Here is a 144179-nt window from a genome sequence, read left to right as displayed (position 1 = left end):
CTCCTGCTTTGTGTACCTAACGCTGCTCAAATGCAGGGACCTCAACTGGAACAGTGTGTGGTAACTTTCAGAAGTTTAATTCTTCCTTGAACATTCATAACAAATCAGCAGCTTTCAAAGACAGCTTTGGGGGAAAAAAGATTACTTTTAATGAAAAGAATTCACATTTACCATCTATTACAAAAATTCAGGCACACAGAACTTGGAGCGAAAAAGACAGGACAGAATAAACCAGCATTGTGTTCAATCATAAAAATGTTGGGAGTACAAAAGACACAAAAGATGCTACACTGAAGAAGGATATAAGGTCACAGAGGAGGAAAAAAAGTGAACTGCAGTGATAAGAGGAGGTGAAATGTAATTGTCTGTGTACCCAAGGGTGGGTACCCCAGAGACCTGAAACTTGTAATTGCTAACAATCATCTCATGGACACACACTTCAGACTCTTTTAACACCGAAAGTCAGAAAATCGGATAGATATAAAGAGAGCAAATTTTTACTTCTAACTGTATTCTAAATAATCACATGCCTTATCTTTTAAAAAGAACTGCTTCTTAACTGGAAAATAGAATGAATAAATACATAGAGAATATATATTTTTAATTGTTGCAAAGGGATAAAAGAAAATAAAAAGTATTATTATCTTTTTTCTGATGGTTACATCTGGCTTTTCTTTGTATCATTTTTGCACTCAGAACTACTTTTGTTCCTTTTAGGAATCAATACATTAATTAATCCACTTGAGGACATTTTTAAATGTATTTTTTAATAAAGTTTTTTTAACTTTTTTTAGAGCCATTAAAAAAATCTTTATTGAATTTGTTACAATATTGCTTTTCTTTTATGTTTTGGTTTATTGGCTGTGAAGCACATGGCATCTTAGCTCCCCCACCAGGGATTGAACTCGCACCCCCTGTATTGGAAGGTGAAGTCTTAACCACTGGACCACCAGGGAAGTCTCCATCTGAGGATTTTAATTGTTGAATTACACATGTATTCTGTGGGAGCCATTTTGCAACCTTGATGCTGTGTGGTTAGATAGACCCACTTTAATACAAAAGGTGAGTTTTTCACTCTTTTTCCCCAATGACTTGAAATACTCTTTCTATAGATAGTTGAGGGTTGGTATAATTCAGAGCCATATGTGTAAGTTGGGGTAGGCTTGAACCAAGCTTTGATCCCTCATGGAGGTTAAAATTGAGTGAAGAATATATAGAAAAACATGTTAAACAAGGACATTATGATATTTGGAGTAGGTTTTCTGGTAGGTAATATGTGAGAGAATTCCATACTCCAGTGGCATTTGCACCTTCCCCTCAACTCCACCTGCCCCTCATTCTAATTATATGTATTTTATAATTTCCCTCCTAGCCAGATGTCAACTATGCATTCCTCTCAGTCTTCCCAGGGCTTCCCAGGTGGTGCTAGTGGTAAAGAACCCACCTGTCAATGCAGGAGACATAAGAGATGCAGGGCCAACACCTCTGTGGGGAAGATCCCCTGGAGGAGGCCATGACAATCCACTCTAGTATTCTTGCCTGGAGAATCCCATGGACAGAGGAGCCTGGTGGGCTACAGTCCATGGGGTCGCAAAGAGTCGGACACGACTGAAGCGACTTAGCACGTGCACACGCAGCCTTCACAAAGCTCTTTTTGGTGTGTTCCTCTTCTCTCTCTGCCTTCCTACATGGCTGAGAGAAGAACTTCATAACTTTTTAAAAAGCTGTCGGTACAGAATTTATTCAAGGGCAGCCCAACTCATGGTTAAATTTCTGCCTGAATTTTAATATGAAGGAAAACTGTGTCTCTGAGCAGACCAACTTGCCTGCTCCCTATTGTGGGAAAAGAAGTGCATGACCAGATTCATTTTATTTTCCACTTCTCTTGACAAAAATCACAGTGCTTAATGTCTTGCCCGAGTGTTACAATCTGCTCAATTCAGTTGCCTCAAAAACACCTATTCCTTCTGCTTTCTTCAGATGGTATCTCTCTGGTGTAGTCTTAAAAATATGTTCATAAATGAGTAGGGTACAATTATGTAATTATATATATGTAGTCAAGTTCAAGTGTGAATTCATTTTGCTACCAGAGATAAAGATTTCCCAAAGACAAATCCCTCACTAAGGCTGGGGAATCCCATATGCCCCTTAGATTCATCAGGGCTTGCTCCAAAGCTATTCCTCCACCCGCCGTTTTTTGTTTTTGTTTTTTTTTTGCAGCATCATTGTTTCTGTCTTTATGATAAATTTTTGCATTCTGTACGCTGATGCCCTGGTGTGTCTTCTATTTGAAAAAACCTCAACAACCTTATTTCATGAACTTCCTTCCCTCTCTAAGCAACGTCTCATCTTTCAGTCTTCACAGAGCCGCTCCTCCAGCTTCCAGTCTCTTCTCCATCTGCTCTAGCCGGATGTCTATCCACTGCTCTCTGCAGACTGCTCTTGCCAAGGGTCTGGGGAATTCCTATGCTGCCAAATCCCACGGTCACTTCTCTCCTTTTCTCTCACTTGACATCTTGGCAGCATCTGCTACAGTGGATGAAGTTTTTGGAAAAACTTTCTTTGGTGACTTTTCTATTATACCACATTTTGTTCGCTTTCCTTCTATTTTGTGGCCATTCATAATTTTTTAAAGCTTTATCGAGGTATAATTCACATACCTGGATTCACTCTATTTTTAGGTTTTCAATTTGATGGTTTTGAGAAACATATAAAGCCCTGTAACCTCTACCAAGAATATATCCATTAGTCCAAAAACTCTATCATGATCCTTTGTCATCATTCCGTTCCCATCTCCCCCAGCCCCTGGCAACCACTAATCTGATTTCTGTCTATGATTCTGCCTTTTCCACAATGTCTTAATGAGAATATACATGAGTGGCCTCTTGGGCCCATGTGTTTTCACTTAGCATAGCGCTTTTGAGGATCATCCATGATGTTGTGTCTATCTGTAGTTCATTTCTATTTATTTAATAATTACTGAGGGCAATAAAAAGTCCACTAAATGTTGTTGCTGTTGTTCAGTTGCTCAGTCCTGTCTGACTCTTTGTGACCCCGTGGACTGCAGCACACCAGGCTTCCATGTCCTTCACCATCTTCCAGAGCTTGCTCAAACTCACATTCATTGAGTCAGTGATGCCATCCAACCATCTCACCCTGTTGTACCCTTCTCCTTCTGCCTTCAATCTTTCCCAGCATCAGGATCTTTTCTAATCAGTTGGCTCTTCACATCAGTTGGTCAAAGTATTGGAGCTTCAGCATCAGTCCTTCCAATGAATATTCAGGGTTGATTTTCTTTAGGATTGACTGGTTTGATCTTCTTGCAGTCCAAGGGACTCTCAAGAGTCTTCTCAAACACCACAGTTCAAAAGTACCAATTCTTCAACATTCAGCCTTCTTTATGGTTCAATTTTCACATCTGTACATGACTACCGGAAAAATCATAGATTTGACTATAGGAACCTTTTTTGGCAAAGTAATGTCTCTACTTTTTAATATGCTGCCTACATATGAATGCACCACAATTGTTCATCCATTCACCAGGTGATCAACATTTGGATTATAATTAATTTTGACAATTACGAATGAATCTGCTATTATATATTTGCATTCAGTTATTAGCTGGAAAATATATTTTCTTCTTCTTTGTAAATATTGATGAGGAGGATTACTGGGTAATATAATAAACATATATTTACATTTATTTAAAAATAGCTAAATTGCTTTCCCTTTTCCATTCCAGTAGCAATGTTTTAGGGTTCTAATTGCTCTTTGTCTTCACCAGAACTTGGTATTATCAAGTTTAGCAATTTTAACATTTATTTGATAGCATTTCATAGTGATTTTAATTTATATTTTCTAAAAGACTAATGATTTTGAACATTTTTATATGTTGTTGGCCATACATAACTATCTATTCCTTGGTGAAGTTCCTGTTCAAATGTCTTATGGAATTTTAAATTGAGCTTTTATTTTTCTTATTATTAAGTTGTAAGAAATCACTCACCTAGAGTCAGAAGTCCTGGAATGTGAAGTCAAGTGGGCCTTAGAAAGCATCACTACGAACAAAGCTAGTGGAGGTGATGGAATTCCAGTTGAGCTGTTCCAGGTCCTGAAAGATGATGCTGTGAAAGTGCTGCATTCAATATGCCAGCAAATTTGGAAAACTCAGCAGTGGCCAGAGGGCTGGAAAAGGTCAGTTTTCATTCCAATCCCAAAGAAAGGCAATGCCACAGAATGCTCAAACTACAGCACAATTGCACTCATATCACATGCTAGTAAAGTAATGCTTAAAATTCTCCAAGCCAGGCTTCAGCAATACATGAACCGTGAACTTCCAGATGTTCAAGTTAGTTTTAGAAAAGGCAGACAGACCAGAGATCAAATTGCCAACATCTACTGGATCAGGAAAAAGCAAGAGAGTTGCAGAAAAACATCTATTTCTGCTTTATTGACTATGCCAAAGCCTTTGACTGTGTGGATCACAATAAACTGTGGAAAATTCTGAAAGAGATGGGAATACCAGACCACCTGACCTGCCTCTGTGGAAAATTCTGAAGGAAATGGGAATACAGACCACATGACATGCCTCTCGAGAAACCATTATGTTGGTCAGGAAGCAACAGTTAGAACTGGACATGGAACAACAGACTGGTTCCAAATAGGAAAAGGAGTATGTCAAGGCTGTATATTGTCACCTGCTTATTTAACTTATATGCAAAGTACATCATGAGAAATGCTGGGCTGGAAGAAGCACAAACTGGAATCAAGATTGCTGGGAGAAATATCAATAACCTCAGATATGCAGATGACACCACCTTTATGGCAGAAAGTGAAGAGGAACTAAAAAGCCTCTTAATGCAAGTGAAACAGGAGAGTGAAAAAGTTGGCTTAAAGCTCAACATTCAGAAAACAAAGATCATGGCATCCGGTCCCATCACTTCATGGGAAATAGATGGGGAAACAGTGGCTGACTTAATTTTTCTGGGCTCCAAAATCACTGCAGATGGTGATGCAGCCATGAAATTAAAAGATGCTTCCTCCTTGGAAGGAAAGTTATGACCAACCTAGATAGCATATTAAAAAGCAGAGACGTTACTTTGCCAACAAAGGTCTGTCTAATCAAGGCTATGGTTTTTCTGTGGTCATGTATGGATGTGAGAGTTGGACTATAAAGAAAGCTGAGCACTGAAGAATTGATGCTTTTGAACTGTGGTGTTGGAGAAGACTCTTGAGAGTCGCTTGGACTGCAAGGAGATCCAACCAGTCCATCCTAAAGGAGATCAGTCCTGGGTGTTCATTGGAGGGACTGATGTTTAAGCTGAAATTCCAATACTTTGGCCACCTTATGCGAAAAGCTGACTCATTTGAAAAGACTCTGATGCTGGGAGGGATTGGGGGCAGGAGGAGAAGGGGACGACAGAGGATGAGATGGCTGGATGGCTTCACTGACTTGATGGACATAGGTTTGGGTGAACTCCAGGAGTTGGTGATGGACAGGGGGGCCTGGTGTGCTGTGGTTTATGGGGTTTCAAAGAGTCGGACATGACTCAGCAACTGAACTGAACTGAACTGAAGAGTTATATATTCTGAATATAAGTTTTTTTCTAAGATATGTGTCTTGACAACATTTTTGAGTCTATGGCTAGTCTTCATTTACTTAAATGCTTTTTGAAGAGCAGAAGTTATAAATTTTAGCTTACCAGTTTTGTCTTGTATGGTTTGTGCTTTTTTTGTGTGTCTTGTTTAAGAAATAATTGCTTAATACAAGGTCATAAAAGTTTTCTCGTGTATTTTCTTATAAAAGTTTTATGAGTGGTCTATGATCCACTTCAAGCTGAATTTTTATTTCAGTTTGAGGTAAGAGTTGATATTCATTTCTTTTCTTTTTCTCTTCTTACGTATGATTGATCAAGTGTTCTGACTCTGTTGAAAAAACTCTTTTTTCTCTACTGAAATACCTTGGCAACTTGTTGGAAAATCAAGATCAATATATGTACATGTGCAAAAAAGAATAACAAAATTTGAAAAGTCCCATTTCCTGATTAATTAAAGTTCCGATTGTGTGTACTCAAAATAAGCTTTTCATATCTTTTATTTATTTATTTTATTGAGGTGTAATTGCTTTTGGTGGCTTCCCATGTACTGCGGTGGTAAAGAATCTGCCTGCCAATGTAGGAGAAGCAAGAGATGCGGGTTTGATCTCTGGGTTGGGAAGAAATATCTTGGAGTAGAAAATGGCAACCCATTCCAATTTTCTTGCCTGGAAAACCCCATGCACAGAGGAGACTGGTGGGCAACAGTTAATGACATTGCAAAGAATCAGGCAGGACACAGTGTGCACACACACACACACACACATACACCCAATTGATTTACAATAATGTATTAGTTTCAGGCATATGACACAGTAATTAAAAATTTTTACAGATTATACTCCTTTTGTAGTTGAAAAATATTGGCTACAGTCTTTGGGTGATACAATACATTATATACTGTTCACAACTAGTTTGTTCTCTATGTCTGTGAGTCTGTTGCTTTTTTTGTTATATTCACTAGTTTGCTTAATTTTTTAGATAGCAAGTATAATGATACTTGAGTGTCAGATGATAACACAGAGTATTTGCCTTTATCTGACTTTTTTAACTTAGCTTATTACTCTCCAGGTCCATCCATTTTGTTGAAAATGGAAACATTCATTCTTTTTTATGGCTGAGTAATATTCCGTTGTGTATGTGTCTGTGTGTGTCTGTGTGTACTTTGTCAGCTGTATCCCTTATCACAGTAATTTAACCATAATTATAACGAATTGTGAAATTTCTCAGGAGTGGAAGAGGTTTCTTTTGGAGGTTGAGGGCTGTCTTTTTAGGTTCTTTGATTGTTTGCTCTTTTGTTCCACTTGGTTTGTTCCTTTCTCCTTTCACTGTCCCATCACATTTTCTTACCTTGGGATTTTCTATCAATTAATGGATTTCATATCAATTAATGGGTTTTCCTAGTTGGTTCCGTAATCATCACTGTTTCCATACTACTGTGCTGTGCTCAGCAACTTAGCTGTCACTCAGTCATGCCTGACTCTGACTCCTGCCAGGCTCTTCAGTCCATGGGATTTTCCAGGCAAGAATATTGGAGTCAGTTGTCTATTCCTACCCCAGGTTCCATACTACAAATTCTCCAACCAACTGATCCAAATTTTTGCCTTCTGTTGGTCTGATTTTCTTAAATGATAGGATTTAGACTTTCTGGAAGAGGAGATGAAGTACATATTCTTCAAATAAATTTTCCGAAGTAGTAATTATTTTAGGCTTTGATAGAAGTTGGAATAAACTAACGGCAATGATTTAGTGCTTTGATGTTGAGAAGAAACAATCATTTGGTAGGAAAGGAGAAACTAACAGAATTCAGGATGATACTGCAAGAAATCGAAGAAAAATCAGAAATGTGGAAAGTATATTTAAAGTTATGAGTTACTAGAATGATGTGAGGTTAAAACTGGCTCATATGTAAGACCTTTTTTTTTTCTTTTCTTTTTTTTTTTCCCCAACCTGCTTTTGGACTTTGTTCCTTATATTAAAATGGTGCTTCTTGATGTAAAAATGAAGGCATCTAACTAATTTGGCCAATGTTCTAAAGTTGGCTTAGACTAGACCAAATTTTTTTCCCAACAAGCATTTTTTCACAAGGGCTCATTGGCTTCTGATATAGTCTTGCTGTGAAACTGTTTCATGAACCATTTTGTTGAGCCAGATTACATACAGAATCCATTTCCTGTGAGCATCATGGCTGAGAGACCTCCTTGCAAGCCAATCTTCCAGTTAAATGCTCCAAATTACCAGTTAATTGCTCCAGCCTGATGAAACTGGCTTATGCATCTTCCAGAAACTAAGTCAGAAGGAAATAGTGCAGATAACTGCAAATTATTCAGTGGATTTCAAACCATTTATTTAGCTAATCAAATATTGAACATATTTAGCATTTACCCAAATGTACCTGAATTGACAAAACTCACATTCTCAGAACTATATTTTTTCTCATTAAGCAGCATATACAGTGATTAATAAACCTAAATTATGAAGTCAACATTTTAATTGCTAATGTACTTGGATGCTTCTAGTAAAATTTGGTTTTATTCCATTTATTTTGCATATCCTAATGTATTTTATGAAAGAGAGCACACCTGTGTCATCAGTTACAAAAGAAATATGCATGCAAAACAAAGTAGAGTCCATTGGTGTGGATTATTGGTGGCCAAATTATTATCTGTGTTTTAAAAGGGCTACCCCACAAAATAATATCTTTAACCTAATCATTGAAGGGCATATTCAAAATGTCTTTATGTGCCTTATCCAGACTTGGAAATGAATGCAAACCTGCCTTATTAAATAACAATATAACTATATAGCTTTAATGAAATTGAAAAAATAAAGACTTTTGAATTATAATAGGCCACTCATGCAGAATAATTCATGCACAATACAGGATTCCAATTGGGGACTGATTTAATACTGATGTTAATGAAGTGCCAAGAAGAGAGTGAGTAATAGGGTGAAATTCTTTTGTAGCAATTTTCAGGAGAAGGATTTTTTCAGGGGAGTAATAGAACTTCTTAGAAATTTCAATTGGAGCAATTCTTTTTGGGTGGGAGGGTTTGATTGAAAAGACAGAGAGGAAAAGATGAAGAGAAGTAAGGTTGAGTAAGGGGGAAACTTATTATCTTGCTTCTTTGTGAAATAAAAATTTGCTCATGTAGTAGAAAATGAAATTGACTAAATGTTAAAATGAAATGAGCCTACCTTGTACATTTTCCAAGCTGAACAAAATGCAAACAATAGTAACAATAAAGAATAACGATGTTTTGTGAATTTAACCAGTTAATGATCTTGTGTTCCTTTAATATATCCTTTAAAATAATGCCGTCCTCAAGGTAACAACTTTGAAATATCGTGGGATTTAAATCATAAGTAAAATAAAAATAAATCTTATCATTGCAGTTAAAGATATCATTTTCCAAAAGGATTGTAGCAACAAGAAAGTACCATTTCAAGGAACTGAATTTATTTCATGGAAGTAGCGGTCTTACTCTCATTACCATCTTTACTTTAGAAAACAGTCTTCAAAATTATACATACAATATTTCATCTATTCTAGAAACAACACTGACTTATTTGATATGGTTACCTGCTTATTGCAGCTGTACACTATTCACCAAATTTGCCAACTGCAGAATATTTACAGGACAGTAAAAGTCCTAAAGCAGAAGGCTGGATGGCTTAATAGAGCATAATTTTTATATATTTCAGAAGACGCTAATGTTACTACTCAACATGGCTGTTCTAATATTTGAGAAATGGGAGAATTTACCTTTCGCCCTCTCATTCCAATTTAAAAATCTAATCTGCAACACATTTCTTCTTTCCTATCATTTTGAGATGCCCATTTCTGTGCCTGTTTGTGGATATGAGGTTGTTAACGTTCCCCAAGGCTATAAAGAATAAAATATTTTAAATTCATCTTTTGAAAGTAAAAATGCTTTTCCTGTTTATATAAAATTTTGCCAGAGTCTTTTCCATTCTGGCGTCATCTTGTTTCTGCCATTTTAATGTCTATAAGTTGTTATTTTACTAATAAGTCTCCTTCGATGTGAAATCTTCAACACTGCCTACAGAATGAAGTTTAGACAGATTGACAAACTACAGTCTCTGAAATCTGTCCCTTTGCCCCTATTGCCACTAAACTTCTACTTAGAAATGCAACTCTAGCCAGAATGGTTTGTTCACCATGTGAAAACAAAGACATTTTCCATTTTTTGCCTTTACTCTTGTCCCTCTCACTCCTTCTGCTCTCTTTCTACAGAAATACTAGCTGGCTCTACATGAGTCCGTGTTAAGTCGCTTCAGTCAGCTCCCATGGACTGTAGCCCTCCAGGCTCCTCTGTCCATGGGGTTCTCCAGGAAAGACTACTGGAGTAGGTTGCCATGCCCTCCTCCAAGGGATCTTCCCCACCCAGGGATGGAACTGAAACTTGGCAGGTGTGTTCTTTACTTCTAGGACCAGGTCTAGATCAAATGTTATTTCTTCCAAAAAGCCATTTCTAACACCCCTGTAAAATAAAGTCACTTTCTTTTCTGAATTCCTTCAGCAATATTTGTATCTCTCAAATTATATAAATCAATATGATGTATTTACCTCTAAAATGGGACCAGAAGCATTTCGTCACTATAGGTCAGAGCATGGACTCAGGAGCCCAGCTGTCTGAGTTCAAATACCGACTGTGGAATTTTTTAGCTATGTGGGTTTGGGCAACTTGAACACCCTGAGGTTCAGTTTCCCATCTCCAAAAATGAGATGTTAATTGTTCCAACTTGAGAAAATTTGATGTGTCCGAAATACATAGAACAGAAATTGACCATCATGGTTGAGCTTAAATAATGTTTAGATTATAGCTTACAAGTTACAGAATTAAGATCGAAATTCAGGTCTGCTGCTTCAGTCGTGTCCAACGCTGTGTGACCCCATAGATGGCAGCCCACCAGGCTCCTCCATCCATGGGATTTTCCAGGCAAAAGTACTGGAGTGGGTTGCCATTGCCCTCTCTGAAATTCAGGTCTTTATGAGTCAAAACTACATATTCTTTGCATAATGCTATCCTTTCTGCTTTCATGGCACTACTGAGCATCAACCAAGGTTGTGTATTTTGAGGCCAAAGTGTGTATATTTTGCCTCCCACTGGTTCTATCATTATACTTATAACAAGTGCTCGATAAATATATCATGGATGACTCAATACACATAAACTAATCAAATAATTCTAACTATTGGCAGCTTCTATGAAACAAAATTCAATCATAGAAAATTGAAATCCAAAGTATTCTTTTCAGAACTTATGACATATATTTAGCCAGCAAATATTATCTGAGATCATGTTGTTTACAAGCAATTTATTGCAAGAGCAATAAATTATTTTGTTGTTCAGTCACTCCGTTGTATCTGACTCTCATGACTCCTGGTGGGACTGTAGCCCACCAGGCTCCTCTGTCCATGGAATTGTCCAGGCAAGAATACTGGAGTGGGTTGCCATTTCCTTATCGAAGGAAAGAAACGTTACTGTGACATGGATTTGAATTGAGGTTTCTATGGCCACAATGCAGAGTACTAACAACTGTATGATCACAGCCCGCTACTGTAAAACTCATTTATTAGAAGCCCTCTCTCTAGTAACTGCCAATCTACAATCAGTCTGGTTAGGTAACTAAACTAATCTGAAACAGGTAGTTAAGCACCCACCCCCTTTTCTAGATAAACAGGACCACAGTCATTCTCATAAAATATATTGTAAAGATTTCTTTCAAGTTGAAGTTTACAGACTTTTTATGGCAGACTCTTTCTATCAGGAGATCTGCTTCCCTACTTATAGCTTTCCCAATCTCATCGTTCATTTGTACTTGCTATCACATTGGCCAAAAAGTTTGTTCAGATTATTCTATAAGATCTTATGGAAAAGCTCAAGTGAACTTCTTGGCAATACTTTAAGAATTCCATTTGGGAAGCACTGCCACATTGTCTGATGATGAAGCTTGAGAGCACTTACAGGATGATCATATCTTTCTGGCATATATTTCTGGAAAAATATACCCACCAAAGAGAAGGTTAAAGATGCTGTTCCACTCTCTATATTCTTACATTTAACCAACTGCTAACTTGGGTAGAAGTTGTCATGTAAAGAACATCCAGGGAAACTTAAATGATTTGTATCAAGTGTGTGAAAGGCCCTGAGGAATATCTACTCATTTTACTTGGAGAGATCAGAGAGGTCTTGATGACTGAAGTAGTTTTACTGATGTAAATTTTGTATGCAGCTGGCAAAGCCAGAAAATGGAAAGTTGCATGGAGAGAGAGTTTGAAATAATTTTTTTTTTTTTAGTCAGCAATAATTCATCATGACTAAGAGAACCTTACTGTCTTCCTGTTTCCCAGCATCATCACTTCTCTACCTACACCAAGAGAAACCTGACTACCTCACTAGTCTTCCTTCTATCAGGCTGCTGCTGCTGCTGCTGCTAAGTCGCGTCAGTCATGTCTGACTCTGTGCGACCTGATAGACGGCAGTCCACCAGGCTCCCCCATCCCTGGGATTCTCCAGGCAAGAACACTGGAGTGGGTTGCCATTTCCTTCTCCAAGGCATGAAAGTGAAAGTGAAGTTACTCAGTAAGTGTCCAACTCTTCGTGACCCCATGGACTGCAGCCCACAAGGCTCCTCCGTCCATGGGATTTTCAAGGCAAGAGTACTGGAGTGGGGTGCCATTGCAGGCATGTACATAATAAATGTAGCACCAGTTATCAAGGAGTAGGAACTTTGCTTATCAATGAAAACAACAAGATTATGTCTATCTTTACAATCTTCCTAAGGACAAGTCTTATTTGAACTAAACAGATTAGCACACATTAATACAACATTGTATAGTAAGAAGCTTTTGAAGATGGTTCTCATGATCTCCACCTCTTGGTATTCATGCTTTTGGCTGACACCCGTCTTTGAGTGCAGACCTGGAACTAATGATTTGTTTTGAAGAGAATATGGCAAAAATGATGGGATATCACTCCCATGATTGTGCTATAAAAGACTATGACATATATTATTGGACTCTTTCCATTGTTTTCTTGGATTGTATGCTTTAGTAAGCAAGCTGCCATGTTGGAAAGATCCATGCGGGAAGAAATTTAGGGTAATTCCTGGCCAACAAAGAGCAGAATTCTTCAGTCTAACAACCCATGAAGCACTGAATCCTGCCAACCATGCGAGCAAGCTTAGAAGTGGATTCTTCTCCAGTTGAGCTTTAAAGAGACACTGTGGCCACAGTTGACACTTTGATCACAGTCATATGAGAGACTTTGAGACAGAGGATCTGTATACACCGTTCTCAGATTCCTGACCCTCAGAAGCTGTGAAATAACAACTGTGTGTTGTTTTAAGTTGCTAATTTTGGGCAATGTGTTTCACAGTCATAGGTAACTAATACAGTGGGTGTTTAATTTGTATTCTAAAATTCTGAAACAATCGGTCTGTTTCTATAATATTATTTAAGAATATAGAACACACTTGTGGGTTTGATCCCCTTTGGACTCCAGCCCCTTGAATTAATTATATGTTATGTTGATTCTTCTGGAAGTATTTCAGTTAATTCTCTACAAACCTTTAGTTTTTCTTTTCTTTAGATAAATACTTGCCAAAAATATTTATTGGATTTTTTTTTTCAAATTCAGGAATCAATTTCCTAAAATAAAGGTCTTTACATTTAAATATAATTTTACATCTGAGTGTGCCTGCAGAGTTGAGGGAGAAGAGTATACTTATAAACATCACAAAACACATTGGGGAAACAAACATCCAACAAGCAGAGACATGTGTTGCTGTGTTGTGGGTGTTTATGTGTGTGGTGTCTTGTTTATATTTATTTATTCCCTGAGTGTCTGAAGATCAGAAAACTAAAGTTGGAATAAAGGAAGGGAACTTAAGTCATTCTAGTGGGCTAAGATAAATAGGTTATTTCATTAGGAAAAATAACAGGAAAAAGTAAGGATCTAGTTTTCAAATTCTTACACTTATTTTTATTTTTTTAAGGCATAGTACTCCATATATACCAACTACTTTAAAAAGCCACGTAGAAAATAATAGCCCTTCTCAAGAATTGGACTGTAGGGTAATGCAACTCTATGATTTCCCCTACTAAATAAACTCATCTGTGGCACCACTGGGTCCTTTCCAGTATCAACTACACAGTCTTTATGATGTTGACATTTCTTCCAGCAAGTTGGAAGAGTTTCTCTACCAGAAATGTCATATTCCCATAGGAAACACCAATTTTGACTGCATTTTTAAGTTGGGAAGAGTTTGGTCTACACATTCTTCAATCTCCATGAACATGAAAATTGGATTCTTGAAAGCAAGAAGAATGCATGTGTAGTGGCTAAATTGTTTTTTCTCCCTCAGGCTAAAATCTCAAGGTTTCTTCCAAGAGGTACAGATTGTTCTGGCTGCAAAATCTTTGAAATCTCATGTGCTTGATATATTTTTAATTTTCCCTTTATACATCCCAATGTTAAAGAAGAAAGGGGGATTTTAAATGAGCAATTTGCAATATTGTATATAGTACAGTACAGGTTTTTTAGAAAAGCATTTCTTTTGAAATATCCAATACAAAATGGAGAAGAAGCTCCAAATCAGTAAATCTGTAGCTTTGTACATATAAAAGCAGAATGAGATTGGGAAATGTGGCTACATCTTTTTCTCACGGCAATTCATTGGAACTATGATCTGTCTTAAAACCAAGAGGAATCTAGTTACTTAAAAAGAAAATATATTATACAAAATATCACTTAAGATGAAGGCCTCTTTGTTCATAGGATGAATATGCAAATCTAATTTCTGCAGGAAGGTATTCATGTTTAATCAATGACACAATTATGGAGAGCATAGTTCTTGACAAACAAGTGTATGGTAATAGACGTATCTTTGTTGTTCAACCTCAATAAATATGCTTCAGCACTCAATTGACACCTAATTAACAGTTAATTACAGTTTCAAAGAATATAAATTTATATTTGGTTGCGTTAGTTAACTCAGTGCCTTTAATACTTTGCTCTTGGTAGCAGTCTACGTAAGAATTTTACTACATTTATTCCTCTTGCCAAGAGAAATGTCAGGAAGCTAAGAGTTATTAGAGCATTCTAATTGAAATTTGAAAACTAATTAGAATGTGTGTTCCTATTTAGAAGCTGCTGAACTAAAAAGTCTGAAGCAAAAATAAATCACTATATTTATACTATAACTGTCATAGATTCTTAAAATTAAATTCAAACGTGAGACTTGATTTACAACATAACCAAAAATATACACCAAAGCACTTTAAACTTCTTCAAAAAAGTTGTGAAGATATTTTTGAAACTAAATAGAAATAAAATCTGCTTTTCCTGGGATAAACTAACAAGTAAAATAGCAAGTAGTAGAATTTTAACAACATTATATGGAAAATATGGCAACACTGGCCAATATCAGCAATTTCATTCACAGGAACTGCATGGGATTAAACTTTTGCAAAGAAAAACTTGGCAGGAAAAATTGTCAAACTCTTTCCAGAAATCAACTGACAAAGAAAACACACACACACACACACACACACAGTCAAGAAAATCCTGGTATCAGTGGGATCTCCCCCAAACTCATACAAAGATACATGAGCCAAAAGTATTTGATAATCTCTGACAATTTGAGGGTTTGTTAAAAACATACCTATATGAAAAAAAAACAATGCTTACATTTTACAACATTGAAAGTGAAAGTTGCTCAGCCGTGTCAGACTCTATGCGATCCCATGGACTACAGTCCATGGAATCTCCAGGTCAGGATACTGGAAGGGTAGCTGTTCCCTTCTCCTGGGTATCTTCCCAACCCTGGGATCAAACACAGATCTTCCTCATTGCAGGTGGATTCTTTACCAACTGAGCCACAGGGAAGCCCAAAAATACTGGAGTGGGTAGCCTATCCTTCTCTAGGGGATCTTCCCGACTCAGAAATCAAACCAGGGTCTTGTGCATTGCAGGCAGATTCTTTACCAACTGAGCTATCGGGGAAGCCCTTGGGGGTTATTTGTTTTGAAGAAGCTCAATATTTGAATTGGAGAAGGAAATGGCAACCCACTCCAGTGTTCTTGCCTGGAGAATCCCAGGGACAGAGGAGCCTGGTGGGCTGCCGTCTGTAGGGTCGCACAGAGTCGGACACGACTGATGTGACTAAGCAGCAGCAGCAGCAATATTTGAATAAAACAGAACTCCTCTGAAATATGAGATCACTGTACCCTTTTTTTATGAATAAAGTTCAGTCACCTGAGAAAGAATTGAGCCCCCACCTCTAATCCATAGCCTCTCCATCTACAACAAGGTTGTCTTGTTCTTTCCTGAGCCAATGTTGTCCCAAGAATTCCTTCAATTTGGCCAACCTTCACTGAAAGATGTCTTCTTGTTACAGGGACTAATAAGTGAATAAAACCGATAGAAATCCCTGACCCTGTGGATCCCGCACCCTAGTGGAGGAAAGCAGGTATCTGCAAAACAAAACTCAGTTCACATTAACTTCAGTCTCTCCAGACTGGCTTTCATTTTTTCATCCATTCATTTGCCAAACAAAATGGCACACATGGAGCACAGTGAGGTTCCACAGCTGGAGACCTAGGGGCAATAAAAAAGTCAAAGTAGAGGTAACCAGACAAAAGAGGACCCTTCCTTACCTGTGTGTGTCAGTCGCTCATTTGTGTCCTACTCTTTGTGACCCCATAGACTGGGGCCTGTCAGGCTCCTCTGTCCATGGAATTCTCCAGGCAAGAATACTGGAATGGGTTGCCATTCCCCTCTCCAGGGGATCTTCCCCACTCAGGGCTTGAACCAGGGTCTCTTGCATTGCAGACAGATTCTTTATCATCTGCGCCACTGGGGAAGCCCGTTTTCTTACCCTGCAAATAGTAAAATCCCAGAGCTTTTCTATCACTACCTATAAGTGTCAATGTGTTTGTGGCTTTCCATATGTTATAGGAAAACTGATAGAAAGTTACCTTGGGTGGTTCATGCCATCCCCTTTTCTCATTGAAGAGAGCCTTTAGTTCAAAATAAACTGCTGTGTAAAACCAGGATTGTGGAGCTGCAGTCAGATCAATTGCCAGGGAAAGCATTGGCTGGGGCAGCAGCTGTGAGGGAGACAAGGAAAAGCAGCTGCAGGTACTCCGAGAGTCTGTTGGGGCAAAGAAATGCAATCCTGGGGCCAAGCAGGCTGTTGGCAGGGGGCCAGACCTCATTAGAGGCGCTGAAAGTATCACAGGATACCTGGGGAAGGAGGAGACGGAGGAGATGGGGATGGTGATGCATCTACAGAGATGCTAGAAAGCCCCTGTTCCTGGGCGTGGGGTGGGGGCAGGGGCTCTGAAGAACCTGCTAAATTGTAAGGACTGTCAATGTCTGAGCTGTCCTGTAAGTGTCCCATCAGAACTGGCCTGTGACACTGGATCTCATCTCCTCCCCTGCACTGCACCTTCCCTAGGATGGATGAAGGACTGGAGGAGAGGATCAAGGCTAGAGAGTGCTACTCAGGGAGGAAAGAGGAGAGTTGACTGGATCCCCTTCCCTGAGGGCTGCTCTGCCATCTTCGGGAGGTTCAAACTCAGAGCACAGGTGTATTTGTATGTGTGTGTATGTGTTTGTGTATGAGAGAGAGAGGGCGGGAGGGAAGTTTCAAGGTTGATAAGTTTAAAGTATTGAGTGTTATATAAGGCACAGGGCATTAACTTAAGGACCTTGATTTTTCTGTTTTCTTGAAATAGCGTCTCTCTTGAATTTCTCCTGGATGTGCATTCACTCCTACCATGTAATGGATTCTCTGACTTCATTCTCAGTACATAGTATCAGTCAGATTATCTAGCACACAAGTTTCTCCCAGAAGGAATGTAACACCATCATTGCATTCAGCTAAATGATGCTTGTGTAGCTTGAAATGGTGAATGTGCCTTCTGATATATCCAGCTTCTACATTGGTGGCATATGGTTGATGACGGTTGTGCATGCGTGCAGTCAGGAACTAAACTAACTCATTAATTTAGCATACAATCATGATCAACACAGGCTTCCTGGTGGTTCAGGGGTAAAGAACCAGCCTGCCAATGCAGGAGACAAAGGTTCGATTCCTGGGTCGAAAAGATCCCCTGGAGAAGAAAATGGCAACCCACTTCAATATTCTTGCCTGGAGAATTCCATGGACAGAGGAGCCTGGCAGGCTACAGTCCATGAGATTGCAAAAGAGTCAGATATGTCTTAGCAACTAAAGAACAACAACATGATCAATACTGATCACTTCAGCAAAATTGATCATGCAGAAAATGGTATTGATCCTAAAGATAACCAGTGAAAGATTCTACAGGGCTGGGTTTCTACCACTTTGTATGTGTATACATGGGCTGAACTTTCATAAAGCTCAAAGAGGCCCTGATGCATTTTTAGGTCACTGATATTATCTGTGACTGTTTTAATAAGTATCTTGATTTTCAGTTACTATGTTATTTATATAAATTAAAGAAATAGTGTGAAACTATAACAAAGAATGCAATCTCTTTGGAGCTTAGCTCCTGTGACTGACACAGCTGTTGAAACACCCCTTCAGCTCTTATATAGAAGAATCTGGAAATTATCACTTGGCAGGAACTGCCAAAGAAGTTCACACACAAATTCCTGCACCCTCTGGCAAAGTGCTGCATGACTTTGAACTGACCTTGAAATTTATGGCCTGGCATCAATAGTCATTAAACTGGGAACAGCTTGTGTAATGTCTTGATAGTAAGTGGTACCCAGAAATGTGTTAGCAGTAGAAAGAATTAAAAATATACATTTCGTTTTAATTCTGGTGTAGGGAATGACCTGTGGTTTTGAGAAGTAGTCACAAAGCTGAATACCAATCTCAGGGAAAAGGACAATGTTTGTGATCCTCTAAGTGTACTTAAAACAGAGACTAGAAGCAGGCTAATTGTTTTGATTTTGCTCTGAACAGCTGGCAGAAATGAGAGTAGTTACAATGACTTTCATCAGGTCTCTTGAAAATTTACAAATTGGCTCTTTCTCCTTTGCTCTGTGGAGCAAAAGGAAGTAAACTTATGCTTATCTGATATATGAGTGAGAAACCACACCCTCTTAATGGCAGCATATCTGAGCCTGAAGGCAATTCAGCCCTCTTTACACAAAGAGTCTTCAAATTTAATTGGACCCCAAGGTAGAACAAGTTAATCTTTAATCCCTGAGTTCCTTGAAAATGTCTAAGCTATTTAGTTTAGTATTTGGTTAGTATGGATTTATGCCACTTCATCTCTTAATGTGTATAAAACTTTGGTTGGGAAATGATAAATATGACATACACTATTAGAGCTTTAAGATGGTCTATTGTTATTGTTCAATCTATCAGTCATGTCTGACTCTTTGCAACCCCATGGACTGCAGCATGCCAGGCTTCCCTGTCCTTCACTATCTTCCTGAGTTTGTTCAAATTCTTGTCTACCGAGTTGATGATGCCAAACTTATGTTAAGATTGTCTACATAACGTGAATAATATTGACCTAATAAAAATAAAGTGTAATTGGATTATTGACCATAAGTGAGAAGAATCTGTCAGCTAAACTTGCCTCACCCATAGTCCCTAGTGGAAGGATAGCTCTGGGTCATTATTTATACGAGTGGCAAGTGATTACTAGCAGCATGTACCATGTAGCTTAGAATGAAGAGTTAAGAGGGGTCAATCAGGTTTCCTCTTCCTGAGATTCCTACTGGAAATGGGGAATGAATCAGCTAGATGGAAGCCAAAAGAGTAATGAATGGGCAGAGAATAGCTGAGACCTTAATGGTTTAAATAGAGGGTGAAGATTATGTTATTCAGGTATCTAGAGCTACTGTCAGTGTAGAAATTCCTTCTACTTCCAACTTCCTTGTGACTGAGCCCTGGCCTTGGATTTTTAAATAGATTTATAAAGGATTTTGGAGGAATCGCTAGCAGAAAATACACACCATGAAGAATAAGGCAGAAGGCGGAAGAACATTGTGTTTTACCATTTTCACTTCTTAAGGAACTACAGTTCTGTACAGTGCTGACCCCAGCACTTCCAAAACTTAAATCCGTAAGCCTGGCTTCCTAAGAGTCAGTCTTACAAACTACAAGCATATTCCCAGAATCTAACTTGCTAGATTTGGCATCTCCTGGGTGGCTTCTAGAATCATTGTTTTCAAATAGCTCCTAGGCAATTCAGATATGTAGCCTAAGCCAGGTTGAGGTGCTGATGTTGCCAACTATTGCATTTTGTAGAGAAGATTGAGACCCACCGTCTGCAAATGTCAAGCCTCAACTTCACCATTAATACATGGAAGAACTCAGGAAGCACTTGCATCTCTTTAAGTACTTTTTCCAACCACCAATTTATTTTCTTCCAGATATCTGGAATCATTATTAACAGAATTAACTTAATTCTCAAGGACTAGTGGATTAGAACTTTATTGTGCTGTTAGTACACTTTTCAATTCTATTATTCAGATATCCTTGTTGAGGGCTTATTGAAGCACAGAAACTAACACAAGTTTAAAATATGACTATATAATTATGAAAGTTTAAGACTGGCACATGGAAGAAGCAATGTTAATCCACTGAAATTCTCTGTTGCTGCACTCATCTACAAATTTCTGTATATACCTTTCAAAGAGTGGCAACAAATGGAAGCAAATAAAAAACAATGAAATAAAAATGTCAGACTGAAGTATTAGCTTTTGTTTGGAAAAGAGCAATTATTAGTCCCACTCCTTCCTATTTTCCACAGAAGATGCACTCAATCATATTCTTCCCACAAAAGTGGAAAGTTGAAGAGAACACTTCAAACATTCTCTCCATCCCACTTCTAGAGAGGACAGAGAAGTCATGACTCTGACTGGTTAGCAAGAGATATGCAAGGGGCAATGTTTCTATAGTGGGCAGGGCATTCCATCAAAAGGAAATGAAGGTGGATGTTTTCCTGGTTCTCACTGGAATAGCTTTCATCCTAGATTTTCACAGCAGTAAGTAACAAGCTTTTGTGTATGTATACTTACGTGGTGCCAAGTGTCTGAAACCTGCACACGAGGACAGGAAAGTAGCCAATTTCAAAGCAGCACAAACTCTGTTCCAGGCAATGTTCCAAGTATATACAAAAATAAAACCATTTCATCCTTATAACACCCCCATGAGGTAGATTCTATTATTATCTCTATTTTGCATATGAAGAGGCACAGATGAAGAAATTGAGTCAAGGTGATCTGTTCAGGGTTTGAAAGTTAGATACAGGCTGCAAGACTGGATTTAAAATGCAAGATTTTGGACTTCAGAGAGAGGACGAGAGGCTCAGTGAAAACTCTCCCCTTGAGAGGCAGATGTTAAACTGGTTGAAATTAGTAAAAAAAACAATCATTTATTGTCTCCAGAGATTGACCCAAGAGCTTACAAAAGACTAGGAGGCATTTATTCATTAAATTCTGTGAGAGCAGTGAGAAGACCAACATTCAGTAGCTGCTGTGCTCCAGCTTTGTGTCACAGAGCAGTCATTTGTGGGGGGCTCTTGCAAATGTCCCAGGAAATGTCTAAATATTCCCACCTCTCCTGCTCTGCAGGGAGAGTCAAGACAGGACCACTGGTGAAGGGCATCCACTTCCCTACAGTTGTGTGTTGCTGGCCCTGGTATATTTGCAGCCTATGATCACCTGTAGGAATCACACAACCAAGCTCTGGGCTACAGAAGCTCCTCCCTGGGTTGTGAATTTCATTTCTGCCCCCTCCCCAAATTCCCACTCTGGAGCACAGAGTCCCTGGCCACAGGAAGCTGCAGCAAGCCTCAAAGAGTGGCAACACCCATCCCTACCAAGTTTGATGACTGAACTGAAGTGAGGGGCTCAATTGGTAATTCTGGTATTTAGAGAAAATGTATGTCAGTCACTCCTGGGCTAAACCAGCTTTTTAATACTATGCCCAGTGCCATTCAAGCCACCAACTATGCCTTTGAGATTACCACCCATGGGTTATCCTACTTGTTAAAATCAAGAGAAAAGTTCACATTTGTTGATTTCTTATTCTAACACTTAGTTCACTCCTTACTCTAATGTCGAATCACCTTTCAGATCAAGACAAATGAAATAGTTATATACTAACTCACGTAAGTAGACAAGTCAGTTCAGTTCAGTTGCTCAGTTGTGTCTGACTCTTTGAGACCCAATGGACTGCAGCACTCCAGGCTTCCCTGTCCATCACCAACTCCCCAAGCTTGCTCAAACTCATGTTGTTCGAGTTGGTGATGCCATGCAATCATCCCATCTTCTGTCATCCCCTTCACCTCCTGCCCTCAATCTTTCCCAGAATCAGGGTCTTTTCCAATGACTCACTTCTTTGCATCAGGTGGCCAAAGTATTGGAGTTTCAGCTTCAGTATCAGTCCTTCCAATGAATATTCAGGACTGATTTCCTTTAGGATGGACTGGTTGGATCTCCTTGCAGTCCAAGGGAATCTCAAGAGTCTTCTCCAACACCACAGTATAAAAGCATCAATTCTTTGGTGCTCAGCTTTCTTTTTGGTCCAACTCCCACATCACTACATGACTACTGGAAAAACCATAGCTCTGACTAGATGGACCTTTGTTGGCAAAGTAATGTCTCTGCTTTTTAATATGCTGTCTAGATAGGTCATGGCTTTTCTTCCAAGGAGCAAGCGTCTTTTAATTTCTTGGCTACAGTCACTATCTGCAGTGATTTTGGAGCCCAAGAAAATAAAGTCTCTTGCTATTTCCACTGTTTCCCCATTTATTTGCCATGGAGTGATGGGACCGGATTCCATGATCCTAGTTTTTTGAATATTGAATTTTAAGCCAGCTTTTTCCACTCTTCTCTCTTTCATCAAGAGGCTATTAAGTTCCTCTTCATTTTCTGCCATAATGGTGGTGTCATCTGCATGTCTGAGGTTATTGATATTTCTCCCAGCAATCTTGATTCCAGCTTGTGCTTCATCCAGCCTGGCATTTCATGTGATGTACTCTGCATATGAATTAAATAAGCAGGGTGACAATATACAGCCTTGACGTAACCCTTTCCCAATTCAGAACCAGGCGGTTGTTCCACATCTGGTTCTAACTGTTGCTTCTTGATCTACATACAGATATCTCAGGAGGCAGGTCAGGTGGTCTGGTATTCCCATCTCTTTAAGAATTTTCTAGAGTTTGCTGTGATCCACACAGTCAAAGGCTTTGGCATAGTCAATGAAGCAGAAATAGATGTTCCTCTAGAACCCTCTTGCTTTTTCGATGATCCAACAGATGTTGGCAATTTGATCTCTGGTTCCTCTGCCTTTTCTAAATCCAGCTTGAGTGTCTGGAAGTTAATGGTTCATGTACTGTTGAAGTAGACAAGAGCTTCATAAAAAGAAAAAAGGTGTAAAAAATTAGGTGTAATCAATATATTCGTGAGCCCAAAAAAAGGTCCTGGTGGAACTGGACACCAGTAGCATTCATCACGGAGAAGGCAATGGCACCCCACTCCAGCACTCTTGCCTGGAAAATGCCATGGATGGAGGAGCCTGGTAGGCTGCAGTCCATGGGGTCGTGAAGAGTCAGACACGACTGAGCGACTTCACTTTCACTTTTCACTTTCATGCATTGGAGAAGGAAATGGCAACCCACTCCAGTTTTCTTGCCTGGATAATCCCAGGGACGGGGGAGCCTGGTGGGCTGCTGTCTATGGGGTCACACAGAGTCGGACATGACTGAAGTGACTTAGCAGCAGCAATAGCAGCCTTCATCAATGGCCATTGGGAGAATGCATGCTTTGATTGTCTTTTTTTCATATTTTATTCCCCTAGTAACTTATTCTTGCTCCCTGAGATCTTCTCAAATACACTGTCTGCATGGAAATCTTTTGGGTTCTGACACCAAAATATGGTGATGTGGGCAGGGTGGGGGAAGGGTTTTTGCTTGCTGGCAGAGGTGTTTGATTAATTATATAAACACTATTGCTTTGGGGACTTCTCTAGTGGCTCAGATGGTAAAGAATCTGCCTGCAATGCAGGAGACCTGGGTTTGACTCCTGGGTGGGGAAGATCCCCTAGAGAAGGAAATGGCTACACACTCCAGTAGCCATTACTTGGAAAATTCCATGGACAGAGGAGCCTGGCGGGCTACTGTCCATGGGGTCACAAAGAGTCAGAATGACTGAGTGCCTAACACCTTCACACACACATACACACACACACACACACGTATACACACACACATCACTTCGACCCTGGAACATAATTTTATGATGTGTTCCCCAGATCCAATCTGAAAAATACTGTGTTTACTATTGATTCTTTATTCCTCCTTTGATTTTTATCTTTTGTTTAGAAATAAATGTTATCAATTTTTTTCTTTTACCTTACACAGATTCTTAGTCTCATACTCAAAATTTCAGAAGATGAGGCTATGCCGTTTCCTTCTCCAGGGAATCTTCCCAACCCAGGAATCTAACCCAGGGATTGAACCCAGGTCTCCCGGATTGGAGGCAGACGCTTTAACCTCTGAGCCACCAGTATGGAGGACAGTTAATGTCCAAAATTCTAGCTGCTAGAATAACTGAGTGGCTTTAAATATGAGCATAAAGGATGGTGAGATTTATCCCTATGTAATGGGGAACCACCAAACGTTTTTCAGGAGTGGAGGAACTTGTTAATAACCTCATATCCATTAACCTGCTGGTGATGTCGAAGGCGAGCTGATTTCCTGACATTGTAAATACACAATCACCTAATTGGACATAAAGATCAGCCTTCTAATTTCTGTTCCAGTTTTTGGATGCAACTCAATATAATGTATATTCAATATTGTATCCAATTTGAAGATATTATAAATATTTAGTTAATTGTTCCTTTTGATTGTGCATAATTTTTATATCGTTTGTTTATTTAACACAAATCTGTCCATTCTGTTTGTGTCTTGATTTTTTAACTAAATTAAACTTATCATGTAGAAATTCCCTTCATATGATATTTAATCAGTAAACTTACACAGAAGGCTAACCTAACAGTATTGTAATAATTTGAGTACTTGTAATAATAATGCTTTCTTAATGTATACTGATCACTTTCCACATTTAGGTTTGTTGCCTAAAATCCAAAGGCCAAATTATATTAGGAACTTCAATAAACAAATCTTATTTTAACATAATTTTTAAATAGATCCTTTCGTTTTCTGAGACTTAAGAGCTAGGATGCTGAGGCTGATATGCTAAATATTGTATTCTGTACTCCATTTAGACTTTGATTTGGATTTAAAATTCAAAATCACTTCCATCATTTCTATCCTTGTGAGTGTGTGCCTGTGGGGATATTAAAATAGAGAAAGAGCTACTTGGAGAGATGAAATGATTGGATTTGATGCCTTAGGCCAGAAACCTCATTTTGCTTATGTTAATATGTAGAACTTTCTGCACTCCAATTCATGGCCAGTAAATGCTTTTTCTTGATTTTGTAAAATTCAGCATTGTATATCCCGGTTGAGAACCTTATTTCTTTTGTTGCAAATAGTGCTAGCAACCAATCTCAATCTCGTTTCTATTACCATAGCTCAATTATAAAGTGGTTACACACGGTTATTGAAAATCTAAACCTATATGTTGCTTTCCCTAGTGTCACTTTATTTAAGATTGCAGATTGAAGCTATTGTAATCTTAGGTAAACCAGTAATTAACTTAGCACAAAGACATAACAGAGAGATGAAATCATAAGACCTAAGAGGCATTTTTAAAGAAGAATTTTAATAAATATCTAGCAGAATATAATCCTTTTCAAAGAAGTGCAAATAGTGTCCCAGTATGAGAGGTTAACATTAAGAAGACACTTTTGTTAATATTACCTTTAAATTAAATAGTTAATTTATCCATTTCATCAGATGGATTAAAAATTCAGTCAAAAGGCAGAGATGGTTAGACTGGATAAAAAAAAAAAAACAATATCCAACTCTCTATAGCTTGAACAAACTCTAAGAGATAGTGAAAGACAAGGAAGCCTGGCATGCTGCAGTCCATGGGATCACAAAGAGTCAGACACAACTTAGCAACTGAACAATAACAACTGTTTATAGGAAACAAGCTGTAGAGTCAAAGATGCAAATAATTTGAAGTAAAAGGATATCATGCAAGCTGGAAGAGAGGTGGAGTGTTGCAGTAGTTTCTGACAAACTTTAAAATAAAAATATTAGTAGAAATAAAAGGGGGACTTTTATAATAATCACTGAGTCAATCCATTCATCAGGAAAGACCATACTCTAGAACATAAGTCTTAACAAATTAAGCAGATTGATATGGTATCATAGAAACAATTGAACATCTATATGCCAAAAGAAATGAGTCTTGATACATCTTACACATTTCACAAACATTCATTCACTCAAAGTAGATTATAGACCTAAATGTAAATACAAATTCAGATGACTTTTGGTTTAAAAAAGAGTTTCTAGATGCATCACTAAAAACACAATTCAACTTTACTAAAGCTAAAAACTTCTTTTCTGTGAAAGACACTCTTAAGAGAATAAAAAACACCTCATAAAGTGCTTGTATTAAATTATAAAAATAACTGAAAAACCTAAGAATAATAAAATAATCATATTAAAAATGGACAGATGACCTAAACAGATGCTTCATAGAAGAAGATATGCTGTTGGTGTTTAGTAGCTCAGTCATGTCCGACTCTTTTGCAACCCCATGGAATGTAGCCCTCTGATCACCTCTGTCCATGGGATTTCCCAGGCAACTATACTGGTGTGGGTTGCCATTTCCTTCTCCAGTGGATTTTTCCTGATGCCAGGATTGAACCTGCGTCTCCTGCATTGGCAGGTGGATTCTTTGCCATTTAGCCACCTGGGAAACCCAAAAGAATACATACAGATGGTAATAGCCTGTGAAAAATGCTCAACATCACTATTCATTAGAAAATTGCAAATTTAAACAAGATCTACTAGTCACCTATTAGAATGGCTAAAATATAAAAAACTGACAATACCAAATGCTGATAAGCCTGCAGAAGAACAAGAATGTACAGTCATTGCTGGTGAGAACACAAAATAGAAGACAATTTGAAAGTCTTTTAAAAAGTTATACAGTCTTTATTATATGCTCTAGTAATAAGGCACCCAATTATTTTTCCAACTGATTTTGAAAACTTATGTCTACATAAGCCTGCACACATGTGTTTACAGTAGCTTTATTCATAATTGCCAAACACTGTAAACAACCGAAATGTCCTTCAATAGGTGAAAAGATAAACAAACTGTTGTATATCCATACAAGGGGAGAGCTTTTAATCATACAAGGAAATGAGCAGTCAAGCCATGAAAAGACATGGAGAAATCTTAAATGAATATTAATGAGTGAAAGAAGCTGATCTTGAGAGGCAACATACTGTATGATTCCAATTATAGGACTCTTGAAAAAGCAAAAAGAAAAAAAGAAAAAGTACACAGGTCAATGGTTACCAGAGGGTGGGGGGAAGGGGAGAGGGATTAAATAAGTGAAATATGGGGATATTTATGGTAGAGAAGCTATTTTGTGTGATACTGTAATAGTAGATGCATAGCTATAAGAATTTGTCAAGAACTCTCCTGGTTGTCCAGTGATTAGGACTCTGTGCTTTCAGTTCAGGGAACCCGGGTTCCACTCCTGGTTCGGGAACTAGATCCCACATGCCTCAACTAAGAATTTGTGTGCTACAACCAAGATTTGGTGCAGACAAATAAATAAATAATAAGTATCAAAAAATTTGTCAAAATCCATAAAACCTTACAACACAAAGAGTGAACGTTAATTTACCCAAGTAAAATATTGTATGTGTGTGTGTAATCATATGTATTATGAATATAATTTAGAAATATGAATAGTCCTAGGAAAGAACGCACACTGTGACCACAGAATCTAACTGCATTACAGAGATATAATACAACCTAATGAAACGGGTGAGAGAAAAAAAGATGCTAACCTAAGTAACTTTGGGAATGAATAGAATTCATAAGACTAAAGCCGAAAGGACTACACTTAAGTACTATACCCTAGCTGATAAAGTTGTTTCCTATGTGGATAAAGGTTAACAGTACTGATAATGCTGTACAGTGTACCAGAAATGAATGATTAAGTAAATAGATGGTAGCTGTCTGGAGCCTGGTCTCTCACTGTTTGGATAGTCTTTTGAGGTCAATATTCCATGCAGTGACTTTTCCCCACATCCTGACTTTCAGAATGGTCTTACCTTCTTTTTGCAAATTATCTAAATCCTCAGCTTCGTGTTAATAAAGTTAATGAATGACCAATTCATAACTACTGTAAAGGTATGAGAGGCTCGAGTACATAGTTTCTAACTGCCTTCTCCTTCATCTTTTATTTGAAGCCATAAATATATTTTAATAGTGGAGAGAGAGAGCTGTAGGTCCTGTCTTACTCTGTGCATTCTGGAGTTAGTGGTTTAAGCTGAGCACTTTTTATGCCAAAACTTCTCTTGGCATCCCTGGATTTATAAATAAGATACTTGGATAGTTCACTATGGGATCTTCCTTGACACTCTCCAGGACTGAACATGCTTGTTTTCTTCTGTAGGACTCGCAGTCTTGATAAAGTTTTTATTTAGAGGTGTGAGCAGGTAGCACCCATTTCACTATGCCCTCAGGCTGAATTGGATCAAGAGAAGTAAGTGATCTGTCCAACAGCTGGCAACAGAGAATCTAAGTTACTGTTTCTCAGGAGAAAATGTCAAGAGGTGTCGCTACTCATGAATTTAATAGAAACCCAACCCTCACTTTAGGAAAGTAAGAAAACTCATACTCACACAAAAAGGAAAAGTACAACTCTCTAATCTTTATATCCATGTCACTCTCATTTGTTCTAACTCACATTGAGCTATCAAATTTTGTGGCAAGCCATAAACTTGTTGAGTCATTAGGCTGCCTGGTTAATGGAGGAAAACTAAATTCCTGTTTCTGCATAATGACACTTATTCACTGTAGACATTTGCATCACTGGGAAATGATAAAACCTCATCCTTCATAATGAAGTTCTGGGCTGACAAAGAGGAAAATATAGTGTTGTGGGACAACTATGAATATAAAACAAGCTTAATAAAGAAATAGTGACAAATTATATTATGCAAAATGTAATGCAATAAAAAATGTTACTAACTCATTGGAAATGTCATAAATAATCTAAATAGTTTTTGACTGTCAAGGCCTTGAAAAATATATTCCTTTAAAAATGAGGTGCAGAAGAGATGTCAATTTAATTGCCATCATATTTTGACAAGCTTGGAGATCCCATGTTTGGCTTATTTGCTAAATTTATATAGTTGCTCAACTTGAAATGAAGGGAGGAACACAATTAACCAGTTTTGCCATTTAATTGTTGATCTGGGGAGGAAGCTGTCAGTACTCTTAAGCTACAGGATCACTGCATGGGTGTCAGATTAATATTTGGATAAAGTTGTAATCAGCGTAGACAAGTACATCTTCACAATCTAGGCTAAGTCTTAGATTTTGAGTTTGAACACCAAGAAAAGACAATCGTCAAATTTGTAATATTGCTAGTAAGTTGTAGCTTCTGAAAAACTGTCACTAGCCCTTCTTAAGCAAGCTGACTGAGCCTCTGGCTTAGAGTTGAAGGACTTACACGCTAGAAGGTAATTATTCTTCTTCTCATCAAGTATTTGCCACAGAATAATCTACTCTTGTTACCATTTGATATCTTATAGGTTTCTTAATTCTGATTTTATTGGTAAAGGATGTGCTTTCTCATCTAGGTTACCATTCTTCAACGCATTTTTTTTTCCTTTTTTCCTTTTATCCTCTATGTTTTAAAGACTGTTAACTGATGGTTAAACGAGAAGCTAAGAAGTAGAGACATGATTCCAACATCTATAATGTTTTGAAAAGCATTTTTCTTTTGCTATAGTTCATCAGAAGCAACAACAGATATGCGTCCTGCTCCAGTATGCCAAGGAGGAAGACCCCTGCCCCCACCAAAACAAGAACTAAACTAAGCCTGTCTTTTCATGCTGTTCAAAATGCAGAAGTAAAGAAAGAAAAAGAATCACCATTCAGTTTATGGTACAATACCTTCCTTGTATCAGTTCTCTGTCTTAGTGTACTCTGTAATTAAAAATATGACTTACATAGGAGCTGTTTCTTTCCAGGATAAAGCATTGAACACTGCATTCCACAGCAGAAGTTCCACCATTCAACCAATCACAGCTTTTCACTTCCCGCTAAGCCTTCTCTATACTGCCCTCCACACAGCTATTGCCAATTGATTGGACTTGGCGTGTAAGAGGCCATCAATTTGCCATTTGGCTCCAGGGAGTACATTGCAGTCCCAAGTCAAGTATAATCTTTTAATTTCCTTTGAAACCCCGAGTTGGCTTTGAAATGCATACATACATATGTGTGTATATATATATATATTATATGTAATATATATATGATATATATAATATATCCCTTTTTGAATTTTTGAAATTTGATATGTATTTCCCAAAGAACAATTTAAATTTTTTTCTTGTAATTCCCTCACTTGTTTTTAGTGTGTTTAAAAATATTTCCAGAGTTATTGATTATATTCTCATAATTTTCCTGAACCATTGTCATTGACAATTCAATCTTCACACTATTATCTTTGTACAAACTCAGAAATAGCTCTGGATCAATTTATTAAAAATAATTGATACATCAAGTTCACCTATTTCTCCAACATGAAGAATTAAATATAAAACTATTATTTTATAAGACACTGCTAAAACAATGAAGAGACAGTCACTGATTGGGAGAAAATACTTGTAAAAGGTATATCTGATAAAGGACTTGTAACCAAAATATGCAAATTACTCTTAAAACTCAATCATAAGAAAACAAAAAACTGTATACCTATGGGTGATTCATGCTGAGGTTTGACAGAAAACAGCAAAATTCTATAAAGCAATTGTCCTTCAATAAAAGATAATTTAATTAAAAAAATGTCTGAACAGACACCTCATTAAAAAAGATATACACACAGCAAAGAAACACACAAAATGATATTCAACTTTATTTTTCACTGAGTTGTAAATGAAAAGAACAAGATACCACCACACATCCACTAGAATAGTCAAAATTCAAAGCGCAATACCAAGTCCTGATGGGATTTGAAGCCAAAAAAAAAAAAACTACTTTCATTCATTGTTGGTGGGAATGCAAAATCCTACAGCCACTTTGCAAGACAGTTCGTTAGTCTCTTACAAAACACAGTTTTAGTGTAGGTATTTATATACCCAATTGTGTTGAAAAATCTATGTTCACAAACAAACCTGCGCACAAGGTGCTTAGAGCAGCTATTTATTCATAACTTCCAAAATTTGGAAGGAATGAAAATGTCCTTTAATAGGTGGGTGGGTAAATAAACTGTGGTACATCCATATGGTGAAATATTATTCAGTGCTAACAAGAAATGAACTATCGAGCCACAAAAAGACAAGGAAGAAACTTAAGCACATGTTACTAGGTGAAAGAAGCCAGATGGGAAATGTTACATAACGCTTGATTTTAACTACATGATATTCTGGGAGAAGTAAAACTATGGGGACACTAAAAAGATCAGTGGTTGCTAGAGGTTATGGGGGAGAAAAAGAGGGGTGCATAGGAGAAATTCTGGGGACTTTTGAGGTGAATAAAATTATTGTGTGTGACACTGTAACAATAGATACAATTATGCATTTCTCAAAACCCATAGAAATGTAGAGTGAACCCTAATAGAAGCTGTGGACTTTAGTTAATAACAATTTGCCAGTATTAATTCATTAATTGTAACAGATACGTTGTTGTTTAGTTTCCAAGTCATGTCCAACTCTTTTGTGACCCTGTGGACATCCTAGGTAAGAATACTGCAATGAGTTGCCATTTCTTTCTCCAGGGGATCTTCCTGACCCAGGGATCGAACCTATGTCTCCTGCATTGGCAGAGGTACCATACTACTAATGTAAGATGTTGCTAATAGTGGACAATGTATGTAGTGGGTGGGGAAAACAGGTGACAGTGACTCTAAACTTCCTGCTCAGTCTTTCTTCAAACCTACAATTGTTTGAAAAAATAAAGTCTTTTAAAACAACAACAAAACCCCCAAGTAACTGACACACTGTTTTCTTGATGCCATGATTATTATTTCAGCTATTTCTCCAATGTGGTTTATTTTATTTTTATTTATCTAGTACATCCTGTCCTATTTTAAGCTGCAAATTTGTATGCACAAAAATCATATATTTTTAGTGTTGCTAAATATTGCTTATGTATCATTCTTCTTGGGTCCAAAGATTTTAGTTCTAATTATTTATAGTTTTTCGTATGCAGTATACAACTGTGACAATATAACTTAGGTACATAAAATATTTACAAAGAATATGCAATCAGAAAATATCAAGTAACTGTAATTGACTTCACCCTTGAGCTTCCTATCAGATTGAGAATTGTCCTTACTGATTGATGCAAAGTGATGTACAATCACGTGTGATTGACTGGAAATCATTTATATTTTGGAATGCCATGCTCATTTATATGAGGACCTGCCATCCCAGTGACAGTACAGCTGATGGCAATGGTTAGCTTTGCTTCTTGTGGGGGAAGTTTGGCCCTCAAACAGGTCATGAAAATTATAAGTCCACATACTATAGGATAAGTGGCATTATTGTTGCTTGCTGGATAATAATAGCTAACACTTGAGTACTTAAAACACACCAGATATGGACAGAAGGCTTAGCATGTATAAACCAATTAATCTTCACAATAGTCCTATGAGGTAGGTGCTTTTATTATTCTCATTTTACAGATGACAAAACTAAGTCATGCAAGGTTAAGTAACCTGTAGGTTTAAGCCAAATATATGGTTAAGACTGGGGGTTCAAATTGTGGACAGACCTGGGCACTCTTGGCATTCATACCCTTTTCTATGCTTCTATTCTCTTCTCTTAATAATAGAAAGTGTTGATGCAAATGGTGGAACTTTGATTTTAAAAAATACACAAGGCTTCCCTGGTAGCTCAGTGGTAAAGAATCAGTTCAGTTCAGTTCAGTCATTCAGTCGTGTCCAACTCTTTGTGACCCCATGGACTGCACACGCCAGGTCTCCCTGTCTATTATCAACTCCCAAGCTTACTCAAACTCATGTCCATTGAAACTCAACCATCTCATCCTCTATCATCCCCTTCTCCTTCCACCTTCAATCTTTCCCAGGGTCTTTTCAAATGAGTCAGCTCTTCACGTCAGGTGGCCAAAGTATTGGAGTTTCAGCTTCAATATCAGTCATTCCAATGAATATTCAGGACTGATTTCCTTTAGGATGGACTGGTTGGATCACCTTGCAGTCCAAGGGACTCTCAAGAGTCTTCTCCAACACCACAGTTCAAAAGCATCAATTCTTCAGTGCTCAGCTTTCTTTATAGTCCAGCTCTCACATCCACACATGACTACTGGGAAAACCATAGCCTTGACTAGATGGACCTTTATTACCAAAGTAATGTCTCTGCTTTTTAATATACTGTCTTGGTTGGTCATAACTTTCCTTCCAAGGAGTAAGCATCTTTTAATTTCATGGCTGCAATCACCATCTGCAGTGATTTTGGAGCCCCAAACAAATAAAATCTGCCACTGTTTCCACTGTTTCCCCATCTATTTCCCATGAAGTGACAGGACTGAATGTTGAGCTTTAAGCCAACTTTTTCACTCTCTTCTTTCACTTGCATCAAGAGGCTTTTTAGTTCCTCTTCACTTTCTGCAATAAGGGTGGTATCATCTGTATATCTGAGGTTATTGATATTTCTCCCGGCAATCTTGATTCTAGCTAGTGCTTCATCCAGCCCAGTGTTTCTCATGATGTACTCTGCATATAAGTTAAATAAGCATGGTGACAATATACAGCCTTGACGTACTCCTTTTTCTATTTGGAACCAGTCTGTTGTTCCATGTCCAGTTCTAACTGTTGCCTCCTGACCTGCATACAGATTTTTCAAGAGGCAGGTCAGATAGTCTGGTATTCCCATCTCTTTCAGAATTTTCCAGAGTTTATTGTGATCCACACAGTCAAAGGCTTTGGCATAATCCATAAAGCAGAAATAGTGGTAAGAATATGATGGCTAATGCAGAAGAGATGGGTTCAGTCTGTAATCTCACAAGATCCCACATGCCCTGGAGCAACTAAGGCCATGAGCCACAACTACTGAGCCTGTGCTCTGGAGCCCAGAAGCTGCAGCTACTGAGTCTTCTCTCAAAATACTGAAGCCCACGGGCCCTAGAACCCATACTTATCAACAAGACAGACCATTGTAATTAGAAGCCCACACACTGCAAGTAGAGAGTAGCCCCCACTTGCCGCAACTAAAAAAATGTCCATAGTAAAAGTAATTAATTAAAAAAATACACAATCTAGTTTGTCTTCTAACTTTGGACATCTAGTGCTCACAGCATTCCTGGAAACTTCACTTACTGACCTTGCTTTTGTCTTGTGTCTACAGAGGCAAAGCAGATGGTGATCTTAGTTATTGTATGACCCACAGAGATTCTGATCCCCTAGAGCTCTTAGTCCTGAACTTGTTGGTGATGCCAGGCACTTGCTCTAGACCGTCTCTCTGTGTGTGAACAGACCCTGTCCAAGAGAGTTAACTTTCTCCTTCCCTATGGTCCTGGAAGAAAAATGAGATCACCAGATACTGCAGAGAAAAGCCTGCAAGATTGTGCAGGTGAGTAGACAAACCCCCGGGAACCATGGGTACAAAATAACACAAAAGAAACTATTTATTTATTGGTTGAAGCTATGGTTTTTGGTTAATACTTCTAAAAAAAAAATTCACACTGAATTTTTGTTTGCCAAGCTTATTCTTTGTAAACTGTTAGATAGTCTACATTTTTTACAGGTTGCTAGTTCAATATCAAACAAATGTATACGGCAGAGACCTTTTCATAAGACTGAAGAGATTGAAATTCTTTTTCATGATAAATTGAGAGAAACTGAAAAACAACTGGGAACAAATGCTGCAACTTTTTAAATCTGAAGTTCATGGGTTTCTAAATGCAATCTTCTCCCCTCTCTTGTAGCATACAAAACCTACATTGAAATGTGAGGGAAGTGGCAGTTTTGAAAAAGGATTAAAGATCCTATGAAACCAATGAACAGCACAGTCTTTGTACAATTATTTTTAGTTTCTCCCCTTAAAATGCATAATGAGGTAAATTTATACCTATCAACTCCCTGCAATTTACTTGAATTGAGTTATAAGATTTCTAAATAGCAAGAGAGATGCCTAACTGTAAAGATACTAATCTACTCTCCATAAATTTTAAAACTTAAGATCACATTCTCTTAAGAATGAATCTGAAACTAAAAGATAGGATTTTTTTTCTCTTCTTTTGTGGGTAAAGGGAGAAGAATATTTTGAATATTAAAGAAAAGAGATGTTTAGAATCTTATATTATAAAATGAGATTATAACAAGTTGGTAACTGGAGAAGAAATGAAGACTCTTTCTCCAATCTAAGACTCTTTCCCCTTCTACTCCAAAATAGTCCATTCTAGACTTGTCTAGACTATAGTTTACATTAATCATCCTTGATGTTCCTCATAGAAGCGACTGTATCCTTAAATCTGCAATAATGTGCCCTCAGAAAGAATACTATATGACTTATCTGAAGAGGAAATGAAATGTTGCTTAGAGCATGATAACACATAGAGAAAGGAGAAGATGATTATTGGGTTCCTAAATTGATGTTTTGAACATTAAAGGGAGATCTATTTTACTGTATATTTTGAAACCTACTAGGATTCTAAAAAAAGAATGTGGCGTTTGAACCACATGACTCATTAGTTATAAAACTGAATTCACTATGGGTGGTAAAGTTCAGACAGATTTTGAGGGGTGTAATCCTGAGAGCAAATTAACAAGAAAAATAGGAAGATAGAAGCAGCGTAAAATAAGTAAACCTGTTCCCAAAGTGTAATAATAGTGCTTGCTATTGATAGAATTATGCAAGTGCACTGAAAATCAGATTTTTAGAAGTGTGTCATAGTTTGTAAAATAATTTAATATGCATTTGTTTATATATGTGGGTGTATATGTCTATACATATCTATAAATATCTATAAATTCTCAGTGGACTCATGAATGAAATTGAAGAATTAGGTATAAATGTGTGAATATATAGTTTACACTTGGAATGTGCTGAGCACAATTATCACCTTACCTATGTTAACACTGTATCATATTTATACATCTGTATTCTGATTACTCCAGAATTTTTTCCAGCTTAGTATAATCCATTTTATTCTTGCATAACTGGGAACCGGAAAACCTGTGACTTGGCCCCATGTCTATGGCCAGTGATTGAAATTTGCCTGGTTGATTGAGCCATAGTCAAAATTTTCTCCTGGCAGCTGCTGCCTGTCTCTCCCCGGGTCATTGAGGTAGTGTGGAATTTTCTGCACCATCCCTAAGCTACCATGACTACAGGTCTAAATTCTCTTTAACAATCAACATTTTGGCTCAACAGATATTAATTCCTGCCTTCCATAAACTGAATTTTCCTGCCTTTCAATGACATGTCAAAAGGCTCAAATTTGCTATCCTTTGCCATTGACTGCTGAGAGCAACTCAGTTCAAACTATGGACACCACAGCTCCTGCCAGTGGATTGGCCATCTAAACGGACAGTGTCAAGACAAGGTAGAGCTCACCCTGGTGGAGTGGTTGGCTTCTGGTTTCACTGAGAGCATCCGAAGTCATTTCTGTCTTGTCCAACTCTTTGTGACCCCATGGACTGGAGCCTGCCAGGCTCTTCTGTCCATGAGATTCTCCAAGTAAGAATGCAGCAGTGGGTTGCCATTTCCTTCTCCAGGGGATCGTCCTGACCCAGGGATCAAATCCTTGTCTTTTGTGTTTCCTCCATTGGCAGGCAGGTTCTTTATCACTAGTGTCACCTAGGAAACCCCACTAGTTCAGCTTTAAGATCCTCAAGTCTTTTTTAGGGAAGACAAAGTAGTCAGTTTCGTGGGATTCCCAGCAATCACGTCCATAGTGAAAAGTTTTAAGTACATTAACTGTAACATCACTCAATGAAAATATCATAAGATGAAATAGTAGAAGGAAGCACTTGCTTTGTAAGACAAGCCTTGATAAACGAATCAAACCCACACTCTCTCTCTCTTTTTTTTTAACCAAACAAAATTATTAACTAATACAATATATCTGGGACTCTGTAGAATTACTCTTACCCACTTATAAAACTGAAGGGATCCTGTCACATATTTTTACCTGTTTTGACAAGAGTGTAAGGTTATTATACTTATCTACTACTGTGGGCAAGAATCCCTTAGAAGAAATGGAGTAGCCATCATAGTCAACAGAAGAATCTGAAATGGAGTACTTGGATGCAATCTCAAAAATGACAGAATGATCATTTTTGTTTCCAAGGTAAAGCATTCAGTATCACAGTAATCTAAGACTTTACCCCAACCAGTAATGCTGAAGAAGCTGAAGCTGAGTGCTTCTATGAAGACCTACAAGATCTTCCAGAACTAACACCATAAAAAGATGTCCTTTTCATTATAGGGAACTGGAATGCAACAGTAGGAAGTCAAGAAATACCTGGAGTAACAGGCAAATTTGGCCTTGGAGTACAACATGAAGCAGAGCAAAGGCTAATAGAGTTTTGCCAAGAGAACACACTGGTCATAGCACACCCTCTTCCAACAACACAAGAGAAAATGCTACAAATGGACATCACCAGATGGTCAATAGTGAAATGAGATTGACTCTGTTTTTTGCCACCAAAGATGGAGAACCTCTATACAGTCAGCAAAACAAGACTGGGAGCTGTCTGTGGCTCAGATCATGAACTCCTTATTGCCAAATTCAGACTTAAATTGAAGAAAGTAGGGAAAACCACTAGACCATTCAGGTATGACCTAAATCAAACCCCTTACAGTTATACAGTGGAAGTGAGAAATAGATTCAAGGGATTAGATCTGATACAATGGCTGAAGAACTATGGACAGAGGTTCGTGACATTGCACAAGAGGCAGGGATCAAGACCATTTTCAAGAAAAAAAATGCAAAAAAGGAAAATGGTTGTCTGAGGAGCTCTTACAAAAGCTGAGAAAAGAAGAGAAGCTAAAGGCAAAGGAGAAAAGGAAAGATATACCCATTTGAATGCAGAGTTCCAAACAATAGCAAGGAGAGATAAGAAAGCCTTCCTCAGTGATCAGTGAAAAGAAATAGAGGAAAACAATAGAATGGGAAAGACTAGAGATCTCTTCAAGAAAATGAGAGATACCAAGGGAACATTTTATGCAAAGATGGGCACAATAAAGGACAGAAATGGTATGGACTTTGCAGGTGGCAAGAATACACATAACTATACAAAAAGATCTTCACGACCCAGATAATCACAATGGTGTGTGATCACTCACCTAGACCTAGACATCCTGGAATGTGAAGTCAAGTGGGCCTTAGGAATCATCACTATGAACAAAGCTAGTGGAGGTGATGGAATTCCAGTTGAGCTATTTCAAATCCTGAAAGATGATGCTGTGAAAGTGCTGTACTCAATATGCCAGCAAATTTGGAAAACTCAGCAGTGGCCACAGGACTGGAAAAGGTCAGTTTTCATTCTAGTCTCAAAGAAAGGCAATGCCAAAGAATGCTCAAACTACCACACAATTGCACTCATCTCACAGGCTAGCAAAGTAATGCTCAAAATTCTCCAAATCAAGCTTCAACAGTACATGAACCGTGAAATTCCAGATGTTCAGCCTGGACTTATAAAAGGCAGAGGAACCAGAGATCAAATTGCCAATATCTGCTGGATCATCAAAAAAGCAAGAGAGATCCAGAAAAACATCTACTTCTTCTTTATTGACTATGCCAAAGCCTTTGACTATGTGGATCACAACAAACTGAAAAATTCTTCAAGAGATGGGAATACCAGACCACCTGACCTGCCTCTTGAGGAATCTGTATGCAGGTCAGGAACAGTTAGAACTGGACATGGAAAAACAGATGGGTTCCAAATCAGGAAAGGAGTACGTCAAGGCTGTATATTGTCACCTTGCTTATTTAACTTATATGCAGAGAACATCATGAGAAATGCTGGGCTGGAAGAAACACAAGCTGGAATCAAGATTGCCGGGAGAAATATCACCTCAGATATGCAGATGACACCACCCTTATGGCAGAAATATGAAGAAGAACTAAAGAGCCTCTTGATGAAAGTGAAAGAGGAGAGTGAAAAAGTTGGCTTAAAACTCAACATTCAGAAAACTAAGATCATGGCATCCAGTCCAGTCACTTCATGGGAAATAGATGGGGAAACAGTGGAAACAGTGGCAGACTTTATTTGTTTGGGGCTCCAAAATCACTGCAGATGATTTGCAGGTGATTGCAGCCATGAAATTAAAAGATGCTTACTCCCTGGAAGAAAAGTTATGACCAACCTAGACAGTATATTAAAAAGCAGAGACATTACTTTGCCAACAAAGGTCTGTCTAGTCGAGGTCATGGTTTTCCCAATGGTCATGTATGGATTTGAAAGTTGGACTGTGAAGAAAGCTGAGCACCAAAGAATTGATGCTTTTGAACTGTGGTGTTGGAGAAGACTCTTGAGAGTCCCTTGGACTGCAAGGAGATCCAACCAGTCCATCCTAAAGAAAATCAGTCCTGAATATTCATTGCAAGGACAGATATTGAAGCTGAAACTCCAATACTTTGGCCACCTGATGAGAAGAGCTGACTCATTTTAAAAGACTCTAATTCTGGGAAACATTGAGGGCAGGAGGAGAAGGGGATTACAGAGGATCCGATGTTTGGATGGCATCACCGACTCAATGGATATGAGTTTGGGTAAACTCTGGGAGTTGGTGATGGACAGGGAGGCCTGGCGTGCTGCGATTCATGGGGTTGCCAAGAGTCAGACATGACTGAGCAACTGAACTGAACTGAACTGAACTGAGACAGCATATTAAAAAGCAGAGACATTACTTTGCCAATAAAGGTCCATGTAGTCAAAGCTTTGGTTTTTCCAGTAGTCATGTGTGGATTTGAGAGTTGGACTATAAAGATAGCTGAGTGCTGAAGAATTGATGCTTTTGAACTGTGGTGTTGGAGAAGACTCTTGAGAGTCCCTTGAACTGCCAGGAGTTCCAACCAGTCCATCCTAAGGGAAATCAGTCCTGAATATTCATTGGAAGGACTGATGTTGAAGCTGAAACTCCAATACTTTGGCCACCTGATGCAAAGAGCTGACTCATTTGAAAGGACGCTGATGCTGGGAAAGATTCGAGATGGAAGGAGAAGGGGATGATAGAGGATGAGATGGTTGAATGGCGTCACCGACTCAATGGATATGAGTTTGAGTAAACTCCAGGAGTTGGTGATGAACAGGGAAGCCTGGCGTGCTGCAGTCCGTGGGGTTGCAAAGAGTCAGAGACGACTGAGTGACTGAACTGACTGTTATGTTTCCGTGTAACTCCAGGGAAATCCTAAAATATGAATATCCGCCCTGTATGACATGATGTCTTACAAATGATGTATAAGGAAATCAATTCTATGACTGCTGACAACATTCACAATCTACCTTGTGTAACAAAAATTGTTTGAGATCAGGAAAATAAAGCACTAGACATTTTTGCTGTGGTTTTTGAGTCCCTGGCTAGTTGGCATACCTATGTTGATTGTCACCTTTATTTATTTTTTTCTTTCCAAAATATATTCTCACTGAGGTCTGGTGTGACATGTACAATATCACCTTAATCTCTACATCACTACTTCTGGCATGAAAACTTTGCTCTCCAAGAGAGGTAACTAAACTGTTATTGGAAACAAAATTACATTAGCTCAGAAAACTGAGCCCTGTCAGTCTGCCCTGGTTTATCAACTACAGAGAAAAAAAAAATCAGATATCAGTCATTCTGATTTGAAATAAGATTTTTCTGGTAGAGAAAGAAGACTCGGAGACATGACAAAGAAAAATGTGCTACTTGTTAATATTCTCTTATATCGTAGAATAAGTTCTACTAAAAAATAGAAAACATTTTTGCTTCATGTATTTGAACAAAATGTTCTAAATTTTCTGACAGGTTGAAATGCAGTTATCTTCTTTATAGCAGAGGTGCAAACTGATGGAATAAGCATCAAAATCTGACCAGGGAGATGGGATTATATTTTCTTTGTATTTTTTTTTAATTGAAGTATAGTTGCTTTACAATATTATGTTAGTTTTAGGTATATAGCATAGTGATTCAGTATATTTGTATAGATTATATGTCATTCAAAATTATCACAAGATAATTGTTATATTTACCAATGCTAAACAACATATCCTCGTTGCTTCTCTATTTTATACATAGTAGAATTCATCTCTTAGTTCCATACCCTTATTTTGCCCCTCCCCACTGGTAACCACTAGTTTGTTGTCTATATTTGTAAGTCTGTCTTGCATATACATTCATTTGTATCTTATTTTAGATTCTACACATAACTGATATCTTACAATACTTGTCTTTGTTTGACTTATTTCACTAAACATAATATTCTCTAGGTCTATCCATGTTGATGCAAATGGAAGAATTACAATATTTTTTTAAGACTAAGTAATATTCTTTGGTGGGCTTCTCAGGTGGTTCAATGGTAAAGAATCTGCCTTCCAATACAGGAGACTTTAATGTGACCCCTGGGTTGGGAAGATCCCCTGGAGAAAGACATGGCAACCCACACCAGTATTCTTGCCTGAGTTTATTTTCTTGGGCTCCAAAATCACTGTGGATGGTGACTGCAGACATGGAGTTAAAGGGCACTTGTTCCTCTGAAGGAAAGCTAGATAAACCTAGACAGTTTAACTTTGCCGACAAAGGTCCGTATAGTGAAACCTATGGTTTTGCTGGTAGTTATGTATGGATGTGAAAGTTGGACCTAAAGAAGGCTGAGTGACAAAGAACAGATGCTTTCAAATTGTGGTGCTGGCAAAGACTCTTGAGAGTCCCTTGGATGGCAAGGAGATCAAACCAGTCAATCCTAAAGGAAATCAACCCTGAATATTCATTGGAAGGACTGATGCTGAGGCTAAGTTCCAACATTTTGGCCACCCGATGCATAGAACTGACTCTTTAGAAAAGACTCTCATGCTGGGAACGATTGAGGGCAGAAGATGGGGGCAACAGAGGATAAGACGGTTGGATGACATCATCAACTCAATGGACGTGAGTTTGAGCAAATTCCAGGAGATAGTGAAGGACAGGGAAGCGTGGCGTGCTGCAATCCATGGGGTCGCAGGGCCAGACATAACTTGGTGACTGAACAACAGCAATATTCCATTGTATACACACACATACTTCACACCTTCTTTATCTATTCATCCACTGATGGCACTTAGGTCACTTCCATATCTTGCTATTGCAAACAGTGCTGCTATGAACATTGAGGTGCATGTATTGTTTCAAACTGGTGTTTTCATTTTTTTCCAGATATATATATTTTCCAGATAAATATATTTTATATTTTCTCTTAGTTACCTTTAGAATGTACAAGTCTGTATTACTGCACTTAATGGAAAATTACATTTGTTTTTGTCTTGGTGTTCTAATATACTGTGATATCCTAGAAAGCATGGGTTGTTATTTGACTTTATTTGTTGAGTGGCTGGTGCTATAGTGGGTAACACATTGAAAGGACTCAGTGTTTCTTGATTAATCCCAGGACCACTAGGATTCACTAAGACCTCATCTTTGGCTATAAACCACACTGCTGCTGCTACTGCTGCTAAGTTGCCTCAGTCGTGTCCGACTCTGTGCAACCCCATAGAGGGCAGCCCACTAGGCTCCTCTGTCCCTGGGATTCTCCAGGCAAGAATACTGGAGTGGGTTGCCATTTCCTTCTCCAATGCATGAAAGTGAAAAGTGAAAGTGAAGTCGCTCAGTCGTGCCCGACTCTTAGCGACCCCATGGACTGGAGCCTACCAGGCTCTTCCATCCATGGGATTTTCCAGGCAAGAGTACTGGAGTGGGGTGCCATTGCCTTCTCCATAAACCACACTACTTACAGGTTAATCGTTTGAAGTTCTAGCAATTTGTCATGATGTATAAGAAAAAAATGGAAAATTTTCTCTGGATTAAAGACTTCCCATGTCCCGAACAGGAACTTTTCTTCTCTAGTGGCTGCTTCCTTTGGGGAGAAAGGAAAATCCCACACAGCTTAACATGTTGCAACTAACGCTGAGTCACCAAGAATTTCTGAGCAGGTGGGTTCTGCAAATAGACTAAATACCACACTTAGTGATCCAGAAAGGCAGATGCATCTCCGGAAGTCCAAGATGACTGCTTTTTATCTTGGATTCTCTGTGGCATAAAATGGTTTTCTTTAAAACTTCTACTCTCTGCCCCCAAATTTGTCAAAATCAATTGTTTTGAAGTTACAAAAAAAGAAATAGAACATGTTCTCCATATTCCAATAGAAAATCTATGCCACATGACATCACTTCTTAATGCATTGCATTAACACTTCATAATATATTCATGTTTGCAAGTAGGATATTTAATCATATGAATTCCTGCCTATGCCAGTTCTGTTTATTGTGAGACTAAAATGAGGACTGCAAACAATGAGCTCATACAGTACTATTAATATCAGCATTTTGACTATTTATTTTTTATTGAGCTCTAGCCTCTCCACTGAAGATTAAAGCATAATATTATATAGAAACAATAACTGAAAGACTCTTTTGCTAATATTCTAATTTCTTGCCCAAGACTGAAGCTGCCCAGAATTTAGGTATATTTTGATATTTTACTGAGGGAAAAACTATGTCAGACTTGGTGGTAATGGTGGATAGAAACTGAAATTATTTTCTCAGTCTTCCACCATCCACTTTGCCTAGTTCTTAATTTTAATTTTGCTATCAAGACCAAATCCAAATTTTGTAGGACATTATACAATTCAGGGGGACTTCTTTAAGAAGAAGAACACTGTATTAGTTAGGTCAGATTGTCATCACAAAATACCATTGATTGGGTGGCTTAAACAGATTTTTTTTTTTTTTTGGCCTTTCATATAAGCTTCATTTTATGTATTTTATTGTTGAAGTATAGTTGGTTTGGGGGTTTCCGTGGTGGCTCAGAAGGTAAAGAATCTGCCTGCAGTATGGGAGACTAGGGTTTGATCCCTGGATCGGAAAGAGAACCGGGAGAAGGGAATGGCTACGCACTCCACTATTCTTGTCTGGGAAATCCTATGGACAGAAGAGCCTGGTGAGGGCTACAGGTATTTTTTTTCCTCAGATGGATTAGTTAACATTTTCTCTACATTCTTTAAGATCTCAAATTCCAAGTGCAAACTCTTTCTTTTCCTAAGAGTCATAGAGTATTCTCATTTTAAAGTCAAGGTAAAACATGGAGAAGAACACACCTTCTCAACTTATTTTGGTAATAATTATGTAAATTTTAAAAGGGAAAAGATACAAGTCTCGAATGGCACACACTGAGCTTGTATTTATTTAGAAAAGTCAGACAAGATTTATAAACTAAAAAACCTAAATTAGCTTAGTTTAAAAGGTTCTGTGCCAAAAATAAAAATTTAAAGAGGACTGTACCCTGTTTGGTTAGGACTGTATTTGCAAAGTTTTCATGGTAAGAAGGAATCTCACAATATTTGCCCAGCCTGGTGTACACAGATCATCATAAAGGCCTTTTTATTACCACTGGGTCTCCTATATTTGTGGCCAGTAGCAGTTGCCTCTATATTAATAAGGCCTAACTAGAAGAAAAAAAAATCACTATGGGTTTTGAAAATAAGATTTACGTATAATAAATGCATTATATCATATTCAAACTACATATTCTCCAATTCATATCTAAAATTCGTTAGCAACATCAGTTGGAAGCTGACAAAACAAATGAATAACAGGTATCAGAATAGTTGTGCAAAGTGAATCCAAGTTACCAACTAATGACTTCATAGAGTTAGAACTGTCCTTTCAGATAAACTGAACTTTTCTTGAAAGGTAATCGTCTTTGTTTCTGAACACTGGAGAGAAATATCTAGCCCTTGGAAATTGCAAATGGAGGCAAACGCTTCAAGACTATATTTTCATTGGCTCCCCTTTAGGATTGCAATACCTGAGATGTTTCTCTTTAAATTTTAAAATTTCTTTGTCATGGTTATGATACTATGAGTAACATAGATAATGCCACTGACGGTGTTCAGCATCGTTATTGACTGTGTGTCAAATATTGAACACTTTTCATATTGTGTGCAATCCTCATGATGCTGGGTTTGAGAAGATCTGAGACATGAAACAATTTACCCATGGACACGAGGTTACCTCAAAGTTAAAACAAAATCAACGTTTTTTTCTTTTTAAGAAGATACCTATTATCTTGCAAATACAATTTTTTTTCCATATCTAAGGCCAAATATTCTAATGTACTGGATAAACAGGGACTAAGAGAAAGTCATTTTTAAAGGCATGACTTAAAAACATCTCCTCCATGTAACCTAGTCTCCCTGATTTCTTTCCTTTCAGAGTACTTTGTAACTCTGTATTTCGTACTTTGTAAAAGCGCTTAGCAAATTATTTTTTGCCTGGGTTTAATCCCTTATGTGTTTATTCTTTGAGATGAACCTTGACTCAGTCATTTCCCTAAGTTGTGAGCACAATGGCTAGGCTGTTGAAATGACTTAAATATTTCTTGCAAATGGAAGACTAGACAAGTTTATAGGTTTGATGACAGCCAGAAAAACCCAAGCGAGTCCTGCAATTTATCATTCTTGTTTCACCTTCTTCATCAACACTGGAATAAGGCCAAATATCCAAATTAATGGGAAGTGACATGGAAAGCTTCATATTATATATGTAAATCTGCTGGCTTCTAAAAAATTTGCTATTTTGGATCCAAATCCTATGTTTTATCCTTCCACAAGTAAGTAGACAAGATTATCAGTAAATGAAAAATATAGATCTGATATCCTTCTCAAATTTTTTGTGCTATTTTATTAATGTGAAATATGTTTAACTAAAAAAATATCTACAGTATAATTGCACATTGGCAAGGAGACCAAAATTTGAAAGGATTTCATTTAGTCTTGATGCATGGGATAAGTCCCATTTTGTGTTCAATATGCAGCAGATACTGTGGGCTGTTCTAGTGCAATTCATGTTTAAGAGAGTCGCACTGAAGTAAATACTTCTCAATGCTGGAAGTATAGCTATTAGTTCAAGTCCTTTTCTTTATTTCTTAGAGAAATGGAATTAAAAAAAAAAAAAAAAAACCACTACATGAAGGCAAATATAACATCACAAATGTGCCCAGGTCTGGGAGTTACTGGGAATGGTCAGATCAGATCAGAGATCAGATCAGCCGCTCAGTCATGTCTGACTCTTTGCGACCCTATGAATTGCAGCACACCAGGCCTTCCCTGTCCATCACCAACTCCCGGAGTTCACTCAAATTCACGTCCATCGAGTCAGTGATGCCATCCAGCCATCTCATCCTCTGTCGTCCCCTTCTCCTCTTGCCCCCAATCCCTCCCAGCATCAGAGTCTTTTCCAATGAGTCAACTCTTCGCATGAGGTGGCCAAAGTACTGGAGTTTCAGCTTTAGCATCAGTCCTTCCAAAGAAATCCCAGGGCTGATCTCTTTCAGAATGGACTGGTTGGATCTCCTTGCAGTCCAAGGACTCTCAAGAGTCTTCTCCAACACCACAGTTCAAAAGCATCAACTCTTCGGCGCTCAGCCTTCTTCACAGTCCAACTCTCACATCCATACATGACCACAGGAAAAACCATGGCCTTAACTAGACAAACCTTTGTTGGCAAAGTAATGTCTCTGCTTTTGAATATGCTATCTAGGTTGGTCATAACTTTCCTTCCAAGGAGTAAGCGTCTTTTAATTTCATGGCTGCAGCCACCATCTGCAGTGATTTTGGAGCCCAGAAAAATAAAGTCTGACACTGTTTCCACTGTTTCCCCATCTATTTCCCATGAAGTGACTGGACTGGATGCCATGATCTTAGTTTTCTGAATGTTGAGCTTTAAGCCAACTTTTTCACTCTCCACTTTCACCTTCATCAAGAGGCTTTTGAGTTCCTCTTCACTTTCTGCCATAAGGGTGGTATCATCTGCATACGTAAGGTTATTGATATTTCTCCCAGCAAACTTGATTCCAGCTTGTGCTTCTTCCAGTCCAGCATTTCTCATGATGTACTCTGCATATAAGTTAAATAAACAGGGTGACAATATACAGCCTTGACGTACTCCTTTTCCTGTTTGGAACCAGTCTGTTGTTCCATGTCCAGTTCTAACTGTTGCTTCCTGACCTGCATACAGGTTTCTCAAGAGGCAGATCAGGTGGTCTGGTATTCCCATCTCTTGAAGAATTTTCCACAGTTTATTGTGATCCACACAGTCAAAGGCTTTGGCATAGTCAATAAAGCAGAAATAGATGTTTTTCTGGAACTCTCTTGCTTTTTCCATGATCCAGCAGATGTTGGCAATTTGATCTCTGATTCTTCTGCCTTTTCTAAAACCAGCTTGAACATCAGGAAGTTCACGGTTCACATATTGCTGAAGCCTGGCTTAGAGAATTTTGAGCATGACTTTACTAGCGTGTGAGATGAATGCAATTGTGCTGTAGTTTGAGCATTCTTTGGCATTGCCTTTCTTTGGGATTGGAATGAAAACTGACCTTTTCCAGTCCTGTGGCCACTGCTGAGTTTTCCAAATTTGCTGGCATATTGAGTGCAGCACTTTCACAGCATCATCTTTCAGGATTTGGAATAGCTCAACTGGAATTCTATCACCTCCACTAGCTTTGTTCGTAGTGATGCTTTGTAAGGCTCACTTGACTTCACATTCCAGGATGTCTGGCTCTAGGTGAGTGATCACACAATCGTGATTATCTGGGTCATGAAGATCTTTTTTGTACAGTTCTTCTGTGTATTCTTGCCATCTCTTCCTAATATCTTCTGCTTCTGTTAGGTCCATACCATTTCTGTCCTTTATTGAGCCCATCTTTGCATGAAATGTTCCTTTGGTATCTCTGATTTTTTTGAAGAGTTCCCATTCTGTTGTTTTCCTCTATTTCTTTGGATTGATCGCTGAAGAAGACTTTCTTATCTCTTCTTGCTATTCTTTGGAACTCTGCATTCAGATGTTTGTATCTTTCCTTTTCTCCTTTGCTTTTCGCTTCTCTTCTTTTCACAGCTATTTGTAAGCTATCTCTAAATATGAGAGCACAACTTTCAAATATTTTAGTTTAATCTAGAATTAGTAGGGATTCTAAGAATATTTAGAGTGCTTTAAACAAATTGTGTCCTCACCTTCATTTACCTTGATCCAAGATTATACTTCAGGAAGGCTAAAGACCTAAGATTCACCCCAATATTCTGAACTGTAAGATTACTTGTAAGAAACATTTTCTTTATATCAGGTTTTATCCTTTCAATTGGTCTGTAAAGACAGTTTATCCTATGAAATGTTAAAATTCCAAATGGATTTTTAATGAATAGTTGATACAAATATGTGAAAGTCAGCATTATAGTTATTAGGACTTCCCTGGTGGCTCAGATGGTTAAGCGTCTGTCTACAATGTGGGAGACCCAGGTTTGATCCCTGGGTAGGGAAGATCCCCTGGAGAAGGAAATGGCAATCCACTCCAGTACTCTTGCCTGGAAAATCCCATGGACAGAGGAGCCTGGTAGGCTATAGTCCATGGGGTCGCAAAGAGCTGGACACAACTGAGCGACTTCACTACATAAAAAGCCGGTAAAGAATCAATAACTTCTGAATGTCTAGGGAGATAATCTGAGGATGAAAATTGGGCTTAGAATGAAAAAGATTCGTGTAGAAGGTCAGTTAAAATATCAGTCTATTAAAATGTTGAGTATAGTTGTTGTGTTCTTAAACTTGGGGACCTCTGAATCACAGTAGAATAAAATAGATAAAACCAGACTGTGAAAACACTTAGGAAACTCATTCTGGAATTTAGCACAAAAAGAAATGCTCTTAATTAATCTGTCGGCATGATGAATCCAGATATTGGATTCCTATTATGAGAAAAGAGTCCTTTCTAAAACCAAGGAAGTATTACTTCAGCTATTCTGAAAGCCAGAAGAAAATTTGGAACATAGTGAATATTATTTTTACTTGAAGATCTTTACCAAACCAGCAATGTGTCTGTCAATATTCTGGAAAGAGTAATTACCAACTGAATTAGCGGACCAAGAATGGGATTCCATTTAGGGTCTCTATGAATTGTATTATTTGGCATGAAAAATATATTGTCACATTTTTCAGTTGACAAAAGCAAGTTGCTATTTTTAACTCTGAGGTGACATCAGTTTGGAATAATATGACCTCCTGTGATATATTTTACTTTCGTGTAATGAAAGTTATAAAGAGGATTTACTGACTTTTATTATTACAACTCCACCTCTGGTTCTGCCCATTGAATTTCCTAATTATGCTCAGAGGATGGCTTCTTATCAAGGTGGTTTACTTATGAATAATGTTCTTTGTGTGGCTTCTGTAGTGGACAAGTTAGATTGCTTCTGACATCAGCCAGCAGTAAATTAGCTTCTAGTTCTAGAAGACTGAAAGATTTACTTTGTCAACATCCTTGCATTCAGATGAAAATAACTTCCTTTAGGTTTTATTTGCTTTTCACCTGAGGCACTGAATACTCCCAGAGTTCCAAACAGGCTCCTAATTGTATTTAAGGAAACAAAGTATACTTTTCAATACCTCAGGTAGTGAAATTTGTTTTGTGTTTTGTTTTTAAACTTATTTAAAAGGATACTGATTAGTCACATTTTTTTAAACAATAGTTGCACTTGGCTAGGGAGTTTGAACATGACCTTAAGGTGTGCAAGGATTCCACAAAAATAAATTCTAAAACATTATATGAAATGATTTAAGTAAAAAGCATTGGATTCCAAGTAGATATTAATAGTTGGGAGAAAAACAATATGGCGTATATAAGAGAGAAATAATCTTTTCCTTATGGACACTGTAACTACAGAGAAATAATTCTGATGAAGTGGAATTCATGCTAATAGATTACTTGCTGGAAAATGTTAAGGACATGACTGGTATTTTTAAAAAGCATATATGTTAGGATTAAAATTTCCTACTATGGTGTATGGAAACTGTAAGTTTTATTTTAAATCAAGCCTCTTAACTTCCTAAAGATTAACTGAAAAAATAGCATAATATATTTATTTGAAAGTACACTCATTATGGTGATTGAGGTTATTAGGTGAGGCAAATATTTAGAATAGTTGCTGTTAACACTTAATGATTTTTGGTGGAATAATTCTTTGTAATCATTTGGAAACTTACTAACATAAAATATGTTAAATTTATTTTTGTAACTTATGATTAAGAAGATCATAGCAAACATTGCCAATGTGTCTGGAAGAATTTCGGCTAAGGGAAGGGAAGGAAGGAAAGAAAACAAAACTAACAACGTTAACTCATTTTACTTATTTTTAATTAAAAAAAAATCTTATTGGAGTGTAATTGCTTTCAGTGCTGTGTTAGTTTCTGCTGTACAACAGTGTGAACCAGCTTTGTGTATACACACCTCTCCCTCTTGAGCATCCTTCCCACCCCTCCTCCCACATCTATTTCCTCAACAATAGTTTGTTCTTGAATTTCTCAGAACTTCTCTTTGGTTGCAAATTCAGCACATGATTATTTAGTGGATCACAACTGGCTCAAGGTAGCATGAAGTTATCTATGTGTTTTCCAGAGGTAGTCTTAAAAGTCATATTGTCTACATGAAAAAGAAATACTGAATTCAAATACTTTATTGAAGAAAGCATGTTCCTTCAATTTAAAAGATGGCATTCAGCCAAACTGGGTGATTCTTTTTCATTAAATGCAATAGTTAAACAGTCTGTCTTGGTGGATTTCCACCCTTGTCTTGTATGTGTTCTGTCACCATCAACAGTAGAGTCAATAGTTCATTGATGTGCAGTGCCAGCCCAGGAGGAGACCCAGGGTCACAAGAGGGGATGGAACTTAGACCAGGAATGCTGTGGAAGCGGTAGCAACAGCTGAAAAAGAGGACCCTTTATTTTGGAAATAAAATTAAAATAATTGTGGGAATTCCAGGGAAGTCTCAGTCTGGAAGAGCACTCCCCAAAATTAATGCTTTTGAACTGTGGTGCTAGAGAACTCTTGAGAGTCCCTTGGACTGCAAGGAAATCAAACCAGTCAATCCTAAGGGAAATCAACCCTGAATATTCATTGGAAGGACTGCTGCTGAGGCTGAAGCTCCAATACTTTGGCCACATGATGTGAAGAGGTGACTCTTCGGAAAAGACCCTGATGCTGGGAAAGATTGAGGGCAGGAAGAGAAGGGGGCAACAGAGGATGAGATGGTTGGATGGCATCACCGATTCAATGGACATGAGTTTGGGCAGACTCCAGAAGATAGTAAAGGACAGGGAAGCCTGGCATGCTGCAGTCCTTGGGGTTGCAAAGAATCTGACACGACTGAGTGACTAAACAACAACAATGCTGGGATACAGCTTTCAACGTGCAGAGTAGGTTTAAAGAATGCCCAACAAGCGGACCAGGTTGTCCAAAGGCTCCAATTGATGTATGCAAGCCTAAGGAAAAGGCAGATGATGCCAGGCAGCTGAGAAATGAGTTGGCAGGTAGAGAGAAATCACAGTCAATGAGCTGGAAGGACAGGCATGTTTCTTCTCTGGACTTGACTGCTCTTGGGTAAATAATGAGTAAATGGTGGATCTAGAAGATCTGAGTGCAAAGTACTTGAAATAAAGGGTCCGAGAAGATAACAAGTTTAGGGAAGTTCAGCTCAATGATATGGTAATAATAGCAAATAGTCTTTATTAATTGGAGAAGGAAATGGCAACCCAGTATTCTTGCCTGGGTCAGAGAAACCTTGCAGGCTTCAGTTCATGGGGTCACAAAGAATCAGGCATGACTTAGCAACTGAGCATGCACTCTTTATTGATTATCTACTGTGTGTCAGATTTTAAGTTAAGCCATCAACACATGTCATTTACTTGGCAGGCCTGCTTTAGAAAGTATTTTTATTCCATTTAGGGATGAACAAATGTTGAGTTTGTTTTTGTTTTTTTGTTGTTGTTGTTGGCATGGACAGAGAGTCCGCCCCACTTCCTTCCAGTGTAGCTCTGACAACTTGCCCCAGGTCCAGATATCATCTTGAGCATTTTTTTCTACTTTTGCTCTCTAAGTTGTAAAGATTGGCATATACAACTTACCCGATTGCATTATAGTGAAGTGACAGATTTTTGGTAGGTTTTTGTTAAAATATTTGGTGGTTATTAAACATATCAGCTTTCCTTTACTATTTAACTGAACCTAGAATTATTTAGTATAACTTTAACAATTATGACAGTTCATAAAGCACTAGGGGGAAAAAGACATTGAGTTAAACTAGCCAAGCATGGAGCATGGAGTCTGCTATAAATATCAGAGATGAATTTGTCATAAATCACTAGATTCAGAACATAAAATACATTTGTGCATGAAGTATACATAAACTGCTACATTTTTAAGTGACATGTGCACCATAGCAGTGCAGCAGCAAACTAAGCTTAGAAGAACTTGCCAGCTTTTCCTTTCAGTTATCAAGCATCAGATGTGTCTTTACCCATTGCTAGTAAAACCATCACAAAAGAAAAACATCCTAAGTACAGACTCCGTTTTATGATGATCATAAGAGAGAAACTATATATGTACATATGTGTGTGTGTGTATATATTATATATATATATATATAATCTCCATTACAGAGTGTCTTCTGGGAGATGATGAATATAGAAGTCTGCATTTATGTTGTACACTTATTATGATATCATCTTTATCCAATAACTTGAGAAATCAACATTGCTATTTTTGAACAAAAGAGAGAAAACAACCTGAAATTGCTTAGGTTGCAATTAAGAGTGCTATTTTTGTCAGAGCATTGCAAAGTAGATCCAGGAAGAACTAAATGAGTTTATAGAGTATAGTTTGGTTATATGTGGACAAACTCCAGTTAAAATTTTTAGAAACCATTCTCTGTCAGAGAGAAATTAATTTCTATACCCCCAAAAGAGTGTGAGTTTCCAACTGTCTATAAGTACTATAAATCTATAAATACACTAATTACCACTTACCAAATGGCATGAATGACTTGTTTAATATTACTTAACTGCAAGAAAGATGTTTTACTGTCTACCAAAAATATCAAGGGTCTTCCCTGGTGGCTCAGGGATAAAGAATCTGGCTGCAATTCAGGAGATGTGGGTTTGATCCCTGGGTCAGGAAGATCCCCTGGAGAAGGAAATGGCAAACCACTCCCCAATTTTTGACTGAAAAATCCAGTGGACAGAGGATCCTGGTTGCTTACAGTCCATGGGGTCATAAAAGAGTCATACTGAAGAAGGAATTCATAGGGCCTGTACTCCATCTTAGGCCTGATCATGCTTATCATGCTCAGCCGCCTTTCCAATGGACGCTGAACTCTGTGTTTAGTGCCTATGAAAACAACAACAGAAGGATAAGACCCCCTCCAGACCGGGGAACCTTGAAGATCATATCTAGGTTACTCATTGCCTAAGAGAAAACATACACTAATCACCCCTTCCTCCAGAAAGGCCATAAATTTTTCTGTATTTATCAGACTGTAACCTCAGGTTTATTGATTATTGGCTAGTTGTTTGACTGTTTGAGCACATGAGCACATAGCACGTGAATCATGGGGTTACTGGGATTGTATTTTCCTTGGTTTATGTAAGTCTCAAGGAATTTGGAGTGGGGTATAAAAGATTTCCAAAATGCTGGTTGGGGTCCTTGGCTAAGAGGAGACTCTGCCTTGGGCCTGCCAGTGTAATAAACTGCACTCCACTATCTGCATTGTCCTTCTGAGTGAGTTTGTTTCCTGGAACACGTGGCTACAACAATACACGACTCAGTGACAAAACAACAGCAAAAAAACATTGACTGTAGTTATTATATTTATCAGAGCCCTAAATCTGAAAACCTAATGATTAAACAACATTCTCCAGAAACTAATACGAATCAGACACTTGTTTTCTAACTATGTCAGTGAAATGAAGCTTAAATTTGTCTTAAAGGAGATCTGAAAGCTTAAAGCATCTAATCCAAGTAAAAAAAAAAAATTTTTTTTAATTAGAAGGTGGAGGGAGGGTCTGATTTCACATTGTTGTTACTTTTGGTCTAACTAGGAAGGAGAAAGACTTTTAGTACATTCTAACAGAGAAAAAGGGAGAAAGAGAAATACACAGTGATGGGGAAGTGCAGCCACATGAAGACTCGGAAATCAATACATATTCTGTATGGAGCACACTTGCATTGTTGCTTTCTATGTAAAATGACTACATTGAAAGTAAGATATATATATCTCATATCCTTTATTTCCCTTAAGATTTGCTTTAATGAGGATATGCATTCTCCTTACATGTAGCTAAACAAATAAAAGGATAAGGAAAAATGCATATGTAGACTATAATATTGTCATTTAAAAATAAAGTGAACATAATTTATTTAGTGCTATTATCTTTAATCTCTAATTTAGGCTTCCCAGGTGGCTCAGTGGTACAGATTCCACCTGCCAGTGCAGGAGAAATGGGTTTGATTCCTGGGTTGGGAAGATCCCCTGGAGGAGGGAATGACAACCTTTTCTAGTACTCTTTCCTAGGAAATCCCACGGACAGAGGAGACTGGTGGGCTATAGTCTACAAGGTAGCAAAGAACCAGACATGACTGAGCAACTAAACAACAATAATATGAAGAAAAGCATTACTAAGATGATAAGAATTCTGGGACTGTACCAGAAAACCCTGATTCAGTTCAGTTCAGTCGCTCAGTTGTGTCCGACTCTTCACGACCCCATGAATTGCAGCACGCCAGGCCTCCCTGTCCATCACCAACTTCCGGAGTTCACTCAGACTCACGTCCATCGAGTCAGTGATGCCGTCCAGCCATCTCATCCTCTGTCGTCCCCTTCTCCTCCTGTCCCCAATCCCTCCCAGCATCAGAGTCTCTTCCAGTGAGTCAACTCTTCACATGAGGTGGCCAAAGTACTGGCGTTTCAGCTTCAGCATCATTCCCTCCAAAGAAATCCCAGGGCTGATCTCTTTCAGAATGGACTGGTTGGATCTCCTTGCAGTCCAAGGGACTCTCAAGAGTCTTCTCCAACACCACAGTTCAAAAGCATCAATTCTTTGGCGCTCAGCCTTCTTCACAGTCCAACTCTCACATCCATACATAACCACAGGAAAAACCATAGCCTTGACTAGACGGACCTTTGTTGGCAAAGTAATGTCTCTGCTTTTGAATATGCTATCTAGGTTGGTCATAACTTTCCTTCCAAGGAGAAGTGTCTTTTAATTTCATGGTTGCAGTCACCATCTGCAGTGATTTTGGAGCCAAAAAAAAATAAAGTCTGACACTGTTTCCACTGTTTCCCCATCTATTTCCCATGAAGTGATGGGACCAGATGCCATGATCTTAGTTTTCTGAATGTTGAGCTTTAAGCCAACTTTTTCACTTTCCTCTTTCACTTTCATCAAGAGGCTTTTGAGTTCCTCTTCACTTTCTGCCATAAGGGTGGTGTCATCTGCATATCTGAGGTTATTGATATTTCTCCTGGCAATCTTGATTCCAGCTTGATAGATTGGCTTAAACCTAAACTTTAAACCTAACAATCAAGCCTACACTTTACAAGTGAAATAAAGGAGCCTGAGTGTTTAACCCTTAATGTTTTATACATTTGCTCCATATTTGATGTGGTTTATTTATTTGTGTTTCCAAAAATGAAATGTTTTTATATAACATGAAAGAAAATTAATAAATAACACTGAATTAGTTACTGAAGAAATAACTTGAGTCAGGTGGACATAGCTGTGAAATCAGAATTACTCATGGTTTTTGTCCTTAGCTCTGCCATCCTTGAACATTCAGCCAAGATGCTAAAATCTTCAGAAAGCACTTGGTCATCAGGTAGCCCCCAACTAGTTAACAGGAGTCTTGGAGAAAGTTTTCAGTTCCAATGGGACTTTCCAATCTTCAAATAGTGACAGAAACTTCACTACTGTCATACAGCAGAAAGCCAAGTACTATTAAACACAGATCAAGATTTCTTTTAAAATTGTAGAACTTCAGATATCAGTGTTTTAGAGACAAAATTGCCTCCTCAAATTGTTTTGGGTGACACCTCAACTTCTCATTTCTATGCCATCTCACAAGCTTTATCTCTTCAGGAAATTCCATCTATTGATAGTCTGTTGTAAAAGTAGCCATGTTTATTATTCACTCAGATAAAACAGTATAAATGTATCTACTTAATAGCAATTAAATGTCTTCTTATGAAGGCATTTTTATATGCATTTCCAATAGAGGTAACTTAGAGCATAGTCATGGAGTGATGAAAATGTTGAAGTAAGGAAGAAGCTTTACTTTTTTTCTGTTTTTGATGCATGTGTCAAATTATTTTTCCCCTCTATCAGTTAAAAATACAGCAAAGATTAAGGAAAATGATAGAATATTCATTAGCAAAAATACTTTTGAAAATATTAAAAATTAATTACTAATTTTTATAAATTTTAATTACAAGAGATACTTTTACTTTTGACCAGCTTAAGCATGCAAATAAAAAATATTGAATAATTTGAAATAGTATTTAAACACATTCTGAAAATATTCTGATATATTTTTTAAATGTATACATTTGTATGCCTGTGTTCAATTTTTAAGGTAACAGTTTGAGGTGATATTCTGGGATCAGCATACATAAGCACTAATGTTATCTGAATCAGTAACTTAAATTGTTTTTCTTCAGAGAATTCTTCAAAGAAACTTTAATATATGTATCTTTACTTTTTTCACATTTTATTTCAGAAACCTTCACTGGGTATTATACTTTCTCAGAGACTTTCAACACTTTATTTTTCTCAAGTGATTCTATAACTTTAGAAAAGACACAATCCAATCTCTTAGAAAATGGCCTTTGTTATAAAAAATGTCCTCATTTCCTTCTCTAGAAAAGATACACTAAAAATAAACCTAGGTTTTTTGCTGCTTTCCTGTCTTCTTCACCATCTCTCTTCCTTCCTCCTGGTGATTGGTAGACATTCAGTCATGTTTCTTTCACTGTCTTTGAAAATTGGTTCCATTATTTACAGTACTATCTCTGGAGCTGACATTTTTTTTCCATTTTCAATATTAAATGTTTTGTTTCAATTTTTGGAATTGCAAGCCTAGCCATTTTTTCCCTATATTTGTCAGTCAAAAGATTGAAAATAAATTAACCAAAACAAGTTGAAAACTTTACATACTTAAAATAATTTGTATTGGTTACTACTGAATGTGGCATATAGTCTATTTGATTCACTCAGCACCCATTACAACTCCATTCTCCCTTCATTTCATATGGTAAAGCTGGAAAATTAAATTCTAAAACCCACGCCCCCTTCAAGGGACTGGGGATACAATGTGAGTAAAGACATGGCCTAGGTGAGAGGCGATGGATAAGTCGGTCACTGGAAGACAATGTGGCAAGTGCTCTGATGAGGAAGTGTATGTACAAAGGGCTCTAGGCACACACAGGAATATCTACCATTTCTTAACTCATTTCATGTCTACAATCTCTGGAGGTAAAGTTGATATAGTGATGTCCCTGGCGGTCCAGAGGTTAAGACTCCACACCTGCACTGCAGGGGACATGGGTTTGATCCCTGGCTGGGGCATCACTGACTCCATGGACATGAGTTTGAGCAACCTCCAGGAGTTGGAGATGGATAGGGAAGCCTGGCATGCTGCAGTCCATGGAGTCACAAAAAGTCGGACACGACTGAGTGACTGAATTGAACTGAACTGAACTGAACTGGGGATCTAAGATCCTGAATACTCTGCTGCATGGCCAAAAAAAAAAAAATTTTTTTAAGTTGATATAAACACATCAATTATTGCCATGTGCCAACTGCAAAGCTTCTCCTGACAGCCTGGTGCTTTGTTGAGAGGGAAGTATGGAAATTTCCCCCATTGCTTAGTCCTGTGATTTTGAAGAGATCATTTTAACATGGCACCAGAACGCGTTCCAAATAAGAAACCAAAATCATTGTCCTTCTACTATGTTCTGCACTTTATTTCTCCTTTTTAAACTTTCTGTTTACAGATCCTTGGAGTCATCTTGAGTTCAATTCTTTCTTCATATCTAGCCTGTCACCCATTCCTGTCAGTTCTCCCCTGGTACTGCACTGTATTTTTCTCTTCTAAATTCTTTCTTTTTCCTTGCATTAGCCAAGGATTTTATCCTGATATTAATAATACTGTTAGTTGCTCACTCGTGTCCAACTCTGTGTGACTCCATGGTCTGCAGCCTGCCAGGCTCTTCTGTCCATGGAATTCTCCAGGTAAGAATACTGGAGTGTATAATCATTCCCTTCTCCAAGGGATCTTCCCAACCCAGGGATCAAACCCAGGTCTCCTGCACAGCAGGCAGGTTCTTTATGGGGAGCCATGAGGGAAGCCCAAAGATCTTATCACCTCCTTCACAAGTTTTACAAAATTTCCTGTCTGATCTTTTGGATTCTGTTTTGTCCTTCTAACTCCACCTCTATCATAGTCTGTTATTGCTTTTGCTAATGATGGTCTCAAAACTCTGAAAAATTGTGTGTTGTGTGCAGAAGGCTGGGTGATTGACCATCATGCATTACTCCCTCCTTGTTTGTCCTAGAACTCTGCAAATGCCTCCCACTATAGCCTTGGCTGTGTGACTGGCTTTAGCATTGAAATATGGCAGAATGAGTATGCCAGCCAGTTCTGCATCAAAGCCTGAGACATCATATGACTTCCCTTGATATCCTGTGAGCCTGTGGTCCATCAAGAGGAAAGCATGACCCTGGTAACCACTATGGCCCCAGAACTGATAGGAAGGGGCACATCTGAGCCTGAGCTGGAAGCCTGAAGTCTGGCGTGACCCAACCCCACTGGTGATGTTAATTTTGATCACCTGGCCAATATGTTGTACAATTTTGGCACTGTATTGTTACCAATCAGTAATCTGTGGGGGAGATTCCTTACCACCATGTAAATATACTCCTTGTATAAGTTTTTCCTAAATTGACTATCCATTGATGATTCTTGCTTGATCCAATCTTTACTATGATGGATGCAAAATTATTACCATTCCCTCCATATTTATCAATTGACTTTTCCTCCTATCATCTACTAGTCTGCTTATCTGTCATCTATCTATCTATCTTTCTATCTATCTATCTAATGTGGCTCCAGTGGTAAAGAATCTGCCTGCCAATGCAGGAGATGCAAGAGACATGGGTTCAATCCCTGGGTCTGGAAGATCTCCTGGAGTAGGAAAAGGCAACCTGCTCCAGTATTCTTGCTTGGAAAAGCCCATGGATAGAAGAACCTGACTGGCTACAGTCCATGGGGTCACAAAGAGTCAGACATGACTGAGTACACATCTGTCCATACATTCATCAATCATCATCTTTCCATCAATAATCTATTCATTATTGGTATGAACTGATATTCTTTCTTTCAATGGTTTAAATTCTTTAGTGTTCTTAACTATTTTGGTTCTCAAATAGTCCTGGATTTGGTCAGTGGAAGCCCCTTCCATCTGGGTCCTATGTCTTTTACAAATGTACCCATCAGTTTTTAAGGACTTCTTTAATTTGTGACATCAAAAGATGCTCTGTGCCCTGGTGCTGGGATCACCCATTGATCTGTGGAGTGCTATTTCCTTTTAGTGGGGGTGATATTAGAGATCATGTTCTAGGTGCTTAGTGTAGCACTATGCTTTTTATTTTTAAAACATCAATAATGCTTTTGGTGATAATGATATTAAAATATGGTTAATGATATTTATATTGAATCACTTACATATCAATGAGCTTATCTGAAGTTATTCGGTACACATACTTTTAATATGAGATTGGACACCAACTTTCATACGGTCAAAGTAAAAATGTGTTTAAAAAAACTATGACTCCCGTGAATCTATTTTGTGCAAATCATAAGGTATCTAACCACAAGCTGCTTTGGCGATAATGTCTCACAAACGGGTCTTTTGTGGTCAGGCTCTGCTGTCTGCTATGGGATTTTTTTCAAAGTGAACCCTTTGCTTGGCTTGGCTGATGTGGACACTAAGGTCTGAACTAGAGAAAACGGGCTAAATTTTTAAGCTTATCCTTACTTAAGAGGAATGAGTCATCTTGGATCTGAATTACATAGGACCACAGAAAATATACAGTCTTGCTTTCTCTTGGCTGTATTGAAACAGTCATCTTAGGAATATTTTTTTCCCTTACTTCTTGGCAAAGTCACCAGGCACTAGAGAGCTGGCTGGAATAAACTCTTGTGGTAGAAATTCTGAGACAGGTTCCAGTCCAGGTACAGTCTTCCTTTCTCCAGCAACTGGGGAAATGAGACAGGACTGGAAGAGGTTGTCTACAACCAGATCTGAATAACATCACACATAAAATACAGATTGCGGGGTACAAATTCTCTGTTTTGATTATCAAGTTCTTTCTTTTCATTTTCAAGCTGCTTTTCTCAGTGGTGTTATAAAATTGTCTGAAGTACATGAAAAATCTTCTTGGTTTTATTGCTATTTTTAGTGAATTATTTCCCTAAGCTTTCAAAGAAACTTTCCTTTTCTTTATTAGTTAGAATAGTTGTGTTCTCATTCTCTTTAAGATTTTCAAAGCAATGATCAAATGAAAGTATTGAAAGTTTGATGAAAATCACTTGTATCATACAATTCTGGAACTAAAAAGTTTTATTAATATTACTCTAATAAACATCTTTCTGTTGCTTTATATTTTTGTAACATTCTGACATATCATGGCTTACTTTTTTGTATCATTAACAACTATTTTGACAGCTTCCACTGATTTTAGAGCATCCAAGTAGCTAAATTTTAAAAAATAATTTTTTCAACACTTGAATGCTCATAATATAATTTCTCATTTAAAGTTTGTTAGTAGGACGGAGGAGCCTGGAAGGCTGCAGTCCATGGGGTCGCTGAGGGTCGGACACGACTGAGCGACTTCACTTTCACTTTTCACTTTCATGCATTGGAGAAGGAAATGGCAACCCACTCCAGTGTTCTTGCCTGGAGAATCCCATGGACGACAGAGCCTAGTGGGCTGCCGTCTGTGGGGTCACACAGAGTCAGACACGACTGAAGCGACTTAGCAGCAGCATCAGCAGCAGCATTGTAAAATGACTACAATATTAGAAACACTAAATCTAAACAATACTAAAATATTATAATAATATAATAATGACAGTCAAAGTGTTAGTTGCTCAGACATGACTGACCCTTTGCGACAAAATGGACTGTAAATCCGCCAGGCTCCTCTGTCCATGGAATTCTCCAGGCAAGAATACTGGAGTGGGTTACCATTCCCTTCTCCAGGGGATCTTTCTGACTTGAGGATCAAACCTGAGTCTCTTGAATTGCATGCAGATTCTTTACCATCTGAGCCACCAAGGAAAGCGCAACATAATAATAAAGCAATGTATAGAATAATAACACGAGTGGAAGAAAACTTGTAGCTTTTGCTAGATTTTCTGAAGCTTATATTTTAGACTTTCTGATGCATGCATGCTAAGTTGCTTCAGTTGTATCTGACTCTTTGCAAACCTGTGGACCATAGCCCACCAGGTTATTTCCATGGGATTCTCCAGGCAAGAATACTGGAGTGGGTTGCCATTCCCTTTTCCAAGGGATCTTCTCTTAATAGATTTGTTATATCCTTCCATCTGTTTGAAGTGTTTGTATGCCCATATTTGTCATTGGCTGTATTAGCTAATACACAGTCTACACAGTTAACAAGTTCTTCATACTTGCAATGCGTGTGTGTGTGCACAGTCACTCAGTCATGTCTGACTCTTTGCGACCCCATGGACTGTAGCCCACCAGGCTCCTCTGTCCATGGGATTCTCTAGGCAAGAATATTGGAGTGGGTTGCCATGCCCTTCTCCAGGGTCTTTCCAACCTAGGGATCAAACCCATGTCTCCTGTGTCTCCTGCTTTGCAGGTGGATTCTTTACCCATTGTGCCATAGTTTTGTTTGGTTTCCATGACACACTTTCTTGTTCTTCTCTTCAATGCTCTGACTTCTCTTCCTTAGTCATCTTGTAAGTTGATTATTCTCTGCCCATTCCCATCACTGCTCAAGGTCCCATGGTAAACCTTCTTCCATTCTCAGTCTACATATACTCTCTGCATAATTCTATTAGTCCCTTGACAAGGTTTCTTAATCTAGAACCCAAAGGGCAATTCAGAGTGTTTAAAAACATTGCTGTGTGTAAGTTCATTTTCACCATAGTATTAACCACCTTCTTGAAAGCAAGGATGACAAAATTAATAATAAAATAATAAACAATGATTGATCTATATATACTATTGATTCCCTCGTTGTGGTCTCTCTCCTGTTTACCACACTGAAATCTTCCTGTACCCTCCAAATCCTCCTGTGCTCTTGTTCAGTGAATATTATTACCATCTGTATAAGGGCCCATGTTGGTAACATCAAAATTATGTATGAGTCTTTCCCTTTTCCTTTAACCCATGCAACACATGCAATAGGAACCAGAGTTCTAACCATGCTACCATGTCAACATTTCAAAGGTTCTTTCACTCCTCCATACCTAGTAGAAAAGCTACCAATATTTCCTGCTTCTATAACAGTTTTCTAAGTGGGCTCCCTGCTTCCAGAGGTAGCCCCTTCAATCTCTTCTCCATCCCAAGGAGTCTTTTCAAAAAATTAAACTGATTATACTACAGTTTAGCGTTAAAACTAGTGTTTGCTTCCATGATTCAAAGAATAAACACAGACCGTACCTTTGCATAAACGATTTTATGACCGTTCTTGGCAGGCGTCAGGTAAGAATCCCTCATTCTCAGTCTGTGTGCTAGTCACGCTACTATTCTAAGATCTCCTGATCCTGCCTCCAGATTTTGACAGGTTCTTTCTCCCTGCAAAACTTGTTTTTTCTCCACCATTCCTCTTACTTGTCTTCATGCCTATAGTTGGACCTTAGTTTCACTAAAAGTGATCATATGCCTAGTGGACAGAGATTAGTTAGACACGTCTCCTAAGTAACCCCACAGTTGTCTATAATTCCTCTGGCACCGCACTGTGCAGACACTTCACCATCAATCTACATTTGCATAATCTTCCACCATATCTCTTACTCCAACCATCCCCAAATATATAGCCAAGTAAAATCAGTCCTTGCTGTACAAATTCAGCTTCAAGACAAGCTGCGTAGGCATACCTTCAACCAGATTGCCAATGCTAAACTCATCTTATGGGGAAATTCTGGAGCTTCCACCTGACATTTCTTCTAATTTATTTAAATATATTTACCTGTTGCTTCTGTATGGCTGCAAATGTTCCAGTGGCAGGGACAGACCCTCCAACTCCCACCCTCTGCCTTCTGTTTCATCCCTAATACAAACCTGCTACAGTGCACAGTATACATATTATATGATTCATAATTTTTCTGAATATTAGTATATCTGTGACCTACAATTTCAAACAAAGCTGGGCTTCAAGTAAAAGTTTATAGTGAGTAAATAGAGTGCTCCTTCTAGTTAAAATACATTCACCAAGGCCTATTGGATCATGCAATTTAACAAGCTACAAATCCTAATTGTAAAGCTTTTTTGCATTGTGACCACACATTCATTCATAGAAATTTTGTCAGATGCCTTCATGAAACCCACACACACTCTGTCTACAACTGATATTACTACTAAACTTTCAGAAAACAAATAGAATGTGAAAAGCTCAGACTCTAGAGCAGTGTCCATCCCTGAATAGCTCATAGGCTAGGGAAACATGTGTGTAATTGAACACCTCACAACGTCACAGGGGCCAAAAGAGAGATCCAAGGAAAGTAATCTGCAGGAGCAAGGAAACAAAGAAAAGCAACTGGCCAAGTCTGCCATTGGTCCACCATTTTATTCCTTGGATGTACTTTGGAAGGAAAACTATGATAAACCTAGACAGTGTATTATAAAGCAGAGACATCACTTTGCCAAAAAAGGTCCATATAATCAAAGCTATGGTTTTTCCAGGAATTATGTATGGATGTGAGAATTTGACCATAAAGAAGGCTGAGCACTGAAGAATTGATGCTTTTGAATTGCAGTGCTGGAGAAGACTCTTGAGAGTCTGTTGGACTGCAAGATCAAACCAGTTAATCTTAAAGGAAATCAGTCCTGAATATTCATTGGAAAGACTGATGCTGAAGCTGAAGCTCCAATACTTTGTCTACTTGATGCAAAGGGCTGACTCATTGGAAAAGAGCTTGATGCCGGGAAAGATTGAAGGTAAAAAGGGAAAGGGGTGGCAGAGGATGAGATGGTTGGATAGCATTGCCTACTCAATGGACATGAATTTGAACAAATTCCAGGAGATAGTGGAGGATAGAGGAGTCTGGCATGCCACAGTCCACGGGGTTGCAAAAATCAGACATGACTTAGTATCTGAACAGCAGCAACATACCAATCTGTTTTCCAGTGATTACTAATTTCCTTTCCACTGGCTCACATCTCAAATAATTAACCAATTGCTCTGGAGCTTTGCCCTAATTCTATGAGAACACAAATTCAAGGAATAAAAAGCACAGAAGGAAAAGATGATCCATAAATGGATTTGTTGAAGATACCTTCTAAAACTTTTTGAAAGCAGGGTAACATTTATTCTTCTCTACTGTTTCCTTAATGACTACTGATGGTAGCTGAGGGCTCTCTGGGACAAGTTCTTGCAGTACCTTTGAACAATTCATCTGGGTCCAGAAAATTGGATTCATTTGAAAACCCTCTTGCAATCTCTTCACTAATCTTTCAGTTTCAATTCCCCATCCTTGATATATTTTCCACTCTTTCCAGCCTGAAGATTATTCTCTTTGACAGGAAGGACAGAAATAAAATAGGAGGCTCCTATTTCCTTTCTCTCTTTCTTGTTTTGTTAACTTTATGCCATCTGTCCATAATCAATAGGATTACTTCTTCATACTTTCCTTGGTCAGGACAGAACTATAAAACATGCTATTTTCGGCTTCTTCTGAACATTAGTCTTTATAACAGGATGCTAGACTGGATACTGAATGTTCATATATTAACATTTCCTTAGTTGCTACTTTTTTCTAGATTAAAAAATGTTTCAAATAATCTAACATTAATTCTATATTCATTTGTAGATACTAGAAACTCACTTACTGTTCATGTTGTACCCTCTTTCAGAGATGTCTAGCTGAGGTGCTGTAGGGCAAATTTTCCTCCAGGCACCATGACATTAAATGGGCAAGGGAAACTATTTTTTTCTAGTTCCAAGGACACTCCTCTTTCCAGAAGTTTCTCTCTCATCTCTTCATTAACAACAGAATTATTTTTCCTAGAGAAAGTACTGCAATCCCTTTAAGTGTCCTTCAAGAGATTTTCCACACAAATAAAGCAAATACATATGTATAAATTTGCAAATACACATGCTAAACAAATACTAGTGTGTTCGTCTGCTCAGGCTGCCATAACACAATGTTACAGCCTGGGTAGAAGGTAGACATCTAAGACCAAAATGTTGGACAGTTTGATTTCTTCTAAGGTCACTTTGGCTTACGGGTAGTTGTATTTTTTACCACATCCTCAGGTGATCACCACTCAGTGTGTGTATATTGTCTGTGTTCTAATTTCTTCTTATAAGGAACCAGTGATATTCCATGAGGAACCCCATCCATACAACTTCAATTTACTTTCATTAACTCTCTAAAGACCCTATCTCTAACTACAGTCACATTCTGAGGCACTGGGTTTAGAATTTTTAAATATGAATTTGGGAACTCAAAAGTCATCTCACAACAAATATTTTGCCAAAAACACAGTTCTCATATTTTCCCTTAAAAATATATCTTAGACATCTCTGGTTTAAGTTATGTATGTTTTTGTTTAGTCACTCAATCGTGTCTGGCTTTTTGCAACCCCATGGACTGTAGCCCACCAGGCTCTTCTGTCTATGGGATTTCCCAGGCAAGAATATTGGAGTGGGTTTCCATTTCCTTCTCCAGGGAATCTTCCTGACCGACGTATCCAACTTGCAGCTCCTGCATTTGCAGGTGGATTCTTTACTATTGAGCCACCTGGGAAGCCCAAGAAGTATATATATGAGAAGGCAATGGCACCTCACTCCAGCACTCTTGCCTGGAAACTCCCATGGACGGAGGAGCCTGGTAGGCTGCAGTCCATGAGGTCACTAAGAGTCGGACACGACTGAGCGACTTCACTTTCACTTTTCACTTTCATGCACTGGAGAAGGAAATGGCAACCCATCCCAGTGTTCTTGCCTGGAGAATCCCAGGGACGGCAGAGCCTGGTGGGCTGCCGTCTATGGGGTTGCACAGAGTTGGACACGACTAAAGTGACTTAGCAGCAGCATATATACATATATATATATAGTTCTAACTTTTTAAAACATACTTTTTTATATAAATGTGTCATAATAATCTTTCCCATTCCTTTAATGACAAAAACATTTTCAAATATAAAAAGGTATTTCAGTGAATAATATTGAATATAGGTCATTTTACATATATGGATATATGTGTAGGATATATTTCCAATAGTGGAATACAATTAGGGCAAAAAGTAACAGTGATGAAAAAATATGTTTTGTAACTAGTATTGAATTGCCTTCCTTATAGTTGTACTAATTTATATTTTCAGCAAAAAGTATGAAAGTGCCTCTGGGTTACCAAATTGCTTAATGTTTGCCAATACATGTAAGTGAAAACTGCATTTTTTTCTAATTTTTATATTTCCTTTATTACAAGGGAGCTCAATTGTCTTTTCATGTTTACAAGTCATATATTTGTATATCATTTTCTGTGATCTGCTTTTTCATATACTTTGCAAAACTTTTACTGTTTTTAATTATTTTCTCTTTAGTTGGAAGAAATATTTTACACATTAGGAAAATTAACATTTAATACATTAAAGAAATTAACTTTGTCATGTGGGGCTGCAAATTTTTCTCATTTGTCTGTTGTCTTTTGATATTTTTCTTTTTGTTTGTTTATTTAAGCAGAACTATTGTACTGTTGAAGTATTATATAGTTGAATTTATCAATATATTTTTATGAGGCTTCTGGAATTTTATGCCACTTAAAAGGCCTTTACCGTTCTGAGACTGTAAAAGAACTCCATATGCTTACATTTTTCTACTAATACTTTGTTTAATTTTTCATCTATAATTCTTGAATCTATGTGGAATTTATTATATGTAAGGTAGAAATATAAACATGTTTATTTATACCAAATGGCTAACCTATTATCCCAATGACTAGTTTACTTAGAATCCATATTTCCTTACTTAACTTGAAATGTTCTCTTTATCAACTGAAAAAAAAAAAAGGCTTATATGTTTAAAGGATTTTCTATTCTGTTCTATCTAGTTATAAGCATATACTACTCTGTTTTAGATAGTTAGCTTTATAATGTGGTTTAACAATTTACAGACAGCAGAAACATTATTTTGCCAACAAAGGTCTGTCTAGTCAAGCTATGGTTTTTCCAGTAGTCATGTATGGATGTGAGAATTGGACTATAAAGAACCCTGAGCACCGAAGAATTGATGCTTTTGAATTGCAGTGTTGAACAAGACTCTTGAGAGTCCCTTGGACTGCAAGGAGATCCAACCCCTCCATCCTAAAGGAAATCAGTCCTGAATATTCCTTGGAAGGACTGATGCTGAAGCTGAAACTTCAATACTTTGACCACCTGATATGAAGAACTGACTCATCTGAATAGACCTGATGCTGGGAAAGATTGAAGGCAGGAGGAGAAAGGGATGACAGAGGATGAGATGGTTGGATGGCATCACCGACTCAATGGACATGAGTTTGAGTAAACTCCAAGAGTTGGTGATGGACAGGGAGGCCTGGAGTGTTGCAGTCCATGAGGTTGCAAAGAGTCGGACACGACTGAGTGACTGATCTGACTGACTGACTGAACTCATTATGCTGTTGTTTTTTTTCCTTTTTGGAAATGTAAGTGAACTTTCCATTTGTTTAAATGGGTATGTTTGTGTGTCTTTCAGCAAAGTTTTCTTCTTATAGATGGTGCCTATTACTTGTTAAATTTACCTTCAGTACTTCAACTATTTCTAAAATGTATTTATTTATTTGGCTGCATTGAGCTTTAGTTTGGGCATGTGGGATCTTCACTGTGCCATGTAGGGTTGTGTACTGTGGTGTACAGGCTCTCTAGCTGTGGTGTACAGGCTTAGTTGCCCCGTGGCATGTGGGATCTTAGTTTCCTGATCAGGGATTGAACCTGCATCCTCTGCATTGCAAGATGGATCCTTAACCACTGGACCACCAGGGAAGGCTCATGCATTTCAACAAATTTTTTTTCTTTTGCTACCAGCAAAGATTTTTCCTCCTATAAACTGGTTTTTACTTTCATTAACTAGACTCTGAAGCAGCATTCCAAATAGTTTATTATGGTTCTTAGAGCACTGTGGTATTTTCTGTAATATGTGCATGTTTACATATATTCCCATATAGAGAAATTCCTCCCTTATTTTTCTTGCTATAGCACTTAGCATAATACTGTATCAATACAGACATTTATAAACAATGTTTAAAATGCTTTTCTACCTAGTTATGTTCCAGGATAAACTGAGGTCTTATTTTTAAAATAATGGTTCTATTTTTAAAATACCTGTATTTTTTTTATGTAAAGCATCTACATTTAAATCTCTTGATCTTCCTGTTATTTAAATAAAACATTTCATTGATGTATTACCATTGCTGGTTTACTTCAGAGGAAATCATACATAAATATGAAAATGAAAGTGTGTAATACTAAAACTGACTTAGGAAAATAGAGTTCTTTAATATCTTTGGCCAAAACAACATCACAATAAGAAACCGATGAGTTTTTCTGTGGGTGCAAATGATCACAGACAAGCTCATTTTATTTCATGTTTACATCAAAATACAAATAATTGTATTAGTACATGCTCCTAATCCATTCTTGGCTTGAGAATTGTAAGCGCATAGAAAGAGAATTTGTTCCCAGAGCTTTTTCAGCTACAATACTCTCTGTGTGGACATGTGGGTACAGTTTCTCGTTCTGGGACTTGTAATAGTGATTATGATGTATTATAAGAATAAGCATTGTTGAATAAATGAGCACTTTCCCCCTGAGGATATCATAAAATATATGAGGCTAACTAATCTTAGTAGAAATTTTGGTTGCAAACTAACCAAATAACTTTATCGCAATAATAGCTCTAACATCCCTTTAGATGGTGTCTCTCTGTGACTCATTTTTATATTATTATCTTTTTACATAGATCATCAGTGTGATGTAATCCAAAATTTTTTTTACTGATTTCTTATATTAGATAGAATTTTCTGACCAACTTGATTATAGACTCACTGATAGTAAGGTTAATTCAGGATGTATCTTTTTTTTCCTTTCTATAATAGTCCCCATCCATCAGCTCCTACAGCTTAGAGTAGTTCTGAGCCCCCATTAACAAAAAAAAATTAATATTTATTGGAAAACTTTAGTTTTGAGATAATCAATTAAAAGAGGTAATCACCTGTGGTGCTTTAGTGGGATTTTTTTTTCAGGGGGTGGTGGTGGAAATAAATTGCATAAAATTATTGAGTCTTTAGACCTTTTGTGCTGTGCTCAGTCACTCAGTCATGTCTGACTCTTTGTGACCCCATGGACTGACTGTAGCCCACCGTGCTCCTCTGTCCATGGGGATTCTCCAGGCAAGAATATTGGAGTGGGTTGCCATGCCCTCCTCCAGGGGATCTTCCCAACCCAGGGATGGAACTCAGGTCTCCTGCATTGCAGGCAAATTCTTCTCCATCTGAACCACCAAGGAAGCCCTTAGACCGTTTGCTGCTGCTGCTGCTGAATCGCTTCAGTCGTGTCCGACTCTGTGCAACCCCATAGACGGCAGCTACCAGGCTCCCCTGCCCCTGGGATTCTCCAGGCAAGAATACTGGAGTGGGTTGCCATGTCCTTCTCCAACGCATGAAAGTGAAAAGTGAAAGTGAAGTCGCTCAGTCGTGTCCGACCCTTTGCGACCCCATGGACTGCAGCCTACCAGGCTCCTCTGCCCATGGGATTTTCCAGGCAAGAGTACTGGAGTGGGTTGCCATGCCCTCCTCCGGGGGATCTTCCCAACCCAGGGATGGAACTCAGGTCTCCTGCATTGCAGGCAGATTCTTCACCATTTGAACCACCAAGGAAGTCCTTAGACCGTTTACTCCTATATTATTTCCACTTTCATTAAAAGTCTGGCATATACACCTAGTGAAAATGAAAGTTGCTCAGTCGTGTCCGACTGTTTGCAACTCCATGGACTATAAAGTCCATGGAATTCTCCAGGCCAGAATAGTGGAATGGGTAGTTGTTCCCTTCTCCAGGGGATCTTCCCAACCCAGGGATCGAACCTAGGTCTCCTGCATTGCAGGTGGATTCTTTACCAGCTGAGCCACAAGGGAAGCCCAAGAATACACCTAGAATGTTAACAATTACAGGGAAATAAGCTCTTAGACTCTCAGTAAAAAGTGTGCCCACATTTACTGCTCTACTATTTACTGCAACCGTACAATAAATTAGTATTTTTCTTAAAATTTTTAATTGAAGGATACTTGCTTTACAGAATTTTGTGGTTTTCTGTCATACATCAACAAGAATCAGCCATAGGTACTGGCTGATAAATAATTAGTATTATCAGTATTTACCTGATGATAATATTATCAGTTTATCAATTTATCATTATTTATCTGATAAATAAATTAGTATTTCTACCTTGAAACAATAATCTGGCCTCTGGCTGTCAGAAGTAAAGCAAAGCCTCTCTGGAGGAAGATAGTGTAATCGAGAGCATCACAAAATGTCAGGACCAAACAACTGAAAATAAAGAGAGAAAATGAACAACAGAAGCAGCTCACCACGTGATCCAACTATTGGAGATAGTAGAAATAGACTGGAACATAATAGTTCTGTGGACTACATTTCTCTGATAAAGTTCTGGGTCTGGTTATTTGAATTTTAACAGAAAATTAGGACTAGTAATAAAAAAATCCAATGTACATTGTGGTACTAAAAAAAATACACGAATTGACATTTAAAATGTAATAAATTGCTGAAATGATAGAACAGACACAGGATTTAGAAACTGGAATATAGCAGAGTATAAAATATCCATATACAAGCACATAGAATGCAGGAAGAAAGAGAATAGAAATCACACGAGATACAGAGGCAAACTGCAATGCTCATGTAATTGACGTTTCACACTGAGAGGAGAAAGAATGGAATAAAAGCAATCCTTGCAGAAACACACGCTGAAAACGTTCCAAAACCGAAGAAAGACACCAAACTACAGATTCAAGAAGTAATATGAAACTCAAGCCGAATAAAGGAAAAACATACCTAAGCATTTATAAAATGCTGAAAACCTAACACAGAGCTTATAAATATCAGGGAGAAAAGGAACAAAAATAAGGTTGTTAGTTAACATTTCAAAGGGTGAAGCCAAAGGAAAATAAAACGTCATGTGGAAAGTGGGGAACAAAAATAATTGCCAATCTATGCTCTGCCAAGATAGTCTTAAAAAAAAAAAAAGATGAAGTAAACATACTTTCATACAAACAAATACTGAAAGAACATTTTTGCTATTTGAATAATATTAAAATATATGAAATGCTCTTTCATAACGAAAATGATCCTTGATGAAATAATATAAATTCAAGAAGGAATAGATAAACAACAAGGACCTACTTGTATCTTGTAATAACAAGTCTGAAACAGTATATATGTGTGTGTGTGTGTGTGTGTGTGTGTATCTCAGTCACTTTGCTGTATACCTGAAACATTGTAAATCAACTATGCTGCTGCTAAGTCACTTCAGTCATGTCCGACTCTGTGCGACCCCATAGACGGCAGCCCACCAGGCTCCCCCGTCCCTGGGATTCTCCAGGTAGAACACTGGGGTGGGTTGCCATTTCCTTCTCCAATGCATGAAAGTGAAAAGTGAAAGTGAAGTTGCTCAGTCGTGTCCAACTCTTCACGACCCCATGGACTGCAGCCTACCAGGCTTCTCTGTCCATGGGATTTGCCAGGCAAGAGAACTGGAGTGGGGTGCCATCACCTTCAATTAAAATGCAAAAAATTCAAATATAAGTAAAAAGAAGTGAAAGAAGGAATACAATGCATTACAGATCAACTCTGAGTCTAAAATCTCATGAAAATAGTTGCTCAGTTGTGTCCTGCTCTTTGTGACTCCATAGACTGTAGCCTGCCAGGCTCCTCTGTCCATGGAATTCTCCAGGCAAGAATACTGGGAGTAGGTTGCAATTTCCTTCTCCAGGGAATCTTTCAGACTGAGGGATCAAACCTGGGTCTCCCACACTGCAGGCAGATTCTTTACCATCTGTGCCACCAGGGAAGTCCCATGTAAATATCATCAGCTCAAAAAATCCCAAATCTCATCAGTACATCTTTTATATAAAACATGGTAACACTCTGAGATATGATTCATCCTGAGGAAAAACTCTCTATTTATAGATCTATAAAATTGGAAATTTTCTACTTCCACAATAAAACTGTAGGAGAAGCACAGACATTCTCATTCTGAAAGGGAGAGATTGGAAGGAATAAAGGAATCACTAGTTCCAAGCAAGTTAGAAACCCGTCCAGAAAAATTCCCCTCACTTTCAAAACCTGAAAATAATTCTCTGTGGTTCCATGCTTCACCCTCTGGGCCCACAGTGGCTCTGTTGGGCTTTATCCTCAGAGTTATCTTCCCTTTTTCTGAAGGGTAGTATATATTTGCAGGTGAGTAGGTGTATCAGCTCATTTCCCACCTGAGAAAATTCAGAAATCTGACAGTGTTCTCCTTCGGTCTTGCTTTTGTCTCTTTCAATCCAAGTTGAAAGTGTTTCTGCTGTTACAACATTCTCAAACATCTTATCCATCTCCCCCTTCTGTCATGGGCTCTAGGACGTTGGACAAAGTCCTCCATAAATCTTTTCTGGAAAAACTCCATTTATCTATTCCTGGATTCTGCTGAGATGGATCCATGTGTCACCCAGCTAATCAGTTCATCCAAAGACAATCCAGTCATGCCCTTGAACTTCTTTCTAGGGCACACTTTCTCAACCATGAATTACTTAATTTTAACATCCTTTGCAGTCTGAATATACCAAGAACCTCCCAAATCATCAAGTGCTGGTTCCATTTTGCTTGGCAATTTATCACTTTTTCTCTCACATTTTACCATAAGCTACATGAAGAAATCAGGCCACACCCTCAACACTATCCTTGGAAATCTCTCCAGCTAAATATCCAGTTTTATCACTGATAAGTTCTGCTTTCCACACAACAGTACAACATAATTCAGCCCAATTTTCCTACTGCTATGTAACAACGGATTTCCTTCCGTTTAGCTTACAGAAATATGCTCCTAGCTTCCTTCTGAACTCTCCCATCAGTAACCCCTTTAATGCTCATGCATAGGTCTGTTCTCTTCAAGGCAATCTAGGCTTTTTCTATCATGCTTCTTAAATTTCTTCTATGCAATGCCCTTTACCTAATTTTACAGATGCTTCCACATTTTTAGGTGTTTGTTACAGCATGACTCCATTTCTCAATATAAATGTAAGAGTTGGCTTTCTAGGGCTACTGTAACAAATTACTATGAAAGTGGCTTAAAGAGAAACTTAATCTTTCACAGTCTGCAAACTAGACATTCTCAATCAATGTGCCAACCTGGCCATGCTTCCTGAGAATACTCCAGAGGAGAACCCTAGTCTGTTTCTTCCAGCTTCTTTTAGTCTTCAGCTGTTCCTTGGCTTTGTGGTTGCGTAATTCCAGCCTGTACACCGTTTTCTCATGCCTTGCTCCTCCTCATTCTGTGTCTTCTCTTCTGCTTCTTAAAGGACTTTTCATTGAATTTAGAGTCCACCCTATTCTAGAATGATTTCCTCATCTCAACATCTTTATATTAATTACATCTGCAACGAGCTCTCTTTTTTTCTCTTAAATAAAGTCACATGCACTAATTCCTGGGATAAGGACATGGACACATCTTTTTTTGGAGGGGGTGGGGCACCAGTCAACTCAGTACAGCCTCTAACACATTTAAGTCCCCAGACTGTGACTTGATCATTAAGATATTTTACGGCTTTTCTCCCTTTCCCACTTTATCACTTTCTTTCTGGGATCATTTTCCAAATAAAATCTCTAATTTTTGTCCCAGGATGTGTCTTGAGGGGAATCCAAACCAAAGAATACAGGTGAAATATATTATGTGAAAACATAACATAAATTATACGATAGTATAACAAGTGTGAGAAGGTAAATGAATTTAAAATATTCAAAAATCTTTCATTTTTGATATTCCTGGGTTGGGAAATCCCCTGAGAAGGAAATGGCACCTGATTCCAATACTCTAATCCCATGGACAGAGGAGCCTGGTGGGCTACAGTCCATAGGGTTGAAAAAAGTCAGACATGACTGAAGGAGTAACACTCTCACTTTTTAATAAGTCAAGAATAAACGTTCTGATCTCTATGGTAAAAAATAAAAGAATGTAAAACATAAAATTAATACAGGAGGAAACTGAACAAAAAGTTCCTGATATTCTTTTCCTAAAAAGAGGGTGCAGACAAGGGGGAAAGAGAACTGAGAAGTGATAGAAAACTAGAAGCAGAGTAGAATGATGTAGATTTCAGTGCAAATACCTCAGCAAATACGTCAAATATAAATACAATTAATATTCTAATTAAAAGATAGATACTGTCATAGTGGTTATTAAAAAATATTTACTGTTACTATTAATAGACACTCCTTAGAGACAAGACAACAGAAAGGTTGAAAGTACAGAATGGGAAAAGGCTTAGCAGGCTAACAGTGGAAGTAAATGAATACAGCCACACTAAGCACATAAAATAGATGGCGAGGCTAGAATCACTGGTAGAGATGAAACCATGATAAAGTATCGAGAACAGTTCTAAGTTCACAGACAACTAATAAAAGTGCTAATAAAAGTTTGTTCAATTTCTATTCTACCAAACAAGGATATTAGGGGAAAAAATGGATTATCATTTTCTATCACCATCCATTTTATGAAAGAGAGATTTTACAACACTAACAGGATGAAAATGTTCTGAGGATAAAGAACATCCTTTGAAAAAGTAAATTTATGAAAAACTCACTACATTGCCTATATTGTTTTCATCATACTGCACATTAGAAAAGCAAACTTTGTTACAAATCCATTAGTATTTTGCAAATTGTCCTCTACCAATGCTCTTTTTCCATCAAAAACTATTAGCTTATCAGACTATTCATGTTTTACAATAGTTTAAGCAATCTCATTTTAACTAAATAGTAGACACATAATGCAATACTGAATCTGTTTTTTCCAGTTTCTTGTATAATTCTGATTTCTAAAATGAAATATTGCTAACTTCCCTTCCAAAATATTTGAATTATTTTAGCTTGTTTCATGAGTAGAATTCAAGAAAAGCAATTCTACTAATTCCCAGTTTTCAGCTGGAAAATCTACCTCATCACAGTTGAGTCTAACCATTATTTCCCTATAGTTTTTCCCCTCTTCCCAACACCAAAATTCCAGTGCCTTCCAAAGATACCAGGGTTTGATATATGCCTTTCATAATTTTACTTCCTTATCATATATATATGTATATAGAATTTAAAAGTATTTTTATAGATATGACATCACACATAATCACTCAATTGAAATTAATTGAACTTGGTCCTTTCTCTGCTGCTGCTGCTAAATCGCTTCAGTTGTATCCGACTCTGTGCGACCCCATAGACGGCAGCCCACCAGGCTCCCCTGTCCCTGGGATTCTCCAGGCAAGAACACTGGAGTGGGTTGCCATTTCCTTCTCCAATGCATGAAAGTGAAAAGTGAAAGTGAAGTCGCTCAGTCGTGTCTGACTCTTCGCAAACCCATGGACTGCAGCCTACCAGGCTCCTCTGTCCATGGGATTTTCCAGGCAAGAGTACTGGAGTGGGGTGCCATCGCCTTCTCCAGGTCCTTTCTCTGAGGTACTTCTAAATGGACAGAAAATTGATCTTTGCCTGTTTGATTGTTTTTCCCTTTATGAGGGAGCAGTTCTCGTAAACATTTCTTGTGATATATCTAAACTTTTGTTTTCCACCAGCAAAACATGCCCAAAACAAAACATGGTTTATTTGAATCAGAAACCAGAGTCTTATTTGAAGAGGGAGGAAGGTTCCAGAGATGAAATCTCTCTAAAAAGTATAACCTGCCCATTGAACTGTATTGTTTAAGCGAGTGTACTGTCATCCATCTTAATCACAAAATTAAAAAATAAAATGTTTATGTGATTAGTTACTTGTCATTCAACTGCCTAGCTTTAAAAGACTTGTCTGAAAAATCAAATGTTTTATTCTGTGACTTGTGATGTGGTTTAAAGTCCCAATAGTCTCAGAAGTGGTGTTTACACAGTCCAAATTAAAATGTAAGCAACTGGAGAACTAGATTAAATTATGTATCACCTGTGTCTCTTCTTCAAAGTTCCAAACTCACCTTGCCTTTGAAGCTGAGTATTAAATTGCCCCAGGTGATGCTGAGTTTTTCTTATCTGTTATAAATTGATATCAGTATCTAGTAAGTTTTTTTTTTAAATCACACTTACCAAATTCATTTTCTGAGGAGTGCCAGAGCCTTGTTCTGAAGAGATAGGAAGCTTTCTTTCTCTTTTGTTAAGTAAGGATTCTACTTCAGAGTGAGAAAGGTGAGTAAATGATACTTCCTGGCCACCCCACTATACCTGGGCAAAGCAATAGGATGTTTGCTTACCTTTATTAAATTCTTCAAATATCCATAAGAGGCAGGTGTTGTCTCAGATTTTATAGATGAAAGATCTGAACTCAAAGAAAGTTATTTCCTTCAGATCCCTCAAAACTGGATTTGATCCTATTATAGTTTACATATGTTGTAGAAGGCTCATATGGGATCTTTTGGTGTTCCATTTAAAAAAACTAGTCTTAGCCCCCTGTCATGATTGTTATCCATCATCTGTGCCCACATTCCCTGCATTCTCCAAGTTGTGTCTCCAGCAAATGCTTTCTCTTTGTCTAACAGGCTTAAGTGGAATCAAATATTGTAAAACCCAAGAGTGAAGGCATGGCTGGCTCTTAGACGCTTAGAACACTCAGGGTCTAAGAAGAATAACATTAACTTTGGCAGTGAGCTCAGAATCCAGTCAAGATACAGTCAGCGATGGCAGGGCAGGGGGCAGGCCACCATGATCCTGCCTCTTTCTCTCTCTCTTTTTTTAAAAATATTCTGTTATTTATCATTCAAAATATACAATGAAATACATGTATTACCTTATAGAAGTGGGATCTCTGCTTTTACTTTTTCAACACAACAGTACAATGTGAATATTATCCATAATCAAAATTATGCCTCCATAGCATCATTTTAAATGGTGACACAGTATTTCATTATTTACTATATCTCTTCCTAGATTTTTAAATGGCTCCCACATTGTCACTTTATTCAACAACACATTGCAATAAACATACTTGATGAATAAATGTTAGGTGACATCTTTATGTACTTAATAATGGTTTTATTTTGTACTGGTGTATAGTTGATTAACAATGTTGTGATAGTTCCAGGTACACAGCACAGGGACTCAGCCGTACCTACTCAGGTATCCATTCTCCTCCAGACCGCTCTCCCATCCAGGCTGCACGTAACATTGAGCAGAGTTCCCTGTGCTATACAGTAGGTCACCACGATCCTCTCTTGCTTGTGTGTCAATCAGCTTATTTATTCTTTCATGTCTGGACAGCTGCTTCCTGGGCCAGCAGTCCTTACTTCACACAGGTACTCCTCCAGGCCAAATAACTCCTCTGAATTCTATGAAAGCATGCAGAAGTGTTAGTCCACCAGTCCATCAATTAGTCCATCAGTTAGTCCATCAGTCGGCCAGAATCCTCTGTCCATGGGATTCTCACTGGGGGCAGATTCTTTACAATCTGAGCCACTAAGGAGGCTTCCCTAGAGGAACCTGGGGGGCTACAGTCCATGGGCTTACAAACAGTTGGACACAATGGAGCAACTAAGAATGAATTCTAAAATAGAGGGTATGTCATGATTATGTCAAACAAAGATTCATTAACAAATGTAGCTTCAAAAATCACTTCTTAATGTATTTCTTTGGTGGCAATCACTAAGGTCTTTTTATCGCATTAATGTTTCACTTTTTAAAAGATACCAATTGTCTTCTAGGCTTCCCAGCTGGCACTAGTGGTAAAGAACCCACCTGCCAATGTAGGAGATGCAGGAGACTTGGGTTTGATCTCTGGGTTGGGAAGATTCCCTGCAGAAGGGAACGGCAACCCACTCCAGTATTCTTGCTTGGAAAATCCCAGGGACAGAGGAGCCTGATGGGCTATAGTCCATGGAGTCACAAAAGTTGGAGAGGACTGAACAACTAAACAACAGCAACAATTCTACTTTTCATATCCATGTTTCTTACCTGTTTCTTTGTCCTTAGGATTGTGCTCTGCACATGGCCCTGGCCATACTTGGGTCAGACACTTGACCTCTATCCTGCCTGTGGTTTTCTATATTGTGGTCAACATGGTGGTTCTAAGACAGAGCTGGGCTCCTTTAAAAACCAATGTGTGGATACTGCCCTGATCAGGAAAGAGTTAACCTGGCAATTTACTCAGTGAAAGGTTCTAGGAGAAGGTCTGCTTGTTCTGAAGGTGTTACTGTGACAGAACAGCCATAAAGAAGGAAGGAAAATCTTGTTTTTGGTGCAGAAAGCCTGTTCGAGGAGCCTGGTTCAGAGAGTGCTGTCAGCCCCAAAGATAGATCTCCTCTTCTGGGGCCACAGCTCTGAAAGGGACAGGACAGCCTCCCTACCCTGGACTAGACCAGGTTACTTCTAACTGAAGGATGATTTCCGGCTCTCCCTGAGGTGACAGTAAAGAGAGGGTTTGATGATACTGAGGAAGATAGAATGGCAGAACTGGAATTTTCTGGTAATTCAACCATTCAGTGACTTTATTTTTGACTTAACCACAAATAAATTTGGAGGGCTTGTTAAAAGTTCTCTTTTTTCTTAACAGCAATGAAAATCAAGAAACTCTGACATTTGAAAATATTGCTATGTTGTAGGACTGGTTTCTCTTTCTCACTCTTTTTTTTTTTTTTTTTTTAACTATCTTTCTTACTTTTGGAGGGAGGGGATTCACTTTGATGCTACTCTCTCTCCTTGGCCAATATAGGCATGCAAAGACATTGTGAGATGACATTTACCTGAAGATTGTAGGTTTCACGCTAATGTTGCTGAATACCATAGACTCCATTTAAAGAAATAGATGAATCCAAGGATCAGGTTTCTGTAAACACTTGAAAATTATATATGATATATAAGATATATAAATGTATATTTAAACTCCGCTGAAAACATTTTGTATTTAATCTTCCTTTTCTTCCTCCCTATACTGCCCCACTATTCTCTTTTTCTCTTCTTTTCTCCCCACACACTGGTTCTTTCAGGAGCTGGGACACGCAGTTCAATTGAGCTGGGTTTTTTTTTTTTTTTTTCATTATTCATTTGGTTTCTGTATTTTTCCATGTACAAGGTACTTTCACTTTTTTTAAAAAAACGAGAAAAAAACAATGTTGTCAGTATCAATAAATCTGCATCCAGAGAGAGTCACTTCCTATCAAGGTTTCAAAAGTGCTTCATGGCTTTCCGATCTCCTGTCTGTGCTAATCAACTCTGATGCTTCACATACACAGGACACAGGATGCCAGCTTCTCCACCAGCTCTGCGTTCTGGCGTTCCATTTTAGGAATGAGAACCTGGATTATTTATTTATAACCGCATAAAGTCCTGTTGTTAAACTGCTCTCCGTGAAAAGCAAAGAGTGGTTTGAGCCAGATGGGGAGAGCCTGGGCAGGATGGTGGCTGGATTGTGTGGGAAGAAGAGAGCAATTTTATTTCCCCCAATAAATGAAATAGCCTAATTTGACCCTCCACCGGTAACATGATAACCGATTAATACATTCACGGGGAAAGATTATGCCATCTGGTTTTAGAAAATGGAAACTAGGAGTCAATTGCACTTAAATACTCTTTGGGGCATTTGTTTTTTCTTCCTGTATAGCCAAAACCAAGTGCTTGTGTAGCAAATGAAACTTTAAAGAAAGACTGTGAAACCAAATTGGTTCATATTTGTAATGTTTCTTTAACTTGTGTACAACAGGTGCTGTAAGCATTAATTGTCTGACATAATAGTTGTGAGAAATAATTTTTTAAAGTAGTGATTTTCCCAATCTCTTTAGATTTTCTTTCTCCCATGTCAAACCTTAGTAACATTTTATTTTTTCATTCTTGAAAGCTGATCTAGGTGGTGTAACTTCTTTTATCTATACAAGAAGGCCATTTATTTACACAGCAGATGACACAGGTAGTTTTTTTCCTCAAGACTTTTAAAGAACAGTTTTAGCCCAAATCACATAAGTTATCTAATAACATGCAATTTACCAAAATTTCAGCTTTTAGAACACATTAAAGTCTAAGAGAAAGCTACTCATATTTAGAAACTAATATACATACATATATGACAATGATAATCTTAAGGCTTCATAGTGATTATTGACTTGGAATTCAACTTCAGTATTCACCCGGCAAGTGGTTTGGAATGTTCAAAAGTGAAACAAGAATTGTACTTGTATAAAGTAGGAACCGGAATAAAACTGCTCCTTGAGCATGAACCAACTCTGTATCCCTCTAACACCCAAATATTTGGGAGAAGAAAGTGAGCCTGATACTCTAGAGTCAGTGGACATACTTAACTATGATTAAGTATGATTTTTTTTAATTCTTACAAATGTGGACCCTGATGAAGACTGGCTTCTATTGAGCCCCACTGATTTAATTTGGGCATACTGTAATTTTGTGGGCTGGAGTAGAAACAGCAATTCGGTGAGGCCATCATAAGCTCATTAGAGACATACTGAGAACACTTAATGGTGTACAACCCACAGCTTTTTGCATGCATTTTATAGTGATTCCCCTCTTGCCATGCCTGCTGCTTCCTACTCTATGCTGTTGATAGTAGGGTCGTTTCCAAACACCCCAGAAAATGAGAGGTATTTTTAAAACAAGATTGAAGTCATCAAGAAACACTGAAAGCCAACGTTTCAGGGGTGTGTGGTACACTGATGGGATAAAAAAACTTCTCATGTATTGTTAATCATGGCAAGATTGGTTAGCTGTTAAGTATTGTAGAGTGCAACTAATCAAAAGCTCAAACATCCCACACAATGGAACAGAAATAATTACTCTCCCTGAGCTGCTATTGTTTCCCACCTTGGCCTCCCCTGGACTAATAAAAGGTTTAATTTTAAATTATGTGAAGGAAATGTCAGCCACACAAAGAAATACAAAATGCAGCTGCTTTGCTCACCATCAGGTAGAACACAGAATGGATTAGACCTTAACAGGCTTAAGCGAAATGAAGCCTAAACAAATGGAGACCAGGAGCAACCCCCACCCTACCCACCATGCATATTTCTCTCTTTACCCCTAATTGATAGGGCCACATACACACAAAAAGCCTAGGTTCCAACACCCTCGCCTTTCAGATGAGAGGGTTCTGATAAGGTATGTATTCTGTGCTTATGGTACCAGCTATGCACAGTGGGTAATTTGGTTCAAACAGAGACGTTTATTCTGATGCTTCACAGGAAGAATGGGGGAGGGGAGGGCATAGGAGACAAAGATCACTTAAAGGCTTCCTGCATTCAAATGTGTGGGCTTTTTTTTTCACTTTTACTATCTTCAAACAAAGATAAATTTTCAATCCAAAACTTGTTTTTGAAGTTTCAGTTTACTAAGAAGAAAGTACTACTACATGAAGTCTACTGAAGTCTTCTAAACTGTGGATTTTATAACATAATTGAACTAAAATTTCAGAGAACAACAGCAGAAATAAAAATATATACTGGGAAAGTAAGCACAGTTAATATTTATTGTTCTAAACTTATGGTTACCAGAGGATAAGGAGGAGGAAGGATGAATTGGGAGGTTGGGATTGACGTGTGCATATTACTATATAGAAAATAGATAGCTAATAAGAACTGACTGTATAGCACAGGGAGCTCTACTAGCACTCTGCAATGGTCTATATGGGAAAAGAACCTAAATAAAGAGTGGCTATATGTGTAGTGTATGTATAACTGACTCACTTTGCTATACACCTGAAATCAACACAACATTGTTAATCACTATACTCCAATAAAACTTTTTTTAAAAATTCATTGTTCTAAATAACCAAAATGCCACAGGAATTTTGGAAGATTTGATTATCATTATTTATTCTATTACCCATCCATGAATATGTATTATTTACTCGCTACTTTCTTGTATTAAGTGTTATGGTGGCGCCAAATGCAGTAAATAACACATCTGAAAGAATGAGGATCTATTTTTTGTGGGGGGGGGGGTCCTACACAGTATTATAAAACATTCAGGGTTCATTTCCTTTAGGATTGACTGGTTTGATTTCCTTGCTGTCCAAGGGACTCTCAAGAGACTTCTCCAGCACCACTGCTCGAAAGCATCAATTCTTTGGTGCTCAGCCTTCATTTTGGTCCAGTTCTCACATCCAGACATGATTATTGGGAAAACCATAGCTTTGACTATATGGACCTTTGTCAGCAAAGTGATGTCTCTGCATTTTAATATACTGTCTAGGTTTGTCATAGCTATTCTTAAAAGGAGCAAGCGACTGAGGATGGGATGGTTGGATGGTATCACATGAGTTTGAGCAAGCTCCAGGAGATGGACAGGAAAGGCTGGTGTGCAGCAGTTCATGGAGTTACACAGAGTTGGATGCAACTTAGTGACTGAACAACAAGTACTATGACATAGATGGAGAGCGATTGTATGCTGTACCAAGCAAAGAGCCTGGACTGGACATGTCACTTACCCATTCCGGGCAACTCAAATGAAGGAGGTAACACCTCCTTGGCTGGTTGTGAGAAAAAGAGAAGATAAATAAGGTGTGTGAAGGACCTACCACAATTCTAGGTACACAATAAGGACTTGCTACTGCTGCTAAGTCACTTCAGTTGCAACCGACTCTTTGTGACCCCTGGACTGCAGCATGCCAGGCTTTCCTGTCCTTCACCATCTCCTGGAACTTGCTCAAACTCATATCCATTGAGTTGGTGATGCCACCCAACCATCTCGTCCTCTGTTTTCCCCTTCTCCTTCTGCCCTCAATCTTTCCCAGCACCAGGGGAAATGATAAGGAAAAAGTTACACTTTTCTCACAGTGTAAGTCTGATCATCAAAGTATGTGCTAGAATACTGTATGCCTTCTAACATTTTATATCTTATATTTTCCTTCTCTTCCAGTCTCTCACCACATAGTCACAGAATTATTTTTTCTAAACCACCATTCTGTTAATGTTACTTTCCTACTCAAAATCACTTGTCTATAGCTAGAGTTTTCAAGTATGTTAAATAGAAAAATCCCTCAAAAATTCACAATAAGTAGAAAAAACACTATTTTAGTATTACAAACTATACATTCAACTTTGTAATATGAACTTATTATGAAGCAAGTACATAAGACCATGGGACTACCTTAAAGAATGTTATCAATTTTAATATTTCATACATATACTTAAATTGACAGCAAGGAACCATAAAGTCTGATATTAGTCTCGGCCTAGAAAGAAGTTATTTTGAACTTTTGGTTGTACAGAATAGAAAAACTACTATTCACAAATACAAGCAGTCAAATGTTAATAGGTCTTTTTACGTAGCAGTTGATAGTCATGTGGTTTAAGCAATTTAATCAGGAAACTTGAAAGGAATAGTGGTAAATTTTGTTTATTTTTCAACTACTTATGTTTATTCTGCATTTTGGCACAATTCAGCAACCGAATTGCTCAGATAATGTAAAATTTTATTTTGAGCAGACCAAAGCTTTTACAGTTTGCAAACATATCAAAAAGAGTTGGACATGACTGAGAGATTGCATAGCACACATTTTGACCTAAGTTCCACAGAATTCTTTGCCCATGCATGTTTCATAAGTATATGTATACATATATAGTATTATTATCTTCTGAGATTTTTCATTTGGGTGGAATATTTTGGTCTCTCTCTGCCCTCCCCAGCCACCCTCCAAAAAAACGAAAAGAACAATTGTTCACTGTGATGAGTAGTGTGCTTCTGGAATCCGAAATATCTGAAGGGGGATTTGCTTCTTCCTCATCTATTTATAAATGCTGGCCGAGGCACAAAATTCCAAGGACAATTTCCTCAAACTCTGTCTTCTGGTTTACTCTGTTGAAGATGAGAAATCTGAAGGCAGTCTGTTATTCTCCTTTGTTAGTCCTTTTCTCATCTCTCAAGAAATGTACATGATTTTCTCTTTGTCTTTGGAGGTCAGCACTCTGCTGGTTTATGCTTTAGCCTGCATCTATCTTTTGTAGATATGCAAGTATCATTTCTGTTGATACTTGGTGAGTCTCTTCTGTTCCTATTTGGCCACTGAGAGCACTTTCAAGTTGGCCCCTGTGTTCCCTGGACATACCCCATTCTTTGAGGCTTTTTTTTTTTTTTGATAACATTCTTACCTCTAACAAGTCAAGATGCTCTAGGCTCATCTCATCTTGCATATTTGGTGCCCCAGCCCTGGAATCAATCATTTCTCCAAATAGCTCTGGTTTCTTTAATTGAAGGATAGTATTAGAAACCAAGATCTGGGCATTAGGTGTGCCTATTACTATAGGAGTCTGATTGCTTCAAGGCCCTCTGTGAATAGAGCTATGAAATGTATACTCACCTTACATATACAGAAAAGCATTAAAATGTTAGCACTCAGTCATGTTCAACTATTTGTGACTCCAGGGACTATAGCCCACCAGCTCCTCTGTCCATGGAATTCTCCAGGCAAGAATACTGGAGTGGGTAGCCATTACCTTGCCAGGGAATCTTCCCGACCCAGGGATCTAACCCAGTCTTCCCCACTGCAGACAGATTCTTCACTGTCTGAGCCATGAGGGAAGCCCCACACATGTACATGTCTCTCCTTATTTCTGTATCCATCTATCTGCATCTGTATGAGTTCATACTGATGCAACTGAGTCTAATGAAATATCACATGGTTTGTTCTAGCAGCTTTCCTAGACTTTTCTGTAAATGCCTTTGCAACAGTGAGAAATCTGACTTCTGCCATCAACCACCCATTTATTTAATTGTTTAGTCTCAGTATAGTTATGCAGCAGCTTCATAATTTTTTACCCATATCCCTGAAAGTGGGAATAGCAACCCACTCCAGTATTCTTGCCTGGAGAATCCCAAGGACAGAGGAGACTGGTGGGCTACAGTCCATAGGGTCACAAGGAGTTGGACATGACTGAAGTGACTTAGAATATATCCCTAAAAATAATTTTTTCAATTATTATCATTGTAATTTTTTTAAAAGAAGACTGTTTAAAAAATCACTTTAGAACAATTTTATTGTGAGGATGTTTCAGTATTTAAACTTACAGTTAATAACGTGCTTTATCTAATGGAAGAGTATTTTGGTTTTAGAAAATCAGGGATGATTAGCTTTTGTTTCCTTTGAGATGTTAACATCAACACTAACTCAAATCAACCAATAACAGTGATAAAGGCCTATAAATTAGCGCAATGATCACAAATAACAGAACGATCTGCAATTTAAGGACCATGCTTTAACAGAATGGACAGCTTATATGGCATTGACCAATGCAATTTTGAAAGATAAGTTTCTTAATTATTATTGCCTATTAAAATTAGAACAACCAACTTGAGAACATTTAGGAAACAACAGTTTTTTTCATCCTGTTTTCCCATCACATCATCTGTGATATGGATGGACTGGGTAGGGAGTAAGACTGGAAATGACTTAGAAGAGTGCTGGGTTTTATGATGCTATGGTGCAATAGACTGAATGTTTCCTTCCTCCCAAATTTATATGTTGAAACCCTAATCCCCAATGTGATGGTATTAGGAGGTGGGACCTATGGGAGGATAATTGAAAGCAACTCTTTTGCTCATTTCTGTTTCTCTCTAACCTTAAAATAACCTAATTACAGGAATGAGATCAATAGGCAATTTAACTTAACTCTCCTGAATGCACACCATGCCCTGACTAATCTCTTCATTCTCTTCCTAGATTAAAACATGTAAAGGATGAAGAATTAAGCAGTTAAAGAATGACTAGCTCTCTGCTCTCAACAGACCCTTTAACAATCTTGCTGGCAGATCATGTAGGCAAAATGACATCTGAAAAGAGCCGGCCAGTCTACATGCAGTGAAGAAGGAAGCAGAGTCCAAACTCTTGTCTTGATTGCTCACTGAGATTCTTTCCTTCCAACTGTCAGGACTGAGTAAAATCTTCAGAGTTGGTCTTGGGACATAAGTCCACCTTCTTCCCAGACTGAAGACTTTTCTAAAATATCTTTCCTTTCTAACGACACTTGCCTCTCTATTATTGGCTTTTGAGCTTGGTTGCATAATAAGGTTTAGATTGGGTTATTAAGGCAGGACCTTCATATAGGATTAGTGCCCTTGTAGGAAGAGTGACGGATCTCTCTCCCTCCACAAACATGCACTATGGAAATGCCACGTGAGCATTTAGCTACAAGGTGTCCAACTGCAATCTAGGAAGTGAATTTTCCAGCACCAGAACTATGAGAAATAAATGTCTGTTGTCACATACCCCCTGGTATTTTGTTATAGCAGCTTGAGCAGACTGAGACAGTAATTAATGATTTCTAGATAGTTTGTTAATTTATAAATTTTGGAATTTAACTGCTGTCATATTAATCAGTTGCAACTACATATGTAAAATATACTTACTTTATACTAAAATATCACTGTATGCCATTTTGTTCTTTGGAAATCGAAGTATCTAAACAATGAAAATAGCATTAATCATCAATAGATCTGAGAAATTCCAAGTATAGTCCCATATTATGGTTTCTTCTAGAGTTCTGTATCAAGCATTCCACAAAATTATAAGACCACATGAAAATATCACATAAAGCAAGAACAATGGATGCTTTCTCTTGACTGAATTAGCAGATTGCATTTTCTGGTAGCTGACTCATATGACATTTTTGCAATGTAAGTAGCAGAAAGTTTAATAAACTCCTTCCGGATGATGTAGCTTTTCCAACACATGTGACACATTCAAGTATTTGAATATCAACAAATTTAAACCTAAATCATGTTTTTAAAGATAACATTAAGTTGTTCAGTACTTGAAGACAGAAGTATAAGGGTTTATTTTAATTTACACTCTTATACTATATTGCAGAATTTTATTATTACTTAGCAAGAATCATAGAAACTCTTCTGGAAAATTCACTGAGTAAAGCATAGTGGAGTTGAAGATATTTAATTACAACTAAAAATAATCCTCAAGAACAAATAAATAGGATCACAATAATTTTGCCTGTGAATGATTTTGTGTAAAAGTAGAGTAAATTGATTTTATTTTGTATTGTCACCGTGGCCAACACCAGTTAAACTATCAGGTGACAACAAAGTTATTTGTCACATGAATTTGAGCAAACCCTGGGAGATGAGGAAGGACAGGGAAGCCTGGCATGCTGCAGTCCATGGGGTCGCAAAAGGTCAGACATGGCTTATCAACTGAATGACAACAACAACAACAAATAGCTTAGGTATCTTGATTTCCCAAACATCTTGCTTCTTTCAACACCCAAAAAATGAATGGGATGTATCTGGTGGTCTGGTGTCTCCAGCCCTTTATCAAGGAAGAGTTCTGGCTAAGCTGCTTGGTCAGAGTTTGATTGTCACTTACGTCTCTTTTGCATTAAGGAACTCCAGGTTTCCATCCATGAAGTTGAGATGGTTCTGTTAGCTTCTGTAAATTTGACCTTACAAATGTCAGGTTATGGCTTATTTATAACTGTATGACATGTAGAGAGAGGAATGTACACTCCGATGTGCTGTTTATCTATTTCGGTCTTTGTTGATCCCATTTCCCTATAACGTTGTTGTGGAAAAATGTGATCTTTATGCCAAATTGTTTAGAAAGACACTATTTGAGCTTATCATATTGCAAATTTTTAGGAAACATTTTCAGTGTCTTCATGTCTGAGGAGAAAATAATGTGTTATACAAATATAAAATAATATAGTAACTATAATTTTAGTTACATACTATATACTAGTTACTAGTGTATAATTTAGTGTAGTCAATAGATAAGTCTAGTAACCATGGTTTCAGATGTGTGAGATGAACAAGTTAACAAGAGATTTTTGTTGTCCAAAGCTAGGGTACATATGATGCCTTTATGCCATTTATGAATGGCAAAAAGGCACCCCTTCTGGGAGGATGAATTACAAGAAGGCAGTCCCTCTCTGGCCAGTGTTGTTTGCCAAGCCAAGTTGGGCTGAATAGGAGTCCCTCTTCGCTCTGACACGGGGACAAGTGTGTAGGGAATAAAATGCCAACCACATACAGAGGCCCTGTGCACTTTACCAGAGGAAATGTGAAATTGTTTGTGACTAGCGTGTCCTAGCTTTGAGTTAATTTTCAACATGATTTGCATCTGTTAATTAGATAATTGGTGACCTTATTTTGATTTATTATGAAGAAGACACAGAAATGATAAGGTAAAAATATGTTAAAAACCATTTATTGGGAATTTTCAACATACCTGGCCCTGAGCTAAGCATCTGGCTCTGAAATTGAAAAGAGTGAATCAGAGCATTGATTTTCTAATTATAAAAAAATTACAGAGAAGAACTGATTCCTCTTATCTTAAATAATAACTATGAAGATTAAGTAATAAAGGCAAAAGATACAAATCATAAAGTGTTTTAAAAGCACATGAGTAATACTATATTTTTAATAGTTTAGGAGTTATTACTCTTAATGTATGAATAGTAATAGCATTACCCCCAAAATAAGAAATTATCCCTAACAAGAAAAGAAGAAATGGACCAATGTCATGTTTGTGTTGAAAAGTGGTATAATTTAAGCCTAATAGTTTTATTCACTTTCAAAAACCAAGATTCTTTAGATCAGATTAGGAACTCTATTTTTATGTGATTTTTTAAAAATCTCAAATTATCAGCTTTTTATGGGATTCTGTAAAATCCCAAATTATCAACTTCCCATATAGACCTAAGTTCATTATGTTTCCATTTACCTTCAAAACTCATCTAAGCCCTTTTCATCAAAACAATAATCTGAACACTTTGTATTTTCAGTTTAAAAGAGATATGAGTACTTTAAAAATGAATTGTAACAAAATGATGATCAATCTCTATGGATAATAGTATTGAGAGATCACTTTTCAGTTTTCCCCTCCATCTGCAGTTTATAGATTCCCACAGTTAAGTCACGGTTTTCTAATTCAATCAACAGAAAATAGTGTTTAATTAATGAACAATGAGTTTCTTAATTTTTGGCTATTATATATATTCAGCCCCAGCTAAAGAAAGTACATTGAATTCTGAATTGTGAATAAACAATACAAAATACATATTCATTTTGTGTGTCTGAGAATACTTGATGTAGATTACTTACTGACTTCATTTCCTTCCATGAGTATTTTTTCATTCTCTCATTTTTATTTCATATCTACGTGTATCCATTCACATTTAAACCCAATCTCCTCAGGCTATGTCCATAAAAATTCTTACTGTGTGCTCCATATGCAACATATTTCAACAAATTTTTCACACCAGATCTGAATTGTAAGCATGTAAAATTGTTGCGAACTGGGCTGTAAAATACCAGAAACAATACAGTCTATCCAAGTTGACAGCTGATATCTGATCTGAAAATAGTGTATTTCCCTTCAAGTGTCGGTCTCCTGTCACTTTGCATTGCATTGACACAAACTGCTTTACAAGAGGAGAAAATACTGTGAAAAATAAAATCTTTTATAAATATAATAGCTAAAAAATAAAACAAACAAAAATCAAGCTGTTCCTATGTTTTTAATATCTGAAATTCCACCTCCCTGCATGAGTGTGATAATCTGTTGCAACTGTTTATAAATGATGTATTAGGCACCTATTGTTGCTTTAACAAATTGCCACAAATTTAGTGGTTAAAATAACACAAATTGGTCTGGAAGTCAGAAGTCCAAAATGGGTCTCAATGGTCTAAAATCAAGGTGTGCTGGCAGGGCTATGTTTCTTTTTGGAAGTTCCAGGATAGGGTGGTATAATAAAAATTGTTTAGTCTTTCTTTGCTCCAGGTTCCTGGCATGGAGCTCTTAAAATGCTTGTAATCTCCTCAGTGATAAAAGTATCTTTGGTATGCTAATGAGATGGCTCTGAACATCTCCAAAATTGCTTCAGGATGGATGCTTGTCACGAGAAAGACCAAGCCAAGATTAGAGTTGGGATTTTAGCCCCACCAGTCTGAGAAGATGAAGACGGAATTTAATTGCTAATGGCCAATGATCTAATCAAGTACTCTTCAACGTCTATTTAAAATTCCTAAACAAGGGGTTTTGGAGAGTTTCCTTATTGGTGAACACATCAAGACTGTGGGAGAGTGGCCAGTCTGGAGAGGACTTGGAAGTTCTGAAGGACCACCACCCCATCCGTTGCCCTAAGCATCTCTTTCATGTGACTTCTGGAGTTGTATCCTTTATAATAAAGTGGTGATGGTGAGCAGTCTTTCTAGAACTTCTCTGGTGGTCTAGTGGCTAAGATTCTGAGTTTCCAATGCAGGGGGTCAGGATTCAATCCCTGGTCAGGGAGGAAATTAGATCTTGCATGCTGCAGCTAAGGATCCCACATGCCACAACTAAAACCTGGGGCAGCCAAATAAATATTAAAAAAAAAAAAAAAAAAAGTAAGTGGTGTTTTCCTGAGTTTTCTGAGCTGTTCTGGCAAATTGTTGCAGCTGAGGAGAAGTCATGAATTCTGGAAACTAGTCACCCAGGCAGGACTATGAGCAGCCTGGACACTCTATTGCAACTGACATCTGAAGTGGGCACATCCGCAGAATGGAGCCCTCTATCTGTGGGGTCTGATCTAAACCTGAATTGAATTGAATCAAAATGCTGGACTCCTCAGTTCAGTTCAGTTCATTTCAGTCACTCAGTCATGTCCGACTCTTTGCGACCCCATGAATTGCAGCACGCCAGGCCTCCCTGTCCATCACCAACTCCCAGAGTTCACCCAAACTCATGAGCATCGAGTCGGTGATGCCATCCATCCATCTCATCCTCTGTCGTCCCCTTCTCCTCCTGTCCCCAATCCCTCCCAGCATCAGGGTCTTTTCCAATGAGTCAACTCTTCGCATGAGGTGGCCAAAGTACTGGAGTTTCAACCTAGCTAATGTTAAAAAACTGGAGAGCTGCTATTTGTAAAGACACCACATATTTGGTGTTAGGGAACCAACCTCTCACTGAGAATCCATTTTCTTGCCTTTTTCAGCATTTAAAGCCTCGTGCTTTCCTGGCTTCATGGCCTCTTCCATCTCCAAAGCAAGAAGTGCCTGGTTTAGTCTTTCTCAGATCACATAACTCTGCTTTTCTATTTCTTTTCCCGCATTTAAAGGACTCTTGGGATTACCTTGGGCTCAATGGATGGTCCAAGGAAATCTCATTTTAAGGTCGGCTATTTAGCAACTATCATTCCATTTGACACCTTCATTTCCTCTTGTAATATCTTCATGAGTTTGGGGGAATTAGCATGTGGATATGTTTGCAGGGGTACTATTTTATTTACTACAAATGGTGACAGCAAGGAGTAGGCTCTTTCACAGAAAATCATGTGATAACTGGAACATGCAACATATCACCTAAATGCCAGAAGGTTGTCCAGATTATTTTGTGATGCTGGCCTTTTGGTAGGTTAAATGACTACTTGAATATGTAAAGAAGAAATACTATCTGTTAACCCCTCTGGAAACTTAGCTTCTGATGCTTGTTCTGTTCTAGTAACCTTGGACTAATCATGTCAACACTCTGAGTGTCCTCATCCATGGAGATTATAATACCAGTCATCATTCAAGAGATGGCATTACTGACTTGATGGCCATGAGTTTGAGCAAGTTCTAGGCATTAGTGATGTACAGGGAAGCCTGACGTGCTGCAGTCTGTGGGGTTGTAAAGAGTCGGGCACGACTGAGCTATTGAGATGACTGATTCAAGAGTCACGGAGATAATGAAATGAAATAATGCATGTAGAAATACGTTGGGAATCCTGTAACACGTCACGCATTGCATTGTATGCTATGAACTTGGGGCTTCCCAGGAGGTGCCAGTGGTAAAGAACCTGCCTACCAGGAGACGTAGGTTCAAGCCCTGGGTGGAGAAGATCCCTTGGAGGAGGGCATGGCAACCCACACCAGTATTCTTGTCTGGAGAATCCCATGGACAGATGAGCCTGGTAGGCTACATTCCATAGGATCACAAAGAGTTGGACATGACTAAAATGATTTAGCACGTATGCATGCTATTAGCTTGAGCTTAGCAAACTCATAAAACAAGATTATTCATTATTATAATACTCTTTGCTATAAGGCTGTTTAAACTTCAGGATAAGTAAAAGTGAGGACACAATCCTCAAAACAAATGTTTCCATAAAACTGCTGTATATCCCCTGCCCTCTACACCCTCTCCCACTTTCATACCCTTGTAGCCCTCCTGCCCCAATCAGGTTTGAGAGAAATATAACCAAAAGGAAAAAAAAATTTGGAAAACAGCAGAAGTATGAAAATATGGGAACATTTATGAAACCACTGTTTTTTCCCCTATGAAGAGAAAAAAAATGATGAGAACTTAATAAGAGTCTTTAAGAATTTGAAGTCTCATAGCACAAGGAATGGTGACAAAATAAGAAACAAGCTTAAGGATAAGAGATTTAGTTTAGACCTCAAAAATAACTCCTGCAAATGAAAGTCAATAGCGGTTGAAATGGGATGCTAAAAGAAGTTTTATATTTTCCTGCTTTAGAGGTCTTCTGAAGAAAGAAAATGAAGGTATTCTTACATCCTGTGAGCAGTAAAGGACTTTAAGTAATCTCCAACTTTATTTGAAAGGCAACAAAAATAGGTCCTTATGGAAGAAACATTTTCAAGACCAAAATATATTTGGCCTTTTTCAGAATGATTTTGGCTATCCTTGAAATTGTATTTTTCCAAATAAACTTTTAGAACCTGGCAAATCCTCTTGTGATTTTGGTTAGAATCACTTCAAATTTAAAGATTATGTGTGGGACAAGAAAATCTTCTATATGTGGGCTGCAATCCATTGACCTGGTGAGTTCTTCACTGAAGTGAGTTCTTTTTAATGTCCTTCAATAACATTTCATATTTTGCTTCATATATTCTTGAACCACTTAGGATTATTCCTTCTTCAAATTGATATCATGACTACCTTGCTTTTTAATAAAATACATGGTACAAAGAGTAAATAAAACACATATGATAGTGTAACAAGATAATGAGCAAGATTAAATGAAAAAGAGGTCAAGGAAATGTATGTGATCTGCGATTCAAGGGGTCGCAAAGAGTTGGACATGACTGAGTGACTGAACTGAACTGAGAGCCCAATTTAGATATGATTATGTGTCCATATTATTGGGTGTGTACATGCTCAGTCACTAAGGTGTATCTGACTCTTTGTGACTCCACAGACTGTAGCCTGCCTGGATTTTCTGTCCATGGGATTTCCCAGTCAAGAATACTGGAGTGGATTGCCATTTCCTCCTCCAGGGATCTTCCCAACCCAGGGATCAAACTCAGTCAAATCTGCCTTGTCCCCTGCATCGCAGGATTCTTTACTACTAAGCCACCTGGGAAGCCCATCCATATTATTCAGTCATTCAGTCATGTCCAGTTCTTTGAGACCCCAAGGACTGCAGCACGCCAGGCTTCCCTGTCCATCACCAACTCCCGGAGCTTGCTCAAACTCATATCCATCAAGTTGGTAATGCCATCCAATCATCTCACTTTCTGTTGTCCCCTTCTCCTCCTGCCTTCAATCTTTCCCAGCATCAGGGTCTTTTCCAGTGAGTCAGTTCTTCACATCAGTTCAGTTCAGTTGAGTTCAGTCGCTCAGTCATATCCAACTCTTTGCGACTCCATGGACGGCAGCAACCCAGGTTTCCCTGTCCATCACCAACTCCCGGAGTTTAATCAGATTTATGTCCATTGAGTTGATGATGGCATCCAAACATCTCATCCTCTGTCATCCCCTTCTCATGCCTTCAATCTTTCCCAGCATCAGGGTCTTACCAGTGAGTCAGTTCTTCACATCAGGTGGCCAAAGTACTAAAGTTTCAGCTTCATCATGAGTCCTTCCAATGAACATCCAGGACTGATCTCCTTTAGGATGGACTGGTTGAATCTCCTTGCTGTCCAAGGGACTCTCAAGAGTCTTCTCAAACACCACAGTTCAAAAGCATCAATTCGTTGGTGCTCAGCTTTCTTTATAGTTCAACACTCATATCCATATATGACTACTTGTAAAACCATAGCTTTAACAAGACAGACCTTTGTTGGCAAAGTGATGTCTCTGCTTTTTAATATGCTATGTAGTTTGGTCATAACTTTTCTTCCAAGGAGCAAGTGTCTTTTAATTTCATGGCTAGAATCACCATCTGCAGTCATTTTGTAGCCCCCCCCAAATAAACTCTGTCACTGTTTCCACATCTATTTGCCAAGAAGTGATGGGACCAGATGCCATGATTTTAGTTTTCTGAATGTTGAGCTTTAAGCCAACTTTTTCACTCTCCTCTTTCACTTTCAAGAGGCTCTTTAGTTCTTCTTTGCTTTTTACCATAAGGGTGGTGTTATCTGCATATCTGAGGTTATATATCTTCTGGCAATCCTGATTCCAGCTTGTGCTTCATCCAGTCCAGCTTTCCTCATGAAGTACTCTGTATATAAGTTAAATAAGCAGAGTGACAATGTACAGCCTTGACATACTTCCTTTCCCGATTTGGAACAGGTCTGTTGTTCCATGTCCAGTTCTAACTGTTGCTTCTTGACCTGTATACCGATTTCTCAGGAGGCAGGTCAGGTGGTCTGGTATTCCCATCTCTTTCAGAATTTTCTAGTTTGTTGTTATCCACACAGAAAAAAGCTTTGGCATAGTCAATAAAGCAGAAGTAGGTGTTTTTCTGGAACTCTCTCACTTTTCTGATGATCCAACAGATGTTGACAATTTGATCTCTGTTTCCTCTGCCTTTTCTAAATCCAGCTTGAACATCTGGAAGTTCACGATTCACCTAATGTTGAAGCCTGACTTGGAGAATTTTGAGCATTACTTTGCTAGCCTTTGAGGTGCGTATAATTGTGCAGTAGTTTTAGCATTCTTTGGCATTACCTTTCTTTGGGATTGGAATGAAAACTGACCTTTTCCAGTCCTGTGGCCACTGCTGTTTTCCAAATTTGCTTCCATATTGAGTGCAGCATGTTAACAGGATCATCTTTAAGGGTTTGAAATAACTCAACTGGAATTCCATCACCTCCACTAGCTTTGTTCATAGTGATGCTTCCTAAGGCCCACTTGACTTCACATTCCAGGATGTCTGGCTCTAGATGAGTGATCACAGAATTGTGATTATCTTGGTCATGAAGATCTTTTTTGTACAGTTCTTCTGTGTATTCTTGCCACCTCTTCTTAATATATTCTGCTTCTTTTAAATCCATACCATTTCTGTCCTTTATCGAGCCCATCTTTGCATGAAATGTTCGCTTGGTATCTCTTAATTTCTTGAAGAGATCTCTAGTCTTCCCCATTTTATTATTTCCTCTGTTTCTTTGCATTAATCACTGAGGAAGGCTTTCTTATCTCTCCTTGCTATTCTTTGGAACTCTGCATTCAGATGAATATATCTTTTCTTTTCTCCTTTGCCTTTCACTTCTTTTCTTTTCACAGCTGTTTGTAAGGCCTCCTCATACAACCATTTTGCCTTTCTGCATTTCTTTTTCTTGGGGATGGTCTTGATCACTGCCTCCTGTATAATTTCACGAACCTCCATCCATAGTTCTTCAACCACTCTATCTATCAGATCTAATCCCTTGAATCTATTTGTTACTTCCACTGTATAGTCATAAGGGATTTGATTTAGGTCATACCTGAATGATCTAGTGGTTTTCCCTACTTTCCTCAAGTCTGAATTTTGCAATAAGGAGTTCATGATCTGAGCCACAGTCAGCTCCTGGTCTTATTTTTTCTGACTTTATAGTGCTTCTCCATCTTTGGCTTCACATCACATCCATCTTTGGCTTCTCCATCTTCACATCAGGTGGTCAAAGTATTGGAGCTTCAGCTTTAGCATCAGTCTTTCCAATGAATATTCAGGACTGATTTCCTTTAGGATTGATTGGTTGGATCTCCTTGTAGTCCAAGGGACTCTCAAGAGTCTTCTCCAACACTATAATTCAAAAGCATCAATTCTTCGGTGCTCAGCTTTCTTTTTATTCCAACTCTTACATCCATACATGACTACTGGGAAAACCATAGCTTTGATTAGTTGGGCCTTTGTCAGTAAAGTAACATCTCTTATTTTTAATATGCTGCCTAGGTTGGTCATAGCTTTTCTTCTAAGGAGCAAGCATCTTTTAATTATTAGATATTATCAAATTTCATGTTTTAATATCCTTAGCAGGAGATAGAAATTATGGTGTTGATATAAGAGAAGGCGTTATATTTTTAAAAAGAAAATAATCCAAAATAGCAATAACAAGTGTGTTCTGATTCCACTTGTGGTATGCGCACACTGCTCAACTCCAAAGCATACCATCCCGCTAGAATACAATGTAAGTGGCCCTCTTAGATGTGTAAAAAAATCTATTGATTTGAGTATATAGGTATGATGCAAAGCACAAATGGATAGTCATCACAAAGCTAATGTTGCTTATCCTTATCCAGAGTTGAGATTCCAAGTAGCCTTTTTTTTTTTTTTTTTTTACATAATATACCTTATTTGAATATTTTAAAAGAAGTGTTTGTTGGGAATTCCCTGGAGGTCCAGTGGTTAAGACTTTGCCTTTCAGTGTAAGGGGTGCCAGTTTCATCCCTGATCAGGGAGCTGGGATTCTATACGCCGCAAGGCCAATAAACCAAAACCTGAAACAGAAACAATATTATAACAAATTCAATAAATTTAAACAAATGATCCACACAAATCTTAAAAAAATTAAATACTTGTCTATTATTTATATCTTAAGCAAAAAACAAGCCATAAAACAAACAACAGTTTTTATTGTGGAGTGGGAAGGAAATAACAGCTAATAGAGTTAAATGGAGTTTTCCAAATGGCTTAGTAGTAAAGAATCTGCCTGCCAACACAGGAGATTCAGGAGATGAGGATTTGATCCCTGGGTTGGAAAGATCTTTTGGAGTAAGAAATGACAACTCACTCCATTATTCTTGACTGGAAAATTCCATGGATAGAGAAGCCTAGCAGCAGCATAGTTAAACATCCCAAATTTATCCTTTCCCTCTTTCAGCCATCTTATTCTCAATCTCTTATTCTCAATCTCACTTAAGGATGTTTTTGTTTTTCTCTTCCCAGGTTTAAAATGATAACCTCTATACCATACTCTTTTGATTATCTCCCTCCTAAAATGAATGTTGCCTTCAAAATGGTTGTTGGCACTATCTGAAACTCTATGTTTCATATATATATATGAATATATATATATGAATAAATATATATATATATATATATTATATTTATATTTATTTGCTCTAGTAGGGCAAACTGCCCTGGCCTCCCTTCTCTTAAAGCCTCTAGACCAGCACATACCCTCATGCATACTAAATGGTAACAAGGCCATTGATCTCTGATTTAGTTTTGCAGTTTTGGAGCTACTTATCTAACTGGTACATAGAAAATACTGATAATTGTGTCTGTTTGGGGGAAATATGCAATTTTAGGTTAACCTTTATTGTTTAGAGCCATAATATATGACTCACGTCCCTATTGCTAAACAAGTAACCCTTCATTAAATCTAAAGTGAGTAGGACCATGTAATCAAGAGCTGTAAAGAGTTTATTTACTTGGCCCTTTTTGTTGCTGTTTAATAGCACATTTGTGGCCAGTTTTATTGTTTGAAACATCTTCATAAACCATTACTTTAAACAGACAATTGATTGTAACATGGTTATCTAAATTATCTTGTCATTAGATCTATTTTAAAATTTTTGCACAGAGAACACTATTTTAGCAAAATTAAATAGAGAAAATTGTGGGCAAAACATGCAACAATGATTTATTTTGCAAAACAGCGTATAACTGCTCTCTAATTACTAGCCTTTGAGGCATTTACAGCTAAATTAAAATCATCATTAGCTGTTAAATGTGTTTGCTTTGATTAGTTCCTGTTTTATGAGGTTTCAGGCTGGAGTAATTTAGTGGCATTGTTATAAATGAATTTAATGTTAAGTGAGAAAACAAAAAAACTTTTGTATCTTACATGTATCGATTCTGGAATCATCAGTTTAAATTTTGTCAAAAGTCACAGAGATTTTCTGTAGTATGTTACCAGGTGTTGGAAATGACCATAGTCAAAGGAAAAGATATCTTTAAAGGTAGTGTAATGGAAAAAGAGACAATAATGCCTTAGTCCCTTAAGCATGGCAGCCTAATAATACAATATGTTATGGAAAGCTGGACAGACCTGTTCACAGCCATATCTCATCACTCTGTTAATTTGGACCAGTGGCACCCCACTCCAGTACTCTTGCCTGGAAAATCCCATGGATGGAGGAGCCTGGTGGACTGCAGTCCATGGGGTTGCTGGGAGTCAGACACGACTGAGGGACTTCACTTTCACTTTGATGCATTGGAGAAGGAAATGGCGACCCACTCCAGTGTTCTTGCCTGGAGAATCCCAGGTACGGGGGAGCCTGGTGGGCTGCCGTCTATGGGGTCGCACAGAGTCAGACATGACTGAAGCAACTTAGCAGCAGCAGCAGCAGCAGCAACATAGCCCACCTACACTTGAGGTTCTTCATCTGTGAAAATGGGGATATTCACATCTTTCCTGAAGGGTATGTAAGATTTATGTAAGTAGCATAATAGAATTTAAGAATTATGTAAGTAGCATAGTTTCTGGTTCATCCACTCTTACTCTTTTCCTTTTTCTTTATAGATGATCTAAAGATTAGAAAAACAATTTGAAGCATCTGCAAGGAGATCCAACCAGTCCATTCTGAAGGAGATCAGCCCTGGGATTTCTTTGGAAGGAATGATGCTAAAGCTGAAACTTCAGTACTTTGACCATCTCTTGCGAAGAGTTGATTCATTGGAAAAGACTCTGATGCTGGGAGGGATTGGGGGCAGGAGGAGAAGGGGACGACAGAGGATGAGATGGCTGGATGGCATCACTGACTCGATGGACGTGAGTCTGAGTGAACTCCGGGAGGTGATGATGGACAAGGAGGCCTGGCGTGCTGCGATTCATGGGGTCGCAAAGAGTCGGACACGACTGAGCGACTGAACTGAACTGATCCAAAGATGAGCTAATGGATTTAGTGTATTCATGCTATTAATACATTTGAACTTTGGAGAGAGAAATAGTTTGAGTATGAGATCTTCCTATCTGAAAAAGATCATGGCAGGAAAAAAGTATGTCTTTAATAGGTTGGAATCTGCATCAATGGGAAGATGACTCTTTTCAAACATCATTTTATGATTTCTGGGAACATGTGTAATTGTATAAAGGCTTGTTGTTTTCTTGCCACCCAAATCTAGGGATTAAGCTTCATTCCTTTACAGGTCCAGATGTTAAGGAGTATGGGAAAGTTGAAATGGAAAAAAGAAACAATGAAAAGGGAGTAAGGAGATGGACAAGTTATCACTGTTCCACTTAAAAGGTTCTAACACCACTCATGCCATGTGATTACTATTAAAAAAAAACCCACGTCTGTCAAGATTAATACTCAAAATGTTGATATTATGTTAGGCATTTAAAATTTATTCTAAAAATAACTACAGAATGAGAAAGTAAATCTAACACACTGCTGCTGCTGCTGCTGCTAAGTCGCTTCAGTCGTGTCTGACTCTGTGCGACCCCAGAGACGGCAACCCACCAGGCTCTGCCGTCCCTGGGATTCTCCAGGCAAGAACACTGGAGTGGGTTGCCATTTCCTTCTCCAATGCATGAAAGTGAAAAGTGAAAGTAAAGTCACTCAGTCGTGCCCGACTCCTAGCAACCCCGTGGACTGCAGCCCACCAGGATCCTCTGTTCATGGGATTTTCCAGGCAAGAGTACTGGAGTGGGGTGCCATTGCCTTCTCCCAAACACTTACTATGCTATAGGAAAAACGCATGGATTTATGTGTGTGGCAGCCAACTGAACTGTTGGCCCTATAACATTCTTGTTCTTGGAGACATCTAAGCTCTCTGAAAGCTGTGGCATGCTTAATTATGAAATAGGAAGAATTGTACCTACTTCCCAAAGTTGGGATCATAGAAAAAGATAAAGAAAACAATAATGTGCTATTTGTATTACTGATATTTTCTCCTACTTCCTGGTGAAAAAAATTACACAAACAGAAAACAACCAGAAAGATTACAGGTAGAAATGTCTCAAATATTTCAAGATGAAAGATGAATGACTATTTATATTTATGGTGTAGATCAGATACTCAAGGTTCCTGAAAGTTTCATAAGACCAGCCTTTATTTGCACTTCCTTCAATCCATGGGGTTGCAAAGAGTTGGACATGACTTAGCCACTCAACAACAAAGGGTGAAATTAGAGGCTTCCCTGGTGACTCAGTGGTAAAGAATCTGCCTGCCAATACAGGAGCTCTGGGTTGGGAAGATTTCCTAGAGAAGGGAATAGCAACCCACTCCAGTCTTCTTGCCTGGAAAATCCCTTGCATGGAGGAGCCTGGCAGGCTACAGTCTATGGGGTCACAAAGAGTTGGATATGACTTAGTGACTAAACAGCTACAAGGGTGAAATTAATGAGCATTTGAGAGTCCTTGTTAGCATTCATTCTGATATGAAACCACTGCCTTTTGGATAAGGAAGGTTGAGGATTAGCTCTCCATCATAAACTTTACACAGATTTCATATTAAGCTCTTTTCCCCTAAAATTTTAAGTTTTCCCTTTAGGAGAGCAGAAGCATTTAAGTTCTTGCAGTGGCATGCAGACTGATGTAAGTGTTGTGTTTGTGGGAAAACTTGTTATTGGGAGGAATGCTTTGTGGAGCTGAGTCACGTGCTATATTCTACTGATGAACAGTTTTCTCTGGTATAACTCAAGAGTCACATCTGAGAAATCTCAAGCTATTAAATACTTGAGCCACAAAGGCAACTTTAATTTTAAAACAATGAATTGGATTGGAGAGCAGCAGACTTAGAATCACAAAATAATTTTTCCTTCAGGGACGTGTGATAATAATGATTTTTAAAAAGTTGTACGTGTACAGCTTATCTAAACATGACTGAGATAATCCACTGTTGATGAGTGATTCCAGGTGTTTGTTAAATTGCGATCCATCACCACCAACACAAGGTTAGCCCAGCAATTCTTATATATATATTTATGTATTCCTATATAAGAATAGTTTGCATAGGTTGACATATGCCTCATTTCTCTGTAAGATTCCATATCTTAAAATAATTTTTTTGAAGACCCATGTAATGGTAATAAGCAACCTTGGTTTTCCATGTATCATCATAGTTTATTTTCTTAAGCATTCTGTGAGGTTGGTACTAGCAACCAGTTTTAAAGAGTAAGCATCTGTAACTCAGAATTTAAGTCAATTGTCAGCTTTATCTGAGCAAGTGAGCTGGAGAGCTGGGAGTTTAACCCATGCTGCGAATTTGTAGGTACGACACCTACCAATTACAATTATGGTTTCCCTTTATTTTTTATTTCTTTCACTTTGTTTTAGTGACTTTTAAAGACAAAATATTTTCTTGGCTGTGCTGAATGGCATAGGGGATCTTAGTTCCTTCCCCACTGGGATCAAACCTGCGCTCCTTGCATTGGAAGTGCAGTCTTAACCACTGGACTGCCAAGGAAGTCCCCCAGTGATTTTTAATATAGAAAAGTAGAAAAATAATATAATCTCCACCTGTTTTATCTACAACTCTGATGTCACTTTGTTTCAGGTCCTGTTTGGTTTTCATGTAGTTGCTTGTCGCTTCTTTTTTTAGAAGTAAAACATAATAAGTGGGTGGGCTTCCCGGATGGCACTAGTGGTAAAGAACCTGCTTGCCAGTGAAGGAGACATAAGAGACTTGGAAAGATCCCCTGGAGGAGGGCATGGAAACCCACTTTAGTATTCTTGGCTGGAGAATCCCATGGACAGAGGAGCCTGGTGGGCTACAGTCCATGGGGTCGCAAAGAGTCAGACACGACTGAAGCATCTTAGCATGCGTGCACAGAATACATGGAGTAAATCAAGCAGCAAGGGGACTGGCTCACTTGGATGGTTGTGCTGGTTGTGATTTTGACTAAGCCCCATTCTTAACATTTTGCCAGATTGAGTAAAAATATCTATTCCTTCCAGGTGGTATTTTCCACTTAATTACATTGCTTCTTTCTGGGTATGGTTTAACTCTTCAGGGTTTGGGTCATAAAAATATTGTTGCACATTTTTCTTGGTTCTGCTATCTCTGGTTTGAAGATGGTGGCTCAGAACATTCATATGGCTGGCTCTTACAAAACACCACAGAAATGAAAATAGAGGTGTCTGAATGTGAATAAACCCACAATAGCAGATAGGAATGAAGGCAACAGTGGGCTGAAGTTATTAATATGGTTCTGGAAGACAAAAAACAGATGTGTGTATGGTGACATGTGAAACAAAGCAGAAATAACACAAGCCAGAATAAACAGAGAAATAGTTTAAAAAGTGATGTTCAGGGCTATTTTCCAGGGGGCTTCATGAAGACCCTCCAAAAACAGTCAGTAGGTATAAACAAGGGGCACTACCCAGGAGGTGAAAAAATGGTCTCATCATTTGACAACATCTATGATGTGTCAGTCCAACCAAGGCCCCATAAACACAGCACAATTGTGAGCTCAAAGTTTGCACCCTGAGAAGAAAACTGAAGGACCATCCTCTATTATAAATGAACCAATCTGCTAGAAACGGCCAGGATTCTAGTGTGACTCTATAACAATGGAAATGTCAGAGTAAAGGTCTTCTTATTCCGATCTGAGGTGACCTTGCCTGCTGTCATATGCTAAAGAAAAATAAGCAATTGACACAATCACCCACAAACCCAATAATCAAAGACTGTAACCATAATATAAGAACTGAATATTATGAAAAAAGGAAAAACTCAAAACCAGGAAAGTTCTTAGAAATTAAAACTAGGACTGCTAGGAGTTAAAAATGGTGCAGTAGTGACTAGAGCTATAAATAAAACTATCTCCCAGTTTTTAAACAATTTCAGACTGAGACTATAAAAGGTATTTGGATACTGTGAGAAAATGTTGACATCCCTCTAGCCAGAGGTAATCTTTCAGCTTTCCTAGCTAAGTATATCATTATTTTTGTTAGTCGAATCTTAAATATTCCTCCATCCTGCACTACTGATTTTTCCCAGTCTAACAACCTTTTAAAAATTTAGCAATGCATTTTGATATCTTTCTCTTTCACAAAAAGAGATTATTAGCCTCATTTTCAAACAGATTTTTTGACATATAATGCTTATACCATATAACTCGCCCATTTAAAGTATATGATTCAGTGACTTTTAGTGTAATTAGTCACGGATATGTGCAACAATCACCATGGTTGGTTTTAGAACATTTTTGTAGCCTCAGAAAGAAACCTCATATCATTTAGTAACAGCCCTTATTATCTATCAACGTATCTTCAAACTGGGGCTTCCCTGGTGGGTCAGACAGTAAAGAATCTGCCTGCAATGAGGGAGACCCAAGTTCAATCCTTTGGTCAGGAAGTCCACTGGAGAAGGGAATGGCTACCTACTCGAGGATTCTTGCCTGGAGTATTCCATGGATAGAGGAGCCTGGCGGGCTGCAGTCCATGGGGTCACAAAGAGTCAAATTCGACTAACACTTTCACTTTCTTCCTCAATTAATCCTGAGCAAACACTTACCTTCTTTTTCTCTACAAATTTCCCTGTTTTGGACTCATATGAATGGGATCATATAATATATGGAGCTTTGTGACTGGCTTCTTTCATTAAACATGTTTTCAAGGCTGATCCCAGTTGCTGCATGTATCAATACTTCATTTCTTTCTATGTCTGTGTGCCAAGTTGTATAAAATGCTACATTTTGTTTATCCATCTCATCTGTTGGTGAACATTTGGGTTATTTCTACCTTTTGGCTTTCATGGATAATGTTTCTGTAAACATTTACACACCGGTTTTTGTGTGGACATATGTTTTCATTTGGATGAAACTGCTGGGTCATGTGGTAATTATATGTTTAATTGTTTGAGGAACTGTCAGTTTTCCAAAGTAGTTGTACCATTTTAGCTTTCTACCGTCAGAGTCAGAGTATGAGGATTCCTACTTTGCTACATCTTTGTCAACACTTATTTTTATCTGATGTTTTGATTCTGCCCATCCTGCTGCATGTCAAGTGGTACCCACTGTGGTTTTGATTTGATTTCCCTGATGACTAATGATTCCAGGCATCTTTTATGTGTTTATTGGTCATTTGTACCTTTTCCTTGGAGAAGTGCCTGCTTTTATCCTTTGCCCATTTCAATTGTTCTACTTACTGTTTATTACTGACTTACACAAGTTTATATATTCTGACCTGATATCTTTGGGTGGCCATCATCCAGCCTACTACAGAGTCCAACACTGACACTTTTTGTGCAAAAATCGATATCCTAAATTCTTAATTTTCAGTTAACAGTGTGCGCATGACTGCAAAATCTCTAATTCCATCCTAGCTGACTTCATAAGAAATTCTATAGACCTATGATATTTATGAAGGACATATCTTGAATCCATAAGTTTTCAATATGCAGAAATGTTGAATTCTCTTGACTCTTTCCCAAATCACATTTCAGCAAGGAGTTTTGCATTTGTTGGATGTATCATCAGTCCAGAAATTAATTTGTTGTTTCTGTTCACTTCCTCAGCCATGTCCGACTCTGAGACCCTGGGGACTGCAGTACACCAGGCTTCCCTGTCCTTCACTATCTCCTGGAGTTTGCTCAAACTCATGGTCATTGTGTCGGTGATGCCATCCAACCATCTCATCCTCTGTCGTTCTCTTCTCTTGCCTTCAGCGTTTCCCAGCATCAGGGAATGATTCCAATGAGTTGGTTCTTTGCATCAAATGGCTAAAGAAGTTGGCCTAACAATTACCTGTCAATAAATCACTAGTCATCACTAGACAAGAAAATTCATACTAGTTGGACAATCATTGATTTTTTTTAATTAATTGCCTTAGGAATATATATAGAATATATATGTAGCCTCAATCATGTCAAATATCAGATTAATTTCAAGAATGAGTGATCAAAACCTTTTCTTGTGGCTATCAGTATGACATTCTTAGGCCTTTTAATGTTACTTTACAGGAAAGGTCCCCTAGAGGGGGGCATGGCAACCCACTCCAGTATTCTTGCCAGGAGAATCCCATGGACTTGCAGCCTACAGTCCATAGGGTCACAAAGAGTTGGACATGACTGAAGCAACTTAACACACATGTACCTTCAATACAATGCTGTCAGTTGACTTTATTTTTGTAGTTGTTTTTCACTGACACATATACACCTGCTGTAACAAAAATTACCTTGTATAAGCTCATTGAGGATTACACAATTAAAAAGCTACATGGATATATGAATGTTGGCTGATTAGTTTCTCTCACTCACTCTTTCCATTAAGTGATCTTCATGTGTATGGCTGTCTTAAAACCTGTGCAATTCAAATTTTTCAATTGGCAAAATTACTAATCACCTCATGTCATGGGTCTTTGAATTTGCTCTTAACTAGTCAAAATTATGGATGTTAGATCTAATCACCTTAAAGATCTCTGGAAATAATGAGTAATAGCATTACTTTCTATCATTCAGAGACATTTAGCAAGTGGCGCTTCTCAGGGGAGAGTTACTAAGCTGGTGAGAGTCTCAAGATCAAAATAGTTGAAAGATCTGGGATAAGAAGATGCAAAGAGATTAGATTACTGCCTTCAAATAATAAAAGTAGTTCCATATGGAAAAAGGATTATAGTTTGTTAATTTAACCTCGGAATGTAGAACTAAGACAAATGAATACCACTTTTAGAGAATTCATTTTCAAGAAACACTTTGTAAGTACTACAGCTGAACACTGTGGAAATGGGATCCTATGATAGGCAGTGAGTTCTATGAACTTGGACATGTTCCATCGAGGTTGGCCAATCACTTCATCAGATAATGGGGGTGGTGCTGATGAAGTGTTAGAATAGATAGCCTTCTGGGTTTTCCTTACACCGAAGATTCTTGCCCGAGTTCACACATGCTATAAAACAATTAGGGCTTAATTTAATAATTACCAGAGGGCTGAATGTTATTCTTTGTAATGACATTAAAATATTACTGTAGCAAGAAATACTAGAATTTGTAATCTAATCTTCGGGCCCTTTCTGACTTAAGGATGTTATTGGCAGGGGTGTATGGGGGACAGTTCTCCCATATTTCATTCTAGAGAAGCAAAATTGAACTATAATTGTCTTAAAGTGTTTCTGCAAAGTATAATTTTCTCATGATGTTCATCTATAATTCAATTGATTTTTACAAAATATATAGTATATGTTAGGTGTATCAAGAAATGAAATGATGTTCTAACCTGACATTTAGTCTTGTGTACAAAATATGCTTTAAACTTCCAAAATCTCTTAAAATATCATAATATAATTCTCTAAAAATCTTCACAAAAATTTAAAATCTTTGATTCAATTTATGCTTTTATATATAATTGTTTTATTATTACATTTGATTTGTCTATTAATACAGATTACTGTATTAGTAACAACTTTTAAGAGGCTGGTCTGTTTTTAATCTTGGAGTTTTAGGATTTATACAGTGACCAATTTAAAAATAATAATTTTTTAGAAGTTTTTTTCTTAGAATGCCAAATGATGACCCCAGAAAAAGACTGCAGATATTATTTTAGTACTTTCAAGAATGTGGATACTATATTTTCAGAAAACTTAGTCCCCCTTATCAATTTATATAAACATTATGTGACAGACAGGGCTTCCTTCATAGCTCAGTCAGTAAAGAATCTGCCTGCAATGCAGGAGACCTGGGTTCGATTCCTGGGTTGGGAAGATCCCCTGGAGAAGGAAATGGCAACCCACTCCAGTATTCTTGCCTGGAGAATCCCATGGACAGAGGATCCTGGCAGGCTACAATCCATGGGGTCGCAAGAGTCAGACACGACTTAGCGACTAAACTACTATTACTACTATGTGACAGATGGTAAAGAATAAGGAGGAAAGAAGATGAAATTTTATATTCAAATTTTTGGTATAACACTTAGGTAAGTGTAGGAACACAGGCAAGTCACATAATATCTCTGACCTTCAGTTTTGCAAACTCTAAAATGGATATAGTAGTGCCCACCATATAAGCATACATATATGCTGTAATTATCATAGATTTTATATGATGAATATAGAATATAAGAGTAAGAATGATATATAAAAATAATAAGAATAGAGAAGTAACAGAGTGTCAGACAAACTTGCAGGAAATTGATCAGTGAGTGCTATTATTTTAGTAACTGCTATTATGACTACTATCATAATGGGAGTTGATTGCCTCTATCAACTGCCCTATCTCAGCCCACTACAGTTCAGCAAGATACTTAAGAGAGCGGAGAGAAATCCATATTGGTTATCCCAGTTTCTTTATCTTACAAGTAGAATTGCTTGAAAATGAATTTTGATAAAATCCAAAACAATAGCCTAGCTACTTGGTGTCAGCTCCTGAAAGTTAACACCAAAATGGGTAGGAGTAAAATGTCTCTAAGTCTTTATTTCTTTTAGAAACTTAGTGATTCTCTCACTCCAAATCTTGGTTCCCAACCAAAAAAAAAAAGTTCAAATCTTTAATGTACAAAATAAAACATCATTGTGCAATGTTTTATTTTTGATAATAAAAAATTGACTAATATATAGTTACTAACTATATATATTTATACTTACATATATACTAATATATATAGTTACTAAGTTTTTTACATATAATTTTTATATAATATTATATAATTCTTATTCTTAAAAATCTCACAACCATTATGAAGAAAAATGCAAACTTGTAATTCCATTTAGCTCAATGCCAGTTGGGTCAGCAGCAAAGAATCCACCTGCCAAGCAGGAGACACAGGTTCAATCCCTGGGTCAGAAAGATCCCCTTGAGAAGGGAATGGCAACCCACTCCAGTATTCTTGCCTAGAGAATTCCATGAACAGAAAAATCTGTTAAGCTATAGTCCATGGGGTTGCAAAGAGTCAGACACAACTGAGCAATTAACACTCACACGTCACAAAGAACCGCCATTAAAAAAAAAATAGTTAGAATTAAGCTATGGTAGGTAATATTTTAAAATGCAACTTTCCCTTTTCATATATTTATTTTCTTTATGCCAGAAGTATATAAACTCCTATCAGGAATCTGCATTTTAAAGAAATAACCCTAGTGACCCTTAAAGTATTATACATTATGCTATACTTCTAATTTATAGGAAGAGATAGAATAACCCAAATACGGTCACTTATGAGTAAAGAAACAGCAAATACATTAAATAGAACCTCTATTTAAAGACTCAGAAAGTGGACAAACCAAAGTACTTTTCATGATAAATGTATTTGATGATATATTTTAGTCACCAGAAGGATGAATTGAATAAAGAACCCAAGACTGAGCAGGCAGTAGTATGAAGGGTTGGTGGTTATGGTAGTAGCTTCCTTTTTATGGGCAAGCTAAATAACTTCTCTGTCTTTAGGTTTCTTAATTGCAAAATGGGAATAATCCCAGCCTCTCTGTCACAGGGGGCTTCCTTGATAGCTCAGTTGGTAAAGAATCCTCCTGCAATGTGGGAAGCTGGGTTCAATCCCTGGGTTGGGAAAATCCCCTGGAGAAGAGAAAGGCTACCCACTCCAGTATTCTGGCCTGGAGAATTCCATGGACTGTATAGTCCATGGGGTTGCAAAGAGTCGGACACAACTGAGCAACTTTCACTTTCTCTGGCACAAGGTTGCCATGAGGTTCAAGTAAAATCACTGACTATGTCTAGCAAAATAATGGGTACTCTCAAAGTGAAAGCTTTATTTTACAAATTTGCCTTTTAAAATATCAAAGAAGACATTGCAAAAGAATCCAGATTTCAGGAAGGTGTGATCCTTGAGAGAACAGTCATTTGTGCAAAGAGAGTTTAACAGGATGAACCAGACTTCACAACAGGTCTGGTGTTTAGACAGGAGCGTTTGTATTGAGTTCAGCAACTGTTATCGAATTTCTCTCAATAAATATGTGCCTTGGGAAAAAGGAAAGTCTGAATGTTAAGCTGAGTAATAGTCTTATCGATTCTCCAATAAGATAGCTTCATAGGAAAACCCCTCTGAAAGATGTCCCATCTGATTTCATGGAAGACAGCCTCACCATTATGGTTGGTACCCTGAAGACCGAATCTCTCTGGGTGGGAAGCCAGTCACACACAGCAGCCGCAGCAGCAGTTGGAAAAGGTAGAATCTGCCTTCAAAGAGCAAAGAGTAGGGATGAAGAATAGATTACTGATTCCAGACCACATGTCAGACACTGCCTGGGGACTTCCTAAGTAGAGGTCAAGGTCCCACTGTTATACAGGTAGGGGTTAATGAGCTAGCAAATTAGGATATTAATATTAATGACGCATCCTTAGTACCCACAGGCTAATGAAGTCTGGGGTCATTTGGGTTATATTAACATCAAATAAAGTGAAATTTTAGGCCAAAGGCATTTACCAGGATAAAAGAGAGCAATTTTATTGATTAAAGAAGATGAAATCTGTAGTTATTACCTGAGGTGAAAAACATAGCATCAAAAATATAAAGTTAAGCACTTCTAAAAATTAGAGAAGCAATTGAAACATTTTAAGAGTATTTTTCAGTCTTCAGATAAAGCAAGGAAAAAGTTTTTAAACTGTTTTAGGGACTGAATGTATAATTCATGAAATCATATATATCATATAAATAAAATATGTGTGTGTAATCTTCCTATTTGGAGAAGGCAATAGCAACCCACTCCAGTACTCTTGCCTGGAAAATACCATGGATGGAGGAGCCTGGTGGGCTACAGTCCATGGGATCGCAAAGAGTCGGACACGACTGAGCAACTTCACAGTCACAATCTTCCTATTAGGAAATGTTGGAACTTAAAAATAAATACACAAAATAAATTCTAACAAAGAGAAATTCTTCAAAGCAGAAAAGATACAGGCTATGTTTTGTGAGGAAATGAATTGAATATATAATTAGTAACAAAAAGATTAAAGGTTTTGGAGAAGGCAATGGCACCCCACTCCAGTACTCTTGCCTGGAAAATCCCATGGATGGAGGAGCCTGGTAGGCTGCAGTCCATGGGGTCGCTGAGGGTCGGACACGACTGAGCGACTTCACTTTCACTTTTCACTTTCATGCATTGGAGAAGGAAATGGCAACCCACTCCAGTGTTCTTGCCTGGAGAATCCCAGGGACGGGGGAGCCTGGTGAGCTGCCGTCTATGGGGTCACACAGAGTCGGACATGACTGAAGTGACTCAGCAGCAACCACTCGGAAATAGTCAGAAAGTAACAGTACTAAGAAGAGTACGTATTAAAATCCCTTAAGAAACATAAGTACTAGTGAGAAAATATCCTTAAAGTTTTTAAATATTTAGATAATTTTTAAAAATTGAGTCATCTCCATACTTTAGAAAGGAAATAATAAAATAAAATAAAAATATTGGAAGAGAAAGCAGTTAGTAGTGTTTAAAAAAAGCTGATGACTTAAATAATAGAGAATAACTGATAAATAAATTCAGGAGTGTATTATTTGAAAACAACAAAACCTAAACACATAAGGTAAGTGTGTTATCATATTATAAGAAATAGAGAAAATATATAGAGAAAAAGATGAATTAGGTAAGAGAGACATTTAACTGCAAAAGAGAAATATGTAAAACTTTCTATTAAATGAGAAAGTTTTCATGAAATGGATTATTTCATATTAAAATGCGTTATTTTACCTCTGAGAGTTCAACTAAGGTTGAGAAAAACTTTAATGGGATATAACTATACTGTTAATTCAAAAAGCAAATCTTATTTAGGATTACCTTTAAAAGATGTTTAAATGAAGGATAATTGCTTTACCAAATAAATTTAAATAAATACAAGATTTTAACTGAAATTAGCTCCTCAGTTTCAACATATTTTCAGTTAATTATCTAAATGTTTTATAATATATATTACATAATTGTAAATATTTATAATTCCTACTTATCTTTCACTTGTAAGAACTTTCAGAAAAAATTATAATGTTAACATTTATAGAAATAAGTATAAAAACTAAAATAGAAAATTGAACTTACTATGTTAAAAAACTAATAAAAAATCATGACTAAGTAGGGTTTAGGATGAATGCAATGAGACATTATATTAAGAAGTCCAATGATAGAATTAATCATTTAAGTGATTTAATGTAATAAACTGTCTTGTTACAATATTATGATACTTCTGTAATATATTAAATAATAGATTTCAAATTAAGTCTATTATAAAGTTAACAGGCAAATTTAGCCTTGGAATACGGAATGAAGCAGGGCAAAGACTAATAGAGTTTTGCCAAGAAAATGCACTGGTCATAACAAACACCCTCTTCCAACAACACAAGAGAAGACTCTACACGTGGACATCACCAGATGGTCAACACCGAAATCAGATTGATTATATTCTTTGCAGCCAAAGATGGAGAAGCTCTATACAGTCAGCAAAAACAAGACCAGGAGCTGACTGTGGCTCAGACCATGAACTCCTTATTGCCAAATTCAGACTTAAATTGAAGAAAGTAGGGAAAACCACTAGACCATTCAGGTATGATCTAAATCAAACCCCTTATGATTATACAGTGGAAGTGAGAAATAGATTTAAGGGCCTAGATCTGATAGATAGAGTGCCTGATGAACTATGGAATGAGGTTCGTGACATTGTACAGGAGACAGGGATCAAGACCATCTCCATGGAAAAGAAATGCAAAAAAGCAAAATGGCTGTTTGAGGAGGCCTTACAAATAGCTGTGAAAAGAAGAGAAGCAAAAAGCAAAGGAGAAAAGGAAAGATATAAACATCTGAATGCAGAGTTCCAAAGAATAGCAAGAAGAAATAAGAAAGCCTTCTTCAGCGATCAATCCAAAGAAATAGAGGAAAACAACAGAATGGGAAAGACTAGAGATCTCTACAAGAAAATCAGAGATACCAAAGGAACATTTCATGCAAAGATGAGCTCAATAAAGGACAGAAATGGTATGGACCTAACAGAAGCAGAAGATATTAAGAAGAGGTGGCAAGAATACACAGAAGAACTGTACAAAAAAGATCTTCGCGACCCAGATAATCACGATGGTGTGATCACTGACCTAGAGCCAGACATCCTGGAATGTGAAGTCAAATGGGCCTTAGAAAGCATCACTACGAACAAACCTAGTGGAGGTGAGAGAATTCCAGTTGAGCTATTCCAAATCCTGAAAGATGATGCTGTGAAAGTGCTGCACTCAATATGCCAGCAAATTTGGAAAACTCAGCAGTGGCCACAGGACTGGAAAAGGTCAGTTTTCATTCCAATCCCAAAGAAAAGCAATGCCAAAGAATGCTCAAACTACCGCACAATTGCACTCATCTCACACACTAGTAAAGTCATGCTCAAAATTCTCTAAGCCAGGCTTCAGCAATATGTGAACCATGAACTTCCTGATGTTCAAGCTGGTTTTAGAAAAGGCAGAGGAACCAGAGATCAAATTGCCAACATCCGCTGGATCATGGGTAAGCAAGAGAGTTCCAGAAAAACATCTATTTCTGCTTTATTGACTATGCCAAAGCCTTTGACTGTGTGGATCACAATAAACTGTGGAAAATTCTGAAAGAGATGGGAATACCAGACCACCTGATCTGCCTCTTGAGAAATTTGTATGCAGGTCAGGAAGCAACAGTTCAAACTGGACATGGAACAACAGACTGGTTCCAAATAGGAAAATGAGTCACCATCTGCAGTGATTTTGGAGCCCAGAAAAATCAAATCAGCCACTGCCTTGATTCATGGACCTAACATTCCAGGTCCTATGCAATATTGGTCTTTACAGCATCGAACCTTGCTTCTATCACCAGTCCCATCCACAACTGGGTGTTGTTTTCGCTTTGCCTCCATCCGTTCATTCTTTCTGGAATTATTTCTCCACTGATCTCCAGTAGCATATTGGGCACCTACCAACCTGGGGAGTTCATCTTTCAATGTCCTATATTTTTGCAGTTTCATGCTGTTCATGGGGTTCTCAAGGCAAGAATACTGAAGTAGTTTGCCATTCCCTTCTTCAGTGGACCACATTCTGCCAGACTCTCCACCATGACCCGTCTGCCTTGGGTGGCCCCACACGGCATCACTTAGTTTCATTGAGTTAGACAAGGCTGTGGTCCATGTGATCAGATTGGCTAGTTGTCTGTGATTGTGGTTTCTGTCTGTCTGCCCTCTGATGCCCTTTCTTAGTGCCAACCGTCTTACTTGGGTTTCTCTTAGTCAGGTACCAGGGAGAACAAAAAAATGTAAAAATGGGCAATGGCTATGAACAGGCAATTCACAAAAGAAATGTAAATTTCAGTAGACACATTTAAAGATAGCCAACTTAACTAGTGATCAAAAACAAATAAAATCAATAAGTAGATATTTTATTTATCAAATAAAAAGTGTTTAAAAATATAGAAAACCTACCATACTGTGGTCAAAACTGTGGTCAAAACAATAAGAAAAAAGGTCTTCATATACTCTGATGATGGAAACAAGAAAAGACAAGTTCTTTCGGAGAAAAGATTTCAAGAGAACCAAATACGTAAACTATAGGTTCACATTCAGAAGCTCGCCTCCAGACCAACAATTTAATTTTTAAGAATTTATTCCAAGAGAAAACTCATAAATGTTAGCAAATATGGATTAAGAATGATTTTCTTAATCTCTTAAAAAACTAAATTAAATAGAGGGAGAGGTCCCATCTTAACCCCAAAGTAGGAGCTTGTTCTGTGGGCATAGTGTCTAACCCACAGCCTTTACTAAACACATCACATGACTTCCACTGCCTAAAATGACCACTGAAGACAGGGGATCGATTCCTAGGTTGGAAAGATCCCCTGTAGAAGGGAATGGCAACCCACTCCAGTATTCTTACCTGGAGAATTCCATGGATAGAGGTGCCTGGCAGGCTACTGTTCATGGGGTTGCAATGAGTCGGACACTACTGAAGTGACTTAGCAGGCACGCATGCAAGTTACTGATGGCTGACCTTCCTGTGAGACCATTGTACAAATAATGTCAGCCAATGTTAATTGAGTAATTACTATGTACTAGACATTGGCTCGGAGAAGGCAATGGCACCCTACTCCAGTATTCTTGCCTGGAAAATCCCAGGGTTGGAGGAGCCTGGTAGGCTGCAGTCCATGGGGTCGCTAAGAGTCAGACACAACTGAGCGACTTCACTTTCATTTTTCACTTTCATGCATTGGAGAAGGAAATGGCAACCCACTCCAGTGTTCTTGCCTTTAGAATCCCAGGGATGGGGGAGCCTGGTGGGCTGCCATCTATGGGGTCGCCCAGAGTCGGACATGACTGAAGCGACTTAGCAGCAGCAGCAGACATTGGCTACCCTGGTGGCTCAGAGAGTAAAGAATCTGTCTGCAATGCAGGAGACCTAGGTTCGATTCCCTAATTGAGAAGATCCCTTGGAGAAGGAAATGGCAACCCACTCCAGTATTCTTGCCTGAAAATCCCATGGACAGAGGAGCCTGGTGGGCTACAGTCCGTGGGGTCTCAAAGAGTCGGACACGACTCAGTGACTAACACACACACACAGACATTGTTCTGGGCTTCCCAGGTGGCACTAGTAGTAAAGAATCTGCCAATGCAAGAGACATAAGAGACATGGTTTGATCCCTGGGTCAGGAAGATTCCCTGAAGGAGGACATGGAAACCCACTCCAGTATTCTTGCCTGGAGAATCCCATGGACAGAGGAGTTTGGTGGGCTACAGTCCATAGGGTTGCAAAGAATCAGACAGGATTGAAGCAACTTAGCATACATGCAGCCATTGTTCTAATTGCCTTTTATATTTTACTGTATTTACATGTAAATAACCATAGGAGGTAGGTATTTCAATCATCTTTGTTTTAAAGATGGGAAAACTAAGACCTGAATAAATGCTAACTCAGATAACTCAGAATCTATAATATATACCACTACACTAAAGCTTCTCCTAATACAGGTTATATGCTGTCACTATTTGTATACACAGAGTTTATTAGAACATGACATTTTTTCTAAGTCAGTGCTCCCCATGATGCTCTGTCTATACTTAAGCTAGAGTTTCCAGGAAAATTCTTCAGAAATACATGTATTGCCTTCATGTAGTTCTGTCTAGAATCCAAACACATGCTTTGGGAGTGCGTTGGGGCTTCCCTGGTAGCTCACACAGTAAAAACCTGGAGACCCAGGTCCAATCCCTGGAGAAGGAAATGGCAGGCACTCCAGTATTCTTGCCTGGAAATTCCATGGGCTGACCATGAGTTTGCAAAGAGTCAGACACAACTGAGTAACTAATGCTTTAGGATAAAAAGGAAATAGCAATCTATGAAGACCAAGTAGGGGAAACAAATTTGAGAAGCAGAGGGAGAAATCAGAGGACAGGGGTATGAAAGAAATAAGAGAAGGTCTTCCTCTGGGTTGTCTGTAGGTTCCCAAAACTCTAGGTGAAATATTAAAAATAATTTCACTACTGCAAGGTTCCAACTGGGGAGGTTAAAAAGAAGAAAAAAAAAAGTAAATTTTCTGCGTTCACATTTCTGATCCCCATAAATGTCCTCAATACTTGTAGTTATGGAGGAGAAAAATGAGTTGTCTCATAGCTGTTGGGTGTAAGGGGATTTAGATTGACCTTTGAGAATTAGAGGAAACTTTTCAACATGATGAAGTGGCTCAGTTGTGTCCGACTCTTTGTGACCCCATGGACTGTAGCCTACTACGCTCCTCCGTCCATGGAATTTTCCAGGCAAGAGTACTGGAGTGGGTTGCCATTTCCTTCTCTAGAGGATCTTCCTGATCCTGGGATCGAACCCAGGTCTCCTGCACTGTAGACAGACGCCTTACCGTCTGAGCCACCAGGGGAGTCCTCTGAGGGTAAAGCGTCTGCCTTCTATGCAGGAGACCTGGGTTCGATCCCTGGGTCAGGAAGATCCCCTGGAGAAGGAATTGGCAACCCACTCCGGTACTCTTGCCTGGAAAATGCTATGGACAGAGAAGCCTGGTAGACTACAGTCCATGGGATCACAAAGAGTTGGACACGACTGAGCGACTTCACTTTTCACTTTCACTTTCTTTCTTTGAGAATTAAGCTTTAAATCATCATAACACGGGCAAGATTGGAGATGTACGAAGTCACCGTAAAGAAACTGACTTCATAGCCAGCGAGATTTTGCAGATGCCTTTCCTAAAGTGGTCTTTGGAACGTGAGTGCTATAAAAGTTCCTTCAGAGGAAAATCAAAGCCTCCCAAGCACACACTGTGGGGACTCACAGGGCACACTGATATACTAAAGGCTCTAAGGAATCCTGCAGGACTAGCATATTTGATTCAGGGTTTTCTTCATTTATTTGCTGATGATTCTGTTTTGAGGACCTAAGAACCCTCGATAACATATGATCACAGAAGAGGAGATGGTAGAGGCTGGGTTATATTTAATGCTCTAAAATCAGTTAACTCTTCCTTAAGACGTCACAACATAGTAGAATGAACATGGCTTCTGAAATCAGCTGAAACGGGATCCCTCATCTTGTTTCTGCCATTTACTAGCTCTGAGACCCCATGTTCTTTTAATATTGTTGTTCAGTCGCTAAGTTGTGTCCAACTGTTTGCGACCCCACTGACTATAGCCTGCGAGGCTCCTCTCTCCATGGGATTTCCCAGGCAAGAAAACTGGAGTGGGTTGCCATTTTTTTCTCCGGGGAATCTTCGAGGATCAGGGATGGAACCTACATCTCCTGCATTGGCAGGCAGATTCCTTACCATTGAGTCACCCAGGAAGCCCAATTTTCCCTTTACTAACCTGTAAATTGGCTTCATAGATGCCTCCCAAATCACTAGCATCCTATGAGTCAGAAATTAGCTATTTTGCTGATCTTGTGGTATCCAGCAAGTTATTTTTGGAACCTTCCAATCATTTTTGCTTGTTACAGTTGAACCCTGATCTGGGTACATATGCCTAAGGATGGGGAGTTGGCATAGAAACCTATGCCAGGTTTCTATGACCCCTTTTTCTTTCATGCCAGTACTTCCCCAAACCTTCACGTCTGTCACAGGCATGTTACCAACTACATACAGGGCCAGGGTAGGATCTCCCTTTTGCAAAGCAAGCCAAGAATAGAGCAGGAAGTTGCGGGGTTGGGGGGTGCTGCTGTACTGGGGAATTTCGTTTATTTTCTCCTTGTGACTTTCATTTTGATCTGTGCATAAATGCCAGGTTTAATTTTTAGATCCAGCCCTCTCCAGTTTCTTCTTTTACTGCTACTTTCATGAAACTTAAAAAAAAAAAAAAAAAAAAAAAAAAAAGCTTTTGGACACATAAAACCCGAGAGCTAGATTTCATAGTTTATTTGGTTGAATATGGTACAGGATGGTAGAGGATGTGAAGGAACAAACACAAACAGTGGGAGAACACTAACCAAGATCACATAGCTCTTAATGCAGCTTTTCATCTCCACTTCATTACTGTAATGGAAATTCCTTAGAGATTTAGTTTAGTTTATTTAGATTATGTCATTTAAGAGTTTGAAGATAGTTCTAGTTTCACTTAAACTTGGAGCAATGTTTATAAAAACTTCTCTGAGCCTTAAAGAAATGGCTGATGCATTTCCATACCAGCCAACTTGGAATTAAAGGCAGACCAAACTCTCCTCACACCATTTAAATAGATAATTCTCTTGGTAGGCAAACTAACTAGTGAGAAGAAGACGGCTAGGTTGGCGCTTTTTAAAAAAACAAAACAACAACAAAACTCTTATAGTAAAAAATAGTAGTTCTTTTAGAACACGGAGTGTGTCTAAAACAAATAGTTGATCTAACCCCCTTAAACAATTCTTAGAATGACAAACAAAGGGTCTTAGCCATCTCCTGGTAGGAAGTAAATTTCTTTTTGAGAGCAAGTTAGTCTTTTGTGAGGAACAAGAACTTTTTAAGGTCCCGAGGATACCATTTAGCAAATTATTGTAGCAGTTTCCTTAGTGGTACCCGAGGGCCCAGAAAGATTTAATGAGCCTTTGAAAGTGCCAAAGTTACTTTCAGAGAATAACTTATAACTGGTGGAATTTAGCTAACCACACTGAAAAGTTTCTTTGGATGGCTTTGTAGATCAAGAGCAGTTAAAAAAGGGATGACTTCTAAATAGAGAAAAGACTTCTCCATTAGGTAAGCTTTATTTTATCCTATCAGGTAGCATTGCTAACAGTACTATATTTCAGATATAATACATGTAGCAAAATGCCTTTGAACTGCTTATTGCTTGCCTATATCTATTCTGTTGTCTTCAGATCAGTAAGAGTATAACTACATTCTTTCAGGACCTAAAAGATACTTTCGGATCTAACATGTTAGTTTTTGTTAAGAGTGTTTAAGTCAGAATAAGGTAGTTTGGGTCATATTATTCATATACGACTGTGGTTTGGTTTTGACATATACCTCTAACACCAAAGTTGAATCTGAATTACAAGTAATCTCTTAGGATTACAAATATATTGAGAAATAGAGAGACCTTTCTTTATTTCTATATTTCAAAATTTAAGTAACTTGGAATAATTCTCAGTGCTGAGGCAAAAAAAAAAGGGGGGCAAACATTTTAAAATGAGATTCAGTATTGAAATCTTAGGCCTATTTGGGATCATGTTGAAGTCACTGGCATGATGTATAAATGCAGAATATATATACACATTCATACATATAAACATACAAATATGTTATACATAAAAATTATATATATATATATATATATATATATCTCGAGAAGGCAATGGCACCCCACTCCAGTACTCTTCCCTGGAAAATCCCATGGATGGAGGAGTCCATGCGGTCAATAAGAGTCAGGCACAACTGAGCAACTTCACTTTCATTTTTCACTCTCATGCATTGGAGAAGGAAATGGCAACCCACTCCAGTGTTCTTGCCTTGAGAATCCCAGGGACGGGGAGCTTGGTGGGCTGCCATCTATGGGATCGCACAGAGTCAGACACGACTGCAGCAACTTAGCAGCATATTTTTATATATATATATATATATATATATATATATAAAGCCATTCTTCTGAAGAATGTCTTTGAGGGATATATATACCCTCAAAAAAAAGCCATACCAGCAGTACACAAGAATTCCAGTTTCTCTATATCTTCATCAATATTCATTATTTTCAATCTACTAGCCATTCTGGGGCTTCCCGGGTGGCTCAGTGATAAAGAATCCACCTGCACTGCAGGAGCCACAGCAGATGTGGGCTTGATCCCTGAGTCAGGAAGGTCCTCTGCAGGAGGGCATGGCAATCCACTCCAGTATTCTTGCCTGGAGAATCCCATGGACAGAGGAGCCTGGCAGGCTACAGTCCATAGGGTCGCAAAGAGTTGGACATGACTGAAGCAACTTCACACACACACACACACACAATAGCCATTCTAATGAATGTAAAGTATTAAATAAAGTATTAGCTCATTCTCTATGTCTGTGAGCCTGTTTTTGTTTTGAAATAAGCTCATTTGTATCATTTCTTTATATTCCACATATAAGCGATGTCATGCGATATTTGTCTTTCTCTGTCTGACATATTTTACTCAATATGATAATCACCAGTATCTTAGTATGAACTTATGGTTACCAGGAGGGAAGGGTATGGAGGAGGGATAGATTAGGAGTTTGAGATTGACATATACATACTGCTATATTCAAAAGAAATAACTGACATGGATCTATTTTAAAAATAAAAAGAAAATTAGGCAAAAAAGTTTTACCATTGGCTTTCTGACATTCAGTACATTTATCACTTTTGTTTCCCTCAAGCCATCACCATTCTGGATTTTAATTGGTTTTCCCTTAAACAGCTTAGAACTTGCTATTCAAAGTGTGGCCTGTGGAAGACCAGAAAAAAATGTCATCTGGGAACTCGTTAAAAATGAAGACTTGAAGTCATCAGTCCAGAGCTTCTGAATCAGTATTTGCATCTCCAAAGTTCTCCAGGTGACTTGTACACACATGGAAGTTTAACAAATACATGATAATCAGTCCAGCTACTCCTGACCTCATCTTCCAGGTCTTTCCAACTTGTCCTTGTCCTGTGCTCACATAACAACTCTGGAACCTCAGTCAATCCAAGCATCATGCACTGCTGAACATTTTTAAATCAACCTCACACAACCTGGAGGACTGTCGCAATGACAACGTCATGATTTCAACCACATATGGACTACATTCTTTTTAAGTGTCCATTGTAAGTTCCATGTCACATTACCAAAAAAAAAAAAAAAAAAAAAAAAAAACAAGTCTAATTTACACTGCTCTCCACTTTTATCTTCCTCAGCCTATCTCACTCTTTTTCTGGAAGAACTTACATTCTTCTTCATTAAGGAAACAGGAGTTGTTAGGTGAAAAGCCTCTCCATTTCATTGCCTCCTCAATTGCAATCTCATCACCTACCTTCTCCTCCGTGATAGAGACAGAAGCATTCCTGTTCCTCTGAGGCTTTACTTCTTCATCTCTGGTATGAGTCTCAACTCTTCCCATTTCTCCTTCAACCACATCATCAACCACCACTTGTTTCTCACAGGCTTTCCATTCAATACCATTCAGTTATAAGCCTGACTATTGATTTCACCTGCTGGGTTCATTTTTCTGAAAAGATGTCAGATAACTCATAAGCAAATCATTTTGTCCTCTTGGACTTCAGCTACACTCACCTCCAGTTGTCTGAAGTGACACCTAACTGCCACCCTCTCTAAGAAATTGTTCCTGACTATGCTCTCTTCTCAAGTCAGTTTAGTGCCTTGTCTTCTGAGTCTCCATTATCGTAGGGCATGATTTTTAAAACAGCATTTGTTAAGCTGTATTGGTTGGATAGCTGAATGGACTGACTGAATGGACACCAGTTTGAGCAAACTCTGTGAGATAGTGAAGGACTGGGAAGCCTGGCGTGCTGCAATCCATGTGATCACAGAGTCGGACATGCTGCTGCTGCTGCTGCCAAGTTGCTTCAGTCGTGTCCAACTCTTTGCGACCCCATTGATAGAGTCATTTCCTAGGCAGGTTGATAGGGAGTCTAGGGGTCCCCAAGGAGAGAGGGGTCTGGAATTCTCAAGGAGGAAGAAAGGACAAACTTTTTTTCTTTCTCCACATTCCTTAGGATTATATACCAATAATGTATCCTGCCTAAGGACAGTCTTTGGATTCAACCTTCTGTTATCTTAAAATGTTAATTATGGGAGTAGACCTGGTCTTTACAAGGATGTATCTTGCCTGAGGACAGTGTTATCTTAAAATGTAAATTATGGGAGTAGGTCTGATGAGGTCTTTACAACCTCCAGACATTCTTTGGATTCACTGGAGAGTATATAACTTCATTGTTAACACTAGCAAGCGGCTACTCTTTCTACCCCCTTCTGATGCCTATGTCAGAAGCTTTCTCTATCTCCTTTATACTTCAATAAAACTTTATTACACAAAAGCTCTGAGCGATCAAGCCTCGTCTCTGGCCCCGGATTGAATTCTTCTCCTCCGGGGGCCAAGAATCCCGGTGTATTCGTGTGATTCAACAACAACCTTTCACCATAGATGGCAGCCCACCAGGCTCCCCCATCCCTGGGATTCTCCAGGCAAGAACACTGGAGTGGGTTGCCATTTCCTTCTCCAATGCATGAAAGTGAAAAGTGAAAGTGAAAGTCGCTCAGTCGTGTCCGACTCCTAGTGACCCCATGGACTGCAGCCCACCAGGCTCCTCCGTCCATGGGATTTTCCAGGCAAGAGTACTGGAGTGGGGTGCCATTGCCTTCTCCAGAGTCAGACATGACTGAGTGACTAAACAACAACAAGCAGCATTGTCATTATTCCTGTGCTTGTCTCCAAAATCTAGAGAGTGAACAAATTAAAACAAGTATTCCTAGTAACTAACGCGATTTCTGGCATATGGTGGGTGCTCGCAATGTTTGTTGAACGGCTGGATCCTGGAAGTCTACTTTCTGCAGCCCTTGAATCTCTGGCCACTGGCCCAGCCCTGGTAGGGGTCATTTCTGGTCTTGACCTGCCTTGTCCTACAGCTTTTTAATGTTCCTTGCACAATGAAGTATTCCTGTGTAATTGGTGGGTGGGTTTTCCTTGGCAGAGGACACTTGTATAAACTTTAACCTCCCAAAACAATGGTTTTCCTGTTGTATATTAATTTCAAGCCTATTTTCCACTAAATGAGGAAGAAAAGTCTAGTTTACTTGTAATTTCAATTAATGTGTCAAATATTGGGGGACTTATAGCTGCCATGTAAAGTTGGTTCTTTAACCTGAGTTTGAAGCAATTTCTTCAACATTTCCAAGTCTAGTGATTCTCATGCTTTAATATGCAACACGACTACCTAGGGATCTTGTTAAAATACAAATTTTGATATATATTCTGTGTCTGTAGGACTGGATTGGGTATGAGATTCTTCTCTCCTAACATCCTTTTAAGTGGTACCAATCTGCCGGGCTGGGGACCACCCTTTGATTCACAGTGTCAAAGACCATCATCTCATGTTATGAAATCTCCAATTTCTTTGATGTGAATTAAATCATTTTATGGTTAAATATCCCTGGAAGAGGGCATGGCAACCCACTTTAGTGTTCTTGCCTGGAGAATCCCATGGACAGAGGAGCCTGGTGGACTATAGTCCAAGAGGTCACAAAGAGCTGACCACGACTAAAGAGACTTAGCACACAGCATGGTTAAACACAGAAAGTCATGTAATGTATCAGTGATGATTGCTTAAAATTAAATATAAATTATCAAGTTGACAGTTATTTCTCTTTCTGATAAATTAATATTTTTCACGAGTTACAGGAGATTGGTAAGAGAACACCAAAGATCATCTTTTTTGTGTGTGTTTTAATACTAAAAGCAATTTCAAACTATGAAAGATTAGTCTGGAGTGATTTATGACTTCAGACTTGAAGCAATAAAATACAAGTTTCAAAGCAGCCACTTTATGGGACACAGAACAAGGTCTTACCTTGTGTTTTGCAGCCTGAGTTAAAATGTAAAGCATGACTATAGAGTTGCTTATCTCACTGGAAATGATGCACGAGCACTTGTTTGAAGCGGGCTGGATGGGGACAGGATGAAGGGCAGGAGCAGGTACCAGGGCTTCTCCAGCACTTCTCAGGAGCACAGTCTAGGACTGTGATGTCAGGCCATGTGGAAGATGCCCTTGGGTCTGAGCAGTGCAGGGACCTTGTAGTTGAGCACGAGCTACCAATGCTCACTCTGGAGGTATGGCTCGGTATACTGATCCCGATTTTAAAGCAGCAGTACTGTTACAATTCTAGAAATGGGGGGGCACAGTGGTATTTATTCAGCTGGGCAGGGGAGGATCCTAAGCGAGGGGACAGGATCCCCAAACCAACTGTTCTCAGTCCTGACTGCACAGAAAAATCACCTGGGCTGTGGTTCAGGAACCTCACTGCCCGGGCCTCCCCTCACACGTTCTGATGTAACTGACCTATGGAAGGATAGTTTTAAATTCCCTGAGGGGTTTTAATATGCAGCACAGACAGGAACCACAGCTCTAAGTGCTCTCAGGATAAAAATCCTTCTTCCCAGATGTGGTAGGAAGCCCCTCTCCACAGCTGGGCCCCTTAATTCCAAGGTGAAGATTCAGATGCACTCCTTTCTCTAAGACAGTGATTGTCCAGCCTTAGTGGGCATCAGGATCACCTAGAGAGCTCATCAAAACAGAGAGATTGTTCAGGCCCAGAGTTTGCAAGGCCATGGGTCTGGGGTGGGGCTGAAATTTGCGTCTCTAACAAGCTCCCTGGTGGTGTTAGCCCTCACTTTGAGAGGGAGACCTCACTTTGAAGACCTAGGGCAAAGCCTAGTTTCTGAATCTTAATCTCAGCATGAAACCTACCAAAGTCTTATTCCAAAATTGTACTGATTCCAAATTCAATTATGGATTCTAGACGCAGGCTTTTTTTTTTTGGAAATTCCTCCATTTTCTTTTTTTTGTTTTTTTTTTTTTTTAGTTTTTGTTTCGGTATAGTTGATTTACAATAGATGCAGGCTTCATTGCCATGACTCAGTTCCCATCTCTTGTGCTGCTTTAGATACCTGACTTTCTAGTGTTTCTCATTGTTTTCTAACTTGGAAGTCCAGATATGGGTACTTTCTCATTCAGAATCAGAAACCTTGGGCATCCCAAAGGTGGTAAGCAATGGGTGAAGATTAATTTCTCACCTAGAAAGTTATCACTGATTGTGGAGTTGAGGAGCAGTTGAAGAAGGATGGCAAGTGAGGATGGTGGTGTACAGACTGGAGGAGACATAGATCAGGCAAAAGCAGTGACTTTGGGATGAAGTGAAGGAAGCAGTTCATAAGGTATTAAGGAAATGTTCTGACACAGGGTATTGACTGATGATTGTATGTATCTCCTTGAAGGAGAAAAAAGAATCAAGGATAGCTAATCATAATCCATGATTATCAGTAAGATAACTCATAAGAAAATTCATTGTCACTAAACAATCTGATACAAAAGTGATAGGTGTTCATTACATTTTTTATAGAAAGAGTCAAGTTGATCATACAATGTCTTTGTTTGACCCTGTTCCATTTTTACCTTTTCATAAAGGAACAGCCTAAAATATAGATGGTTATCTAAGATGCCTTGATGTTTTTCACCAGGAGCTGTTACCATGTTCCAGTAAGTTAGAATTCTTGGGGGAAGTACATTAATCCTTCCATGACATGAAGGAACTTCTCTGTAGCTGAGATTAGAAGTCTATCAAATCTCAGAGGAGAAAAGCTCAGGATTTCCACAGGACATACCAGAAGACTATGAGAATTTTTTCAGGACAATGTGATTTCTCACTTTTAGCACTCCCTCCTAGCAAAATTTCAGATTGTCTCATTCAACTTCTTGGGAATGAACCCAATAAAATGGTGAATATGTTTAGTGAGCCAAACAAAACACTTGAAGTTGAATTTCACGTCTTTGATTTTTTTCTTTGTTTTAATTGCTAAATGACTTTTTTGTTTTTAAACATGAGATTGGCATTAAATTAATAGAATGATCTAATCAAGTCTCCTAACTTTGCAGTTCAGAGAATGCTGAGAAATGAATACTTGGTACTGTGACTAAATTTTCACATGGCATGAATCCTTGCAATTTCCTTTGCATTTTCAGGCTAGAAAAATAATACAGAACCAATAACAACCAAAGATGAGGTGTCAAAGAAAACAAAAGCTATGAAGTGAAGTATGTAGGTTTATATGGAGCTGCTGGAAAATCAAAGTTGTTTATATAATTCAGAAGAAGTAATCGGATCTGGTGTTCCCAAAATTCTTTAAAATATTCATCCAGAAAACAGAAGATGTACTCTGGCATCTTGAAACACTTTCTGTCTTATAAGACTATATCTCCTCCAAACTGTGATCCAGGATAAAGCTACATGAGAGCAAAAGGAATAACAGTTGGTGGAAATATAACAAGATAAAATGTAAAAGACAGAAATATCCACTGTAAAATCCCAGATGTACAGAAGTGATCTGCAACTTCGGCAGTCATTGTCACATCTTGAATTTAAGTTTTTCATATTACCTCCAGAACTACAAATTACAGACAGTTGTAGAAAACATTTTTAATATTAGCAAAATTCACGATTTTCATTTTAAGAACATGCTAAGTGGGAGGTTATTGAAAGGAGAAAGGAAGATTTCTAGAGAGCCACTCCCAATTTTCCCCCGAATTAGTTGAAACTATCTTTAAGATAATTCCAAAAAACTTGGAAATTCAGTTATCACTGTAAAAGATCTACCTGCCTGTTGAGTCAAAGTTTCTCAGATTTCAAAAGTTTTCTTTGTGGGGCTGTGAGAAATATTCATGATAAATAACACATTTCATGTACAGAAGAGTCTCATTGTAAGAATTCTCAACTTTTCCAGAAAAATTGAAAACATGAAAAATGAGCTTCAAATAATTTTACCTGGAGAAAGTTAAATATTTGCTTAGCTTTTCTCTGCATTGAGAATGTACAAAAGAAAATGGAATATAGGCTAAAACCAGAGCAAGTAAAGAGGTGGTCACCTTAGTTTTACTTGCAATAAAGGTATAATGACCAGAAAGACCATACAAGTAAAACTTGCATTATAGAAAGACTGGTAGCTTTTATTCTACAGTTCCAAAGAGGCAAACATTTTGTTTGGGGGCTGAACTTTGCAACCTCTGACACTGCTTGAAAGTTTTGGAAGAACTTCTGTGATTTGAAAATGACTGTAAAACGAGTTAATGTAACTCTGATCATTCCATCTTGTCTTTGAGGATCATTTAATTGATAATTCTCTACAGCAGCCATGTTTTAAGGAGACCTGATACCTCAGAGAAGTCATTATAGACTTGCTGAAGTTCAGAATTTGACAAGAATCTTTCTAGGTGGGTATATGGTATACTGTCAGCTCTCTCTATCTGGGGATGCAAAACATGCAGTACTTGAATATCCAACAGTTTTGGTTTCTGAGGGGGTCTCCTGGAACCAACGCCCATCAGATGCCAAGGAACAACTGTATTAAATATAAATGTTTCTCAAGATAAAAAGGATGGAGACAGCTGGAGAATGGTGACCACCAATGAGACTGACACAAATTTAGAATGATTTGAAAGTTGGACCTCCAAGTGTGTTCTCAAGGCTATCCCAGGGAAATAATAATGATGGTTCATAAAAAAGTACTTAAATATTTGGGATAGGAAAATACAGGAAGAGTCATCATTTGATTTGAAAGCTTCCGTTAAATGCAGCTGCCCCTTATGCAATAGGATGAACTATTCTATGGAATAATGCTGAGTCTGATCCTATTTGGACACATCTCAGATTGCTCTGTTTCCCATTCTTGGCATTTTTTTTTCTTTGCTCCTACCGAAAAATTTCTGCTTGTTCTCACAGTCTTTAACACAATGTCTCCCTTAACATTTTCTTTCAGACTTCATTCACTTCTCACAATAACACTGTCATAATTCTTCCATAGCTGAAAATCATTTTAGTTGCATTTCTGCTGAGTGTCTTCATTACTAAGTTTTACAGGATTTCATAGGTCCACAAGGACCAAGTATTATGAACTCCGCAGAGTGTACTGTTATCTGCAAAATTAGACAAGAAGGTATCAGTTGACAGATAATAATAACGATGATGATGGTGCCTAGTTAGTTTCATATTTATTCAATTATATTTTTAACTTCTCTGATGCTTTCCCATGTCTAACCTCTTTCAAGTCTTACAAAAATCCTGTAAGACCAGATACCTATTATTATCTTCATTTCCTCTTAAATGAAAATATTGAAGTATTTTGAGTTTCATTGACCCACACTAAGGGAATAGGACACTTGGGACTAGGGACAATGAGGTAGAAGTTGAAGGAAACTTTTGAAACAAGAAGGATATTCACAAATGCACAAACCCTTCTGAGTTCTCTAGATTATTGTGGAGTATTTGTATTCAAGATGGGGCAAGGGTGTTAGACTTGAGTTATCAAGCTTCCTGGAATGTGTCTAAAGGTCTTGGGCCTCCATAGAGTAAAATACTCGAAGCAGTGAAAATGGAAATCTCACAGCTGGGAACTATTAAGAACAAAAGAAAATGGAGTAGAATCAACTTTAAAATAATTTAGGTACATGTTAAGGACATTTTTGTATAATCAACCAAAAAAAAAAAAAAAAAAGAAGTCAAGTGTAAGCCTTAAACTCCTTGTAGAGAAGAATTTTCAGAATAAAACCATAAAATACTCTGCCCTTTTGTACGCAGTGTTCTGAGGTCTTAAAACTAGATAACTGCTGCTCTGTTAAGGTTGCTTTATTTTTTTTACAACTAACTAAAATGTTATAGGATTAGAGTTATTGCTCTTTAGATACTAAATAATGAACATCCCAGCAGGGCAGTCTGTGAGTTACATATGATGGCATAACCATACATCAAAGCGATTCAAGTCAAGAAGCATGTATTACTTCCTGGGACAGAACACTCTTAAGATTACAGATAAAGAACATTCTCTGAAGCAAGGAATAAAAGCTCACTTGACTTTGAGCAATAGTGAACATTTTCTTTCGAGGATTTAAACACACCCTTGATCCTGTATCTTCCTTTCTCCTTTCATGGCTTTGATCTTTCCTATTATTATTATGTTTTTATTGAAGTAGCCTTCATTATTATTTTAATGTCTCTTAAGTATCCCTTAAGTGCCTGTGTATATATTTTAAGTTCCTCAACTTCTTCTGGGAAGAAGTTTGCTATGAATGTTTATTATAAATTGGTGAGATAAATAGTATATCTGTCACATAGTGAAAAATAATGACATTTGTTATTCTCAAAATGGCATGGAATGAAAGAATTATTAGAAGAAAGAAAAACTACCCAAAATTTTTTATCTTAGGCTAAATTGAGAAATATTATTTTTCTCTAAGCAGATGATACACTCATTGGAAAAAGTGAGCATTCCCTGGTAACAAGCTTACTGATAGCATTTGCTGGAGAGAGCATCCTGTTCCAATGATGGCTTCATTCAGTGACTGGATGGTATTTGAGATAGTAATATTATGCCACTGACCACAAGACTTGGCAATTGATTCCAGGAGTAGTGTTGGGTTGTATTTAATAAGCAAAGTCATATGCACTTTTAAAGTCTTGTGAACAATTTTCACTTACTATTTAAGTTACAAAAAACCATAATCAGTAAATGATTTTCTAAAAGAGTTAGTATAAGCAATACAGTATAATCTGTCTGATTTGTAGTTTTCTCCTTCATTTTCTGAAGCTGCTTCTGTAAGCAATAATGAAAACCCTCTCTCTATTATATCTTTTCAACTCCACCTTAGCAGTCAGAGCAAAAGGGTGAATTTCCTGGTACTCTTATGTGACTTAAGCAACTGCGGAGAAAGTCTGGGGATGCTGGCTGCCGCCTGGGACAGCAAGATCAAATCCAGCTAATGTTTACTATGCTACAGGCACATGTTTATCTCAGCAACAGGTGAGAAAAGTCTCTTGTTACCTGTTTGCCCAAGGACACTGAAGCTGAGAGAGTTAAGAGACCCCCAATTCTTGTTTCTAAATTCATAGGGCCTCAGCCGGTCCTACAAATTTAAGAAAAGATAATAGAGCCTGTAATACATAGTGAAATAAGTCAGAAAGAGAAAAAATAATTAATGCATATATATGGGATACATCATGAGAAACACTGGGCTGGAAGAAGCACAAGCTGGAATCAAGATTTCCAGGAGAAATATCAATAACCTCAGATATGCAGATGACACTACCCTTATGGCAGAAAGTGAAGAGGAAAAGCCTCTTGATGAAAGTGAAAGAGGAGCGTGAAAAAGTTGCTTAAAGCTCAACATTCAGAAAACGAAGATCGTGGCATCGGGTCCCATCACTTCATGGGAAATAGATGGGGAAACAGTGGAAACAGTGTCAGACTTTATTTTTCAGGCTCCAAAATCACTGCAGATGGTGACTGCAGCCATGAAATTAAAAGACGCTTACTCCTTGAAAGGAAAGTTATGACCAACCTAGATAGCATATTCAAAAGCAGAGACATTACTTTGCCAACAAAGGTTCATCTAGTCAAGGCTATGGTTTTTCCAGTGATCATGTATGGATGTGAGAGTTGGACTGTGAAGAAAGCTGAGCACCGAAGAATTGTTGCTTTTGAACTGTGGTGTTGGAGAAGACTCTTGAGAGTCCCTTGGATGCAAGGAGATCCAACCAGTCTATTCTAAAGGAGATCAGTCCTGGGTGTTCTTTGGAAGGACTGATGCTAAAGCTGAAACTCCAATACTTTGGCCACCTCATGTGAAGAGTTGACTCATTAGAAAAGACTCTGATGCTGGGAGGGATTGGGGGCAGAAGAAGGGGATGACAGAGGATGAGATGGCTGGATGGCATCACTGACTCGATGGACATGAATTTGAGTGAACTCCGGGAGTTGGTGATGGACAGGGAGGCCTGGCGTGCTGCGATTCAGGCGGTCGCAAAGAGTCGGACACGACTGAGTGACTGAACTGAACTGAACTGAACTGCTAAAAGGTACTGATGGACCTATTTTCAGGGAAGGAATGGAGATACAGACGTAGAGAATGCACTTGTGGACACAGCAGGGGAAGGAGGGGGGAATTGAGAAAGTAGCACTGACATACATACACTATCATGTGTAAAACAGATAAACTAGTGGGAAGTTGTCATATGGCACAGGGAGTCCAGCCTGGTGCTCTGTGACATCCTAGAGGGGGTGGGAGGGGAGGCTCAAGAAGGAAGTGATACAAATATATAATTAAGTCTGATTCACATTGCTGTATGGCAGAAATCAACAAAACATTGTTACCCAATTATCCCCTAATTAAAAATAAATTTAAAAAATCTCAGCCAAATAAAAAACCTTAAAAGCTTAAAAGTGCTGAAGAGCAGATCATCAGTAAATGGGAGGATGGAACACTGGAAACTTTAAACCTTTTTGCTTTGTCCTCCAATACTAACAGGTGTTAGGATGTCTGGACCATGGCCCTATATTTCTTAGCATAATTAACTTGAGGTCTAATCTCACTAGATACAAAGTACTCCACTAATATGGAAAACATCTGCAGGGGATAAATGGATGGATGTAGAAGGAGGGCTTGTCATTGAAAATTCTTCCTACACCCTTTATACTTTTTGGTAAAGCTGCCTGTGAACCCACAATCACACACATCTTTGAAACTATTCAAGGCTTTCTGTTTGCTGCGTATAAGCAGGGCCCAAAGCTTTAATGTCTGACTCAATTTTAGTCTATTCATGAATACTCAACACGACTGCAATAAATTATAAAGCCTCCGGGTTCATGTGAATGCATGCATCTTAGGGTACATTTTCTGACAGCAAAACCATGGTAGGTCTGTATTGAAGTACATTCTCTGTAGTGTGATTCCATTGAAAGTGAAAGAAGAGCTTGCAAAAGATGTAAGACTGTATATAATGATTGGCACAGGTCTCTAATATTGGTGAATTATATTCATTACACAGTGTGCCTGTATGTTACGTAGTTTAGTTTGGTTGGACATCACTATGCCTTTTCTTTCAAACTGTTCACACTCGCAGTGTTTATTTCTGAGCCTCATCCATTAAGATGAGATCCCTGTCCATGGTCAAACCTTCAAAAATTGTTGTCTTTAAAAAGTTGATTTGGATTACTTCTGGCCATAAACTTTAAATATTTCCCCCCAAAACTATTTGAGAAGCAAATGTGGTTTTAATTTTCTGTAACTATTTATCTTTTAGATGTGCAAAGTATTTCCTGTGGGTAGTTTATATTTTTATCCAGGTAAAGGGGGTTGCCTGTTGTTATGTCAAAAAATAAACTTTTTAAAAAAAGACCCTCTAGTGTTTGGAAATTATTCATTTGACCTTCAGTGACAAAGCTTATGCCTTGCAAATTGATTAATACAGATACAATATCAAATCATTTTTCATACAATTTTTTAATGTTTGTTAAGTGCTGGAGCAGTATGTAAACAGAGTATTTGGCATTTTTATTAGGCTGCGGAACTCAGTCATTTCCTTTGCAACAACATCTCATAAACTATTTTGACAGTCTAATAAACTATAAAAAGCTGTGGTAAAAACTGGCTCTGAATGTTATAACCGTACAAAATGGAAAGAGCAAGAGAAAACATCTATCACCGGGATTATTATCACTGTTGCTATGGCAACCTGGTTGCAATGGCAATATCTCCACGGTTCTGCTGTTTGTTATCATCTTTCTTGATTTTACATCATTGAAATTGTAGTAATTACACTGTGCCTGATGAAAAATGCATGCTGTCATGGCAACTAAGTCAAATATTCTTAATCATTTCACCTCTTCAATCTAAAATGTAATTGTTTGTCAGTAAAATAGGTTCTACAGAAGGCTTCTATGGACTTATGATTTCCTTAAGTGTTCTGCAAAAAATAGTGCTTTTAGGCTCAAGACCCTAAGCTAAACTAATAGCCTGAGATGGTAAACAATGACTCATTATAATAAGTAAGCAGCATTAATTGTGGAGTGACTTAGCCAGTGTGATAAAATTATAAACCACAGTGACTCTAATATAGTACTTAAAATCAAGACACAAGAGAACACTTTCAATCGTCTTAATATCTTCAGTAAATTATTTGCATCAGATGTTATGTTCATTTTGCTATGCCCCACTTATATTTATGAGTCAATGTCTTCTGATGAATATACTTTAGAATATTTTCTTTGCATCGTGCATAAATAAAGCACAAAAAAGACTCCTTTCTACAAATATGAAAAAAGTAAAGTATTAAGATATAAAATGGATGCCCTTCTAACTAGAGCAGTTGGTTACAATACAAGTCAGTCAGTTCTTCCTTAAACGAATATGTTTTGTGTAGCATTTTCAGAAGAACATGATTTGGGGGGGTCATATCTATCTATGTATCTGAGTCATATGCATGTTCTATTAGACAAAAATGGAACAATCAATATACAAAATTGTGCTATAAAACGCCAAATATATCCTCCTGAGTGGGAATCCAAAAATAAGCTATGAGATTTCAATAATAACATGGAAACTATAGTACATATTTTTATAATTACCTGTTCTATTTCCTCAGAAAGGTAGAGTTTTTTCTTGAGTAGGAAAATTGAGTTAAAAAATGCTTTTTTTTAAATAATAGCAGAGTTTTTATAGCTCAGTTCAAATTTCTCTTATTTAATTTTTGATGTAATGATGCTATTAATGAGAGCAGAAAAATATTATCGCAAGTTTTTTCAAGAATTTATGAGTAGTATAGTTATCTTTATTTGTATTTTACATGCATGTACTTTATATCTGGAAACACAGAATGAGTTAAATGTTATATCCTCTGGGTTTTAGATTCGTGGGAAAACTTTATTGCAAATAGAAAATTATACATTTCCATTTCAAACACAGCTAATCACTACTCTTCCCTCTATATACCTATATTTCCCCTTTTTGTTAGCGTGTCATTACTTTTACAGGGCAAATAGTTACTAGCTAACTGTAATATGATTAATCCATTTCTGCCAAAAGCAGAAGATGTCTTTGCTGTTGTAAAATTCGATTTTTATCAACACTGGGGGAGGGAAAGAGAAATGAAATGCAAGTATGCATTTTCAGAGCTCAAGTACCAATGTATTTATAAAAATAATAGTAATTTGATTGTGATGGTGACAGTTTGGTTCATCTTTAATGGATTTAATCATACAATTGCTTTAAGACTTATTCATTGCTTCTACATGAAAACAAAATATTACCCAAATAAAATGAATATAAAACACTGATATGGAAAAAGACTTGTTATTAATAGTAAGTTTAGTAAAGTCTTTTCATGAAAATATCAGAAAAATACATGTGAAAAATAGACTGAACTTGTTACTCAAACTTGCTATAAGTTAAAAAATTATGCTTCCAGTCACTATTAACATGTATTATACAAATAAAAAACAAACAATGAGCTTGGCAGCTTTTAAGGACATTGAATAACATTATCAAAACCCTTGGAGTTGTTTAGAATTAGAAATGAATAAAGATGTCATGTGAATAACTATCTTCAGTGTAAAGACACTAAAACTGCAATGTAAATAGGAAGGTAATCTTTGTTTGAGAATCCTAGTATTGATAATATTTTTAATGCTGCAATCAATTTCCCCAAACCACTGCTTATTTTCCAACTTCCTCAGGAATATATACATGGGTGGATGTGTGTTTTTACTAATGTAGCAGTCACAGTTGCGGCCAGATCTCCCGTCCCCTCCTCTTGACTCCCCACCCTAGGGATATGATTAATATTAGACTTAAAGATTGTTCTTTATATATGTATATATATACAAATATTTATAATATATATGATATTCTAATACATGAACACACACATATAATGTATGTATGAAAAAAGTCCGTGGCTTAGTATGATTAATACTAGACTTAAACACTTGAAAAGATGCTCAACATCACTCATTATCAGAGAAATGCAAATCAAAACCTCAATGAAGTATCTCATGCCAGTCAGAATGGCCGCCATCAAAAAGTCTACAAACAATTAGACTGGAGAGGGTGTGGAGAAAAGGGAGCCCTCTTACACTGTTGGTGGGAATGAAAACTAATACAGCCACTATGGAGAACAGTGTGGAGATTTCTTAGAAAACTGGAAATAAAACTGCCATATGACCCAACAATCCCACTGATGGGCATACACACCGAGGAAACCAGACTTGAAAGAGACACATGTACCTCAGTGTTCACTGCAGCACTGTTTACAATAGCTAGGACATGGAAGCAACCTAGATGTCCATCAACAGGTGAGTGGATGAGGAAATTGTGAGACATATACACAATGGGATATTACTCAGCTATAAAAAAGAATACATTTGAGTCAGTTCTAATGAGGTGGATGAAACTGGAGCCTATTATACAGAGTGAAGTAAGTCAGAAAGAGAAATACAAATACCATATATTAATGCATGTATATGGAATTTAGAAAGACGGTAATGATGACCCTACATGCAGGGAAGCAAATGAGACACTGATATAAAGAACAGACTTTTGTACTCTGTGGGAGAAGGAGACAGTGGGATGATTTGAGAGAATAGCATTGAAACATGTTCATGACCATATGTAGAATAGATGACCAGTGAAAGTTCGATACATGAAGCAGGGCCCCCAAAGCCAGTGCTTTGGGACAACTCAGAGGGGTAGGGTAGGGAGGGAGATACACATGTATACCCATGGCTGATTCATGTTGATGTATGGCAAAAACCATCACAATATTGTAATTATCCTCCAAATAAAATGTCAATTAATTTTTTTTAAAAGATTATTATATATATGTATGTATATGTGTGTATGTGTATATATATATATATGCATATTTTAAAATGTGGGTTTCTCAGGTGGCTCAGTGGTAAAGAATCTTCCTGTAAATGCAGGAGACATGAGTTTGATCCCTGGGTCGGGAACATCTCTTGGAGGAAGAAATGGCAGCCAACTCCAGTATTCTTGCCTGGAGAATCCCATGGACAGAGGAGCCTGGTGGGCTACAGTCTATGGAGTCATCAACAGTCCAACATAACTGAGTGAGTGAGCTCACACACATTTTTATATATAATATTTTTATTTAAAAAATATATATGCACATATGAAAAAAAAAGTTAATGGCTCTATATTAACTTAAAGTCTTTTCTGGCTTCTTTCAGCATGAGCCTGCCCCAGTCACTGCTTCATTTTCTATTCTCTAGTTAAAATTCCCACTAGAAATAGATTGGTTTGTCTCATTATCATTTGGACCAGATTTCCATTTCAGTACTTCACTCCCTGATGGCTCCACCTGGCAAAGACTCAGTACCCTTGTTCCTGGGACACTGTGCCTCCTGTCCCCTCAACTCTGGCCAGGTGGGGATGGGACCACCTGGCCAGAGCAGGACAGCACAGGGCTGACCCCTTGGCAGGAAACTGAACTTTTATCTTGCCATCAAATACAGACAGTGCACAACTGTGATACCATTTTGAGGCACTTGGGGTCTTGTTTCCTTCCACAATCTCTGCCTATTTGGAGTAGTTTTCCTTTGAAGGAGCTGTCACGTGGCAGGCACTGTTATTTACATTATGAATCGGCTTCTCAATCCAGTTCCTAATGGTGTGGACCAATTCAGTTAGAATCAACAAATCACCCTGTAAACTCTGAGGCGGTCTAGTTACATGAGTGATCATTATTTTTTTTTAATTTATTTATTTTAATTGGAGGTTAATTACTTTACAATATTGTAGTGGTTTTGCCATACATTGACATGAATCAGCTTTGGGTATACATGTGTTCTCCATCCTGAACCCCCCTCCCACCTCCCTCCCCATCCCATCCCATCCCTCTGGGTCATCACAGTGCACCAGCCCTGAGAACCTGTCCATTAGCAGACAAATGGACAGCATCGAACTGTCCATCAGCAGACGAATGGATAAGAAAGCTGTGGTACATGTACACAATGGAATATTACTCAGCCATTAGAAAGAATACATTTGAATCAGTTCTAATGAGGTGGGTGAAAAGCCTATTATACAGAGTGAAGTAAGCCAGAAAGAAAAATACCAATACAGTATACTAACACATATATATGGAATTTAGAAAGATGGTAACGATAACCCTGTATGCGAGATAGCAAAAGAGACACAGATGATCATTATTTTTTAAAAAAGATTTATTTATTTTTGTGCTGGGTCTTCGTTGCTCTGCATGGGCTTTCTCTAGTTGAGGTGCAAGGGCTTCTCATCGTGGTGCCTTCTATTGTTGCTGAACATGGCTCAGTAGTTGTGGTTCGTTGGCTCTAGAGTGCACCATCTTCAGTAGTTGTGGCACACAGGCTTAGCTGCTCTGTGTCATGTGGGATCTTTCCAGACCAGGAATTGAACCAGTGTCCCCTGCATTGGCAGATGGATTCTTAACCACTGAGCCACCAGGGAAACCCATGAGTGATCCTTATTATTTAATCCAATTTCTCCTCCCCTTCAGGAAATATTCTCCTCCATTGTTCTCACTGTCAGTTGTGAGCTCAGAGAATTCAAATTAATTTAAAGATTAGACTGAGTAAAACATAATTAGGAAGGTAAATGTTCAGGGGAAAGAGGGCAGAGAAAACATGTTCCAGGCATAAATACAAAAGATGCTTGGGTGTCTGCCGTTTTGACATGATCTGTGTCACTGTTACCATTCTTTGGCATGAATAATCTGAAACTGATGAAAGTTACCCAAGAAGTAAAATTGTGTAGATGGGAAGCTAAGAAATTAGGAACATTAGAAACAAATTCCAAAGGCTTTCCTGCATACATTTGATTTATAAATCGAAGTTAAGTAAGGTTTTTAGTTTTGTGTTAAACTGACACATTTGACTAAATAAATATTCTTCTGAAAGTACAGATATATCCTAAATTTCAGCTGCATCTCAGTCCTGGAATGTTTCCAAGTGTTTTCTTAAAATACACAAAAGCAGCAATAGCATGCAAGACAGAATATTTTGAACCTAAATAATTTATATCCTGTTGCTCAATCTGTGTGTGTATGTGTTAACAACTTTTACATGATGATAAATTTCAGGTATTTTTTTAATTAAGTAGAAGTCTGATACCTAGAGAAAAGTCCTAAAGATAAAATTTTCTCTTCATAAACTCCAGGGGAGTTCCTTTAGATTTCTGATTGGTCAATATTTTTATTGCTTATCATTTTCCCATAACACAGACTTTTAAATTAGTCGGAATTAAAGAGTACCACTTTGGAAAGTGTTTTTGTATCTGGAAATCATGTTATTCACATTCTTATGAAATCTTCTCAGAAAGCTAAAGATATAGAAGCTTGAAAAAAAGCATATGCCTCTGTGACTCACATGTTAAATATTAAATATTTCTTACAGCCTCCAAGGCAAAAATACTATTAAGGTATTGAAAATCTGAGCAACCTTTCTGGGCCACATTTAAACTTCATTGATGGAGCTCTTAGGTCAGAATGAAACTTCCAGATTCAGTAATGTGAATTTCAGTTCATTGTATAACCTTCTGAGAACTGCCTGAAGGCTCAGACTAATAATACTTTTAATAAATGACAAGCTTTTTAAATAGGTGGATTCAGTCTGGCATTTGCACTAAGAACATTTGAAAAATCAAAATCTCATATTTTTTTCATTCATTTTCTACTGTATTTAGATCTTGGAGTCTCAAAATAATAACTAAGAAACTATTCTGTGAATTTAAAAATGTATACATTTAGAAGTTTTTGTTCTCTTTTATATGTAAAAAATTTCTAAATCACAATGTAAATATGCAAGCCAAGACAATGTTAGCACATTTAGTATCATTTCTAATCAATTTCCATGTTTTTGCCACTAAATGGAGGTAAAACTGTCAGGTCATTCCGTTTTTATCAATGAGACACATATGGCTTCTTTCAGTAACAGTATCAGGTAAATAAGAGGAATAATTTTCATGATATCATAGTTCACCTTCTAACAACATCTGGCAACATAACATGAGGATATTATACAAATACTCATAATGAATCAGAGAAGGACTTTAAAATAAAAGCTAAAAACCAAGAGAAGCAAATCTATGTTAGCTGTCTTCTACTGCATTTTTGTTAGAGGAATATTAAATATTAGTGGATTTCCTATTCTTGTTAGCTACCTGATAAATGGAAGATCAAAGCCAGAATCTCAAAACTAGTACAATACATATGGCCAGTGGGTACATGAAAAAATTACTCAGCATCTCCAATCATCAAGGAAACACAAACCAAAATCACAATGAGGCGTCCCCTCATACCTGTCAGAATGGCTATTAAATAAATAAATAGATAACAAGTGTTGGTGAAGATGTGAAAGAAAAGAATACCTCAGTCACTGTTAGTGAGAATGTAAATTGGTGTAGCCCCTATAGAAAATAGTATGAAGGCTCCTCAAAAAAAAAAAAAAAATAGAACTACCATGCTGCTGCTGCTAAGTCGCTTCAGTCGTGTCCAACTCTGTGCGACCCCATAGATGGCAGCCCACCAGGCTCCCCCGTCCCTGGGATTCTCCAGGCAAGAACACTGGAGTGGGTTGCCATTTCCTTCTCCAGTGCATGAAAGTGAAAAGTGAAAGTGAAGTTGCTCAGTCGTGTCTGACTCAGCGACCCCATGGACTGCAGCCCACCAGGCTCCTCGGTCCATGGGATTTTCTAGGCAAGAGTACTGGAGTGGGTTGCCATTGCCTTCTCCGAGAACTACAGCAATTCTACTTCTGGGTATTAGTGAAGAAAACACTAATTCAAAGAGATTTTTGCACCTTTATATTTCTTGTAGTATTACTTACAATAGCCAATATATGGAGGCAATCTGTGCTCATCAATAGATGAATAGATAAAGACGATGTGGTACATATACTACTCAGTCATAAAAAAAGAATAATATCTTGTCGTTTGTGAAAACACAGATGAACCCAAGGGGTATTATGCTTAGTGAGGTAAGTTTGGCAGAGAAAGACAAATACTGCATGGTTTCACTTAAACATGAAATTTTAAAGCACAGTGAAACAAACAGAACAGAAAGTCATAGGGAGAGAATAAACTAGTGTTTGCCAGGGAGAAGGAGGGTGAAGGAATGGAAGAAATCGATGAAGGGGATTAAGAGGCAAAAAACTTCCAGGTTTAAAATAAGTAAACCATAGGAACGCAATATATAGAATAGGGGATATAGTCAATAATATTGTGATAACTTTAAATTATGATGGATGGTAATACCTTATCATGGTGATCATCTCATTATGTATTCATATATAAATGTCAAATCACTATATTGTACACCTGAAACTGATATAGTATTTCTGTCTATTATTCTTTGACTAAAAAGAATCTCAAAACTAGGGCACGAATGAAGTTGACAGAGAGGAACAATGAAAATATTTTCTTAAAAATCAAAAATTCATGTCTCTGATTCATGAAATCGCCTTCTTAAAAAAAAATTCTATCAGATCAATGATTTAAATCCTACCCAGGTCATGAGTGAATTAAAATTTATTGTGGGTTAGATTCATAAGATATAGGGCTTCCCTGGTGACTCAGATGGTAAAGAATCCACTTGCAGTGTGGGAGACTGGGGTTCTATCCCTTGATTGAGAAGATCCCCTGGAGAAGGGAATGGCTACCCACTCCAGTATTCTTGCCTGGAGAATTCCATGGACAGAGGAGCCTGGCAGGCTACAGTCCATGGGGTTACAAGAGTCCAACATGACTGAGTGGCTAACACACTGATCATAGGATATATACTTACTTTTTTAAAAAAAAACTTTATATCGAAGTTTTATTTTTTATTTTTATTTTTTCAAAGTTTTATTTTTATAATATCCTTTATTGAGATGTAATTCACAAAATATAGTTTACCCACTAAAAGTGCAAATTCAATGGTTTTTTAGTATAGTCACAGAGTTGTGTGACCATCACCACAGTTAATTTTACATTTTAAATTTATTTATTTTTAATTAGAGGATAGTTGTTTTACTATAGTCTGTTGGTTTCTGCAATATATTAACACAGGTTATACATATGTTCTCTCCCCATACTTTTGGATTGTGTGTATCTGCATGCTAAGTTGCTTCAGTCATGTCTGACTCTTTGCGAACCTATGGGCTATAGCCCCCCAGGCTTCTCTGTCCATAGGATTTTCCAGGCAGGAATACTGGAGTGGGTTGCCATGCCTTTCTCCAGGGAAACTTCCTGACCCAGGTATCGAACCCATATCTCTTATGTCTTCTGTATTGGCAGGCAGATTCTTTACCATTAGAGCCACTTGGGAAGCCCATACTTTTGCATTAGGTCCTCCATTTAACTGTTAAGAAACAGAAACTCAGAGTCCTGAGTGTCACCCTAAGATCTTCAGAGGAAAACCAAGGAAAGGATATGGAAGCAACAGTTCTCTTGGAAGATTATATATTTCTAAACTCCAGGGGAAATATTCATGTATTACCTTCTCTTCTGTAACTATTTTATAAATATCTTGAAAACACTGAATCAGTGAAATGTTTCAGTTTTAAGTGACTAACAGCACAACCCAAGCTAGCTCCAGTGGAAAAAGGAATTAGTTGGTGGGTTTCAAGCAGGGCTGGCTTCAGGGCTCAAGGCTGGCTGCAGCCTAGATTTTTCTCATCTGACTTTAGTTTCAACCTTGCCTAGTGGCAAGACAAATGTCAGCTTTAGCTTCATTTTTTTTCAGTCTTAGCTCCGGCAGGAAAGAGTGGAACTTCCAGCCCCTTGAGTGGAAACTCTGGAAAAAAGCCCTGAGTTTTATTCCTCTGGTCCTACTGAAGGTGCTTCCATACCTGGGGTGTCTGGGGGATGAGGCAGAGAGGAAGACTCTGTATCTTGACTTTGGCCTGAATTATGTACTGTACTGGGGCTTCCCTGGTGCCTAAGTCAGTAAAGAATCCACCTGCAATACTGGAGACTCAGGTTCAATCCCTGGATCAGGAAGATCCTGTGGAGAAGGAAATGGCAACCCACTCATCTTCTTGCCTGGGAAATCCCATGAACAGAGGAGCCTGGTGGGCTACAGTCCATGGGTTGCAAGAGTCATACATGACTTGATGACTAAACTGCCACAACCATGTACTCTACCTCTGAATTCAGACTGATGCATCCCCACCCTAGACATGGGCCTCAAAAGTGTAGGAAGCATGGATCCCCAGATGGAAACCAAGGTAAATGGCTGGAAGAAATAAAAGTACATGTGAGGTAGGCAGTCAACACAGAGCCACTACATTGTCAATGAACCATTTCCATATCACTTGAAAATGATCACACTTGCCTACTTTTTTAATTCCTTGTTTTTTACAACACAGGGAATTCCCTCTCAGTAAACCACTAACTCTTGTTTCATGATTGCATTCAGGGAGTGATATTTGGGTACCATAATCCGTAGTTTAACACAGCAAGTTAACTATAACAGGATGGGCCACAGTTGTGACACCAGAGAAAGGAAAGGTAACGTGCCTGACAACCCTTGGGTGTATAGGATTCTCAGAGGTAATAATAATAGAAGGGCTGTGAGCAGCTTCAAATTACTTTTTCTTTCTAATTGGCAATTAGTTCTAATTAACTTTTAATTAATATTCAATGTTTTCTTTAACAAATGGAACCCCGATGAGATCACATCTGTTAATACCACTCCATTTCTATTTCGGTAGTCTACAGTTTTCCATTATGATTAGAGCAAGTGCAACTTCAGACAAAAAAGTGATCACCTTTTAGCTAGGATGAAAAGGTGGTCTGCTTTAAAGTCATTGTGCTTTAAATGTGATTTTGGCAAAAAAAATAAGACTATGAAATTGGATTTTGCTCTACAATCTTAAGAGATAGGATCAGGAATTAGAAGTTACAGCCAGCCACTTGTCTGTGGCCTTGGTGAAAATTCTTTTCAAGAATTGCAAGCTGTATAAAAATCCCCCTTTTATCTGTGGACACAGAACAGAATGTAGAAGGTTTTAGCTGGTTACTTTAGAGATAAACTTGAAGTTCAGAGAGAATTTTTATGCAATTCTATACAATCAGTATTACTAGAAGAAACAGTAGAAAACTAGTAGAAACTAGAAAGAAAAAGTAGAAAACAGTAGAAAACTAGTAGAAACTAGAAGAAAAAGTAGAAAAACCTGTAGGTATCCTACTTTAGAGAAAGTTGACCCTTGAAGAAAAAAGCTTGGGTTTATTTTCTAAAGCTTAGTTCTCTTAGCTTTCCAAAGTTCTATTGCTTTCAACATGCTGACATCATTCTAACAATTTTTTTTTGTTTCATTCTTTAGGTTTTAGTCCAGCTAGCATTTGGGTTTGTGCCTTACATAATCTGTCTTTGTAGCTGTTTTGTGTGTGCATGAAAGATTTTAGAAAATATGTAGGTGTGCGTCCTCTCCGATTATCTCAATTTTACCTTTGCTGATGAGAATACTTTTTCAAATATGCTTCCATGGTTGCTCAATATTAAATAAAACTGGAGCCCTTGTTCATCATGATGTGTGGATTAAGGAAAATAACTTCAGTCCATCAACTCATTTCTCAATTTCAAGCAGAAGTCAGAGTGGGCAACCACAGATGCTTCTGGCTAATTTTTGGTTTGAACATCCAATTTCATTCTCCTTGATGAGAGGCCAAAATTCAAAACTTTGGTTTAAAGAAACAAAATTCAAGTGGGCTGACTATTCCTCTTAACATTGGCTGCAGAAATGAAGTTTAAGGAACTGGTTTGTTTGAAAGAAAGCTTGGCCCTTGTAGAGTAATAATTAAGATGGTTATAGCGTAAATGGGTTGCAGTTTGTTATTTTCTACTTGAAAATGAAAAATAATTTGCCAAACCCCAAATTCTCTCTTCTACGTTTATCTTCTGTTGCCCAAGATACTTTGGAAATGTGAATAAAGTTTTCTGTTGCAAACCAACTGCCATAGTTATAATAAACAGATGAAACCTTATGACTTAACGAAACTAATATTTGATGATTTCTTGGAAACTGAACCTTCTTCTTGAATACATATTTTTAGGACAGTACATTGTGTAGAGGAACATCATGTACTATGAGAGATATGTTTTGATAAGATATTTGATAAAATAACAACATGGAATTCTTAATAAATTTTCTTGAACTTTACTAACATTGAAATTATTATTTTTATTATTTTGGACAAGGGACTTATGAAAAAATAAAGGGATATGATGAAGAATAATTCACATCTAGATTCTAATTATGCCATCAATTTCATTCTTCCAAACACTTAGGTTCAAATTAAATGCAAAATTCTAATTTTCTGTTGATGAGATTCTCAATGATGATTCTTCCTGCATCTTAGGTTGAAATGTTCAAACAGCATTAAAAAAAATTCTTTTTTCTTTAATATCTAAGAAGATAGCTGAGGTTTTTAGCATCGTTCCCTTATAACAAATGAATGTGAATCTGCTATTGTTAATAATTTGATGAATATTGATTTTTAATATTTTCTGAGTGACCCATAAAGAGGAAGTTGACATAATTATATAATATTTAAGGATAATTTTAAAATACTTTACAATAGTACATATAGACTTTACTACAAGTAAAAATACAATGATGAGTTCTTATGAAGATGAGTTCTTATGAAATATATACAGTAGAAAAATATTCACACATTGAACATATTCTTTGCAAACTTTAAAATCCCCAGTATTATCAGATACTGGCTAAAACCAATCAGCTAGGGAAGAAAAAAAAATTTTTATTAACTGTTTAACTAAAATACAATCTAACTATGATCACAGTGAGATTCAAAAGTCAAAAGAAAATGCAACAACAGAGAAAATTCAAACCATTATTTAAAATTCAAAATAAATGTCAAAACTTATACAAATTCTAAATAAAATAAAGTTTAAAAGTCAAA

This window comes from Bos mutus, chromosome 14 (assembly GCF_027580195.1).
Source record: "Bos mutus isolate GX-2022 chromosome 14, NWIPB_WYAK_1.1, whole genome shotgun sequence".
NCBI classification, from domain to species: Eukaryota; Metazoa; Chordata; class Mammalia; order Artiodactyla; family Bovidae; genus Bos; species Bos mutus.
The sequence above is the reverse complement of the archived record's forward strand: the minus strand, read 5'-3'. Positions refer to the sequence as shown.